Here is a 144,179-nt window from a genome sequence, read left to right on the forward strand (position 1 = left end):
ATGCATCAATGAACAGAATAAAGTCCTCTCCAAATGGAAGATAGAAATCAGAATCTTGGAGGATGGTTGCCTCGGCACCCTCTGGAGAAGTAGCTGGCACACACCCAACTAGAAACAAGGTAACGTGACAGTGACAGAGCAATTTCATGAAGAGGACCCCCAGTGGTCTTCACTGCCTTCACTCCGTTTGGTAATGGGACTGACTAGAGTGTACCATTTAGGTAGACCCGGGCGGTTCAGCACCCCCCACCCCGCCCTTCTGGTTATGTGGTGACTGGATGTGCTCATGTACTTCTGGGGTGGACGGCATGGAGTGACTCACCTTACTGAGTCATGCCAAACTTGTTGGGCATGTAACATTAGTGCTTTAATTAAAGTGCCCTTAGGAGTATTTGGAAGCAAGGATACACCCTCTCCCTTCTTTGCTCTGTGTCCAAGTGTCAGGGACACAGGACACGATTCCACACTGAATGTGATTAATATGAGCCAGTCTTCATAAGTTTTTGTTTATTTGTTATTTGTTTATTTGTTTTCAGTTTAAAAATGGAAAACCTGATCCCTTTCTTATAGATTTAACAGAGCAAAAGGCATTTTCCTGATTTTTCTATCTGTGAAAAGAATATACTGAGAGAGAACAAAGGGTAAGAAAATGGTCATATTCCCCCACCCCCACCTCCCAGATGTGTGAAAGTGGCAGACATTTCTGCCTTTGAATGGTGTCACAGATGACAGAGTCTAAGAAAGTTCCAGTGATTAAGACCTTGAACTTGTAAAGAACTTCAGAGTTGACCAAACACTTTCACATCAATAATTTCACTTTTGCCTCATGGTTTCCCCATGAGATGAATCAGAGTAGGTCTGTTTATATGTGTTGATCCTTGTTAAAAAATCAAATGCACTGGGGTGTGTGTGTGTGTGTGTGTGTGTGTGTGTGTGTGTGTGATGTCCATTATACAAGTAATTTTCACTGTTCCCCACCAGTATATATACAAGAAATCTACATAGGAAATTTTGTAATAGAGGCCATCCTCTAGCCCCTACAAATATACATCCTGCCCTACCCCAAAATATAGGAAAGAATAATGTTCAAAAGAAAGTGGGTGTTCACACCTTGTTTTAATTTTTCTGAAACAGGAAGCAGGCACAACAGCAGGGGAAAAGGGAACCTAACTCCTTCCCCTTTCATTTTCTCCAAGGCTGAGATGCGAAGCAAGAATGCAAAATACTTTAACCCCAGTCAATTACCACAAGAAAGAAAACACATAATTAACAGTATCAGAACCAGGACTAGGGTTGTAGCTCTAGGTAGGCAGGTAGAGTGCTCGCCTGGTACTTGTGAGGCCCTGGGTTCGATCCTCAGCACCACATAAAAATAAATAAAATAAAGGTATTGTGTCCAACTACAACTAAAATACTAAATATTGTGGGAAAAAAAACCAAAAAATATCAGAACCAGAATTAAAAAACGATTTTCTAAGTCTTTTCAAAGGCAATGTTCAACATATGCACATGTGTGTTCTGAGTGAAATAGAATGAGGTTCTTGACCTTGTTTTTTTCTTTGTTTCAGAGTTAAAAGTTATTTTTAACTACCCTAATCTCCAAAACAAACTCTCTCTCTAAGGTTTTGGGCAAGTGTCTCACAGAAGAATTCTTTTTTCATTCATTCAGTGATATATTCTCACTTTAATGTTATAAATGCTACTGTCCATTTTGCCACTTATCATATATATATATAAATTATCTCATAAATATATATAAATATAATATATGTATGTATATACATATATTTTTTATTGTAAGCAACCTTGATGATGCTTGGATTCTATTTTGTGTAGTCTCACTCTCTCTCTTTATCTCTCAATCTGTTGTCCCTGCTTCCATTTCTTGCTGCAGGATTCAAGAGGAAGTGCTTCTGATGGGTTTTCTTTCTTTCTTTCTTTCTTTCTTTCTTTCTTTCTTTCTTTCTTTCTTTCTTTCTTTCTCGAGAGAGAGAGAGATAGAGAGAAGTTTTTAGTGGACACAACATCTTTATTTTTATGTGGTGCTGAGGATCGAATCCAGCGCCCCATGCATGCCAGGCGAGCGCGTTACCACTTGAGCCACATCCCCAACCCTCTGATGGGTTTTCAACCATGAGCAAACAGAACAAACTAAAGCTGTCACTGGCCGTGTTGCTTCCCTCTGCACCACAAATTCTGTGGAGCCCCTGGAGCCCAGCATGGCCGTCTCCCTGGTAAGAGAAGCAAAGCATCCATAACTCATAGGGTCAGACCTGTCTTCTCCTTTGGGCTAAGAACAGCCAACATTTGTGCTTCATGATGCCTGCTCACAGCATCTGCTTTACTCAGCCACAGCTCAAAGTTGGTAATAAGGACCTTGGCTGAGGCTATATCTGCAGATCATTGCCAGGGAAATTCATTGTTTATCCAAGATTAAGGGAGTCAGGGGAATGTTTAACCCACTTAAACAAACCTGCTATCTTCAGTTCCTTTAGCAATGCCTTTCATATACACAGATGTATGCACAACGGCAATGATTTCTAATTATTCTTATCTACTTGATAAACAACTTAACAACTGGGACAACTTACTGCTGTCCATTTCTTTGCCTGCTGACAGCCTTGTAGATAATAAAACTATGTAAGTTAATGAATATTAAGTGATTCCGATTGGGCACTCCCCAGGTTCTCTGAGCTCCATTTTATTGTAAAAATGTATCCAACAATTAGTATCACCTAAATATAATGTTTAGGGTTAATTCATTGAGTTCTTCATTGAATAAACAGTATTGGGCACCTACTGTGTATCAGAAACTGAGGACCCTGGGAAAGTAGACAGACACAAGTTTCTGTACTCAGGGATCTCTCAGGCCGGCACAAGACACACAGGAGGAGACAGTTGCCCTCTGGGGAAGCAAGTGCTGTGACAAGTGCTTCAGTTCACTGTCTGGATAACTCTCAGCCCAACACTGAGAGTGTGACTTTCTTCAACATACTCAGCTGCTCTTTGGATATTTCCACTTGGATAGAAAAACTAAAAAAAGTCTGAACATTCAAAACAGAATTAAAAAAGATGAGAAGCCACAAGGGAGACTTGGAGGGAGCCCTGATTATAGCTGCAGCAGGAAGCCACTGTCACCCTCGGCATGGAAGGACGAAGGAAAGCAGCCGTGTCATTAGAGCACAAGACACGGGGTTACTGGAGGAGGCTGGAGCCAGTCTATCCTGAGGGAGCTGGGGCTACAGAAAAGAGACATCCGCTGTAGACACTGCCTGAGGTAGAAAGGGAAGGAGTAATATCTGGCTTTTCCTGTCCTCTAGTCCTCTAATCCCTCATCAGTGCTTCTCATTGCCCAAAGTATGCCAAAATCTTATCAACATGGAGGCCTGGGAATTAGAGTCAGCGAGGTAGCTCCCAGTGACACACAAGGAGGAAGAAAAGAGCAAAGAAAATGTGAACAAGCAAGCCCAGAACAAGTACAGCCTCAAATCACTCCCAACTTTCAAAACTGAACTTCTCACAGAGCCCACTCCGATCCCCAGGAACCTCTTCATCTGCCTGTTGCCTACCCTACAGATTGCTGCCAATGGATGCCCACGTCAGCAATTTGGATATCACCCTTGATTTCCTTCCATCCTCATTCTGTTTTCTTTTTCTTTTTGGTACTGGGGATTGAACCCAGGGGCACTTTACCACTGAACCATGTCCCCAATCCTTTTTATTTATTTATTTATTTTATTTTTGAGATAGGGTCTCGCTAAGTTGCTTTGGGCCTTGCTAAGACCTCAAACTAATGATCTTCCTGAATCACTGGGATTACCACACCCAACTTCCATCCTCATTCTGACAGTCAACCACCAAGTTCTATGGCCTCTGTCTCCTTACTTTCTCTAAACAGTCTGCTGCTCTCTATCCCAACCACACATCCTTCTTTTGGGTCACCTTAACCTCTGTTGTTGTTCACAATATCAGTTTCTTAGCTGATCTCCTATACTACACTTACTGCCTACTCTCCTTCCTTCATTTTACCCAAGGTGATTTTTATAAAGTATAAATCTGATTGCATCAAATTCTTGCTTAATGTCTTTCTTCCATGGAGTACCTATGTTGAGTCCTCAGGGGAAAAAAAAAAATCTAAACTCCTTTTCATATGAGGCCCTTCTAAACTGGCCCCTTCTTCTTCAGCCTTGTTCATTTGCTCATTCATTATTTCTCTCATTCAGTAAGTGTTCATCAAGTGCCTACTCTGTGTCAGGTATGGGACAAGCATAGGGGACATTCACTACTCTGAGTGAGCCAAGTGGTCACTACTCACAGCATGAACCATATCCTCTCGCTCCTTAGCCTTCCCAGCCACTCTCTCTTGTACCCATTCCTGACTCCTAGCTTAGTCCCATTCTTCCCTCATATCTTAGATGAATCTTCCTCCAAACAGCCGTCCCCTACTCTTCAAGTTTGGACTTGTATCTCCAGAGCACCTTCCACATGCTTGTTTCATGAGGTAACTACATTTTATTATAACTGTTCCATTTACTGTCTAACTCCCTAGGTCATGTGTAAATTTCTTGAGGGCAGGAGTTTTATTGTACTCATGGTTAGATTGCTAGTGCTGTATATATTTATTAAATAAATCAGTTAATTGGCTAATAAGTCCAAGGTGCTATAGGAAAGTACTTTGTGAAACACATCTCACCCAGGCCTAGGGATAGCAAAACAATAGAAAGGAGATGTGTGTGTGTGTGTGTGTGTGTGTGTGTGTGTGTGTGTGGTCTTATCTTAGAAGTCAGTACCTAAACTAGACTTTGAAGGACAACTTGGAAACATTTTGGGTAGTTAGGAGAGCAATTAGGTTTAAAGGTCAGAAAAACATGCAATGAAGAGAGCTAGCATGATGAACTCGGGAATTTTCCAGGACTTTGGCTTGATGGAGCCTGGTTCATAAAGTTTAAGAGGACGGGTAGTGAAAGATAAAGACATTAAACAAGGAATTTTTTTGTAGTGCTGGGGATTGAACCCAGGGCCTTGCACAAGGAAGGCAACCACCCTACCAAATGAACTATATCCTCAGCCCTTAAATAAGTGCTTGAAATGTGCACACTTGCATTTACAAATGGCCCTCTGGCAGCTGTATAGTAAGGCTGGCTGAATGAAGAGCAGCTGAGACAAGAAATGATCAGGGCCTGAACTTGGACTCTGTGAAAACATACTCAAGAATTAGAATTGGTAGGACTTGATAAGGTAAAGAGAAAAATAAAGGTTAATCTAGAATGAAGAGTTCAATTTCACTATGGATTTGAGAGTTCTCTGGGCCATCAAGGTAGAAATATCCATTTGGACTAGATAGGACTGAACTCAGAAATGGTCTAAACTGGATATGTGGGACAAGAGTGTCCTTGGGACTCATTAGGTAAAGTTAGAAAAGGGCAAATTTATGTTTGTTGAACAAATCTTCCAACTTTGAACTTTGTTTTTGTTTGTTTGTTTAGTTGTAGATGGACACAATACCTTTATTTTATTTGTTTTTATTTTTATGTGGTGCTGGGGATCAAACCCAGTGCCTCATACATGCTAGGCGAGCGCTGTACTTCCAAGCCACAACCCCAGCTCTGATCTTTGTTATTTTTTTTTTTAAGTGTAGATGGATACAACACAATGCCTTTATTTTTATGTGGTGCTGAGGATCGACCCCAGGTCCCACCTGTGCTAGGCAAGCGCTCTACCACTGAGCCACAATCCTAGCCCCTGATCTTTGTTATTTTTTTATAACAAAATATTGAGGAAAAAAGTGAGAAGAGGCTGAAATGGAATATGAAATAACCAAAACAAGGAAGAAAATGAAAAAGCAACTCAAGAGACAGATGGAGAACCAGCCAAGGATAGTGGTATCCTAGAAATTAAGAGAGGTGTTTCAAGAAGGAGGAAGAAGTTAATGATGCCAGATTCCACAGAGTGGAGTGAGATGAGAACTCTAAACATCTATTGAATGGAGTATTTTAAACCCAAGTAAAGGAAGTTTCCTGAAGTGATGAGAATAGAAGATAGTAGGAATAAGTAATGATCAGCAAATGGAAAAGTGAAGGTAATTCCTCCAAGAAAACTTGGTTGTAAAGAAGGACAATATCTGAGCCAGGTGAGGTGGTGCACGCCTCTAATCCCAGCAACTCAGGAGACTGAGGCAGGAGGATCGTGAGTTCAAAGCCAGCTTCAGCAAAAGTGAGGTAGTAAGCAACTCAGTCAGACCCTTTCTCTAAATAAAATACAAAATAGGACTGGGGATGTGGATCAGTGGTTGAGTGCTCCTGAGTTCAATCCCTGGTAGTACCCCTCCCCCAAAAAAAGTGACAGCTCAAGGGAATTGAACAACTAAAAGTCTATGTTTAAGGTGAGCAGCATTTGAGCCTATTTGAACTGAAAAGGGGGAAATATTCAGATGATAAAGGTGAGAAAGGAGATAAGTGATAATTCCAGATCCCTGAAGAAAAAGGAGGTGATGAAATCCAAATGCAAGAGCAGAGATTAGCTGCTGATAGGAGAGACATCTCTCCCTAGAAAGAGATAGGATGGGAGTAGATGCAGGTAAGTTTGTCGAGGGGAATACAGAAAGTCAAGTGAGGTCTTGTCCAAGTACCTCTATTTGTGAAATGTTGGCGAGGACAATTACTGATAGGGTTGGGGAAAGGACAGCCCAAACAGCAGTTGGCTAACCATTTGTATATATACTGTAAATGTTTACCAATTTTTATGAATTAGAGAAACATAGGGTAAAATACAATTGATGCTGTACTGAACTATATACAACATAATTTAATCTTCAAATTTCATTGCCTAAGGATTACAGATATTCCTCATTTTATGATGAGCTTATACCCTGATAACCCCATCAAACATTGAAAGCATCATGTGTCCCAAATACATTTCATACACCTAACCTCCCAAACATCATAATTAGCAGCATAGTCCTCTGGAGAGCATCGATTTTTTCCTCTTGTGATTGTGTGACCAACTGAGAGTGTGGTACCACATTTCAATATCAGGGAAAGATACAAATTTAAAATTCAAAGTATGGTTCCTTCTGAATGTACATCACTTTCTCACCATTGGAAAGTTGAGAAATTCTAAGTCAAGCCAATATAAGTCAGGGACCACCTGTATTTTTATAAATACCAACCATAATTACAGTATAATCTGCTTGAAGAAGTGTAGAGGAAGAGAGGAAGTGTTGTTGGTTGTAGAAGCTTCTGGCTGACTGTTAAGACTTTCACTATAAGCAGATAACCTCCTCTATAATAGGAAAAAAAAAAAGTGGTTTTCTCTTATATTCTCAGCACCACTTATAACAACAGACATATAGGAAAAACACCATCTGTCTTTCTTCACTGTGCTCACACTTAACATAGAACACTTCTGAGACCAAATTGTGTGGGGTTTCTCCTGTACCAACCAGTTTTGGGCAGCTGGGTGTCCTACAATTTAACTCAATTCTGACAGTATCTACCTGGAAGAAGCATAAGACCCCACAGGTTTAGGGTTTGGTCTCACAAGACTGCCCCTCACTTCAATCACAAATAGTTGGCCCCCAGGTTGTGTCGACTTCTGTCTGACTGGGCCACAAATAGGATGTTCCCATGACTCCCTCCTCAGGTTTGATAATTTGCTGGAGTGGCTCACAGAACCCAGGAAAATAGTTTATTTACTATTTCCTGTTTATTACAAAGGATATTTTAAATAATACAAATGAACTGCTAGATGTAGAGATACGTAAGGGAAAATTCAGAAGTGCCCGGTGCCCAAGAGCTTCTGTCCCCATGTATAGGGGCCAGTCCTCCCAGTATGTGAATGTGTTCATGGATCTGGAAGCTCTGTGGATTCCATAGTTTGGGGGACTTTATGGAGGCTTCATCACATCAACATGATCAATTATAAGCCCAATCTCTAGCTTCTCCCATTCTTGGAGGAAAAGGCAGAGGTGGTGCTGAAAATTCCACATTTCTAGGGATGACTTGGTATTTTTGGTGACCAGGTCCCATCCAAGAGTCACTTTAGTAGCATAGAAGATCCTCCTGTCATCCAGAAAATTCCAAGAAATTAATAATTCCATGTCTAAAGCTGAAGTCAAAGACCAAATATTAGAACAAAAGATACATCCAATACCCTAATCACTCAGGAAATTATAAGGGAGCTCTGTGCCAAGATCCAGGGAAGAGACCAAATATATGTTTTTTCTTACGTCTCACCAGCCTATGCTTTGAAATGCTCATCTGTAAACCAAAGTAGTTGAATCATCATCAGATGGCTCTCAATTTTTATGATTAATATGGTGGGGGGGAGGGCGGTTAGTGCACCTATACCATGTGATGGAAAGTTGGGTCCCAGAGCAGTACTACTGAAGATGTGTTCTCAAGGGGTATTCAAAAAATGTCTTGAGGACTGGGGTCGTGGCTCAGAGGTAGAGCACTCGCCTAGCACATGCAAGGCCCTGGGTTTGATCCTCAGCACTACATAAAATAAAATAAAATAAAATAAAATAAAATAAAATAAAATAAAATAAATGTATTGTGTCCAACTACAACTAAAAAATAAATATTAAAAAAAATCTTTGAATTAACACAGCTTCTACTTAGCAAGCCACAAAATCCCCCTGGGCTCAGAATCTATCCCTGGGCATATGACCTTCAATAATCTTCTTTCCAAATAACATAATATAGCTGAAGTAAGATTGAGCTTAAGACAGTCTTTTCTATAAATTGATTTCTTTGTTATGGGTAACTATAAGATAAAAAGTTGAAAAGCTCATTTTATTGAAAAAAAGGAAAAATCTATAAGACTTAAATTTAGAAATTAAGTATTTATGATGACAATACCTTAAGACTACTAAAAGATTACTAAAAGGGTAGGAAGATTTCATTTTTTATGAGACTTTAACAAAAATGCTTTTCTTACAATCATAAGTAACCAATGCTTATTTTTTAAAAATTACAATAATTAATACATACCGATTGTAAAAATTGATGGGATTCACTGTGATTTTCCATACATGCATGCATCGGGCATAATTGTGTTCAAATACCCTTCTTCTACTTTCTGTCCCCTCCTCTCTCCCTTCAGTGTCCTTCCAACTTCCTAAAAAGTCCCTCTTAGTTTCTCTCTGTGCCCCCTCTCCCTTGCCCTTCTCTGTCTCTAGTGACCATTATTCCATTCCTTATTTCTACAAGGTTGACTTACTGGTTTCCTTACATAAGTGAAAACATATGGTTGTTGTCTTTCAATGTCTGGACTGTTTCATTCAAAATATTCTCCACTTGCTTCCATGTTGCTGAAAATTACAAGATTTTATTCTTTTTTATGGTTGAGTAGATTTCTTATAAAAATATACCACATTTTCTTTATCCATTCATTGGCTGAAAGGCATCTGGGTTGATTCCATATTTTGGCTGTTGGGAATAGTGCTGCAATAAACACAGAGGTGAAAGTATCCTTTTAGAATAAAGATATTTAGCTCCTTTGTGTGTATACCCTGTAGTGGTATTGCTAGATCATACTGTTGTTCTATTTTTAGTTTTTTGAGAAATTTCCATGCTGGTTTCCTTATGGAAACATTATCACCATCATCATCCATTATTAGATGTACTAATTTACCTTCCCATCAACAGTGTATGAGTTCTCTTTTCTCTGGGCTTTTTCAAACTAGGGAATTTTACCCAGGAGTTCCTAGAAAAGCAGCTTCCCTGCCTTAATGGCTCAAACAAATCCATAATTTATATATGGCCTCCAACAACTGGGGAGAGGGAAAAGCCAGAACAAAATGCATTTGCAACTGAGACTTCAACTAATCCAAGAGGAAGCTCTGGAGCTAGGATGATCCCTCTGATCTCTCACAAACTGAGAGTGTGTGCCATTGCACCTGCACATCAGCTAAGCATTGGTTGCAGACCACCCATAAGAGGGAGTACAGAATCTGGCAAGATCATTTCCTAGCTTAGGGCAATGTCCAGAAGAAAGACACAGTTGCACCTTATCAGTTGGTATTCTCAGTAGCTAGTACATAGTAGCTATATGCCATCCCTATAGAAGGTTGGCAGGAGCACCATGGAATCCACTGAAGTCTACCCTGCACATCACAGGCCCACTTGTTTCTTACATGTTTGATACATCTAGGATTAACTTTTCCTTAAGTTTTTTTTTGAAACCTCCTAGTTTCTGGGCAACTTAGAAAATTTTGTGGAATGAAATATAGCCTCTGCTGCTGCAATTGATTTTAGGGTCATAGCTGATACTCATTATCCTCCACCATCTACTCTTATTTAACACCTCTTTTGGTCTAGGAAACTGGCCTGGTAGGATAACTCAGACCCTCATCCCTGAGGAATCTGGGCCTCTAGTTACCATTGCCCTCCTCAGGTGGTGGCTATTGATGGTGTCCATTTACCTATAACCGAAGTGCATGGAAAAACCAAGACAGTCCCCTGTGGATCACAAAACACATTCTTCCCTGTTCCCACTATGAAGCAATAGCCCTACCTCCTCCTCACCATGACAGGCAATTATTCTTGTCAGGATAGTGATTATTTTTCTCACTTACTTAGTCACTTGGCAAATGAAGCCCAAAGTGACTAAGTGGTACCTGAAGCTTAAAATGCAGTGAAATATTTTTTATGCCTTGGGAAGCAGGAATGGTCTCCAGACCCACAAAACTCAAAGCAGGAATGGATAGTGCAGATTTCTGAGGTGGGTCACTGGAAGTGATGATAAAAAAAAGGGGGGGACGTTTACATTCCTTGATTCCAAAACTCTTGTATTTTTTCTACCAGGAATACATATAATATTGTTTTGGGAGATGGTATTGTCAGATGGAACCTCAAATGAATCTTTAAGATGCTATCTCACCACCCTGTTAGGTGAATGGATGATATAATATATGATAGAACCAGTGGACCATGGTCATGTGCCATAACTGCACTCCTTTGCTGAAACGTAGGGTATGTAGAAGAATCCAGCTCATGGGCAGCACCAGCTACATGACTACTTAATGGGTGATGACTCAAGGTCAGATGCTCTGTCTTTAATATGACCCAATAGTCTGCAGAGCTGCTTCTGGGTGGCTTATAGTTCTTTGCAACAGAAGGCCTGGCCTTGTGCCAGAACTCCCAGAAGTCTATGTTGTGGTTTTCCTTTCAGGACCTGCCATAAACTCCAATGACTTTTTTTCACCTCCAATATCTCTAATACATGCATTTTGAATGATAGTAATATTGCCCACAAAAGGGAAAAAAATAGATTCTTGGGTGGGAAAAAAAAGACTCTGAAGTACTGTAATGGTTTGTGATTTTCTAAAGCACAGCCCATTCTGATAAATATATATTTCCTTATTAGTATTAGTATTTTATGTCTCTTACTAGATTTTCTTGGGTATCACATGAACAATATTGACATTGACCTCATGAAAAATACACAAAAATACATAAGATCAGTTTTAGAAAACTATGACAAATAGATGACTATGATTGGCGGGCTTCCCCTTGATCACTGTTCTATATTGGAGTTATATGGTGAGCAGTTGCCTTTGGCTATCTTGTACAGTTGTCTGTGTTTAATATTCTGTGTTTTTGTGTGTGACTTGGATTTTGACAATACTAAAAATAGTTTTTATGTTATTTAAGCCCAAAATGGTCATATAACTCATCATTAGTTATGTCAAGTGCTAAAAAAATACTTTTGAAAATGTCTTAGTGAATATTACCCTATGGTTTATTAAAATTCTATTTAACTGAAGAACAGTCTGTGTCTTATATTTTAATAGTTCTTTTCTGAATTAGGCCATTAAACCATTATGACTTATGGATCTTTTGAGAGGGAAACATCCTGATAAGGTATGACTATGTAAAAAATGTTTCAAGAATCTCACACAGAATTTTAAGCCTTGTAACCCTGCTACTTCACTAGTTAAGAAGAACACACAAACAAATGATGATAGTCTTAGAAAATTTCAGAAATCATTGCAAAATTTTGTCATATTCATATAGTTGCTGACACTGTGATATAAATGTAGACTCCGTAATTTCAAGTTATGAATCAAAATCCAGTGTTGTTTTAAAATCAATGATGCAATTCAAAGATGTGTCTGTAACTCATCGAACAACATTAAAAAGCAGTTCACTTTGAGTTGAGTTTTGTGCATGGTGAGAGATAGGGTCTTAATTTCATTTTGCTGCATATGAATTTTTAGTTTTCCCAGCGTCATCTGTTGAAGAGGGTATCTTTTCTCCAATGTATGTTTTTGGCACCTTGTCTAGTATGAGATAACTATATTTCTGTTGGTTTGTCTCTGAGTCCTCTATTCTCTACCTTTGGTCTATAAGCCTATTTTGGAGCCAATACCATGCCATTTTTGTTACTATTACTCTATAGTATAGTTTAAGGTCTGGTATACTGATGCCACCTGCATCACTCTTCTTGCTAAGGAATGCTTTGACTATTCTGGGTCTCTTATTTTTCCAGATGAATTTCATGATTGCTTTTTCTATTTCTACAAGGAATGTCATTGGGATTTTCATTGGAATTGCATTAAGTCTGTATAGTGTTTTTGGTAGTATGGTCATTTTGACAATATTAATTCTGTCTATCCAAGAACAAGGGAGATCTTTGCATCTTCTAAGGTCTTCTTTAATTTCTTTCTTTAGCATTCTGTAGTTTTCATCATAGAGGTCTTTTACCTCTTTCATTAAGTTTATTTCCAAGTATTTTATTTTATTTTTGAGGCTGTTGGAAATGGGGTAGTTTTCCTAGTTTCTATTTCAGAGGATTTGTCACTGAGGTACAGATATGCCTTTGATTTATGGTGTTGATTTTATATCCAGCTTCTTTGCTGAATTCATTTATTAGACCAGAGACCCTGTGCCTAATAGAAGAAAAAGTATGCCCAAATCTTCATCATGTTGGATTAGGCTCTGACTTCCTTAACAATTCTCCTATAGCACAAGAAATAAAATCAAGAATCAATAAATGGGATGGATTCAAACTGAAAAGCTTCTTCTCAGCAAAAGAAATAATCAGTGAGGTGAAGAAAGAGTCTACAAAATGGGAGCAAATTTTTACCACACACACATCAGATAGAGCACTAATCTCGAGGATATATAAAGAACTCAAAAACCTGAACTCCAAAAAAACAAATAACCCAATTAACCCAATCAATAAATGGGTTAAGAAACTGAACAGACACTTCTCAGAAGATGATATACAATTAATCAACAAATATATGAAAAAAATGTTCAATATCTCTAGCAATCAGAAAAATGCAAATCAAAACTACTCTAAGATTTCATCTCACTCCAGTCAGAATGGCAGCTATTAAGAATACAAACAACAATAAGTGTTGGTAAGGATGTGGGGGAAAAGGCACACTCATATATTGCTGGTAGACTGCAAATTAGTGCAACCAATGTGGCCAACAGTATGGAGATTCCTTGGAATGGAATAGCTTGGAATGGAACCACCATTTGACCCAGTATCCCACATCTTGGTCTATACCCAAAGGACTTAAAACAGCATACTACAGTGATGCAGCCATATCAATGTTTATAGCAGCACAGTTCATAATAGCTAAATTGTGGAACCAACCTAGATGCCCTTCAGTAGATAAATGGATAAAGAAACTGTGGTATATATATACAATGGAATATTAATCAGCATTAAAAGAGAATAAAATCATGGCATTTGCAGTTAAATGGATGGAGTTGGAGACTATCATGCTAAGCAAAGTAAGCCAATCCCAAAAAACCAAAGGCTGAATGTTTTCTCTGATATGTGAATGCTGATCCATAATGGGTGGGGGCGGGCAGGGAATGGGAGGAATGGAGGAACTTTAGATAGGGCAAAAGGGAGGGAGGGGAAGAGAGGGGGCATGGGGTAGGAAAGATGGTGGAATGAGATGGACATCATTACCCTAAGTACATGTATGAAGACACAAATGGTGTGACTTTACATTGTGTACAACCAGAAAAATGAAAAAATGTGCTCTATATGTGTACTATGAATTGAAATGCATTCTGCTGTCATATATAACAAATTAGAATAAATAAATACTTTTTAAAAAAGGAATTCACTGTTTCATTAAAAATGAAAAATTTGCCAGGTGCCATGGCATATGCCTGTAATCCTAGTGACTCAGGAGGCTGAAGCAGGAGGATCACAAGTTCAAGATCAATCTCAGAAAGTTAATAAGACTATCTCAGAATAAAAAATAAAAGGGCTGAAGATATAGCTCAGTGGTAGAATGCTTCTGGGTTCATTCCCTGGTATTGAAGGGAAAAATATCCATTCAGATTAAGTAAATAGTCATGGACAACAAAATCCTTCTAATGGCAACTGTTTGTTTCTAAAGAATTAGTTTCAGGCATGTGCCATTGCACCCAGCAAATTTTTCATTTTTAATGAGCCAATGAACTCTTTCCAATGTTATTTGATGACTCACAGGCCCATCTTTGAGTTGCATAATTACTTATAGATTTTTGATTTATCACTATTGAAATTGAAGAATAGTAATTGCAAATTTCAAGAAAAAAAATTGTAAATTCTTTAGAAACTATATTATAATATCTATTTTTCTGCTTTAAATTCCAGTTTGATGAAACCTAAGTACTTCTTGTCTGTATTAGGTGTCTTGAGCTTCTAATGAAGCAAAATTCCATAGTTAAAAGACAAAAGCTTACAGCTCACCTAAATATACTGTATCTTAAAGTTCTTGCAATAAATTGTAATTGTATTAATATTGACAAGTTGCAGAAAAATGTTATCCCAGCCTTTATCTCTTTTGCATTATAACTATAAATAAAATAAAATCACATGGCAAATATGATGGCCTTTTAAGAAATTTTGTGTTGATAAGAAACAGTATATGATGATTTTTCTCCATGCAGAAGTCAAATGATTTTCTGTAGAAAATTGTCAACAAGATTTGTAAGCCTTCTTGATATGATAATTCATTTTTTTTCAAAAAGTGAAGGAGACATACATTTAAGAAAAAGATTTGCCAACATAAAATACAGTTTATGATTTTCATTTTTCATACATTTGATGAAATACCATTTCAACTTCCAGCAAAAGTAATTTTGATAAAAATGAATATCAGCAGCCTTCAATAGAGAACTGGAACTATTTTAAAGCAATTTAATGAGAAAATGATTTCATGTATACAGGAGTAAGCTGTAATCAATGGATCACTCATTGAGAATAATTCAGATATTATTCACATAATCTAAATATCCAAACATCTAATCAGAAAACATGCTAGAGTAGCATGGCTAAAGAACCCCAATCCAGAAAACAGTACTCATTGTTTTGTAACCCTGAATGACATTTTGCTAGTAGAAGTTCCCACCTGTTTAGGCAGGAACTCCAATTCCCAAAATATTTCTGATAATCTCAGAGGAATGTCTCACATGCATTAATTAATTGGTCTAAGTCATTCATTTTCTTGTGTCTGGAATCTGCCATGCTGAGTCTCTGCTGCAGTTAAATGCCAGCTGGAGACCTGTTTAAATGCTATTGCTTGACACACTGTTTCATGGATGTCCCACACCAGATACAAATGCTTGCCTAACCATGTTCTCAACTTTTCCAACACTGTAACAGTTCAACAACACCAAACCAAAGTGAGAAGGAAAAGTTTTCTCCCCTTTAAATTACCCTACTTAGGGGTTGCACAGCAACCTTTCTTTAAACCTTAATGTATTTTAAAACAAAAGCCCCAAATGCAGAACTATTTGCTTCAGTCCCTTAACTTTTACTTCTAAATTCAATTCACGCCAGGACTTTCCCCTATTGGAAAAATTGCCTTTGAGATTCAACGGTCCTTTTATTATGATTTGCTGCTTTTGGATTCTTCAGAATCTATGGGTGCCTAGATATGACTGAGATTCAATAATTAATATAAGTCTAGTTATTTTCCCAGAAATCTGATCAGCATCTGCATAAATCAAATCAAATGGAATAGATGCAAATAAAATTAGATTTAAAGGAATTTGTCTATATCTGTCCATAGCTGCAGTAGAACTTCAGGTTTGGCCAAATTAGGAGCCCTATTATAGTCTCATGACAATTGGGCAACTTAAAAAAAAAGACATATATATTTAGGCCAGGTGTGATGGCATACGCCCATAATCCCAACTACTCAGGAGAATGAGGTAGAAGGATTCCAAGTAAGGTCAGCCTGGGCAACTTAGAGAGACCGTGTACCAAAATAAAATAAAAAGGGCTGGGGATGTAGTCCAGAGGTAGAGTACCCCTATGTTTTGCGTGTGTGTGTGTGTGTGTGTGTGTGTGTGTGTGTGTGTTTACAAGGGGAAAAAAACTAAAACAGATATCCTGGAGATATGGTTTTTAGTATTTGTCACTAGTATTCCATGTGATCTCATACTCTGAACCTAGTTCTTAGTGCACTATATTAACTAGTTTTGCAAGGTAGTTATGAAAATCAAACAGATAGATGTAAAAGTGCTTTGAGAGTATTAAATGTTCTACTCACATGTGAATGATTCTTATTTTTGTTATGTTTTACAAATGAGACCCTGAATATAGTTATCTAGTTATGACATTCACTGTGTGTTTCTAAGTCTTAGTCTTCTAAGGACTGTGTGAGATAAATTATTTTAAAGGAGTTCGTCAAAAAGGACTTAGAGATCATCTAGTCCAAATCCTATATTTTTCAGATGAGGAAACTGAGATCCAAAGGAGGAAGGATCATCTAGACTGTGGTGATGGTACAGATTGTACAGAATGGAGCAAATGGTACAGGATGAACAGGAACTCCAGATCTTGGTCCATATGTATCACTCATTTCATCACACCTAGAAGAGAGTTTTCAAGGACATGACTTCTCCTGTTTCAGAGATTATTCCACACAGCACAGTTTTCCAAGATGCATATGCTTTAGGCCTCCAAGTAAGTTATGTAATAGTTATTCACATAATTCCTCCTTTCCAGAGTTTCTGTATATCAGTATTCATGAAGCCCAGTTTTTTAAAAAAGCAACAAAATGACATTTATTTGTCAAGCTCCTTTTCTGTAATGGGCACTATTTGAGATACTGAAGATAAAAAAAATTAACTAGACAGACAAATAACATAATAGAACTTATATTCTACTGAAATACTAGACATGAAAATACTATATGTGTGCTAAAAGTAACCTATTCTTTGAAGCTAATGGGATACACAACTAGTGTTCTTTTTGGCAGTGTATTTCTTTAACTGGAAGACCTTATTGGAATATTTCTTCTCATTCCTGAAGTAATATTCAAGCTTCATGTTTCCCAGAGCCATTTTTCACATTCTTAAGCAACTTAAGAGTATTTTATCTAAAGAGGCCCACATACTATAGGAAAACCACCTGTATGTCTCAGGTGTCTGCCTCATGCTCAATGACACAAGTGTTTTGCTGGTAACTCAGTGGCATTCATTCTCTAAACATGGAGCAGCCCTTGGCTGAGCAGAAAGGAGGATGGAACAAGCTTTTAACATCTGTGTCTGGTCATTTCATTCTGCCTCCAAATTTTGAAGCAGTGATTCATTCAGCTATTTTATTCTGTATTTTATTTTCCTCCTTCTTACCTGCTGATACTCAACTATACATATTCCTCTGGGAATAAGACCCGTAAAACTCTGAAAAGGGGAGCTGAGATCCAGGAGTCAATGGACCATAGACAGAACTAAGATGGATAGTTAAAGACTATGATGTAGAGAAAAATCTGGGTGATCAATCAACTGATAGTTAAAATGTAGACTGGTAGGGATCATACCAAAGAAAGGAAAAAAAAATAGAATAGTGGGATAGCAAAAGTGGAGAGGATTTTATAGTATCATTTCTAATCAACTTAGAAGAGGTATAATTGATATACAATATTTTTCACTTTATGTGCGTTTGATGTGTTTTGAGGTATGCATACATTTATGCATCTACTACTACACCAGTATTATAGTGTTTTAGGAAACTGTCCTATATTCCCACTGCATACTCTTTCTCAGCTATTTCCTCCTGCAGATCCTAGCATAGCAAAGCTCTGGAATTTGTCTTTGATCCAACAGAAAGTATCAATGAAGTGCCAATATCAATGAGACCTTGAAGCAAACTCTTGTCCCTGAACCTAGTTATCAGAGATCTTGCTAATAAGATGTGAAATGGGACTTGGAGAATTCCCATAAAACAAGAATAAGAGATGGTCTGCTGCCTGGTCATGTGAGGGATGTGGAAAGGTCAATTCAAGGATCCAGACTTTATCTGTCAAAGACAAAAACTTTTAAGAACTCACTGGATGATCTTTTTTAAAAAATAATATTTACTTATTTTCTTAGTCATAGTTGGACACAATACCTTTATTTTACTTATATGTGGTGCTGAGGATCAAACCCAGGGCCTTGCACATTTCTAGGCAACCACTCTACTGCTGAGCCACAACCCCAGCCCCTAGATGATCTTTCTTTTGTCCCTTATGACCCCAAAAGAGTGGGCAAAAGGTGCAATGTGGAGGCAGTCAGCACTTAGAAGGTATTAGTTAAGGTAAAGATGAAGAATGCTTATAATTCCCAAGATTCATCCAAAATTTGGCACATAGTACATGTTTAATATTATGATCCTTGATAATAAGATAATCCTGTGAAGCTTTGGCTTACTTGGTGCTACTGTTTAATTTACACTTTCACAAGAGAGAAGCTAACCTGTCTTTGCAAGTCCAGGTATAAAATTAATCAACTTCTTGTGACTGACTCTGGTTCTTTACAGGCAAGTTCTGACATACTTAACCAAAGGAAACTTTATAAGTTTTCCAATATAGGAGCCAAACAGCTAATGTTTCTTCATTGCCCATGAAAAAAATCAAAGGGAAAACATTATCCACCCCAAATTTGGAAAATATGAATTGTCAATGATTTAGGGCACATGGAAAAAAAAGCAAAGTTAAGATAAATATTAAGAAATGTAAGATCCCCCATTTATTTCTACTTTAATTTTTCTGTTACAGTTTTCTACTTAAATGGTTATTTTTTTAATCCCCAGATAAAAACAGTACAACTTATAGTGGAAATTAATATCTAGAGGAAAGTATATAAGTTTCTTGCTCACTGGCAGGTCTGATGTTTGGTTACGGTTTTTCTTCTGATAGAAATCACAGTTGTTGGGGCTGGGGTTGTGGCTCAGTAGTAGAGCGCTCGCCTAGCGTGTGCAAGGCCCTGGGTTTGATCCTCAGCACCACATAAAAATAAATAAATGAAAAATAAAGGTATTGTATTAAAAAAAGAAAAGAAAAATAAAAGAAACCACGGTTGTTTTGGAGAGAATGATTATGTTACATACTAGTATATAAAAGTAAGAACTTCTGTCTAAAGATTTAGTTTGAGATTCTCTTACCTATGCTGCATTGCCCAACTGCTTATGCTATACTATGAAAATAAATAAATACATTTTCTTTGTAGCATTGAAACAAATTGGGTAGAGATGTACAGAAATCCTGGAAGTTTCACTACCCAGCAAGAGCTTCTTATTTAGCAGTTTTGAGCCAGAAGTTCAGCAGACTGTATATAGAACTTGAAGTTGCTTCTCATTTAGAGACATGGACATATTTGAATTTTGCCTCAAATAAAGAATAATTATATAACACAAATTTGTGTCACAGCCATAATATGTTAAATTTCTAGCAGATAAATTTGTTTAAAAAATTTATTTTAGTTGTTAATGGACCTTTATTTTTAATTTATTTATATGTGGTGCTGAGACTTGAACACAGTGCCTCACACATACTAGACAAGTACTCTACCATTGAGCTATAACCCCAGCCCATAGCAGGTGAATTCTTAAAACTCATACTACATTACATAATTCTTAAATGGATAGTATACTTTTTGTTTTTCACGTTCATAAAAGACAGATAAATCTAAACTGGTTTGAGCTAGATTTTGAAATTGTAGTCATTTACAATGAAGAGACAGCGTTCTTATGGTTTAAAAAAATGATGTAATACGTAAAATCAGAGTAGTCACTTTACAGATAGTATGGATAAAGGAAAGGAGGGAACCTAATTTTTTAACTAGGTAGAAAGAAATTTTCCCTATTTGTAATTCATTTAAGGTTAATAGCTTTTACAAACAGATAAGGAAATTGATATAATGTGGTTTGCCCAAAGCAAACTATAATATCAAAGTTGGCCTTTCTGTAAAAGTTTGTCTTTTCAACTGTAAATTGTCTCTCTTGTTTAAGCTGCCTAGAGGTGCTTAATTTTATTTGCAATCAAATTTAAACAATCCTTGTTCATAACTATTAAGGTGTAACATTAACTCAAAAATTCTTGTGGGTTTGCAGTCTGTTTCATCATACATGTGCTCATTTTATCATAAGACATTTAAAATATTATGTGTGTATATGAACTTATAAGAGATAACCTCCAATAATATTATCACACGTAATAAATTCAGCTGGTAGACAAAGGGTATACTACTGTACTATTGTGTCTTTTGTACATAAAGGAAAGGACAGGAAACACATTTCTTTTGGTATAGTCATTGAATCTCTCTAGACTGATGAACAAATATAGTTGACCCTTGAACAACACAGGTTTGAACTGTGCTGGCCTGCCTACATGCAGATTTTTTTTTCTAGATTTGTGACACTTTGAAAACACTCTCAAGTCTCATAGCCAGGAAATATTGGAAAAATTAAGAAAAAGGTATGTCATGAATGCATAAAATATATGTATGTATGTAAGTAAGTTCTATTTTATAATTTGCTGCCATAAAATAGGTACAAATCTATTATTAAAACTTCATATTTGTTAACATTTATGTGATAAACAATTACAGACTGTATGGCTCCATTTTCAGGGGAGGGAAACAGAAAACAAATGTAAAGATACAGTATAAGAGCACAACTGCATAAAAATGAACTGTAGCTCCTACTGTACTACTTCAATCCTTTCGTGCCACCTCCAGTTGCTATTGCAGTGAGCCCAGGTGTGAGTGTTCACTTAAAATACCCAAAGAGGCTAATCATTTCTGCATGAGTACATCATTTCTCCAGTAAATTATACATTTCAGTAAAATGTGATCTCTCTTTGTTCTTCAGCATTTTCACCATGTGTAATACATGTAATATACAAGAATATATGTTAATCTATTATTCATGTTATTGGTCAACAGGTTATAAGTAGTTAATCTTGGGGGGAATAAATTTTCTACAGAAAATTTCAACTGGGGGAGGTGGGTATAGAGACCCTAACCCCTGCATTGTTCGAGGACCAAATGTAATTGATCATAACAGGTACCTCTGAAGAGAAGGAAGAGGAAATGGAGGTCAGGAGAACTTTTCTATATCTGCTCATTTGCTTGATTTGAAATGTTGTTAACCAAATGCAATGACATATACACATGCAGTTATATTATTCCATTTTAACTTGTTCTAACAATGGCACTCCAGGAAGATGAACTATTTTTTCTCCATGACCCCACCTTTCATAGCTGGGACCATTGCCTACACACATTTATCATAGTTTGAGTAGCATGACGGAGTGCCATAGTCTATAATTCTGTTTCCACTGCTTCCTAGCTTTCTGCTTGGTATTTTTGTCCCTTTCACTATTAACTTACTGATAACAAATGTGTTCACCACAACTCCTATTTTATATAACTTTCATCATTCCTAAATGAAAAAGAAAATCTAAAATAAATAGCACAGAGCTTAGAATGTATCAGGCACTAAAGAAATTCTTGTTCTCATGTGCAAGGTATCAATCCCAAATTTCTGGATTGCTGAGATTAAAACTGTTCCTGCCCATGAGGAGCTCACACTTTACAATAGCACACAAACCCACAGATTAAAATAATATTATGTTTCTCCTATAGCAGAATGGATACTCAATATATATTGAATTTAAAATGATAATAATGATATCTTCTAAAAAAGCCAACATATTGTTGTGGTCTGGAAAGTAGGGGAGGTAGATTCTTAAACATCTTCCATCTACTTATTAATTAACTCACCCTTCTACAGCCAAGCTAGCTACTCTTTAGCTATTGAGGTTGGTGATTTTAATCATTTAAAATTAATTTTATGGTGAAGAAAGATGTTAAAATTGTGTAGGTGTATGTGTTGGGGGGGAGTATTACCATTAATTTTCAAAGATGAGATTCTATTCCCTTTTCCCTTATGTCTTTCGTTTCTACAAATGGAAAATCTTACAGAGCTCTGCCTTTTGAGAATTTTCCAACTGATTTTGATGTTGAAAAATACCTAAATATCACTTTCCTTTCTAAAGAAATATATCCTACAAATTTATGACTATTGCTTTATTTAGAAAGATTTGAAAGCCTGACTTTGGAAGGTTATTTCTTTCTCTTTTTTTTCCTTTCAATTAATGGGCTATTTCTTAAGCTTACAGAAAATTTGAACAGAAAGTAGTTTTTATGAACCCCTTTTTCCTCCTGCATCTTTAAATTCACTATTATCAAATCTAGAAATAGTTTGGTACATTTGTTACAACTGATTAGCTACAGTCCATGGACTTCACTCTTGTGTAGTGTATTTTATTATGGGCTATTTGTCCACCATTGGAGTATCAAACAGAATAGTGACTCTGCCCTAAACAACCTCTATGCTCCACCTATGCACCCCTCCTTTCTCCCCCTCCATTCCTGGCAACTGCTTATCGTTCACTATCTCCATAGTTTAGCCCTCGCGGAATGTCATATGGTTGGAATCATACAACATGCAACCTTTCAGATTGGCTTTCTTCAATCAGGAACATGCATTTAAGATTCATTCATGTCCTGGACTGGGGTTGTAACTCAGTGGTAGAGCATGTGTGAAGCACAGGGTTCAATTTGCAGTATGGCTTACAAATGAATAAAGATCTATTGACAACTTAAAAAATATTTTTCTGAATATTTATTTTTTAGAAGTAGTTGGCCACAATACCTTTATTTCATTTATTTATTTTTATATGGTGCTGAGGATCGAACCCAGGGCCTCGCACGTGCTAGACGAGCACTCTACTGCTGAGCCCTTAAAAAATATATATATATATATATATATAAAATTCATTCATGTCTTTAGGTGATTTGATAGCTCATTTCTTTTTATTGCTGAGTAATATATCATTGTTCAGATGAATTAGTTTGTTTATCTAATTACCTACTAATGAATTTTGGTTGCTTACAAATTTTAGTAAATATGAATAAAGCTTCCATAAACATTTTTGTGCATGTAATCTTTCAACACCCAGGAGCACAATTACTGGATCACATGGTAAAACTATGTTTAGCTTGTAATAAACTGGCAAAGTGTCTTCCAAAATAGCTGTACCATTTTATATTCTGACCAGCAATGAATGAGAGTTCCTGTTACTCCACATCCTCACTGGCACATGGTGTTATCTTTGTTTCAGAGTTTTTTTCACTTTAAGAGTATTTCATTTTTGCTTAAATCTGTAATTCCCTAATGACAGGTGATGTTGACCTGCTTTTATAGTTATGTTTGTCATCTATACATCTTCTTTAGTAAAGTTTGTTCAAATCTTATGCCCACCTTTTTATCAGATTATTTCCTTAATGTTGAGTTTTAAGAATTCTTTGGGTTTTTAAAAATTTTTATTTTTTATTTGTTTTTTTAGTTATATATGACAGGAGAATGTATTTTGACATATTGTACATACATGAAGTTGAACTTCCCATTTTTGTAGTATATGACTTCTTTGTATGTCTCGGATACAAGTCATTTATCAGAAATATATTTTACAAATGTTTTATCCCAATATGTGGCTTGTCCTTTTGTTTTCTCAGCAATATAGTTTTCAGGGGGAAAAAAGTTTAAATGCATTGTCAAACACCAAGGTTACCTGGAATTTATCTTGTGTTATTTTCCAGAAATTTTATAACATGACATTTTACATCTAGGTCTAGGAACCATTTTGAGCTAATTTTTGTAAGATGTGTAATAAGGTCAGAGTCTGAATAATAATTCCCCTCCTCCTCCTCCTCCTCCTCTTCCTCCTTCTTTTTTTTTCCTTTTGCATGTAAGTGTCCTGTTGATCCAGCACCACTTGTTGAAATGTCTATTCTTTCTCCATTAAATTGCATGGGTCTGCTTCTGGGTTCTGGCCTGTTCCTTTGCCAATACCGCAGTGTCTTGATTACTGTAGTTTTATGTTCGGTCTTGTTGTTCAGTGATGTCAGTCCTCTGGTTTTGTCCTTTTCCATATTAACTGGTCTGGTTTTTGCCTTTCCATATAAACTTTGGAATCAATATGTTCATTGATTGATTCCCACAGAGTTAGCAGCTTGGGTTTTTATTTGGATAGCACTGAATCTGTAGATCAATTGCAGGGAAGAATGACATCTTAATAATACTGTATTTTTCCTACCCATGAATGTGAAATAGCTTTCACTTTATTTAGATTACCTTTAATTTCTTTTTGAGCTAATTTTTGTAATTTCCCTAATATAGTCCTCATACACATTTTATTAGATTTCTCTCCCCTACCCCTACTGCTTTGGTGTTAATGATATTGTGTTTTTAACTCAAATTCCAATTGTTAATTGCTGTGTATGGGAAAGAGATGACTTACCTATCTATTTTAACCTTATATCCTGTAACCTTGCTATAGTGGCTTGTTTAGGGAATTTTTCTTTTCTTCTTCTTTCTTTCTTTTTTTTTTTTTTTTTGGTCAATTCTTTGGAATTCTCTTTGCTACCCTTGTCCTTCAATTCTTTTTCGTATCCTACTCTTTTTCTGTTTCCTTGGTTTTATTTGTGTATTCTACATTTATTTCATTTCTTTTAACATACCCATTATACCTTAATTTTTTTCATTATTGCCCTGGAGTTTGTAATATAGCTTTATGACTAATTCAAGCCCAATTTTAAATATTATATTGTCTCACTGGTTGTGCAAGTACCTTGCAATAGTTTTTCCAGTTCCTCCCTTCTGTCCTTTTCAACACTGATGTCCATAAGCTAGAATCCATATTGCATTTTTACTATTATTTTTCTAAATAAACTGCTGCATGATTGAATAATTAAGAGTAAAAAAATTAAATATTTTATTTACCCATAATGTGTTCCTGCTATAATGTCTTTTCTTTCTTCAAGTTTCAAGTTTCTGATCAATATTGTTTTTTTTTTTTCTCTGTAAAGACTCTTTTAACATTTCTCATAAGGCAGGTCTTTTGGTAATAAATTTCCTCTGTTTTATTTGTCTAAGTCTTCCAGACTTCCTTTTGAATAAATGAGGATACTGTTACTCTTTTAGAGGATAATTTCACTGAATACAGAATTTTAGATTGGTGAGGGGTTTGTCCAATATTTTAACTATTTAATTCCACTCTCTTCTTGCTTACATAGTTTCAGAAAAGCAGTTTGAAGCAATTCTTATCCTTCCTTCTCCATGTTTCCTCTAATACTCTCCTGTTTCTGTCCCCCTTCTTTCAAGATTTTCTGTCTTTAATTTTTCCACAGTTTGAACAACACACTGTGCCTCTGTGTAGATTCTTTGGTATTCATCCTGGTTGGTCTCTCTGAGATTTTTGGAATTGTGGTTTGGTATTTTTCATTAATTTTGGAAAAATTTCAGTCATTGTTTCTTCAAGTATTTCTTTTTCTCTTTTCTCCTCTGATATTCCCATCATAATTAGGTTGCCCTTTTTGCCACTGTCCGACACCCAGAGTTCTTGAGTATTCTGTTATTTTTCATTATTTATTTCTTTGCATTTCAGTTTTGGAAGTTTGCATTGACGTGTCTTCAAGCTCACTCATTCTTTCATGAGCTATGTCCCGTCTGTCCATGAGTCCATTAAAGGAATTCTTTATTTCTGTTCTGTTGTTTCTTATTTCTAGCACTTTCTTTTTATTCTTTCTTAGAGCTTTTGTGTCTGTGCTTACAGTACCCATCTGGTCTTGTATGCTGTCTACTTTTTTCATTAGAGTCCTTGGTATATTAATTGGTTGTTTTAAATTCATGGTCTTATAATTCTTAACTCTCTGAGTCTGGTTCTGGTGTTTGATTTGCTCTTCAGACTGGTTACTGGTGAAGTTGTTGGAAATGAGGTTGCTGGATCAAATAAAAACTCTGTTTAATTTTAAGGCATTTGTACCATTTTATATTCCCACTAATAGTGTACAAGGGTCTCTGTTTCTCATATCCTCCCAAGCACATATTTCTGAAATTTTGGGTGTGTGCAGGGTTTATGTGAGTTCATTTGTTATGCTTTGTTTTGTTTTTGGCAATAGTCGTCCTGATGGATACATTAAAGTGATTGTGTTTTTAGGGTTTGTTAATAATCAACAAAATTGAAGTGACTAAAAATGTTTGCCAATGGAAGTTTTAACAGAAATGATGTTAAGCACCTCTAAAATGTGAATTAAATTTTTCTGGTGAATTAGAAAGATTTGGTCTACCATTCCTTTTTCAGAAAAATTACATAGTGTAATACATGGTGTATACCTCTATTGTTCTATTGTTGATAAAGTCCCATTTGGGGCTAGGGCTGGAGCTCAGTGGTAAAACGCTTGCCTTGCATATGAGAGGCACTGTGTTGGATCCTCAGCACCACATTAAAATAAATAAAGATACTGTGTGTTTATCTACAACTAAACAAATATTTTTTTAAAAGTCCCATTTACTTAGTAACTTTGGTTTCAAAAATTTAGGACAGAAATTGAAATGACATTTTTATATATTTAAAAAACTATCCTCAAGATGTTGTCTTTTAGTTCTTCTGGTGATTTCAACTGTTGTTATGAATATTTCTTTAAAATTTCATTGGGTCATAATATTAAAGATTATTTTAAGATATGATTTTGAAAATATACTGTCTTGTAAATGGGAAAGTCTATTTTTTTGTCTTTTACTGTTTCTTGTTGAAAGTCAGACATGTAGTATCAGGTAAGAGGAACATAGTGGGGCTGGGATTGTGGCTCAGCGGTAGAGCGCTCATCTAGCATGTGGGAGGCCCTGGGTTCGATCTTCAGCACCATATAAAAATAAATAAACAAAATAAAGGTATTGTGTACAACTAAAAAATAAATATAAAAAAATGGGAATGATACATGGGTAGATCTTTTTTTAAAAAAGAGGAACATAGTGAATAGGTCTTTATTAGGAGGCTTCATCTTTATCTGACTAGGAGTAGGCTATTACTGTTTTCTGGGCAGACTAAATATTCCTGAGTGTCCTTGTTTTTGTTTCCCATGTTGTCTTTCAATGTTCCTAAGGCTCTTAAAATAGTGCCTGCGGCATGAGTTCTTTTAGCTGTAATGTCAGGTTATTATACAGGAGTCCATCCTATGTGGTGGTCAGGTGGGGGCAGCGGTAGCGTTCTGTGATTAGATCTCTGTTAGAAAGCAGGAGATGGAAGAGAAAAAGAAAGAAGGCTAGAACTGGCTGGAGTTGGATCATTACCTTTCTTTAGATTGGTTAGGCTTTGGTAAACCCCAAGTGGCTAGCTAGGCTCTGACAAAATAGTTTCCCTTGAGGGCAGATCTTGTTGAGAAGACAGAAGGGGGTAGCGGGTGGGGGGCAGGTATTTTAAAAGGGCTTTCCCCTTTTCCTTGTCAAAAACAAAAGATTCTTCTCAGATCCTTACAGAAGGAATTGGATGCTCCTAGAGGTAAATTCAGGAAAGTAAAAATATAAAAAATAAATAATTGGTAAAATGTCTTGAGGGCCTTTAGGCCGAATCCATTTGGAGTTTTTAATTCTCCATAGTCTACATGGAGCCTCCAGCAACTCCTCAATTACAGGTTAAAGTGTTTCTACAGTTATTGGCTCTAGTTGTGACACTGGCTTGTACTCCCAGCAAACTGTGATCCTCTAGTATCTGCCAGTTTGTCTCCTCATTTTTCAGGGTAACAGCTTCCCCAGTTCTCTGGTGGATCTAAGAAGAGTTGTAGATATTCTGTGCATTTAGTTTTATTCCTTGTTGTGAGGATGGGACTGACAGTATCCAGCCTCTTTGCGTACAAAATAAGAAACTGGAAATCCCTGGGCATTCCTTTGCAAATTCATGGTGAGGATGCTTATTATAATTGAAAAGTGCTAGTGTCAAATTTCCAGTCTATTCATAATCTCCATACACTCAGACAAATTTTAAACATATTTATACATATTTATTTTGATTCTTGAAAGGATAAAAATTTTAGTGCCTACTATTTTCTAAGCACTTTCCTTCCAAATAGTTCACTTTTTTTGGTAGTTGTTCATGTTATGAATAGGTTGAAGAAAGTGGTGAAAATAAGAGCAATAATAAGAAGCCAAGAATCACTTATTGAACACTAGGTCCTCTTATACAGTTTAATATGCTTTAAATTGTGCACATCTAACATAGTGCACTTTTAAAAGACTCAGCTCCACAGTTCTTGGTAGTAATCCAAAATTAAAGTGTTGCCTCCTTCTGAATCACTGTCCAATTCTTAGTAAATACGGGTGAAAGGTCAATGGAGTCATCTGCCAGTAAGCCTGTAGACTACTTAGAAAGTTCTGCAAAGTGAGTTGGAATGAACCTTGAACATTTACAAAGATTAAAAGTGATTAAATAACACTGTTTATCAAGATATACTTATATAGTAATAGTAATAATCTATGTACATTTATTAATAAATAGTTGCAAAGAGATGATTTAAAATGTTATAAGAAGTTTTGCTTTTTAAGATTATTATAAGATGAATTGAATGGGAGGCTACTATTTGGCTCCTTTATTTTTATTTTGTTATTATTATTTTTTTATTAGTTGCTTAAGACAATACAATGATGGCTCCTTTAAATAATATAAAAACTACTTGTTGAATTAAACTGCTTTCCATGTTCATATCTGTACTTATATAAAATATTATACTTTATACATATTTGGAAAGGAAAATTGAAATTTAGAGTAAGTTTAATATTCAAAAAATGTTTTGATTGAATTATCATTCTGCTAAAACTTTTGAAAGGATGACAAAGTTTTAAGTGATTTATTTTTGCTATTACAATATGCTCATTTTTTGATGTCACAAACATTATATATTACATTGGCCAGAGATCTTTGCTTACAAATATTAAGAGAAGGGAAATGACTAAAGATCTCTGCAACTATCTTCATATCTGAAGATGGGAACTCCCTGAGCAGTTCCAATGAAAACAGATAATATATGTGAATCTGCATTCTTGAATAATCAAAACTGACTAAATGTAGCAGAAGCCCAAGTGATCACTGCTAGCTGAGGCACAAATTTGGGAACAGTAAGAATAATGAAAATGAGACCACCTAGATTTATTGATTGTTTCCTATGTGTCACATGTTGTTCTAAGTGCTTTATATATATTATCACATTTAATCATACCTAATTCTGTAGCATAAATATTATTTTCCCATTTTACAAATGAGTAAACAGAGGCAGGGAGAATTTAAATGATAAGCTAATATCAGAGACTGTATTCAAGCTCACTCTGGATTCTGGAGCCATTGTTCTTTTTTTAAAATATTTATTTTTTAGTTGTAGTTGGACACAATACCTTTATTTTATTCATTTATTTTATGTGGTGCTGAGGATCAAACCCAGTCCTCCCAAGTGCTAGGTGAGGGCTCTACTGCCACCCCCCCCCCCAGCTATTGTTCTTAACACCACATTTTCAGAATATTACACGAAAATGTTCCCAATACATGGAGTTATTCTTTCTATAATTTATTAAAAACAAAACACAAGTAATAATTTTTGGTCCTTGCCACTTTTCAGAAATTTCCAAGGGTTCCTTTGAAGAATGTATGTCATTTGGTGTTAGAGTTTTAAAAACAAAAATACAAGTAAGATCACTCTGTAAACATCTTTATAGGTCTACTGACCAGCTAAAAAGCAGTGCTATATGGATTGGTTGTTGTCTTATCAGAGTTGAATGTTACATAGGCCATTGTTTTTACATGGGAATGTAATTTAAATCCACTACAGGTAGCCACATTAATATACAATCCAAAGTTAGATTATAATAATACACTAATAAAGATGAGAAGTAAACTAATCTAGTGTCAAGCAAAGTTATATGTACAGTGCTTCTTTGTTGAAACAATACATTTTTTAAAATGTATGATTCCAAAAAATGATTAAGTTTTATTCAGTATCTTGTGAAGGCATGTTAGCAAACAGGAAATACCCCCTTATCAAGTAAACTGGTTGGGTAGTCCCTTTCCCCTCTGTCCTCTACACAATTAACTTAATTCAAAGAGGCAAGTCTCAAACTTAACATAGTCTTCCCTCTTTTCCAATCCATTTAAGATTATCTTTGGCTCTTTTAAGAAGGACAAGAATGCAAAATAAAAGTCTATCTAAACTATTTCCCTGAAATTCAATTTTACATTGTAAATTTATTAGTGCTAAAACGATTTATTTGTAAATGTTCAAAACAGTTTCAGATTTTAAGGGAATAGTTTAAGATTCTAAGGGAAACCTGTAACTTTATTTTCCTTGAGGGATTTAGAGCAAGAGGCATTTGTTTGTTTTATATTTTAATTTGTATTTGCTCAGTAATCAATCTTCGTTACAGAAAAACTTAATGGACTTGAGAAGTTCCTCAGTGTTCTACAGCAGTGAGCTGGTTGACACAGGCCCGCGCTTGGGTATCTTAGCAAGGAATTACTCCTCCATAACACATCTGTGCAAAGACACCAGAAGACTTGCTGCCACGACACAAAGTCTGCTTTTTTTTTTTTTCAATTGGAAATTCAGAAGAGCTGGGCGGGCAATTCTGTCCAGCATCGGCGCTGAGAAAGAGAGCGGGAAGCTTATATTACCGCACTGAGAGCAGGAAAATGTGATGCAGGCTTGGGACTTGGCAACCGAATCCCTTCTCAGCAGCGCCTCCCAAAGCCAATCACTGTTTTCCCTAGAAGAAGACACAGAGTCCCCAGACTCCGGCTCAGCCGCACCCCTAACCCCTTTCTCTCCTTCCCAGCCGCACACAGACGAGCACGTGAACGAGGCAGAGCTTCCCAGCTGTGCCTCAGCTGACCGCCTCCTGATTGGCTGAGGGCAATGTGGGCTGGGGTGGGAACTGGCCGCCTGCACCGCTAGCCATTGGCTCTCGGAGAACCCGCCTACCCCTCAGGTGAGGCGGGCCTGCGGGAGCGCGCGCCGGGCTCGGCGGGCGGGCGCGCTCCTCGGCCTCCGCTCCCCTCCCCGCGCGCCCGAGCGCGCCTCCGCCCTTGCCCGCCCCCTGCCGCTGCCTCAGCTCCTCAGTGCACAGAGCCGCCTCGTCTGAGGGGACGCAAGGACCGTCTTCGTCGCGGTTTCGGCCAGCGCGTTGGGCCTGGCCTTGACAAGCAGCGGGAGGAGAGGCTGAGCCGGACCTGGATCCCTGTGATTGCCGCCTGCTCCTCCCACCTCTGGTCTCACGAGGGGTTTCCCGCCTCGCGCCCCCCCACAGCTGGACTTGCGCTTCTTTTCTCTCCGCGTGTGGAGGGAGTCAGTGCTTAGGCCGGAGCGAGCCTGGGGGCCGCCGGCCGTGAAGGCATCGCGGGGACCGATTCACCATGGAGGGCGCCGGAGGCGCGAACGACAAGAAAAAGTAAGCCCCTTCCCTCGGCCGGCCGCCTTCTCCGCTGGCGCCACGGGCCGCCCTGGGCTCCCCGGCCCGCCTCGGCGTTCCTGGGGGGCAGGCCTTTTTGTTTCTGCTTCTCCCCTCCCCTCTCTTTCCCCCAACCTCGCGGGCCGGGCTCCCCCGCTGTCCACGTCGCCATCTTGTCGTGGGGGGTGGGAGACGCCTGGAAAGTGCTTTTCAGGGGCCGGGGTCCGAGCTCTGCTCGCCCCCACTCCCGGCCGCGGGGGCCTTGCGCCGCCCACCCTGCCGCTTCCGAAACCCAGCTTGCTCTGTGCCCCGTCCGGAGGGGACTTTACCTAGCCTGAAAACCCCGGGAAGAGAAATGAGCCGCGGCTCGGTCGCCGTTTGCACCCCGAGCTTCCGCTCCTTCCCGCCCCCATCCTCTCCAGTTCCATTGAAAACTCGGCCCCGGGGCGGACCCTGCGCGCCGGCGTAGGCTTCCCTGTGGGGTCGGGGCCCTGGTTCCCGACCGAGGGGTTCGCGTGGTCGCCTATGATCTGGTCCAGCCGCGGAGGGTGTCTTTGCCTTTGTGCATTAGGGATTTGTTGCGATGGCTTTAAGATGCTAACTTTTTAGTTTGCACGTGCAGGTTTTGTTTCGTTTTGTTTTAATTGCGTTGAAGAACTTGCCTAGTCTCAGTCACAGTAAGGGAGGGGAATTTGGGAAAATAGCAACATTTTAAACATAACTTCACAATTGGATACTTAACATTTGTATCACCTGTCACGAGAGTTCAGACATTATAAATGAATATAAGCCTCATTCATTCTTGAAAATATTGTAGTGAAAATGTTTAAACTTAAGCAAACAATTTTAATGAGATTGAAAAAATAGTATATGATTAGAGCAAACGAAATACAGAAGTAAAATGTCGTAATTTTTTTTTTTACGACTGTCTTGTTTTTCCTGAAACTGAATTATGTATCTTCAACACACATCCTAAGCAAGTAATCATTCTGTAGAACTTAATGAGGTTTGAGTCTAAGGAGCACATTACAGAAGGATTAAGAATTGTGATTCCAGTTAGTGGTATTAAGAGCGATCCCCCGCCCCTTACACACAGTTTTGTCTACTTAAGAATTTTAACCTTGAGGAAATCATTTTAAGGAATTCAAGATTTATAGTGAGAGTTGTGGTTAGTACACTGGCTTTACTGTTAAGTCCTTCCACTCTTCTGGGAGAGATTAACTTCTCTTATCAGTATCAGCAGAAGATAAACTTGTTTATATTCTTGCTGTTTTGTAGATTGCATGTCTTGGTCCTTATTCAATGAAGGTTTCAAGTTATCATTTTATGCACACCAAAGAAAACCCTTAGAAAATTAAAAAGTGAACAAACAGTTCTAGATGTAATTCAAGTTACCAGAATTGCAATTAATATCGCAGAAGTGATTACAATGCTTTTGATGAAATGACGAGACTGCTGTATTGTAAACCAAAGGCAGATTACCTCTAGGTAGTGGCAATTCTCCTTAGTATATGCTGAGTTCCTTTTAGTACAATGCATTGTTATACACCAGTCATTTCCCTTTTTATATGCAATATTGTATTCATTTCTTTGCCATTCATCAGTTAAGAATATTAAAAACAGGCTCAAAAGGAATGAATGAATGAGTTAGCTGCTGTGCATCAGCCCCAGTTCTAAATTAGTTTTTTCAGATTTTCCTCAGACTCGTCTATTATTTTAAAATTTCTCATTTGAAAATTTAGCAACCTCGGATCAGATGACCAGATGGGATTATATTTCTTAATATGGAAGTTCCTAATGTAACTAAAAAAAAACAACAGTATGTGGTGATGATTACTCTCAACCTTTAGATGCTGCTTATTAAAGCTATCCTTTTGTAACTAAGGTTTTTTGAAAGATAAGAAATTGAGGGGTGGGGAATTTCTTCTTGCCACTTACCATGTTTAAATTAGTTATCAAAGTTGGGATGGGGAAAACAATTTTGTGTTTTAAAGAAGGCTCAGAAAACTCAAAACCTGGGGAAATTGAAAGAAATCAGAATAGAGAATATGTAATAGATTTAACATGGAGCATTTCATGTTGGGGCTGCACTTATTTAATAGCACATGCTTATAGATTTTTAGATTTCAAAGGAATGTCAAGAGGTTCATTGTTCTGTTTCAGGCTTCAGGCCAAACTCTCTCAGAGTTTTCCAAAACAAATAGTTATTGGATCATTAAAGTAAAATCTCTGAGAATAGCCATTTCTGAATTTCCTTTTTTAACTTTATCCATCAAAAGTCAAGAAGCTTTTTCATTTGTTAGTAAACTTTTTTCTTGTTACAATTTCACTTTGATTTTCCTTTTGTTTGAAGAATCTGCATGTCTGGTGGTTTCGACCTTAGGATATGGAGGCAGATACCTCTAGTTAAGCATCCCAGCCTTTCCCACTTGTGAGTTTGGGCATGTTAGTGAATACTTCTGAAATATGTTTCCTCCTTTTGAAATGATGATGATGATGATAACTGTTTTAGCAGTTATTGTGAAGATTAAATGAAGTAATTTATTTTAAGCATTTAGTATGACAATGCCTGGAATAGAAATCTTGATAACACTTGTGTACTTAAAAATAAGTGATACCTGTTAATGTTCTACTTTTCACTTCAACAACACTTAAGACTTATTTTTGCAGAACATTTCAAATATTTCTTTTAGTTTCTTTTCTGTCTTCATCTTTTCTATAGCTCTTAAAAATGAAAAAGCTAACATTGGATTCTTGTTAAAGCAGTACATCCCTGGGCCATGTTGGTATCTAGCATCAGTTCTTTTTCCTGAACATCTGATCTATTCTAGGCGTCCTCTTAACACCAATGTTTTCTCCCAAAAATGGGCTCCTTTGAATTTACTCTGAACTAATAGAGTCAGACATTTACAGCATGACGTATATTAGTCATGCTGTTTATTTCATCAAGATATGTGCAAGGTGTTACAGTTTTAGAACTGATATTAACTTAAAGCATTTTTTGTTCTGATGTCAAAGTTTAGATAATTTTATAAATATTAATTTTTGTTAAAGATGATGTGACAAAATACTGCCAGTGAAGCACCTAGATGGTAGAAAAACTGTCCATTGTTTTTTAATTTCTCCAGAGTTAAGACCATTGACTTCCTTCTCAAGGCAAGGCTTCGAGTTTATATTTTTTATTTGATTTTTGTGGCTTAGTTTGTATGAAATCTATATTGGTGCCCTCTTCTACTGGTATGTGTTTATGGAGCTATCCAGTCGTTTTAGTGTTGCACTTCATTCCTGTTATCCATTGCAAAGCACCTTGTGCAGTTTAGAGAAGATCCAGTCTTTCTACCTTTTAACTTCCATTGTCTTTGTGGCTCTAATGGTGTCTGGGCTCAGTTTAGATTTTGTGGTTATATTCTGTTGTCATATGTCAAGAATGATGTGTAGGAGGTTAAGATGGGTTAGTCTCTGATCTTTCTTTTATTTTAAGAACTCAAAATAGTTTATGGTCCTTGGTGGTAGAGTAAAATGTTTCCATGCATGGATGTTCAAGATTAAAGTTATAAATTACTGTGCTTTTACATAAATGTCTCCCCTTAAATGCAATTTTTAATAAAGTAGATACTTGAAATACCCTGTCCCTTTCTTAATTAAGATTTTTGAAACAGTTTGTTTCTCAACTAGGCGCAAATAATTTATTATTAAATGTGTTTTTGGATTGGTTTCCTATCAAGAAATTAATTTTAATTTACAGGAAGAAAGTTTGTTTTCTTTTCACTTTAGGACTAGTTATTCAGTTGGGGGATTTTACCCAACCTTCTGTAGCTTGTGATATATGTGTTTTGTGTTTTCTGATTTGTTCTGTAGGATTAGAAAGAATATGAAAGTAAGACAAGCCAGTGTTCTTGTTGATCAGTATTTTTGGTAAAAGTATAGTAAGAATGTTTAAATTAACCACTGGTTTTAGAATTTAAAAAATAATTTATACACCTCTGTCTCTTCAAGGATCAAAATAACTATTTGTGGTGGGCGTGTGGTTCAGTGGAAAGTGCTTGCTGGCATGCAGGAGGCCCCAGGTTCCACCCCTAGCACTACAAAACATAAAATAATTGGAGTTCAATAAGGTTGATGAGTAAATCAACCATTCTTTTTCTTCTTCTTCTTCTTCTTTTTTTTTTTTTTTTTCCTTTTTGTGGTGTTGGGGATTGCACCCAGGGCCTTGTGCATGCTAGGCAAATATTCTACCAACTGAGCTAAGCATTTTACCAGCCCTAAATCAACCATTCTTTTAAAAAAAAAGAAAAATTAACTATTTGTGCTTTGAGTTTGATATTGATGTTTTCTGCAATGAAAGTTAATAAGCCACAGCTATTTGCCAGAAATAATTCTTTTAGAAGATTTTAATATATAAAATTTAGAACTTATTAAACACAAACCTGGTGTGGTGGCACATGCCTGAAATCAGAGCTACTTGGGAGGCTGAGGCAGGAGGATCTCAAATTAGAGGTCAGCCTCTAAAAGTTGGCTCAAAAATGGGGAGGAGAAAAAAAAGAGGTAGTGGGTGGTGTAGCTTGAGTGGTAGTGTACACTGAGCTTAATACCCAGTATACAAATAAATAAGTAAATAAAAATAAAAGTTAAGTGATTACCCCATGAGTTCCCCTGCTATAGCTCTTGAAGTGATGATGTTGCTTTTTTAAAATTAAAAACACATTAGTGCAAAATTTCTCATCCTAATCATTACTAAGTGTGCAATCAATAGGATTAAGTATATTCACAGTTTTGTATGGTCAATCTCCAAAACTTTTTATCTTGTAAAACATATTGTTTATACACATGGAACAACTCCCATTTTCTTCCTCCTTGGAGTCCCTGGCATCCACTTTCTGTTTCTGCAGATTTGACTATTCTAGATATCTCATACAATTTATATCTTTTTGTGATTGGCATATTACACTTAGGGCAGTCCTCAAGGTTTATCCTTGTAGCATGTGTCATAATATCCCCTTTTTAAGACTGAATTATGCTCCATTTATATGTACCATATGGTTTATTCATTACCAAATATTTGGGTTGTTTTTACTTCTTGGCTATTGTGATGTTATGAGCTATGAGTGTGTAAATATCTCTTTAAGGTTCTATTTCTTTTTAAATTTGTTTTGCTGTTGTTGATGAACCTTTATTTTATTTATTTGTATGTGATGTTGAGAATTGAACCCATTGCCTCTCACATGATAGGCAAGTGCTCTACTACTGAGCTGCAATCCCAGCTCCTGAGGTCCTATTTTCAATTCTTTTGGATATGTTTCTGGTGAGGTTGCTGGACCATGTAACAACTCTATTTTTAATATTTTTAGGCAGTTGCACCAGTTTATATTGTGATAGTGCACAAGGGTTTCTGTTTTTCCATATCCTCCCCAGCACTTATTTTCTGATTTTTTGGGTGTGTGGTTGCAGGGGTTTTGCTGGTTCATTTGTTATGTTTTGTTTTGTTTATCCTGATGGATATATTGAAATCATTGTGTTTTTAGGGTTTGTTAATAATCAGCAAACTTGAAGATAACTTAAAAAAAAAAATGCTTGCCAGTGAAAACTTTAACAGAAACGATATTAAGCACCTCTATAGTAGGAATTAAATTTTTTCTGGTGACTTAGGTTTGATCAACCAGGACTTTTTCAGAAAAATTACATTGATAAAGTAGTGCATGATGTACACCTCTATTGTTCTTTTGTGAATAAAGTCCATTTACTTAGTAACTTTGTTTTCAAATATTTAAGACAAATTTAAGCAACATTTTTACAAATTGTCCTCAGATGTTATCTTTTAGTTCTTCTGGTAATTTCAACAATCATTATGAGTGTTTCTTCATTTTTAAGTTTCATTAGGTCATAATATTAAACATAAAGATTATTTCAGGATATGATTTTGAAAATGTATTGTCTTGTAAATGGGAAAATTCAGTGATGGAACATAAGTTACTCTTTCTTCTTGGTTGTTTTAAAAGTCACAATGTGTTTAGGTTCATTAATATGAAAATGTCTATCGATACAGTAGTCTTTACTCAGTTACACATGCTCTCTCTTTCCTTAATTTTCCTAATAGTCTGTGAGAATATATTTTTCTTTTTCCTAATAGTCTGTGAGAATATATTTTTCTAAGTGAAAAACACTACAGTAAAATTAAATGTAAGGTTTAAAGTAAAAAACTTAAAGTCTTTAAGGTTTGGAATATATTTCTGTACTTTTGAATCTTTTCTTGTAGATTTAAATGCAAAGCAAATTTCTTTAAATTGATCCCTTTTTCCACAGTAAAATCAGATACATGTTTCCATGGGCAAAATCCCAAATAGACTGAAATTTGAAATTTGTGATATAAAAGGGAATACTGGCACACAGTGAGCTCTTAGTATTTGAATGAACAAATGAATAAATGGATAAACAAAGAATGCACAAAAATATTTTTGAAGGATGCTTTTTTTTTCTTTTAAAGTATTTATTACCCTTTGTTCTGTATCTATCTATTCATAGGAATTTTTCTCAGGTTCGAGAATCAGTCTGCTACTTTAGAACAGTCTTCAATCTTGAATTTTAAGTTTTGTTTGTTTGTTTTTGGTACCTAAGATTGAACCCAGGGGCACTTAACCACTGAGCCACATCCCCAGCTCTTTTTTGTATTTTATTTAGAGACAAGGTCTCACTGAGTTGCTTAGAGCCTCGCCAAGTCGCTGGAGCTAGCTGTAAACTCTTGTTCCTCCTGCTTTAGCCTCCTGAGCTGCTGGGATTACAGGCATGTGCCATCTGCACACAGCTTGAATTTTAATTTTTTTGTTATCCATTTGATATTTTCAGTACTTATTAGAACCAGGCTGGAGAACATATTTCCTTAATAAATATAGCTATGTAACATGTAGTTGGTTGCCTTGAAAGTAACTCAGTATTTTCTTTGAAGTATGTTAAGAGTGACTGTGTGTGTATCCTTAAAACAATTATATAAATGTAATAAATGAAATATAAATGATAGCTATTGTTCTACAGGTGCTTGGTTCTGGTAATATAACATGACTATAATGGAAATGTTCTTCAAAAAATGCATAATCTACAGGAAGAGTCATCATGGAGCAGATTGTTTAAGTACAATCTTAGTGTCAGAGAGTTTGAATTAATAGTTCTTGTGCCCTGTTTACAACCTTAAGTAAGGTATCTGGTTCAGTTCTATTATAGTAAAATGATAAAATTCCAGAATCTCATAGAGAATTTAGATACATTTCAGGTCTAGCCTTTATGTTTCATATAACCTGACTGCAGTGCAGCCCTTCTTAGAGAATATTGTTCACACATGAGTGAATGTACACATACCCTTGTTTGTAGTGTTATAAAAATAGTTTAACATTGCCCTATTAATACATAAAGTTTTTCTTTTTAAAAATTATACAAATGATACATGTATCTGTTCTCATTGTAAAAAGTATTTAACTATAAATACATATAGAGTAAAAATTAAAAGTCCCTTTCACCCCTACCACCACAATCACCACTACTGCCTTGATCAAAGAATTATTCTTAATAATTTAGTGTGTCTCTAGTAGATCCTTTTCATTTATAGAATTTATCATACATAATTTGGAACATAATTTGTTCTGCCTAGCTCAAGTGTTTTACATTTTTCATTTATCATTTTATCATTTTTCCTTTAACATGTCTTGGCTGCCTTTTGTTGCTAGTATAATAATTACTTTTTCTCTTTATAGCTGAGTATCTCTTGGTGTGGATATATCATAATTTGTATAGTCAATCCCAATTGATGAACGTTTGGGATCTAATCTCTTAATTCAGGGGCTCTCTACCACAGAACTACATTCCCAGCCCTCTTTAAGTTTTATTTTGAGACAGAATCTTGACAAGTTGAAGATGGCTTCAAACTTGTAATTCTTTTGCCTCAGTCTCTGGAATCTGGAATTATAGGTGTCTGTTTCTGGCAGTATGTTTCGAATGTATTGCCATTATGAGCAAGGCACAATGAACACAGATGGGAATATGTGTGTGTGTGTGTGTGTGTGTGTGTGTGTGCGCGCGCGCGTGCGCGTTTGTACGTATAATTTTATCTATTCAAAATCACAACAAAACATTGGGAAAATATAAATGTAAATACAGAAAAAATATTCTTATAATTCTATCACTTAGTGATAACCAGTTAACTTTTCCCATATTCCATTTTTTTAGTGTGTGTACATGCATGTTTTCATTAGCTAAAATTATACTATTTGATCTACTTTTATATCCTTTCTCACTTTTTATGAGTATTTTTTGCATTTTAAAAGTTTTCCAATATCAGTTTGATCCACTGAAGCTTAGAGGCACTACAGAGGCTTCATGACTAAAAGCACTGATGTCAGTAAAATGACTGCATTTGAACCTAGTTCTGTTTCTAGCTAGTTTGGGCCTACCTTCTCTGTATTATATAACGTCTCTGTGTCTTAGTTTTTTTGTCTATAACTGTCTTAAAGTTAGCACAAGTGTTTAAAATAATGTTTAGTCAATATTTGTATGATGGTGTTTGCCATTGGTATCTTTGGTATTATTAACCTTGTATTAGACACTGTTTTTAAAATTTTTGTTAGTATAAATTGCTGTGAAGATCTTAGTTTATAATCAGGAATACAAAGACTTTAAATTTAAATATTAAGGCTTTTGATAGCTAATTTTGGATGACTGCCTAATGGTTCTTTAATCTTATAAGGTATTTGATTGTGAATGTTAATAATCATAGGATACCAAGACTGGCTTGCCAAAGAATGAGAAGTTTTAAATTAAAATTCTCCTAAGAACTATTTAATAGAGTCTAACATCATCAGCATTATTCTGAAGTTTATATAGCCTTTAAGAATTTTGGGATTGGGGATGTAGCTCAGTGGGAGAGTGATCCTCTAATATGCTTGAGGCCCTGTGTTAGATCACCAGCACTGCAAAAAAAAAAAAAAAATTTTGTTAAGAGTTATTAATAGTCAGTATTTTGATCCACCAAATCTCCCCCTTTCTAAATCAATATTTGGCAGTTTTGAGAATATCTTTTTGAAGAACATTTAAGTGCTTTTTTGGGTAGGTGGGGGGTTACTGGGGATTGAACTGAGCTACTTCCCCAGCCCTATTTTGTCTTTTATTTAGAGACAGAGCCTCACTGAGTTGCTAGTGCTCATCGTTGCTGAGGTTGGCTTTGAACTCATTATCCTCCTGTCTCAGCCTTCTGACTGTCTGGGATTACAGGCATGTGCCACTGTGCCTGGCCATTTGAGTGGTTTTTAGTAGTGCAAATGAACATCATTTAGTGTCTAATATGAAATCTTCACTCCTCCTGATTTTGAGTTTTGAAGTGTTTTTTAATATATATTTATTTTTTAGTTGTAGTTGGACACAATACCTTTATTTTTATGTGGTGCTGAGGATTGAATCCAAGGCCTTGCACATGCTAGGCGAGTGCTCTACCACTAAGCCACAACCCCAGCCCGAGTTTCCAAGGCTTAACAGTTATATAATGTTGTAGTTATAATTTGAAGCATAAACGATGATCTCTAGCTAGAGATCAAATTTATTACTGACAATAATTGTAAATTATTTGGTAGATGTAATCCAAGATGGTAATAAGCTTAAAAATCCCTGAGTCTTAAAAATCTGTTATATATACCATAACATAAATCTTGTGTTGAATGCCGTGAAGAGCACATTTATTTTTCAGATCTATGATATAGGTATCTTAAGTTTGGTGATGAAGAAGTGTATCCTCAACAATTTTTCATTTGTTTTCTTCTGTTTTGATATTCCCATGCAAAGTCAGTGAGCCCACATTCTCTCCAGGATTCTTGGAATGAACCACAGGATCTTTATATCAGACCTACAAAGTGTTTCTCACAACCTTTAAGCTGTCTTGTCCAGACTGACTTATCTATTCTTTCAGCCATTTCACTCCTATGTCTGAGCCTTTTCTTGCTTCACCTTAATTTTTCTTCGTGTTTCACTTCACCTGTATCTTCTCCTTTTTATTCAGTTGTCTTTTCTGAGATTTGATTGATTAAAAAGTTAAAGAATAATTCTCCTTTGACTTTCCTTGATATAGGTATGAAAATTCCATTACTTTCTACTTTCTTCACAAAATGTACTTAAACCCTAGTGAAAGATATGAATAAGAATAGGCATGACACCACTGTCTTCTCCCATGCTTATAACAGACATAGCATCATTCTTTTTCCATGGATAACATCATTTGCTTCATGATTTTATTCATAAAGTATTTCAGGCAGTTAAACCTTGTCATACCTATTATCATTCTTGTCATACTGTGATACTAAAACTAATTTTAAAAGAAATCTTTTGACATTAGGTACAGGTGTATTCTGTTTTAATAAAACCTGCTACAAAGTTGGGAATTGATTGATTATTCTTATTGCTTTATAATGGCATTTAAATAGGAGTTCCCTGGATATATTAAAAATAATTTGATTTGGCTAACCTATTTTTTAAAACATTTAATGTACTTTGAAAGTTTTTGGTGGATGGAAAAAACTTGAGAACCACAGGAATTCAGAAAGAAATATAATTACCTATAATTTCACTACCTAGAAAAGAGTGTTGTCCGTATTTTGGTGACTATTTCTATCTTATTTCTACATATACATATATGTGTGTTTCAATAACTGTGGGATTAGGGTTATTTATTGTGTTTTGTAAAAAAATATTTTTTAGTTGTCAATGGACTTTTAATTTGTTTATTTATATGCAGTGCTAAGAATTGAACCCGGTGCCTCACATATGCTAGGCAAGTGCTCTACCACTGAGCCACAATCTCAGCCTCTGTTTACTCTGCTTTTTAAAAAATTACATCTACATTTTTTTCCAGTCTACAAAGCATGGAAAAGATTCTTAAAATTTTGTAGGATTGTGATGAGGATTAAATTAGATAATAATGTATGTGGTTAGTATAGTATATGGCTCTTAGTAGTCTTTAGATATTGAATATAATCTATTTACCCATTATTACCTTTATATTTAAGTCTGGTCTCGAAGTAGGAAAAGATATTATGAATACATCACAATGACAGATTCTTTCTAAGACTCTGTTTTTTACTATTTTTCTCAGGTTTTTGCAGTTTGTTCAGGAAATAAAGAATATGACTAAGGAAATGATTTACGTGGAATTGTTGAAGGCTTATCTAAAAATGTTTGACTTACTTATGTAGTGAGCATTTAAGTACTATTACATTGCCATTAAATATTATAGAATTTTTTGTTTACCACACTGGGGATTGAACCTGGTGTACTTTACCACTGAGCTACATTCCCAGTCCTTTTTATTTTTTATTTTGAGACAGGGTCTGGCTGAGTTGACCAGGCTGGCCTCTTAACTTGTGATCCTCCAGTGTCAGTCTCCTGAGTTGCTGGGATTAGTCTGTGTCACCACCGTGCCCAGCTTTGTAGTAGTTTTAAAGGTTGAATGATATTGCATTATGTAAATGTCCTATCATTCCCCTATTTGGGACATAAATTGAATCTAATATTTCCCTTATTAACAGTTTTATGATGAATAGCGTATAGTTGATGGTTATTTCTTAATTCTAAAAAATAAAGTCACTGGGTTAAAAAGTGTGTAAATTTTAAAGCTTTCACTACTATTGCTTGTTTATCTTTTGGAAAGTTTGAACTATTGTACATGCTCTAGTAGTACTTGAGTATCATCTTGAACTCTTATCATTAATGTTCTTTTTGAATTTCAAAATGGAAGCTTGGTAAATATATTAGGATTCTTTTTATTGTAATTACAAAGCACAACTCAGAATACTTTAAAGGGGAGAAATGCAGTTACTGGCTCATACAGCCTAACTTTGCTATAAGAAACAGTTAAATACAGAATTTTAAATGATGTTCTCAGAGTGTAATCCCTGCCTTTGTCTTAAATATTACTTTGCTTATATATCTTTGCTCTCTGCATGCTAGCTAGCATCTTTGTATTGCTGACAGGCAATACAAAATAATATATCTATGGTATGAAAGATAGTAAGTGGCTTCTCTACATCTGTACCCACTTTGTCTTCTAGTGTGCTTGTATCAGTTTCCTGGAAGAATACCAATTTACCCTGCCTGGACTATTGTTAACTATGTGATTGGGGTTACCTGATTACTTGTTAATATCTTATTATATATTATTTGGCTGCCATGTAGATTTTCACCTCACACAGAGGACCCTTGATCAATGCTGTTATTTTAATAATGGTCTGTGGGGTTTTTGCATATCACCTGAAATTATATTCTATAGAGCTTCTTCAAGCATAGTCATTCTGAAATTGTTCTTGCCATAACTTTTGGGAAGCTTAAATTCTCTTCTATGGAATAGTGTTTTCATTTCATCTCCTTAAGAAAAAGATAGTAAAAGCTAAGATCAGATCTTGGGCTGTACTACTTGTGCCACTTTCTCACTGTGTGCCCTTGCACAAGTTGCATCATCTCTCTAGGTCTCACTTTCCTCATCTATAAATTGGGATGATAAGAATAATTTTCTTATAAGATTGTGATGAGGATAAAACAAGATATTAACCCATGTGAAATACTCAGAACAGTTCTTGGAAAAGGTAAGGATTTCATATAAAGAAACTATATTCATATTATTATAGTATCTGTTAAGTAGTTTTCAGAGGAGTTTCACTCCCTTGAACTCTGATGAAACTGTTTGGAATCACTCAAGCCTTCCTTGGGATAATCCAATACAGGCTATTCCTTTGGGCCAAGCCACCGTGAACCTATGTTGAAAAAACAGAACAAGATGAATGGATAAAGAAAATGTGGTATTATGTACACAATGGAATATTACTAAGCTTTTAAGAAGAATGAAATTATGGCATTTGCAGGTAAATGGATGGAGCTGGAGAATATCATGCTAAGCAAAATAAGCTAATCTCAAATAAACAAAAGCCAAATGTTTTCTCTGATGTGCAGATTCCAGTTTACAATGGGGGTGGCACTAGGGAAAAATCAAGGTATTTTGGATTAGGCAGAGGGGAGTGAAGGGAGGGGAGGGGATAATAGGGTAAGAAGGATAGTAAAATGAATTGGACATTATTACCCAATGTACATAAGTGATTACAGGAGCGGTGTGATTCTATAACATGTATAACCAGAAGAATGAGAAGTTATACTCCATTTATGTATGATGTGTCAAAATGCCTTCTGTTGTCATGCATAACTAATTAAAACAAATAAAAAACATATTTAAGGTTACTTATGATCAAACCTGCACCAATTTAATTTAATCTGCAAACGATAGATATTTATTGAAAAAAATTTTAAGTAAAGGGAAAAAGTAGCATTAACTCAACAGTGAAATAGTTAATGCTGCTTTTTCTTTAAGGGTTCATCACAGCTCTAGCACCTTGGCTACTATAGCCTTTAACAGATTGTTGTGTATTATTTATTCAACAGATCTTTGTGTATCCAATTTATTGAGCTTGGCACTTTTGATGGTTCAGGCCACAGTTGAATATTCAGCTTTTTGCTTTGAGTCATCTAGAGCATGTTCCAGTTTTTAAATTTTTTTAGTATAATGCAATTTCAAAGCTGAAGTTCATGTAAAATATTGACTTAGATATAAGTTTAATCACTTAAGTATCAACTGTTATAGGAGTATTATCTATAGTCATGTTTACTAATTTGTCCAGTCTATTTTTAGAATTTCTGAGAAATACAAAAAGCATTCTCATAAGACCCTCTATTCATTTTGGGCAGCTATACCGGGTAAAAATGGGAGTTCATAATCTGCTTGAATCAAATGTATGAAATATGATATGTCAAGAGCTTTGTAATGTTTTGAACAACTAATAATAAAAAAATAAATGTTAGAAAGTTCTTTATTCCAGTATTTCTCAATTCTGACTAATATTTAGATGTCTTCTAAAGCAAAATAATCCTTGTGAACCTTTGATATGTGCCCAGTGACCTCAGTCTGAATATACTACATTAAAAAAATGTAACCCTATTCTTTTTAGTGATCATTTGGTGCAGGTTTGATCATAAGTAACCTTTAATGAAGCCTTGTAGCTGGAATACAGAAGTATGTAGAGATGATGTAGGTGATCCAGAATATGCTTTTTTTTTTTTTTACATTGTCACCAAAATGAAAACAGTTTTAAAAAAATTCTCAGAATGTGCCTTCAATACTGCTTTAACATTATTGAATAAACCCCTGCCATGTTGTAATTCCCACTTATTATTCTCTGGAGTTGCATAAATCACTAGATCTATGACATCCTTTTCTGAAGGTAGCTATCACTTTTCTTTCTTCTCAAGGAAAAAATTTCCCAAACTACTTTTATCTTTTAATATAAAAGTATTCATTTACATATCTAATTTGTGGAAAGGCATAGACCATATTTTAAAATGTAGCTTCATGTTTTCAGGTGGAATCTGAGTCCTGCCATTTACTGATCATGCTTAAAGACTAGGAAACAGGCCAGGTACATGGTGGTGTATGCCTGTAATCCCAGCAGCTTAGGAGGCTGAGGCAGGAGGATTCTGAGTTCAAAGCCAGCCTCAGCAAAAGTGAGGTGCTAAGCAACTGAGACCCTGTCTCTAAATAAAATACAAAATAGGGCTGGGAATGTGGCTCAGTTGTTGAATTCCATTGAGTTCAATCCCTGGTACCCATCCCAACCCCCTAAGAAAAAGACTGGGAAACAGGATCCCAGGGTTACTTGGGAAATTTTATTTGGTTACATAGGTTAGGATGGATTAATGTAGGTCAAAAACAGACTCTTGCTTCAGGAGAATGTTTCCTGTGTCACCATTTCCAGACTCTTCATCATGGTCAAGGTTTAGAACTAAATGGAAAAGTTTTTTTGAGTATGATTTCTATGTATGTGCTTTTGTTCCAATCCATGTGATTTTTTTCATTTTTTTAGGTACTTAATTACTATAAACTTATACATTCTCCTTCCTATTCAAGCAAATGAATTATTTTAAGGACATGTTCTTCTGAATATACACAAAGTTTAATGTCACTGACCTTCTTAATTACTTACTTAGACCATGTAAGACAGGAAACAAAACTATTTACAAGCTGAAGAGGAAGTACAATTGTTGGCCATCTGTATCTTTGGGTTACACATCTACAAAATCAACTAATCATAGCTAAAATATTCAGGAAAAAACAATTGCATCTGTATATGTGCAGATTTTTTTCTTGCTGTTATTATTCCCTAATCAATACAATAAAACAAATGATTTAAATGATACAAGAATATACACCGTTACATGGAAATACTGTGCCGTTTTATGAGACTTGAGCATCCATGGATTTTAGTGTCTGGGAGGGGTTTCTAGAACAAGACTCCTAAGAATACTGGGACACTCCTGTACTGCAAAGGGAAAAGAGTTAAGAGTAGGTGATACGATTTGGGAAAGCCAGTAACCCAGCTGTCATCCAAAGATGGTGATATCTTAACTCTGATGTTTGTGGCATTCATTAAGTAGGGTCTTAAAAGGTGATTTTTCAAAAAATTGTTTCAGAGAAATGGTGGCGGGGGTGGGGTGGGGGTCTGCACAATTATCATGTTCTTCAATTGATCATGTTTGAACTATACTGATATTTTTGAGGCAAAGTTGCCTTGTATTTTATTAAATCACTCATTTTTGCTGTTTTTGTCACTGGTTTTAACTCTAGCATCTTATTCCCAGCAACTGCTCTTTACTAAACAAAGTATTACATGGTATGTGTATTTAGCTATAGTCAAAAATAAATTTTCCTCATTGTTTACAATATTTGCTGCCTTCCTTGGTTAAACTTCTGCTATAAGACCTAGTGGTTCTCCAATTTCTGTGGCATAAGAAAGAAAACAACTGAGTATTTAATGTGCATTCAAGTTTTATTTGCAAAATGAATGTTTTTTTTCATTTTAGATTATTTTACTAACTTATGCTATAAACAAAATCTGTTTTGATCCGGAATTGGTATTGAACCTCTAAACAAGTCTTTGAGCCCCAACTAAATATAAGGTAGTATGTTAGATAAATAAAAGAAAAAGTGTGTGTGTGTGTGTGTATGTGTGTGTGACGTTTTTACTCCAAGATGGAGGATATCAAACTTTAGCTTACATTACAATTCCCTGGAGGAGTGCATGGAGTTTTTTGTTGTTGTTGTTTTGCGGTACTAGGGATTGAACACAGGACCTCACTCATGCTAGGCAAGCACTTTACTACTGGGTTCCCTATGCCCACGTAGACCTTTTTATCTTCTGAGACAAGGGTAGCTAAGTTGCCTAGACTGGCCTCAAACTTAATATCCTCCAGCTTCATCCTCCCAAGTAGAGTAATTGGGGATTTACAGGTATGTGCCATCTACCCTGCCCCACAGAGGAATTCTTAAAGCACAGATTGCTGGATTATTCTGGGGGCTGTTATAGAAAAAGACTACAAAGTGCAAAGAAACAAGGAGATGAAAGAAGGATTTTTTTACTCAAACTTACATCAGGTATGCTTACTTTTATTTAAAAGTACAATATCTAGGTAATCACAGTAAATTCGAATATTATGCCTTGTTGGTAGTACTGACATAGCTATGCTGGTTAATTGTGATTGTAATATATGGAGCACAAAAGCACTGATGAGCACAGATCAGAGATTCCCCAAAAAGAATGCATAAAGGGCAGTCAGCTTTTCTTTGCCTAAAATCAAAGCCATATACCAGATTATGGCCAAATACCAAAGTTAAAGTCAGACTTTCACACATCTCTGCTGAGGACACAAAGATGAATTAGGCAGTTTCCTATCCCCAAGAAACTATAAGGGTTGTTAAGGAAGACAATATAGCCAAATAACTGGCATGCTCAATTCAACTGGGAGAGAGAGAGTTTTGAAAGACAACCCCAGAAACAAAAATGAGTAGACTCTTGAAAGTTTCTTGTGTAAATTTACTAAGCCATATATTGAGAAGAGTACCACAGGAAGATGGTAGAGTGAGCAAGCCAGAAAGGAATGAAATAGGGTGCTCTTGAGTAACTGCAGTGTGGCAAATGATGAAGAGATACACAGGAATTAGATAAGGGTGCTTCTTTTTTAAGATAATTAGATTTTTTTTAAATTTTAATATTTATTTTTTAGTATTTGGTGGACACAACATCTTTGTATGTGGTGCTGAGGATCGAACCCGGTCCGCACGCATGTCAGGCGAGTGCGCTACCGCTTGAGCCACATCCCCAGCCCCAAGATAATTAGATTTTGTCCTTGTGTACATTGGTAGGATTTTAAGCAGGATATAATATCAGATTTTTTATTTTTTATTAATGATGGTGATTTGAAGGCAGTCAGGGTTAGTAACAACGATCAGTAATGGTTCCCAAACGTCACTATGTATCACATGCATATTGGGAATTTTTAAAAATCCAAATTTTGGGACTCTGCCTCATATATACTGAATCTGAATTTATAAAGGAAGGACCTACAGATTTGAAATATGTAATATCTCCAAGTAATTATGATGCTGCCAGACTAGCATTTGTGAATATAGCATTAGGAGGCTGTTTAATAGACTAAGTAGGGGATCATCTAAGTTCCCCAAGAGGTGTTCTGCTCATTACTATATGGTGCATGGTACTGCATATGTGCTTTAGCCTTTATTCTTCAGTTTGGCCTAATATAAGTTAGAACTTTGTAAAAATGGGTAAAATCATAATAAGGAAGTTGTTGTAACCTGCCGCACATATTGCAGTATCATGCATATGTGCAATTTAGAGTAGAATTGTATATTTTACTGTTTGGTACCAAATTGAATGTTTCCTGAAACATGCAAAAAATCTAGTTTTCCCAAGTAGGAGCTCTCAGCCAGCTTAGTCAATAGTCCCGTGGGAGAGCAACACAATGCTCAGTCAAGGGAGAACAGTTAACTGGATTCTCTTATGGAAATGTGAGATTTTATACCAAGAAGTGATTGTGTGTTAATTTGTTTAGAGGTATTCTGTTTTTTAAATCCCTTCATATGTGCTGTGAAATATAAACCAAGAACTGGTAAATCTTTCTTTTGTTTTCCTGTGAAAAATGATGGAACTGAAAAATGTCAGCATTAGAACTTGAGCGTTACCTTTCAGTATTTATGCCATGATCATACTAAATTCTAGAGGCAGATCTTTTCTTTTCTTTTTTCAAATATTTTTTAGTTGTCAATGGACCTTTATTTTCTTTATTTATATGTGGTGCTGAAAATCGAATCCAGTGCCTCACACATGCAAGGCAAGCTCTCTACCACTGAGCCATAACCCCAACCCCAGATCTTTTCTTACTTAAAAACCACTCTCAGGAATGTAGCTCAATGGTAGAACCCTTACCTAGCATGTGCAAGGCCCTGGATTCAGTCCCCAGTACCATAAAAACAAAAAAACAAATCAACAAAATTCTCAGAAAGCACATCTCCCCTTAGAAGAATGCATATTATGTGCATTAATTTAAAGTGTAGATCTAAATGTTTTTAATATTAAAAAAAAGACTTCAGCCTTTATTCTAAAGTTTGGTCTAATATAAGTTAGAACTTTGTAAAAGCAGATAAAATCATAATAAGGAAGTTGTTGTAACTGCCACACTGATCAACAAGTAAAAAACAGTAGTGAACTAAAATTTTCAAATAGCTGTTCTGTACAGATACAAGTCCAGTGGAGTCTACAGCATAGATTAAATTACAGTCCTCTTGTTCTCTCCCCTCAGTGGTTGGCTGGTACATATTTAAAGGTTGCTTTGAAGAGCTGGTAGACAGTGAAGCAGAGAGCACTGATCACCATTGCAGTAGGTGCCTTTCAATTAAGATTTTGGCTTTACAAGCAGACTCAAAAAAGGCTTGGTAATGAATCCCTCTGAATAGCTTAGGGTCAAGTTTTAAATTCCAGAGCCAACCCCAATAACTTCTTTATGCCTTTGGATTTGTGAGGTTGACAAATTTTAAACTTTGTAATAATAGCCTACACTTATGAATACATGTCTTGGTAATTAGAGTGAGTTTTTGAGAGGCAGCGTAGTCCAATAGAAACTACAGCTAGACTGCTCAAGTTAAAATCAAATCTTACCATTTATTAACTGTGTAACCTTGGGTAAGCTATTTAACCAGGATCCTTATCTGTAACATGGTGATGATAATGAGAATTAAGCAAGTTAATAGGTGAAAAAAATGTTTAAAAAACCACCATGTACATAGTAAGCATTGTAGTAGGTGTTTGAACTTAAAGGTGCAGGCAAAAATGCCAACTAAAGAAGCAGCATGAAAAACTTCCTTGTATTTTTCTTGAGCCTGGGACTTTAAAAAGTATAGGTCAATTAAAATAGAGATGGGTTGGCTAAAATTAATAAATAGAAAGATCCAACTTGTACTCTGAACAAAGCCAGAGTTTTTCATCAAGTAGAACTGAGGGCTATTTTTCAAAAATTTTCTACATTAACTTTAGTAGAAATAAGTCTTATCATTTGCTAATGTTTTGAATGCTTATGGTTTATCTTCAGTTATTTTTTGTATGGGAGGTGGGATATTGATCCCCCCAGGTATTTAACCACTAAGCTACATCCCCAGATAGAGAGAGAGAGAGAGAATATACATGTCTTTTTTTAAATATTTATTTATTTTTCTAGTTTTCAGCGGACACAACATCTTTGTTTGTATGTGGTGCTGAGGATTGAACCCGGGCCGCACGAATGCCAGGCAAGCGCGCTACCACTTGAGCCACATCCCCAGCCCCCCCTTTTTTTTTTTAAAACAGAGTCTTACTAGGTTACTTAAGGTCTGCCTTGCTAAATTGCTGAGGCTGGCTTTGAATTTGCTATCCTCTTGCCTCAGCCTCCTCAGTTGCTGGGACTGGGATTACAGGTATGTGCTACTATGCATATTAAGCAAAAAATACTACCACTGGGCTTAACTTCAGTTCTTAAAGTTACTTATCTTTATAATCAGGAATACTTAAAGGGTTTTGGGGTGCAATTAGTAATAGTAGTATAAATAGATGACTTAATGCCTGCAGTTATTTTGTGAAGTAATCTCAAGTAATAGGCATTCTTTTTAAAACAATTGTTTATTCACAAACTTTACATACAAGCTTAATAAAATGGGCTTAAAGGGACTGGGGAAGTGGCTCAAGAGGTAGCGCGCTCGCCTGGCATGCGTGCGGCCGGGGTTTGATCCTCAGCACCACATACAAACAAAGATGTTGTGTCCGCCAAAAACTAAAAAATAAATAAATAAATATATAAAAAAAGAGATCTCCAAAGGTTATTAACAACTTTCAATTAAAAAAAAATGGGCTTAAAATGATTTTTCTAAATATATTTTCTATACAAAATTTCAAGGCATAATTATTGACATGTACAATACTTTTTAACTTTTATTTTATTTTTTGTGGTACTAGGGATTGAATCCAGGGACTTATGCATACTAAGCAAGAATACTACCACTGGGCTACATCCCTACCCCTTGACCATACTCTTAATAGACAAATCAGTAATGGACCTTGATCTGTACTTCAAAACAACATAGATGTAATTGATAATTCATTTGCATGCTGAAAATATGCTTAGTTCCTTCTAGTCTACACACCTTTTATTGTGTGATCTAAAGAATCATCTTTGTGGGACCCAGATCCCTGACAAATAATTCTTGATCAGTGCTGTAATTCTGTGGTATATGACTGATAAAGTGGGCCTTCCTGTGAGTAGACAAGAAATTGGGCAGTTCAGATGCTGAAACTCCTAAGAACTTTGAAAGCTTTAGCTTAAAAAATAGAGAATTTTTTTAAGAGCTCCCACTCACATGGGAAGAACATCATACACATTTCTCCTTTAAACCTTTTATTATAGGGCTGGAGGTGTAGCTTAGTGGTAGAGTGCCGGCATGCTTAGCAAGTGTTTGAGACCTTGGCTGGGTTCAATCCCGAGCACCTGGTTGGAGGTAGGGCTGTGGGGGGTGTCATTTATTAGGTCCCCTGGTTTTGATTGGTGCCTTGTAGAGTTTTTCAGCTCATATCATATTACTTGTTTTCTTGAAACTATTTTCTTCCAAAATTCAGGCTCATGCTCAAACATTTTTTTCTTACAGTCTACATGTACTAGCTTAAATGTTTTAACCAACCTCACATTTCTAATGGATTTGCCTTGAAGATTATTGCCATACCTTATACAAGTATTTCAAAAGGTATGGAGACATATATCACCATTGTTGATACTTTTAAATGCATGTAACATTTATTATAAGGATTTCAATTTTTTACCATGTCTTTCATTTGGGTAGTTATTTGTTAGTGGCTTAGATTAGTTGAGTACTTCAGAAAAAGGAAGCCAGTGAGTTTGATTCAAGTTGTTTGTAAAATTCTGAAATCTGAACCAATTATTGCATTTAATATTCAGTTTTATCCTAAAGTTGATCAATACTCTTTTTGATGATTTTACTTAAACTGATAGTAATGCTTCCCATAGCGATCACTTTCTCTCACCTACCAATTGAAGAGGGGGGAAATTGTGAAGGAAACAGCATTTGTTTAGTTGGTATGGATCTGACCAAAGAGTTTAGGGGGAAAAAGAAAAAAAAAACTATTGTACAATTTATTTTAAAATTTATTTGAAAACATTTAGTCAGTGACAACAATGAAGCAGTTCTAATGCACCTAAAAAATAACAGTAGCAGGCTGTTGACATTGTTGCATTTTCATGGAGTCTCAAGGTCTAATTTTTATTGTAGAGAACTGAGAAAACCATGCTTCATAAAGATAATTAGTTACAAATGATAGCTTGAACTGAAAATTTTTATCAGTTACTATAATCAATGTTTACATTTTTATTAAATCATAATAGTCACATAAACACAAACTTATAAACGATAGTATCTCTATTGTCAAAATAAAACTGTTAGATATTTTCATGTTGTACAACATAACTGAGAAAACTGCTTGTTACTTGAGAAGTTGTTTTTATGATTGTACCTTTTAGCTTTGAAGATCTTTTAAAGGGAAGAGAGACTTGAGGTAGAGACAATTATGTACTTCATTCATAGGTTATGAGGAGGATTAAGTGAAATAAGCCTCTGTTACACTGCTGAATGCTCAGTAAATTTCAAGGGCTGTTTTCAACATTTAGTAAATAATTGACTAACAGGACTGAGTTGAAGGGCAAAGAAGATCAGCTGAGTATTTAAAACAGGCAGCATTTTATATTAAGAGAAAATTGTGGAAGAACAGATTTGCTTTTAAAATACCTGCTTTTAAATTATTTGCTACAGAATTGCTGATTTTAACCTGCAGAATCTGTTTCCTCATTTGTAAAATACGGATACTATTTAATCTATTAGGCACCTATTACAGGGCAGTGTTTTGTACATAGTAGGCTTTAATAACAATAGCCATTAAAGAAGCTGCCAAGAAAAGAACCAGATTTAGACTTAACTTCAACTCCATCAATAAGATGGAGCTTAGTAGTTAAGCAAAGGAAGTCAATTTGTGTGATCTGACTTTTGAAAATCTGGCTGAATTTATTCTTGGAAGAATTCCCTAAAGATTTATCATTATATTAACACCTTTATTATCTTCACCAACCTGTCCCTTTAAATTCTGGTATTGTGCCACATCTTTATTTTCCTCCATCCTCCTGCATTTTTTTTTTGTTTTATTGATTTTATTTTTTTAAATGCACGACAGCAAGAATGCATTACAATTCTTATTACACATATAGAATACAATTTTTCATATCTTTGTGTATGGAGTATGTTCACACCAAATCATGCTTTTATACATGTACTTTGTTTTCCTGCATTTATTTTGTACCCATTACTCCAGTAATAGATAAAAGGCTGCTAAGGAAGTAGGCAACCTGAAAAAAGTAGCTTATTATAGCTTAATATGAATTTCTATAGCTTACTGTTGGTGTTCCTCGTTTGGTAGGTAGGGTAGAAGAGTAGAACAATATTGGGGTCAAAAGAAAGTTACATTAAAAATCGGTGTATCTACTTAACAACTATCTACTTAACAACTCCTGTTCTCAAGTTCTTATGTACAACTTTAGGTTGTTTTTCCAGAATTAATCATGGTTTCTTTTTGTTTAGACTACATATGAAAGACTATTAAGTACACACTTAGATATGTAGGGCTCTTGAGTTTTTAGCTAAAATAAAAACATCTCCAATTTGACATGCTAAAGAGGAAACACCTGCTTTGGCAAAGTTTAAACCTTAATCTTGGTCTTGTGAGAGTTCCTTATGTTTGCAGTGATCCAAAATATGTAGAGTCATCTTGTATAAGAATGCCTTAATCTACTAGACAAATCTCTTACAATTTAATTACATGGCATCTTCTAATCCTGTGGTAAGAAAAATGTAGAATTAATTTTATTCAAGCTAAGGCATATTAGCTTATATGCATTTTTTGTCTCTTTTTTGTTGTTTTTGTTGTTAAGTAGGATAAGTTCTGAACGTCGAAAAGAAAAGTCTAGAGATGCAGCCAGATCTCGACGAAGCAAAGAGTCTGAAGTTTTTTATGAACTTGCTCATCAGTTGCCACTTCCCCATAACGTGAGCTCACATCTTGATAAGGCTTCTGTTATGAGGCTTACCATCAGTTATTTGCGTGTGAGGAAACTTCTGGATGCTGGTGAGTTGCTTTAAAAAGGATATATAACAGGCCTGAAAATTAGAAATTAGAAGTAATTAGAAATTATTATTAGCAGGTGGTCACTGATGATTTTTTTTAATGCTCATGCATATAAAATTTATATTTACCTCTGCCTCCCTTTTCTTGTTTACCTACCTTCTAAAATATGGTCTTTCTTTTTGTTTTTTGGTTTGGCTGTATTACTTCAAATAATTATGAAAAGCAGCTTGCAAAATCTTAGTCCTCTTAGCCTATATTGTTCTGTATTAAAATGAAAGCAATGGGGAAAAATTAAAATATACAGAAAAAGCAGGTACTGTAGATTTTTTTAATGTATTGTTTTAGTTCTAGATGAACACAATAACTTCATTCCATTTATTTATGTGGTGCTGAGAATCAAACCCAGTGCCTCACATGTGATAAGCAAGTGCTCCACCACTGAGCCCCAGTCCCAGCCTAGATACTGTAGATATTATAAAGTTTATAACATCTAAACATTACATCATTTAAGTCATAACTTTTTAAATTATTTTCCTCCTCTTCACACCTTTTCAGGTGACCTGGATATTGAAGATGAGATGAAGGCACAGATGAACTGCTTTTATTTGAAAGCCCTGGATGGCTTTGTTATGGTGCTCACAGATGATGGCGACATGATTTACATTTCTGATAACGTGAACAAATACATGGGATTAACTCAGGTAAAATGTCCACATATTAAAAGCCCTTTGGATGTTTTTATGATTTTATGATGTAGATCTAATTTTTAAAAATATGTTTACAGTTTGAACTAACTGGACACAGTGTGTTTGATTTTACTCATCCGTGTGACCATGAGGAAATGAGAGAAATGCTTACACACAGAAATGGTGAGAAGAAAAGTCTACTGTTTGATTTAATGTGACAAGAGGTTTTACTTAATCAGATATGTTACTAATTTTTAAATGTCGTTATTGTACTCATCTAAGGCAAAAATGTTCTTTCACATTTAGTAAAATGCTAACACTGTTCTTTGTTAAAACTGTTATACTTTTTTGGGGAATTTCATAGAAATACCATACCTTTTATTGTTCGGTGGGGGTACTGGTGATTGAACTCAGGAGCACTTGACCACTGACTCATATCCCCAACCCTATTTTGTATATTAGAGACAGGATCTCACTGAGTTGCTTAGTACCTCTCTTTTGCTGAGGGTTCCTTTGAACTTGGGATCCTACTGCCTCAGCCTCCCGAGCTGCTGGGATCACATGTGTGCCACAGCACCTGACTACAATTTTTTTTAAAACTGACCTAACTTCCTAAATAATTATACAGACACATACACATGAATAGTAAAATGTATAAATTAAAATGAAGACCGAGAAAGTTATAAATTAAAATAAAACAAAACATTATGGCAATAAGAAGTGAAAATGACAGGTAACAGAATTTTACAGTTATTAAAGCTAAGGTGCCAGTTTAGATCCAGGTTTTTTTGAGACCCAAGAAGAAAAAAGGACAAAGTTGACTTAGAGTTTTAAGAGCACAATAACTACTTTGATTTCTCAGGATTTTTAAAAAATAATTTGAAGTTATGTAGTTCAATTACAAAGTTTTGTAATCATGAATGCTTACACATTAAAAAAGACATAAAACTTTAATTTTCTTGTGATTTGTTAACAATAACAAAATATTCCAAGATTTTTGAAAAGTACCTTAAAAAAAGGTAAAGTTTTTTTTCACATTTGTGCCTTCCTCAGCCAAGTATACTCATTTGATCAATTCTACTTTTCATGACTGAAAGTTACCACAATGAAAATTTATTATACTTTGCTGCCTTCTGATTTAAATAAGTTTCTCTGCTTCTGTTTTAAACAACTTCAAGTTTGTAGTACTTTCTTGAATAATATTTAAGGTTTCCTTTTTTATCCCATTTATTATAATAATAGCGAACCTCTATTGAGAGAATACTCTGTGGACACTTCAGTGACCAAGACACTGTCATCTTCATTTTATAGCTTGAAGTTCTTTGTTCCTCATAACCCTGTGAAGTTAATGTTGGTTTCCATTTTACTGAGGAAACTGGGGGTACCTAGTTACTGAGTAACTTGTCCAGTATTACTTGGTTAGCAAATTGCAGAGCTTGGGTTGAACTCTGGGAGACTACTTCAGTCCATGCTTGTTAGCACTTATGAGCTTTTTTAGTATTCTTGAATTCTAACTACAATCTTCTGCTTTTTTTTTTTCATCATTTATAGGTGCCCTGTTTTGCTTTTTAATTTCATTTTGTGCTTTTACTACTATGAAAATGGGAAACAAATGCACAATTTTTAGGTTTCTGTGTAAAGAACAAGTGAACTTAGAATTCTGTGTAAAAAATAAATAAATATGCTCTAAGCAAGGTCCTAAATGGGTTTTCAATGAGTTAAATAGTTTTTAGGCTTGAGGTTTATATTGACTGCTTGGGGCTTCCTGCCACTAGACCATAAATGGATACTAGGCAGTCTTGTTTTGATTTAGCAATCATGTTAATGTGTTCTTTGACATCAGATTAGTCACTTAAATGTGTTTTGCATCAAATGTACTTTTTTCAGGCACACAAATATTTTTTCACTTATTTGAGTGCTCTTACAAAGCATTATATTTTAATGATACTTAAGAGTCTGTAGTGTGTTTACACAAATAGTCCGATTATTCATTGATTATTCATTGAATTCTAAAGAACTTTTAGAATTCATAAAATAAAAAATATGACTTCATTTTTAGAGAGCTGAAAATATAGTTCTTCTTTTTTTGTGGAGGGGTTGGTAACCAGGGATTCAACTCGGGGGTACTCAACCACTGAGCCACATCCTCAGCTCTAGTTTGTATTTTTATTTAGAGACAGGGTCTCACTGAATTGCTTAAAGGGCTTCGCTAAGTTGCTAAGGCTGGCTGTGAACTCTCCATCCTCCTGCCTCACCATTTCAAAGCCCTTAGTTTCCAAAGAGCAGTTTAATTTGAACTTAGATTATGAAGGACTGCAAATACCTTGAGGAGTTTACCCACAAATCTCTACTGCACCTTTCATAACCATCATCACCTGCCTCCATAATACACCTATATCATCATTAAGACCAGTGTGATTTTGTGGCATTATTTTAAAATCAATTCTTAATGCTTCTAGGGAAGGCAAATTCAGTCCTAGAACTCATCTTCCTTAAGAGTCTAGCATTTCTAGCAAAGCATACCTAAATTTAAACTTACTCTTTTGTTTCTTTTCCAATTGACAAGTGTTCTTCAATATACTAACCTTTAGATTTCTAGATATATATTTTTTTAATTATCTCATCAGTGTTTACAGATTGTACTTCTTCATTTGCCTTTTGCCAACCTTTTTAGTCCTACTACTGCTACTGGCTGAATCCCTCAATACTATCACTCTATCAAATTATATATTTAAGTTGAACTAATGTCTCTTTTTCTGAGAAAGCCTTCTTGGTTCTCCCTGATGAGAATTTACCTTCTGATCTGTTTCTCTTAAAAGCATTCTTAAAAAGTCTTGAGTACTAATTCTGTATTGTGTTGTTGTTGACCTTAGGAGAGCTACTGCATGCTTAACTTCTTCAGGAAAAGGAATGTGTCTGATTATTCATCTTTGTATCACCTGCAACATAGAGTTCAAGTTCTGAATAATGAGTATTTTTGTATTTGTTTTGAACCAGACTGACCAATGAATATAAGAAATCAAAATATTATTTGCTTAATCACCTGAGTGTAATCTCATTATTTAGTTATGATGTTTGGAACGGGAGTAAATAGACTTGAATTTATTTATTTCTGTAATCCCCCCCACCCCCACCCACCAGTGCTGGGTATAGAAACCAGAGCCTCAGACATAGTAGGCAAGCCTCTACCTCTTAGCTATATTTCAAACCCCTATTTCTGTAACCTAGTTATTCAATCTGGGTTTTTTCCCCCAAAGTAACACAGTAGAAATAATTTCTTGCCTGCTTTCCAGGATAATTTAAGAAAAAAATAATATATGTAAAAATGCTTTTTTGCCATTAAAAAACTTGTTGTTTTAAAAGTTCTATAAATACATTGTTACTTATTGAGCTATCACATTTGGTTATATGAAGAGTTTGCTGAGGTTCTTTTTTTGAGCATGCTTAGCACTGATAGCATATATGTTGATAGGGCAAACTCATACCATTTTCCTGTTTCCTTGTAATTTGACCAAATTTACTGGCTTGAATGATTACCTATTATCCCAATATGCCGTCCTCCTGCCAAGTGAGGGAATCACTTAAGTATTATAAATACTAGTACTGAGCGGAGCCTGTCAGTTCTCTTGTATATGTTAGAGTGGGTAAGGCTGTGAATATGTTCATGCTGAGACTCACTTTTATTGTAACAAATTCATATGTTTAGTTATGTTTTAAAACTTTATTTCATGTTTTCATTAGGCCCTGTGAAAAAGGGTAAAGAACAAAACACACAGCGAAGCTTTTTTCTCAGAATGAAGTGTACCCTGACTAGCCGGGGAAGAACTATGAACATAAAGTCTGCAACATGGAAGGTAAATCATTTTTTTGACTTTGGACCGATTATGTGCTTGATTTATAAATAAATTCATACATCTAGACACTGCTAGAATTAAAACAGATTCACAATTGTGAGGGAAAATTTATAGTTATTCCTTGGATTTACCATTTGCATTTTCAAATGATGAGTGTATAATTCTCAAAAATCTAAAACAATGTAATTTTACAACTTGAGGCACAGACTAAATTATGTGTTTTAAGATTTGTGTACCAAGCTAACTGGATCAGTTGGCTTGGTAAACAGTCAGTGTTAGAATCCTGATAAGAGTTTAATTTTCTACTCATAGTATCGCTTCTTTGCTCAGTGTTGAAACACAGTCATCAAGGCAGAAGCAGCCAGCAACCACAATAATCAGATTAAATGAAGAAACAAACACCAGGCTTATAGAAGAGTAATGTAGGGTACTTAGGAAATATGTCATGGGGAACATGCTTTATTAATTTTCAAAAAAATACATTTAATCCACTAATGACAGTAAATTTAATTAAAGCTTATTTACCTGTCAGACTCAGCTATTTATCTCTGTGTTTTTATTCTCTCTAGCATTACAACTTTGAAAAAAAAATGTTCCATTTTTCTTCTTCCTACCCAGGTACTTCACTGTACAGGCCATATTCACGTATATGATACCAACAGTAACCAATCTCAGTGTGGATACAAGAAACCACCAATGACATGCCTGGTATTGATTTGTGAACCCATTCCTCATCCATCAAATATTGAAATTCCTTTAGACAGCAAGACTTTTCTCAGTCGACACAGTCTGGATATGAAATTTTCTTACTGTGATGAAAGGTAAATTAGACATAAAATATTACTTGAAATTTTTAACTTGTCTAAGGTTTTTTAAATAGACACTGAAGACTCAATGGCATATTATGTGTTTTTGGTAAGATTAATGGAATGATATATCCTGGAACCTACTATGTACACGTTACCAGGTGCTATTCAAAAATTATTTGATGATGTCGTTTTCTTTAAGGACTCTTATTATTTAAACAGAGAAAATAAATGTCAAAGTAGCATGTTTTAAGGAAGATAACTTGTGGTTATAGACTAGATAGCAAAAGTTTTTTGGTCGGCCTCATCTTACATCTTTTTCAAGAACCATCAATCCTGCTTGTGCTTTCTATCCCCATTTCCCAAATTTATTTCTGTAACTACTTCTTTGTAATTGCCAACTTGATATTTCTGTCTGGCTAGCAATTTCTCTGTATTGTAAATGTTTTTGTTACTGAACTGTACCACTGTTGTTCTCACACAACATAAAAAAATAAAAACAATTCTTTTCTTCCTATAATGTCCATCATTGTTAACATACCACCCATGGGATGTTTTAATGACTAATGCCTTTGCCCTTTCCCATTCTGCACTAAAAAAAAATTTTTGTACTTTCTAACACATTCTCACTTTCTACATCTTTCCTTCTGCATTTAAGAAGAAACTATACTGTTCTTGTACACAACTGTCATAACATTTATTTTATGGTTTTATTACTTGTCCCATTATTTACTTAAGGTTATATAACATAGTGTTAAAAACTGATTCTGTAGCCAGATTACTAAATTCTCTGGTGCCTATATCAAAAGGATTTTAAACTAATTCTTTTCTTTGAACATTAGTTTCTTAATCTTTAATAATACCTACTTTATGGGATTAACTTGAAGATCTTATGAGAAAACCAACTTTAAGCACTCAATACAAGTATACAAAAATCGCCCATCCTTTGAACAAAGAAATGTTGATAAAGCACTTGCTTTGAAATCACATAATCTTGCATTCAGACCTGGCTTGTAGCTCTGGTACTTAGCTGTTGTTAAGACTCAGATTCCTTATCTATAAAAATAAGGGTCATACCTCAAAAAGCTGCTGTGAAGACTAAAGGAGTTTGTTGAGTGCCAAGTACGAATAGGGAATACCTCACCATAGCTATCCAACTTTAAGAAAATGAAGATACAAAAGCTAAAAAACTATTTCATGGTGTTTATTGGCAGTGTTAATATGAATACATGATGGAATAGTGATGTCCACCCTACTTTAGAGGAATTTTTTTTTTTTAACTTGAAGTATAGGTGTAGCTGAGGAGAAGGGAAAGAAATGGAGTAAAAATGAGAAAGGAATGACATTTATCTCTGGGTCTTTCAGAAAATTAGCATGATGATCATGACAGAGAAATTAAGACCAAAAGCATCTAGCCTAAAGATCTAAGAGGGAAATGATTGTTTTCTGGTCAAAGTTCTTTCCAGCAACTGTAACCCTTGAGCCAAGACATGGAAAAATATTTGTCCAATTTTAAGAAAATCTAACACATTAAAGTAATCCACTTGTAATTATTCAGTACATTTATTTGAACATCTACTATGTTCATGCCACAAAATAGAAATAAATATGAACAAATCCTAGAGTGAATTTGTAGAGCAACTGCTTTAGTTCACAGGTTTCCCCTATCCATTAAAAATACTTTTTGATCAAACTTTCTAGATCTTTCCTCCCCTAAAAATTAAATTTATCTTGTTTCTTCCTATATGAATAAAGTTGACCTTCAAGGAAAACTATCAACTGTTTATATTTTGACTTCTTGACATCCCTTAGTAGTAAACATACCTCAGATTGAGAAGTACTAACATCTGATTAAATAAAAACTTCCTTTAGGGGCTGGGGATGTGGCTCAAGCGGTAGTGCGCTCGTCTGGCATGCGTGCGGCCCGGGTTCAATCCTCAGCACCACATACAAAGAAAGATGATGTGTCTGCCGAAAACTAAAAAAAATAAATATTAAAAAATTCTCTCTCTCTCTCTCTCTCTCTCTCTCTCTCTCTCTCTCTCTCTTAAAAAAAAAAAAAAACTTCCTTTAAATAATATACATGACTCTCATCAAAGTGATCCTCTTGCCGCCTTCTCCAGCATCATCTCTTTCCACTTGCTCCCACTAACGAACCACACCTACATGTACACCATGTTAAGCATTTTCTCTTTGCTTGTACTGTACCTTCTTCCTAAAGTGGCTTTGCCTTCTCTTTGACTCTCTTTCATACAAAACTCTCTCACAAGAAGCTGTCCCTCACCCTGACCATTTCTCCTCATGATAGAGGTAGTTCCTCTGATTCCTAGAACAGATACACATCATTGCATTTAATACCTTGTTTCACAAGTTGTATGATAAGTGCACCAAAAGATAAGTCATACTTAGAACAATGCCAGGAGCAAAGGTATATAGATTTGCATAGTGAAAAAGTATTTAAATTCCATGAGAATTTTATTTAAATGTGTAATATACATATGAGCAATTAAAACTGTTTTTAGGTTCGGGGTTATAGCTCAGTGGTAGTACACTGGTTAGTATATCAAAGGTCCTGGATATGATCCACAAATAAATAGTTTAAGGACAGTATTTGTTTTTGTAATGCTGCCACCTAGTGTTGATGTGTTTGGGAATATCTTTGTGAAGGATTAAGGTTTTTCTTTACTTTAAAAAGTAATGATGTAATGACTATAAGCAAGACAAAGCAATAGAATTGTGCTTCTTTTGCAGACTGGGGACAATGAAATGTTTAGCTACAATTTTCCATACAAACTTGAAACAATATTCATATAGAATAAACACCCTCCAAGGTAACTGATGGGTGATGAACAAATACACCAAGTTTGACCAAAGCAAAATACAAACTGAAAAGTGTTGGGATTGTTCATGTTTTGAATTTAACATGCTTGTTTTATTTAAAAAATACCTATAGAAACTCATCATAAATTGCTTGTATTTCCAGACATTATAGAGAAGGCATACTCCATTGTTAACTGTTGTTAAAATAATGTTTAAGGGGCTGGGGATGTGGCTCAAGCGGTAGCGCACTCGCCTGACATGCGTGCGGCCCGGGTTCGACCCTCAGCACCACATACAAACAAAGATGTGTGTCCACCAATAACTAAAAAATAAATATTAAAAAATTCTCTCTCTCTCTCACTCTCTCTTTAAAAAAAATAATGTTTAAGTTTGAAATTATTCTTACAATACATATTAAAATAACTTTAGATAAAATGCCTTCTTCCAACAATTAGCTGGTTTATTTAAAAATTTGTTTTGACCTTTCTCCAATAACACGTGTTTGCTTTGGTTTTGATAATAAGGTTTCTATTTATTTTTGAACAAGCTATTATAGCATGTCTTGCCTTAGAGCAGTATTAGTTTTATACCTTAATAACAAAGTATCGCCTGTGTCCTTTCTGTAATTAGGTGTTTTTGGTTTTTGGACACAGTGTAATATAGAATTTTTGTTTGCTCCTCATAAAAAAGTCCTTTGAAATCAAGGCTGAGAAATCTAAACATGTTTTGGTCCCAGAAAGGCTTTGGAAGAGAATATTTCTGTTTAATATGGTGTTAATAAGAGCACAGCCTTCTCTTTCTCATAACGTGGGTTCTCATGAAGTGTTCCAAACTGGATACAGAGAATAAAATCTAGTCTCTATTCTAAAGGAATTTCTAGGAAACCAGATGGAATAACTAGATTAGTTTTCCACCCATTTTCAATTTGATATCATTGTTTCATCTGAAATTATTCCTAAAAGTTCGTACAACTAATTTTAGAAACTAAATAATAAAGCATCTTCTAAAGCCTTCTGAATATCTGTTCCTTCACTTCCCATTTAGTGTAGGTACTCTGTAGATAAATGTCAGTGACTACCTTTACAAATTTTATCATTTAGCAGTACTTCATATCTATATATGTATACTTTGCAATGTGGATACAATAGAATGTGATGAAAACAGGTAACAAGCTTGGGTGAAGGGAATAACTAATGCTCAAATAGAGGACTTACAGAAAGGCATGGTGTTGTACTTAATAACTGTAGGATTTCTTTCTTTTTTTATATACTTATTTTTTAGTTGTAGTTGTACACAATACCTTTACTTTATTTATTTTTATGTGGTGCTGAGGATCAAACCCAGCACCTTGCACATGCTAGGCAAGCACTCTACAGCTGAGCCACAACCCCAGCCCAATAACCGTAGGATTTCTAAAGGTGAGATATAAATTTATTTTAAGCAATGGGCAGTCTTTACTATTGAAAACTCACTTGTCCATAAGGCTAATGAACATCAGTTACTTTGGAGAAGCAAAAAATAATTTTTAATTAGTCCTTGTTCTTTTCTGTTGTTGTTAACTTACATTTTTTTACTAACAGAATTACTGAATTGATGGGATATGAGCCAGAGGAACTTTTGGGCCGCTCAATTTATGAATATTATCATGCTTTGGACTCTGATCATCTGACCAAAACTCATCACGATAGTAAGTATAATAAAGGGGAAACTCATGCATATTCTAATTATTTAATCTTCTCTGTCTATACATCTAACTTTCTGGTTAAAATTAGTCTTTCTAGACTAAATTGTTAACATACCTCTTCATAAGGATTTTGGTCATTAAATCTTTGAGATTTATTACAATGAATACCAATAAAAGTAGAATCATTTAGTAATATATAAAACATTTAGCATTTTAAATACAAAGACTTTTTTTTTAAAATAACTTTTATTTATTTTTATGTGGTGCTGAGGATCGAACCCAGGGCCTTGCACATGCGAGGCGAGTGCTCTAATGCTGAGCCATAACCCCAGCCCCACAAAGACTTTTTTTTTTTTTTTTTTTAAATTTTCTATCTTTGTAAATTCTTATTGACTTTATTTTTTTTTTTAATTATTTTATTGTTGGTTGTTCAAAACATTACATAGTTCTTATTATACCATATTTCACAGATTGATTCAAGTGGGTTATGACTTTTAAAACAACCAGATATTATAGAATATTTAACAGCATCCTTTTCAGAATCCATACTTAAATAATTGGATCAGTGATTGGCATACTGAAGGCATTCAGAAAATACTTGTTCAATGAATGTGAAGGTGTTCAACATCATGTACATGTGATAACAAGTACTCTTGATATAATAAGATGATTCTTAATTTTATTCAAATGAATGTTATTTAAGATCCAAACTTAAGTTAAACTTTGGAATTTCTCACCTGCCTATTTAATCTATATCTAAACATGACTTCCCAATGTGATTAGGAAGGCCCAAATGTCACTTAAAAAGTGTGTGATTAGCCTTGAATTACAGAGCCCAAATCCATCTGCATTCAGGGCCTGAATACTTATAATATCATCAATATGATTTATTCACTGCTTTCTTTCTTTCTTTCTTTTTTTAAATAGATCTTTATTTATGTGGTGCTGAGGATGGAACCCAGTGCCTCATATATACAAGGCAAGCGCTCTACCGCTGAGCCACAACTCCAACCCCTTATTTCACTGCTTTTTTCCAAATAAGTTAATTTTACATTGCATGAATTGCCAAAAGCCTACATTATGGTATCAGTTTATATTCAAATATGCTAAGTGCAGTTTTTTGAAGTCTGATTGTCTAGAAATTAGAGCAGGAATTTAAGGAAATGGTAGTACTGCTTTCTTGTAATATCAAGCAGTGATCATTCTCTAGTCTGACACTTTCAACATAAATCAAAGTAATTTTAGCCACTGTTCTCTCTTGGCTTTTTGTTTTATTTATAGTAAAGATGGGGGGGGGCATGTTTTCAGCTATCCTGGGGCTTTCTCCTTCAATTTAAATAGTTAACAACTGATACCACTAAAGTAAACATTTCTCCCCTTTTCTAAAACAGTGATCTACATTCAATATCTATCCATTTGATTGAAAATTCAAAGCTATTTCCTCTGTATCATTCTTTTTCTTTTTCATTCCCAGTGTTTACTAAAGGACAAGTCACCACAGGACAGTATAGGATGCTTGCCAAAAGAGGTGGATATGTCTGGGTAGAAACTCAAGCAACTGTTATATATAACACCAAGAACTCTCAACCACAATGCATTGTATGTGTAAATTATGTTGTAAGGTAAGCTGGCAAATAAACATTTTGGGGAGACCAAGTAGTTAAGTTTTGGGACACTGTTTTTTAAAAAAATAGTTTTTTGTTGTTGTTGTTGTCAATGGACTTTCATTATTTTTTATTTTTTTATATGCAGTGCTAAGAATTGAACCCACTGCCTCACATGTGCTAGGAAAGTGCTGTACCACTGAGCTACAACCCTAGCCCCTTTGGGCACTTTTTATAGGAAGAGGAAATTGTAAATATTAATTTTATTTTCACTTTTCTATAGAATTATGATTTTCATGTCAAATAGTTCACAGTGATTCCACTGAATACTACCAGTAGTTGTCTATCCACGCTTTGACTCCTGTTTTTTAATAAGACCTTGAAAAAAAAAAAAACTTGATCTATGGATTAGTTTGCTTTACTATCTACATACACAGCTCAAGGCAGCTGTTTTTGTGTAGGGAGAATACTGGTCTTAGAATGGTCTTATGTCATAGCTCTGCCACTCATTAGATCTGTAACCTTGGAGAAGTCTTATTTCTCCTAATTCCACCCATGTAGGTAAGATAATATCTGAAAAGGTTTTAACAAAAGTATTGTGTCTATCTACAACTAAAAAAAAATTGTTTTAAAAAAAAAGCGTTCTTGTGTGACATTACCATTATGTAAGAATACTCTTCTCTTCCCCTCACCCCACTTTGCCTAATAACTACATGTGAGTTCAACTTTCAACTTGTTAGCCTTTCTGTTAAGTAAGTCTTCTCTGTTTTAGCAGTGATCACATTTGCAATTTTATTTTCACAAGGAGTTATAAACTTCTTGAGGGCAAGGTTTGGGTATTTTGATTTTTATATCCTCTGTTCATTCCACCAAGTGAACATTTAATATGTTAACTAAAGTAATAATAAAATTTACATTGAAGCCAAACATAAAACTGGAGCTATTGTTCATCATCCTTCCCCCACCCATATTCCTACCCCCAAAGAAAACAAGTGCCCCATTTTAGAAAGAGTGTAGTCATCTTACCCTTATATCTTTATATTGTAGAACCATCCTTAGGCCATGCTTCATATATTAGTCCCAAAGAGTTGTTTTGTGCCAATTTCATTAGTCAAATATTTGAGTTAACTTCTGTGAATTTTATTAGGTCTTTTAAAACATATGTGACGAGTATGCATGAGAAATCATCCATCTCAAGGAATATTAAAATGTTCATTTTTAAAAAGGAGAATGTAAGAGACAAGATCATTTCATAGTCCCCCTCACCCTTATTGTTTCAAGTAATCATTTAAGAATTACTAATCTCTTTTTTTGACAGTGGTATTATTCAGCACGACTTGATTTTCTCCCTTCAACAAACTGAATGTGTCCTCAAACCAGTTGAGTCTTCAGATATGAAAATGACTCAGCTCTTCACCAAAGTTGAATCAGAGGATACAAGTAGCCTCTTTGATAAACTTAAGAAGGAACCTGATGCTTTAACTTTGCTGGCCCCAGCTGCTGGAGACACAATCATATCTTTAGATTTTGGCAGCAATGGTGGGTAGTTAGGTATTTTCTTAATCTCCTAAACTATGTTTGTTGCTATACGCTCCATTTCAACTGTACTTTACTCTGATATTTTTTGTTAGTCGTCATTTGGATACTGCTTATGTTTTGTTTTTAATAGTCTTCTTGAAATTATTCACTGAAATATTTTTACTCTTATGATTTCTTTGCATTCCTGCTTTTTAAGTATTTTGGAGAATTTTGCTCCTAAATGTCCTTAAGGTATTTTTTCTTTCTGCTTTAATTTTCTCTAGCTACTCTATTTCTATATACTGCTGTCAGATTTTCTGCACTATTTAGTAGAGCCATGTTGCAGTCAATGTAGTTGAATTAAAGGATAAATAAGAAGTCATACCATAATAGTAAACACTAAAAATGGGAACTAGATTATTGTAATTTCAAACCAGGTTAAAATTCAATGTATAGAAAGGTTGGAAATGCAGGTCTATCCCATATAGATTAGCAGAAGGTGCCAGTAGTAGACTAAAAAGATAAGTCAAGACTTATGATTATACCATATCTGCAAACTTTCCAATTAAGGAAAACATGGTTTACATTTGTCACCATTTGTCACCCAAGTGAATTACACAAATCTTGTAAAAAGGAACAACCTTCTATGGGTTAAAATTTTTATATTCTTTAGGTTGACTCATTTTTTTTCCCCCTTCAGACACAGAAACTGAAGACCAACAACTTGAAGAAGTTCCACTGTATAATGATGTAATGTTCCCCTCATCCAGTGAGAAATTACAAAATATAAATCTGGCCATGTCTCCATTACCTGCCTCTGAAACTCCAAAGCCACTTCGAAGTAGTGCTGATCCAGCACTCAATCAAGAAGTTGCATTAAAATTAGAGCCAAATCCAGAGTCACTGGAACTTTCTTTTACCATGCCCCAGATTCAAGATCAACCAGCCAGTCCTTCTGATGGAAGCACCAGACAGAGTTCACCTGAGGTAGGTGCCATGATAAGAATAACTTTCAGATTTTAAAATTCAGGTATATATTTTTTAATTTGATTTACACTTATAATTTGGACATGTCACTTTATATATTAATCTTTTGGGGGAGAAGCAGGGTTTTTTTGTTTGTTTTTAATGTGGTACTGGGGATTAGAACCTTGTGCATGTGAGGCAAGCACTCTACCAACTGAACTATATCCCCAGCCTCTTATGTGTTAATCTTAACACTCTAAAATTATTTATAAGCTATCAGCCTAATGTAGAATTCAACATGTTTTAGGCTCAGAGACAGGAACATGAGAAAGAACTGGCTTTGTATAAACCTGAATGTAAAACTTAGGTTGTTTACATATCCACAGAGAATACAACTACTTACATGTACTCCAGGTAGCTCTAGCCTATACCTATCACCTCTTTGAACTAGAAAACTCTCCAATGGCAAAAAGCTTAGCAGAGTTTAAATGGGAAAGGGCTTTACAAGTTCTGTGCCCAATTTAGTTCAATTTTTATCACTATTTTGTAATTCTGAATAAGTATAGCATGAAAATACAAAGTCTTACAGATTATATATTTAGTGATTTTCAATCTGATTTCTTGATATTAATAGTCCTAAAACTCAATAAAAGAGCCTCTTCTTACTAAAACTATGATCAGGAGTAGGGCAGCTTTGATCTGAATGGTATGTGAGGCACAAATAAATCAATAAGTGGTAAATAATCCTACATTAAATGCTAAGATTAGGAGATGTAAAATCTCAGTCTTTTGGAAAATATATCCTTTGCTCTGATTGCTTAGTTGAGTACCACAAAAAATGTTTGATTATTTTGTCTTTGACAAAAGTGAACTAATAAAAAAAAAATGCTATAATGGGGGAAAGTAAAATTTTATACTTAGAATGCACAACTATGGTTTTTGGTTAGAATTCGTGCCCAGAACTTAAAAAATGGTAATATATCCATTAAGGTGTATGCAGGTGAAAGAATTTGTTTCTGTCTTCACCCCTTAAAGTAGCTGTAAGATTTTTAGGTAGATCACCACAGGAGTGTGCCTTCTCTGTATAGAGGCAGGTTCTAGTGAACACATCATCTGCTTAATTGGCCAATTAGCTACCATTATGGGTTAGGTAAATTTTATTCTTTAGAATAATAGATGAGTGCATCTTTTAATCTTAATTTTACAAATGATGTCATATAGTGTGGAATATGTATATTGACAAAATTCGTTCCAGTACAAGCTCAAGCATGTAACTTTTTGTTAGATTGTTTTGTTTATTGGATTTTGTCTATGTGTTTTCGGAGGTCTGAGGTGGAAATTGTAGGCTAGCATAACAGATGGAGGCTTCTTCAGGGAAACATAAACACATTTAATTCCTTTTACAGCCTAACAGTCCCAGTGAATACTGTTTTGACGTGGATAGTGATATGGTCAATGTATTCAAGTTGGAATTGGTAGAGAAACTTTTTGCTGAAGACACAGAAGCAAAGAATCCATTTTCAACTCAGGTATATGGATTTGTTTATTTTGTAATGAGTTCAATTAATTTGTAGTCTAAAGTGACTAAACTTATTTTTCTTTTACAAGGTATAACCATTGTAAAAGTTCACATATTTGTTGTTTTAAAGGACACTGATTTAGACTTGGAGATGTTGGCCCCCTATATCCCAATGGATGATGATTTCCAGTTACGTTCCTTCGATCAGCTGTCACCATTAGAAAGCAGTTCTTCAAGCCCTCAAAGTGTGAGCACAATTTCAGTATTCCAGCAGACTCAAATTCAAGAACCTACTATTAATACCACCACTGCCACCACTGATGAATTAAAAACAGTGACAAAAGATGATATGGAAGACATTAAAATACTGATTGCATCTTGGTCTCCCACCCATGCACCTAAAGAAACTACTAGTGCCACAACATCATCATATAATGATACTCAAAGTCGAACCGCCTCACCAAACAGAGCAGGAAAAGGAGTCATAGAACAGACAGAAAAATCTCATCCAAGAAGCCCTAACGTGGTATCTGTCACTTTGAGTCAAAGGTATTTATATGTAACATTGAAGTTATAGTTCTTCTGTTATATTAAAATTATAGTTCTTTTATTATATTATAAATGTGTGATGTTACATGATTTGTAAACAGAGCACTTGCATGGCATATATGAGGCTCTGGGTTTAGTGGCTAGTATTGAATAAAAGTTGCTCTTATTTTTCATTGGATATTTGTACAACATTAGCTATATTATAGGTTAAATGTTTGTTTTGTTTTGTTTTTTTTTTAAGGCGAGGTGGGAGGCCTGTACCAAGAAACCTACAGTGACTTTAGTATTGCTTCTATGGAATGAAGCAATGTTTGAGCAAATATGTGGCTATAATCCAATTTTTAAGTTATAGCTAGGTGTGGTGGTGCACACCTGTAATCCCAGCATTTCAAGAGCCAGGTGGGAGTATTGCAAGTTCAAGCCTAGCCTCAGCAACTTAGGGAGGCCCTAAGCAACAATGAGAGACTCTGTCTCACAATAAAATGGGCTGGGGATATGGCTCAGTGGTAAAGCATCCCTGGGTTCAATCCCCAGTACCAAAAATTTTTCTCTATGCAATTTGTAATTGGATTTGACATGTTTTAAATTTAACTATAATTAGAGGAAAGAGGTTTTAGGTAGTCAGTATAGAGAAGAAAAGTGATTGCTTTACTATGTCTAGACTGAACCAGCTGTCAACAGCAATAGGAAAGAACTACCATAACCAGAGTATATACCCTTCTTCCCCTGTCCTGCATCCTACCTTGACCTACAATGCCAGGGAAAAAATCTGGGGGCTTTAGATTTAAATTCAGAAATAGTTTACAAATTACTATAACAATGACTGACTTCCAACCCTGAGCTCCACTAGGGCAATGTCAGTGTCTTGGGCATTTGAGTGATAGTAATACTTAGATCAGTTCCTGACAGATAGTTCTTGCTTGCTAGAGTGATAAAATGGATATAATAATATAAATGATAATAACCTGTTGTTTACTGCATACTATCAGCTATAGAAGATGGGATATTCAATTTTCTGATCAACTATTCCTTGGATTTTTAGTTGTCAAAACCAAATCTAGGGGTTGGGGTTATAGTTCAAGTGGTAGAGCTCTTGCCTCGCACATGTGAGGCACTGGATTCAATCCTCAACACCACATAAAAATAAATAAAGTATGGGCTGGGATTGTGGCTCAGTGGTACCGTGCTTGCCTCACACAGGTGGGACCCGAGTTCGATCCCCAGCACCACATAAAAATAAAGGCATTATGTTGTGTCCATCTACACCTAAAAAATAAATATTTTAAAAAAATAAATAAAGTAAACATTAAAAAAATCTAATATCAGATCACTTAATTCTATAACATTAGCTCCAAAATCATGGGTACACTTGTAACTTTCAAGTTTATATGGAGGCTTTTTTCTCCCTCCTTGTTAGGTAATTATTTACAAAATCAAAGTGCTATACTAAACCAGAATATTTGTAGTTTTAGAGTGAGAATTAAAGATAAATTACTAAAAGTACTACTACTAAGTACTTTCATGATGACTGAGTTATGTTTCATAAATACAATATATTTATAAGAGTTTTAAAATCTGCCTGTCTATAGACTAGAGATTTTATACAATTTTTTTTAAAAAAAAGAGAGAGAGAGAGAGGAGGGGGGTGGGGGGGAGAGAGAGAGAATTTTTAATATTTATTTTTTAGTTCTCAGAGGACACAACATCTTTGTTGGTATGTGGTGCTGTGGTTCTACTTCATAAAATAGGGTTATAAGAGCTGGGGATGGGGGCTGGGGATGTGGCTCAAGCGGTAGCGCGCTCCCCTGGCATGGTTGCGGCCCGGGTTCGAGCCTCAGCACCACATACAAAGATATTGTCTCTGCCGAAAACTAAAATGTAAATAAATTTTTTTTTTTTTTTTTTTTTTTAAAGTGGGAATGTAGTCCAGTTGGTAGAGCACTTGCCTAATGTGTGAGGCTCTGGGTTCAATTCCCAGTATGGCACCCCTTCTCCAATTTTCTTTTTTAAGAAATAAAATAGAAAATTTTCTGTTGTAAAAAGTGAGCTTCTGAGTGAGGGGTATAGCTCAGTGATCTTGTATTATGCACAAGGCCCTGGGTTAAATCCCTAGCTTTTGCTTTTAAAGTGATAAATGTTGGCAGTCAGGAAAGTTCCATTATGTACACAACATTATATTCCTTAATGTTGGAATCTAGGGCATATTATGCATAAAGAGCTTGATAGATAGTTTATCTAGAACATTTTCTTTTCCAGAAATACAGTTCCTGAGGAAGAATTAAATCCAAAGATATTAGCTTTGCAGAATGCTCAGAGAAAGCGAAAAATGGAACACGATGGTTCACTTTTTCAAGCAGTAGGAATTGTAAGTGTGAGAGTAACATGTTGCTTTTCTACTCTAGCTAATGTGCTACTTTCAAGTTATATATAGGCAATTTAAGAAGTGATACATTGGGCTTTCTTATTTGATACACACTAATTTTTAAAAATACAGTTAATGAATGCATTATTGGAGTAAAAATTCTGAACAATACAGATAAATTCTGACTAAGAAATGAAGTTCTCACATTTCTCCACTCTGGGTATCACCTCTGATCTCATTTTCTTTGTGTTATTCTCCCTTATTAGTAAAAACCACTGTGTAATAATGAATAGCAAATGGCTTTACCATAGTTATTATTAGGAGAAAGAATAAAAATAATATAGGGCAGTATTTAAGAAACCTGCCTATATGTTTCTATTAAACTTAAATGCATTTCAAAGTCTAATTGTAAAAAAAAAAAAAATTCAACATAATAAACTTGAAATAACTTACTCTTTTTAGGGCACACTATTACAGCAACCAGATGATCGTGCAACTACTACATCACTTTCTTGGAAACGTGTAAAAGGATGCAAATCTAGTGAACAGAATGGAATGGAGCAAAAGACAATTATTTTAATACCCTCTGGTTAGTTTGTTTTGCCCTCAAACATCACAAGGACAATTATAATAAATGAAATTTTTTTTACCAGGAGCTTTACTCCAAGTGAGAGTGATTTAGATTCCTTAGCAAAATGGAAAAAGTAAAGTGTAATACCATTTAATCTACTGACTCTATTTAGGGTAGATACATCAAGATGGAACTTAAGTAATTCTTTCTGATGTATCTAGCTTTATGTGCTATCAATATTGATAGAAGAGGAAGCTTACGAATTCTTTTACCAAACTGATTTATCACTTTTCTATGCCCTCATTGTCTCCTGTAAATATTTCTGATGTGGGACTGGGGTTATGGCTCAGCGATGGAGTGCTTGTCTGACATGTGCAGGGTCCTAGGTTCAATCCTGGGCACCACATAAAAATAAATAAAATGAAGGTATTGTGTCCAACTACAACTAAAAAATAAATATTTTTTAAAAAAATTTCTGATCTAGCACCAATAATACTTGACTGCATTTATTTGTTTACGTTGCTGTGGTTTTGGCCAAATGACTAAAAACCCATCCAGAAGTTTGTTTTATTTTCCCCCAAACCTAATGCATAGTGGAAGTTTAATAAATTTAATGAATACTTGTGTATTTCTTTCTTTTTTAGATTTAGCATGTAGACTGCTGGGGCAATCAATGGATGAGAGTGGATTACCACAGCTGACCAGTTATGATTGTGAAGTTAACGCTCCTATACAAGGCAGCAGAAACCTACTGCAGGGTGAAGAATTACTCAGAGCTTTGGATCAAGTTAACTGAGCTTTTTCATGATTTCATTCCTTTTTGTTTCTTTTTCTTTTTTTTTTTTTTTTTTAATTTTTTGGACACTGGTGGCTCATTACCTAAAGCAGTCTATTTATATTTTCTATATCTAATTTTAGAAGCCTGGCTACAATACTGCACAAACTCAGATAATTCAATTTTGATCCCCTTTCTACTTAATTTACATTAATGCTCTTTTTTAATATGTTCTCTAATGCTAGATCACAGACAGCACATTTTCACAGATCTTTGGTGTTTGAACCATTGCATTGTAGTAGCATCATTTAAAAATGCACCTTTTTATTTATTTATTTTTGGCTAGGGAGTTTGTCCCTTATTGATTTATTTTTAATAAGATGCCAATATAATTTTTTAAGAAGGCAGTAACCTTTCATCATGATCACAAACAGCTGAAACATTTTTACTCATTTTTCACATTTTACATAAACAATAATGCTTTGCCAGCAGTACATGGTAGCCACAATTGCACAATATATTTTCTTAAAAAGTACCAGCAGTTACTCATGCAATATATCCTGCATTTATAAAACTAGTTTTTAAGAAGAAATTTTTTTTGGCCTATAAAATTGTTAAACCTGAAACTTGACATTGTTAATCTTATAATAATGATTCTTAAATGCTGTATGGTTTATTATTTAAATGGGTAAAGCCATTTACATGATATAGAAAGATATGCATATATCTGGAAGGTATGTGGCATTTATTTGGATAAAATTCTCAGTTCAGAGAAATCATCTGATGTTTCTGTAGTTACTTTCCCAGCTGAAAAGAAAACAATACCCTGTGTAGTTGTGGAAGTTTATGCTAATATTGTGTAATTGATATTAAACCTAAATGTTCTACCCACTCTGTTGGTATAAAGATTTTGAGCAGACTGTAAACAAACAAAAAAATCATGCATTGTTAGTAAAATTGCCTAGTATGTTAATTTGCTCAAAATATGATGTTTGGTTTTATGCACTTTGTCGCTATTAACATCCTTCTTTTTTCATATAGATTTCAATGATTGAGTAATTTAGAAGCATTATTTTAGGAATATATAGTTGTTGTAGTAAACATCTTGTTTTTTTCTATGTACATTGTATAAATTTTTCATTCCTTTGCTCTTTGTGGTTGGGTCTAACACTAACTGTATTGTTTTGTTATATCAAATAAACATCTTCTGTGGACCAGGCCCCCTTTGATTAGCTTTTATGTTTAAATAGTATTTGCATCATCTCCAGCGCATGAAATTGTTTCCTAACAATTTAAGTACTTTATGAAAATTACATTGTACAATTCTGCATTTATCTCATTGCCATTATCTTAATGTATGCTGTGTCCCTAAATGTCATGTTAACTAATAACCATAGTATTACATTGTAAAGAGTATGTTTTTAGAAAAGAAAACTGCCGTTTGTAAATTTATGAGCCTATTAAAGTGTAAAACACAAAATTTTAACATTTTTAGTATAAATGAAATGAGTGAAGCAAATCATGGACATTGTAATCATATACTATTGTAAAGGTTAGTGGTTCCTCTAAAGATTTCTAATCTATTCCCATTAACAGATGAAAAAGTTTAGACCGCAAATGATGAATGATTTGCTCAAGCCATAAAAGTAACAATGTAGACCAAAGATTTAGCTTAGAGCTTCTGAATCTAATGTTAAACATACAACAAACATTAGTTGTTTTTGTTTTAATCATTCTGTATTTTGATTTTAAATAGCTTTCTTTCTGCTATGCTTTTCTTGTATAAAACAGCTATTTCTTTTACAGTTTCTTTTTTTTTTAAAAAAAAATATAAGTATAGAAAGATATGAAAATAAGACAAAAATCACTGTTAATCTCTGTACCTAAAGGTAACAGAAAGTGCACACATGTGTGTTGCTGGGGATTGAACCCAGGCACAAATACAAAACAAGCATTCTACCACTGAGCTATACACTGAGTCCCCCAAATTTATTTATATTGATAAATTACATGGGCTGTGCCAGAGCCCTAGGTTCTTTATCTTGAGGTATGTATCCTGAACAAGATGAACTAGCTATAGATCTCTTAAATAGCTGTTCTTAGAACGGGACAACAACTACATGAAAATTTGGGAACAAAAGTTCACAATACTGATATTAAATCCAGAACCTTGGGGACATAGGTATAATTCACCCCAAATACTATGACCCAGCGTACTTCTCATTTAGTAACAGATATTACCAGAGGTGACACTTTATTCTAGAATAAAGTAGTTGCTTAATATTCCCAGATCACAAAATTTTAGAATTATGCTTATTGATTAAGAAAATTTGTTTCAGTTGAAAACTAGAAGTTTATAATTTTCAAATGTAAATAAATGGGATTACTACACAACAGGCCAGAAGTCTGGAAAAATGACCTGTGAGGACAGTGATTTAGAAGGGAAAGCCATGTTAAAGAACAGGTGAGCTAGAAGAAAAGTACTAAGTGCTCAGTTACTCTGAAAAAAAGTCACCTGGAGTGCTTAGAACTATGTAAACACAACTAGCACTTCCTTCCCAGCACTGTATGCCATCAGGAATTTCTTTATAATGCCTTCATCCAAAGGGTATAACCCAACAATGTCATTTTATCCTTATATTCCTCTCTCCTCCCTATATGTCTATGCTTCCTATCTCTTTTCTGATGCAATGAATGAATGAATGACTTTAGTATTACTTTCATCCTGAGGAAAGTGTGGCAGAAGGGATTAGCATATTTTGTTCATCTGTTACTGTTAAGTGTAGAACTGAAACTAGTTACTGAGCAAGCCTACTACTGCCAGGTACAGTGCTCATAGATTAAAAATGACTCTAACATCTGTTGAATACACTAGACTTTGTGCTAAGCATTTTGCTTGTTATCTCACACTCTTTACAAATCCCTATGAATTAGTACTTGTATCTCACTTTGTACAGTTTAAAGTCTTGGGAAAGTTGGCCCAATGTTCAAAGCTGCTGAGCAGGCCATCAGCGATTCCAAAGCCCATGGTGCTAACCACCATGCAGAAAGTACTAGTCACTCCAATAGAACAAATCCTTGTCCCACATTTTCAACTGTTCAAATAGTAAATGGGGGAAAATAAAGGGAGTGTATAAAACTGAAGGCCATTTGTCACTTGGAATTGAGGTCACCCAGGACACTGAGGGATGTCCTAAAAGGAGTGGCATGACATATGTAGAATAAAATTATTTCAAAGAGTTATTTAGTGGGTTTGGGGTCTGAACTAAAGATTCAGATTCCAGATTATAGAGACATTATTAACTCACTGGTAAATAAGGTGTAGTGTGTGGGAAAGCATTTGAACTATAAAAGGCTGTTACGTATGGTATGGTGGACTTAATGGCATAACAGACATGTTCATTTGCGCTTGTATAACCTCACAATTAACCCTTCCAATCTTGATTTCCTCACGTAAACATCCAAGAGGTTTGAAAGATAAATTTAGTTACCAGCTTTGCAGAAACAAACATTCTAAAAGGTAAGAATTTTAATGTAGCAATGTCAAAAACAAGTTACAAAGAATACGAAATATTTTTTTAACTTCATAATTTGATTAGATAAAACCTTTGCATACATGTTGCTAGCGGGAACCAAGGAAAATGTAAAGAAGAAAAACCTTATTGGGGTGTTTTAAGTTTGCCACTAACCTCTTTGCTCATTTCTTCCCTTTAAATAGCGCTGAACCTGTTATCCATATTACTTCGCGTTTAAAGCAATGTGTAGAATCTAATTCGACATAATTTCCTGTCGGATAAAAGCTACACTTGACCACAAACCTTACTATCATCGCCTTCTGGAGTTTGTTGTGTTCACACCTTCCAGAGGTTTGGACATAATGTTTATTCTTACCTTTAATTGATGGTTTTTATCCAGGATGGTGCCAGACACCCGATCTCCGTGTACTATTTTAATTTCCTTCCTGGCTCCATTCTGGGACGGAGAGAAAGGCAGGTGCCTGAGAGCGGCTGTGGTCTGAACCTCGGCGAGGAAAACACCAAGCACGCGGAAGGAACGCGGCTCGCTCCTGCTCTCGGCGCCGCCGGTACTACTACATGATGAGGATGCGAAACGCTAGCGCCAGGAGAAACTTCCGCAAGCCCCGCCCTCCGCCCTGCCGGCCACGCCCCGGTACGTGCTCGGGCGCAACACCCCGTAGTGCGCCCCCGCCCGGGCCGCGGCCCCTGGGCCCCAGGGCTCCGGTCCGCACGCGGCGGCCGCGTGTGCTGGGAGCGGCTGCGCCAGCGGCTCCCGCCTACGTGTGCGAGCGCATGTGCGAGGATCTGCGGGCGGGGAGGGGGCGCAGCGGCCCGCCTTTGTCTTCGGTGACCCAATAGAGCCCTTCCCTCAACCTTGCCTTTGACAGCTACGTCCCGAATTCCCAGGAGGAAGCTTTGGGATGTGAATCTATCCTTTGAATAGGAAAATTTCTGAGGTCTCTGAATACTTTAGGCCTTAGTTAACTCTACTATGGCTAAAACTGTACTTTAAGTTAGTCCTCATATAATCTGAAATAGAGTTGTTTAAATATACCCCCTTTAATGTCCATGAACACTCAATTCATTTTAAATAAAGCACTTTGAGATATGACTAATAAATAAATGTATAGCTGCCCCAGGGGGTAAGTTTTTTTGTTGGGTTGTTTTTTTTGCTCAGTTTTTTAATGTTGCTGCGCGTCAGTTATTGAGGGTCTTTTATGCTAAAGGTTAGGTGAATTTATAGCATATAAAAAGTTGGGGCCTTAAATTTAATCTCTATAGTTTTGGTATGTTGAGTCCACTGTTAATTGTAAAGTAAAAAAGCCTAGTATTGTTTAGAAAAAGTATCCTCACCTCTGCTAATCCATAGCTCACCATATTTTATATTTTAAGCTGCTGCTTTCAGGAAACGTAATTGTGGTTTTTCAAATAGAATTTCATAGAAAATGAAATCGTGGTTGAGGGCTGGGGATATAGCTAGGTTGATAGCTTGCTTGCCTTCCAGGCACAAGGCCCTGGGTTCAATCCCCAGCACCACAAAAAATAAAAATAAATTAAATAAATAAATAATTGTGGTTGAGGTGTTTCAAATGCTCTTTGCTAATGAAAACAGATCTATAGTATGTGTTTAGACAGGTATCATTTAAGGAGAGTGCTATAGTTCTTTTGGTCCTGTGTTTGCTTAAATCATTACAGATGGACAATTCTCCACAGAGAAGAACAGGCTGGGTGGGACCTGTAATGTTCATCAAAATGGTCATGTCTTTTAAAAAGTTGAGAACTGTTACATATATAGCCTGACAAGTAGACTAGGATTCTATAAAGATCTTTCAAGATCTTTGAAATATTAAGACGTTAAAAAGCACTATATTATGCAGGATTCCTTTCCAGATATTTTGGGATAATATTATTTGCTCTTTGGGATGGATTTTTAAAGCATGGCTTTACATATAATGCTATGACAAAAATCTTTTATAGGTATACTACATGAGCTGTGGCATAAACCGTTATAAACTCCTAATCTCCTGTAGAATATTTACAGGGAAGCCTAATAGAATCCTACAAGAGAAAATTAGGAGATAGCACGGCCTGAGTAGGTGCTTTGCATCAGTCCATGCTGCTTCTTAGAGCCTCCTGAATGGCAAACATTTGTCACCTTTATGAACTTACTTATCACTACATCTTTCATTCTCTCACCTCTTTTTTTTAACTGTATCTCCCCTATTAAACTTAGTTTCTTTGAAACACAGGTTTCCATCTGATTCATCTTTTTTTTTTCCCAAAAGCCTTCCACTCTGCTTATACAAGAATAATTAACATAATCGAAGGTAAAAGAGGATTAAATGTGTGACATGAGGACTAGATAATTATGACCAGAGAACAGAATGGGCAAAACAGGACTATTTTCTATCTTTTCTAGTGGAATTCATTTATTCAGTGATTAGGGCTGAGAAAATGCAAGATATAATAAATATTGTAGCCAGGTACTATGGCGTACACCTCTAACCCTAGCTACTCAGGAGGCTGAGGCAGGAGGATCCAAAGTCCAAAGTTGACTTAGTAAGACCTAGTCTCAAAATTAAAAAAAAAAAAAAAGGCTGGGGGGAGTAGCTCTGTGGTAGAGTGCCCTTGGGTTCACTCCCCAGTACTGCAAAAACAATAATAATAAGTAAATATTGTAGAATGTGGTTCCGGTCATCGAGAGTGGTTAATTGCCATTCTATGAGGTACTTGAACATTTAACTGTAATTGTGCAACTACAGTTCAAGGCTAAATAAAATTTATATTGATCATTTAAGCCATCATAAACTGGACTGGGAATGTAGGTCAGTGTTAAGAGCACTTGCCTAACATGTACCAGGCCCTGGGTTCAATCCCTGGTTCCAAAAAGAAAAATGAAAAAAAAAAAAAAAAAAAAAAAAGATGTTTTAACCACTATTTCCTTTTCTGACCTATCTGTAGCTTGACAATCTATATCACCAGCCCAGACTACCTCACATTTGTCCTATCTAAAGCTGACTCCTGGTGCTTACGTAAGCAGCACATAGATTAAAACTGAAATGATTCAGAGAAGACTAGCTCGAGGATGATATACAAATTCATGAAGTGTTCCATATTTTTTAAAAGAACAACGAACCCCTTATCTATCTTCCAAATGGCTCCTCATCCTGCATCCCCTGCTCAATGAATGGCACCACTCAGTCTCAGAAACCAGAACTGTAGAGGTCAATTGTCACTACTGCCTCACCACCAAATCCAGTTTGGCACAATTCTTTACCTGGCTTAAATTTTCCTTGTGGGAACTTGAACATACACAAAAGTAAAGGGAATAATGCCAAACATTCTCCAGTTTAGGTTCCCTCAGAAGTAGACTCTGACATAAAACTGCAGGTGATTTTTTTTTTTTTTTGGGGGGGGGAATGCTTTTGGGATAAGCACATGTGAAAGAGAAAAGATTAGAAACAGGCAGAAAGAGAGAGGCAGGAAGCTGACACACAGTCCCAGTCGCTGCCTTCACCAGCCACTTGGGAAGCTCTGGAGCTGGTCCTCAAGAGTTGTCTCAAGCTACTGGGAGGGTCTGGCCTTTACACTGGTCACCAACCAGTCATTCGATGCAGGCTGCCCCCAGAAGGAGACGTGACCTTTCCTCAGCTTAGCAATTCCCAGAGGACTAACAGCTGAAGACCATCTGCTACATACCCATAGCCGAGAAAGTAAATATGTCATTCCTGAGACATCTGGTGTCTCATCACAGTGTCACCCACAGTACCAACTTCCACAATTACCAACTCAGGCAGGATCTTTTTTTCACATATACTTCCACACGTCCCTCCCCCGCCATCATGATTTTGAATCAAATCCAGAGAAATCATATAATTTTATTTGGAAATAATTCAATATGAATCTCTAAAAAGACTATTCTTTTCGGACAACCACAATATAACATCTAAAACTATAACAGTAATTTCCTTAATTTCATCAAAATATTCAGTCAGTTCTGTTTCGGTATGTTCTTTATAATCTGTCACTTCTCCGCCCTACCTCATCAGTTTTGGCCTGGTTTTCCTCTACTTTCCCGCCTTATCTGCTCCATCCCTGCCACATCTCATTGTTGCCAAATTAATCTTTCTAAAACAAAACTATGATATGTTATTTCTATATTTAGCATTCCCTCAAGGAGAATAGTCTAATGAATATAAAACAGTCATTGTCCTTGGGGACCAAGTGCCAGAGGACATTACTTCTTACATAATTCATTTTTCTTTCTTTGTGATGCTTTATAGGAGGGATGATTACTTTCCTTAACAGGAGAAATAATGATTTTTAAAATTTAGTAGCTATTGATTATTTTCAGGTGGGAGTTTGAATGCTTGTGTAGTTGATGTTAAGGCCCAAACTGCAAAACTGTGAGGAGTTTGTGATTTATATGTATGTATATGTACTGATAGAAACACCAGCAAACAGGCCGTTTATTAATGCCAGTTCCCATGGGCTACGTGATGATGGTCACATATTCACCTGGATGTGCAGTAGGTTTTTACACTTTAGGAGAGGAACACTGCAACTCTGAGACTTGGAGTTTGTATGTTGTGGCTGGGACACCTGCCAATACCTGTAGAGAAAATTGCTATGAAATGTAAACAAATTTTATCTGGGGAGGAAGAGGAAGGGAAGTCCTTTATCTTTCTTTCTTCTTCTTCTTTTTTTTTAATCATTCTGGAATGTAAGTAAATGGCTCCAAGGGAGATAGGTCTCTAAATCTCTTCAGCATTCTTTGTCTTAGGATAGTCAATCATCCTTCACTGAAAAGGCTCACACTTATCAGGAACACAGACATCCAGGGAGAAAATTTACCAGTACAGATCCAGGCTTTGAGATCTCCTATCTATTGTTCCAAATACTGCCAACTTCTTTTCTTTGCCTCTCTTCCCCCAGTGATGGAACCTCCTAATATGTTCTCTAATTTTTTGTGTATCTTTGTACTTGCTTTTTCTGTGTGTCTACAGCATCCTTCCTATCTCCATATCCTTAATAGTTTCCCTCTTTTCAGAACTCAGTTCTACTTTAGAAAGCTTATTCTCTTGAGGACTGGATTAGGAGATTCTCCTAGGTGTTCCCATGTTGCATTGTGCATAGTACGTATCACACTAATATTAAGTATAATTTTATAATCTTTTATAGTACGTATCACACTAACATTAAGTATAATTTTATAATCTGCTTGAGGTGAGTGGATGCTGAGCAACTTGATGACAAAAGTAATGCCTTTAAATGCATCTTCAGCAAACTGGCAGTGTAAGAAGTTCCATGGATACACTGCTCAATGAAACAACTATAACTAGTGAAAATGTTTAAGGAATAATTTAGAGTTCTTGGAATTATCTGAAGCCAATGAAGAAACATTTATTCAAAAGAATCTACTAAATCTTGGTAAAGTAGCAATGGTGAATGGTACTTAAGCCTTGATTTGCTGCCCACTGCCCTTACCATGAGAAATTCCACTTAGGTGAGTGGAGCCCTTTCCCCCAAGATCCAGTAAAGGAATATAGTATTTCCCGGGACGGGGAGGTGGGCAGTTTGCTAGGATTTTTTTTTTGTCTTGGTACTAGGGATTGAACACAGGGCACTTAACTACTGGGCCACATCCCCAGCTCCTTAGTATATTTTATTTTGAGACAGGGTCTCACTAAGAGGAGCCCTAACCAAGTTGCGAAGAATGGCTTTGAACTTGCAATCCTCCTGCCTCTGCCTCCTAAACCTTTGAGATTATAGGAGTGTATCACTGTACCCTGCAGGATTTTTTCATTTTGCTTTGCTCTAAATTGCAGAGACTGAATTTCATGCTGCACGTTGCCAAGAAATTGGAGATAAATGGGATTCCCAAGTTGGCCTTACCCCAGCTCACACATATGATCGGAGTTTCATTCCAGGGTAGGTGGGCTGAAAATAACAGAAGCCACAACCCCCTCCCAGAGTTCTGCCCATAAATCAGGAGAGTGAACTCTGAGTGAAGGCCACCATCTGTATCCTCAGTTCTGAAACAGTGGCTAAGAGATTTTGCCCAGAAGGAGAGCCACCTGTAAGAACAGAGAACTCTGAAGCTCTCCCCAGAAGAACTGACTTTATTTGGAATAGAATATGGAGAAATTCAACTCTAAAAGAGATCTTGAAAACAATGGATGCTTGAGTAGTAAGCAAGTAAGAGGAGGCTGATAGCTCCCTGAGAGAGAGAAACAATAAAATCTGCAGGCCAACTAGTTTGCCAGAGAGAGCCAGGGAAGAAGAGCAGCCCTGGGAATAGATCATACCCCAAGACAGCTCAAAATTACCTCTGCAAAGGATCCTACATTTAATTGGTTTAGACTGTGGTGCAATTTATGCCCCAGGGCGTTGTCAAAAGCAATACAGCAATTAGCTAGTAATTAGAGAAGACTAACAGCTGGATGTGATACCAATGCACAGGGCAGAGGGTTTAATGAAAAGATCAGGAAAAAAGATAAAGAGCATGTAAAAATCACTATCACCCCAGGGTGACTGTGTGCATGGTCCGCACTACCAATTCTAAGGAGCAACTTTGCAGTTGCCAAGTTATGAGGCAAATGAACTCATTAAAATAGTCCTGCCAAGTCACTAAACATGCAAACAAAAAAGAAGTTACAGGGGCAAGCCCATCAATATCCAAAATTAAAACCATAAGTTACCTAAAATGTTAAGTTTTTAACAAAATAATTGTGAGACATGGGGGGAAAGCAGAAAGTTTCTATTCATAGACAAAAAAGATAGAAAGAAATTATCTGGAGGGTCCAGATAGCCAACTTAACAAAGAATTTAAAGCAGTCATTAAAAATATATTCAAAGAAGCAAAGGAAATATTTTCATATTTAAAGATGAAAAGGAATGTATTGTGACAATGGCTTGTCAACTACAAATAAAATAGATGGAAATTATTTTAAAAGACCCAGCTAGAAACTATAGAGTTGAAAAGTAAAATAACTGATTCAGTCACTAGACTCTTCATTAAGGACCTGCCGTGTACCAAGCACTCTAAAAGTGTGGTAGTACAGTAACAGACACATAACCAAGCTTCCATGTTTATATCTGACATAGTACAGAAAGTCTTAGCCAGAAGGAATAAGAGGAGAATAAGAACTAAAAGGAATAAAATTTAGCGCACATCTGTAATCTCAGTGATTCCGGAGGGTGAGGCAGGAGGATGGCAAGTTACAGACCAGCCTTGAAAAATTAGTGAGAATCGGGCTGGGGATGTGGCTCAAGCGGTAGCGCGCTTGACTGGCATGCGTGCGACCCAGGTTCGATCCTCAACAAAGATGTTGTGTCCGCCGAGAATTAAAAACTATATATTAAAAAAAAAATTCTCTCTCTCACTCTCTCTTAAAAAAAAAATTAGTGAGAATCTCAGAAAATTAGAAAGATCTTGTCTTAAAAAAAAAAAAAAAAAGGAGGAGGAGGAGGGCTGGGGATACAGCTCAGTGGTAAAGTGTTCCTAGTTTCAATCCCTACTACCAAAATAAAAGGAATAGGGATTAGAAAATCAAATTATTATTATTATTATTCACAGCTTCTGTTATCATCTACACAGAAAATCTTTAAGAATCTTCAGAAAAGTTATTAGAATTAACAAGAGTGTAACAGGAGCTGACTGACATTAGATCAAGATGTAAAGTTCAATTGTTTTGGGGGGGTGGGGGTGGCTACTGGGGATTGAACTCAGGGCTGAGATACATTCTCAGCCCTATTTTGTATTTTATTTAGAGACAAGGTCTCACTGAGTTGCTTAACACCTCACCATGAGGCTGGTTTTGAACTCGAAATCCTCCTGTCTCAGGCTCCTGAACCGCTGGGATTATAGGCATGAGCCACCATGCCTGGCTTAATTGTATTTTTATATAATGGGTTTAAGCAATTAGAAAATGTAAGGAAGTAAATGATACCAAATACAATAACCACAAAAAAAGCATAATGTACTTAGGGAAAATCCAGCAAAAGACAAGTAAAAAGTTCATAGAGAAAAATTGTAAAATTTTGTTAAATATTCTAAAGGTGAAATGTTTATAGATAGGCATTCTCAATATGATCAAGATGTTATTCCTTCCCAGACTGAATAATATATTAATGCAACCCCCTAATAGTGCCATTAGTACATTAATAATGTACTAATGTACTAATGGCACTATTAGGTAAATGTAACAAGTCAAATTTAAAACTTGCCTGGAAAGTAAAATCTAAGAATAGTCGAGATCCTCCTGAAGAATACCAAGATAAGAGAAATGTCCTTCCTAAATATGAATTTTTTAAAAAACTCTGCTATCTAGACTATGTTATTCATGTAGTGCAATCTAAATGGGGCCTTGCAAGTAGATAGTAACCCTGGAAACAGATTCACACTGGCATGCTTACTGGAGGCCTCTTCTTGTGCTGGACTTTACTATTTTAAAATGGTAAAATGGTTAGGGGATTCCAGGGAAGGGGAACAGGTGATCCGAATGGTGCAGTTGAGAGTGGTAAGGAGGCTCAGAATAATTATTTACTAACAGTAATGGAAATGGTCATTTTAACAATTGTATTTTAATAAAAGATACAGAGCCATACAGTTATGCACTAGTTGCAGTCACCCATATACACTCGATATTTGAAAGAAGTGACTTTCAAGCATTGGGAAAGGATGCACCATTCAATAACAGGTGATAGAACATTACACACATGGTAAATACGTGTACATACAGATGATTGTACATATGGAAAAATGGAATTGAATCTTTAGTCCATACTATACTGAGAAATCATTTGTATATAGATCACAGTAGATTAAAAGTGAAAACTTTGAATACTTTTAGACTTCTGGAATAAAATTGTAGCAGAAAAGTCTGCAGTACAATAATGATTTGTGTACCTCTTCCATAGATTGGAGCTGTCACTGGGAGGTTGCTCAGTTAGGTACTAAATTTCTCACCCCCATTTGCTCTTACTTGGGTCCATGTGACCTGAATTCTGGCCAATGCAATGGGGACTGAAATGGTGTATATATGTACTTCTCAAACTAACCATGGTAATTGTTAGACCAGGATGCAAGAAAAGACCACTGACTCCAATTAAAATCAAATTAAAGCAAGCTTATTATTTCGACCGGCCGGGCTGCCTCTCCCTCCCAAAACGGCGGGAACAAGACAGCACCCCAGCTTTCCTGCAGCCCAGCTGTATAGCCCAGAAAGTTACACAAAGGGGGGTTACAGATAACAGAACTCTGACAAGCATCACACTAATGGTAGTTTACATTTTTTGCTGGCCCCAACATCAGAATTTATGAGGACCATTAGAGCCTCAGAGAGGGTCATTGTCTGGCCAGGGAAGGCCAATATTTATGAGGCGTCACTAAAGTTTCAGAGAGGGCTGCTATCTGGTCAGAGAGCCAGGCATGGGTGAGTTCAAGGCACGGGCAGGCATTCCAAGCAGTTTCAGAATTTGCAGTAATTTATAGTAAAGCCAAAATTATCTTTTCATGGCTTTGTGGCGAGATGCCCAATTTTAAGAAAAGATCAGGTTGGGCCTATCAGTAATGTGCCATCCTTTCACCCATTCAATCACGGACTGCTACAATAAAATAAATTTCCAGAAAAAAATGGAATTTAAATCATACCAAGCTGGGCACACACCTGTAATCCCAGCTACTTGGGGGAGGTTAAAGCAGGAGGATGACAAGTTTGAGGCCAGCCTGGGCAACTCATTGTGATCCTGTCTGAAAAATAAAATATAAAAGAGGGGAGCATGCTGGTAGGATAGCTTAATGGTAGAGCACCATCTCTGGGTTCAATCCTCTGTACTCACGCACACATAAGTCATACCAAATACAAACCCATTTTTTATTATTATATTCAACAGACATGATATTATTTTAGCCATTTATCATAAAAAGTTTACAATCTATGGGCTGGGCTGTAGCTCAGTGGTAAAGCCTTGCCTTGCCTGTGTGAGGCACTGGGTTTGATCCTTAGCACCACATAAACATAAATAAAGATATGTGTGTTCATCTACAACTAAAGCAAAATTTAAATATTATTAAAAATTTTTATAGTCTTGGGGCTGAGGATATGGCTCAAGTGGTAGCACGCCAGCCTAGCATGCGTGAGGCACTGGGTTCGATTCTCAGCACCACATAAAAATGAAAAAATAAAGATATTGATTGTGTCCACCTTAAAAAAAAACCTAAAAAATAAATAATAAAAAAAAAATTTACAGTCTCACTTTCTTTACTCTCCTGAGATGGAGAGGTAATAAACAGTTTGCAGACCAACAGGGATCACCAGACCACCCTTTGTGCACCACTTCCAGGCCTGGCCCAGAAATATACAATGGATAAATGTATATTAACACATTGGAATATCAGGTGAAAAATGAATGAATTACAGCTATGAATAACAACACGAATGAATATTACAAATAATATTTTTAGAAAGCAATTCAAAGATCTGGGTGTGGTGGTGCACAACTGTAATTCCAGCGACTCAGGAGGCAGAGACAGGAGGATGGCAAGTTTGAGGGCCAGCCTCAAGAAATTTAGGGAGACTTTGTTTCAAAAGGAAAAAAAAAAAGCAATTCAAAGAACATGTATTATAAATTGCAATACCCTGTTCGCAAGAACTATATTACTTAGAGATACATACACAGGTGATTAAATATATACAAAAGAATGAGAAACAAAGTAAAGGGTAGATGTTAATAAGGTGGGGCAAAGTAAGGTGAACTGGTTAGAGGAATTCAAGATTGATATGAGGGTGTTGATAATCTTCTGATTCCTAAATAGGAAAGGTGCACAGAGATTTGTTTTACTATTATGCATATTTTATACACCACATAAGTTTTCTGTTTACATAAAATATTTAAAAAATCTAAAAGGAGTAACGATCAGGAACGTTAGTGAGTTGATCCTTCATCTACAGACAGTAAGTCCAGTGTTTTCTATGCTATTACGTCAGGATACTTCTAAGAATAACAGCATGACTTGCAATCAAAGAAATATTCTAAAGCACAAAATATTACTTTATAGCTAGCTCCTGGGAAAAGCTAAGAGGTATAGTGTACATAGAGAGTCAATTCAGTCAAACAATAAGTAGATACTCTAATTCGGTTCTAGATTGTGGCATGGTGTGTGTGTGTGTGTGTGTGTGTGTGTGTGTGTGTGTGTTTTGGAAGGGCTGTTTACAAGAGGGTATGAGATAGAGCTCCTCATCTCAAGTGCTTGTAGACTACCAGGTGTATGAGAGCCACAAATTAAGCACAACATTAATTAAGTGGGCAGACTATAAAGGATCTCAACAATGAGAGGGAAAATGAATTGAGCCCATTTCCTTGTAAACGCTCTTCTTTAAATCCTCTTTCCAGGTGTAGTGGGGTTGAACTTGTTGACTTTTGTCACTCCAGGGTTACTTTAAAGAAGAGGGACAGACGGCCCCCTAACATAGTTCTCAGCCAATAGGCCTTGATGCATGCGCAATAAGCACACCAACGCTACTTTAGGCCCGGATGAAGGCGGAGCTGAAGGTGCCGGATAGTGCGACACGGAGAGCGCGTGCGTCACGTCGCAGGGGGCGGGGTTTCATGACCCGGTTTCCGCAGCGCTCGCCGCAGGCTGGTGTGTCCGTGGTATGCTGGCTGTGTAGGCATGGGGACTCCTCCGGGCCTGCAGACCGATTGTGAGGCGCTGCTCAGTCGCTTCCAGGAGACTGACAGCGTTCGCTTCGAGGACTTCACGGAACTTTGGAGGAACATGAAGTTCGGGACCATCTTCTGGTGGGTGTTTCTCCACTGAAAATTGCTTCCTTCCAGTTTGTAGTTCCGCACGTAGAAATGGTTAAGAGAGCAGTCCCCAAAGTGGTCTCCATCTCTCCTGGGCCTTCGTCTGTGTTCCACTTTCTTTGGGCGATTTCATAAGGCCTCGATTGCATCTTTTTTTTTTAATTGTTTTTTTTTAAATATATTTTTTAGTTTTAGGTGGACACAATATCTTTATCTTATTTTTATGTGCCTTACGCATGCTAGGCGAGCACCCTACCACTTGAGCCACATCGCCAGCCCCTCGATTGCATCCTTTTGATGCCTCTTCTCGAATATACGTTTCTGGCTAGTCTCCTTCTAAACTCTTCAGCTGTACTGCCTCCACCCTGACCCAGGCCATTATCTTGACTTCCCCCAGTCTGGTTCTTCTAGAGCCCCATGTTTAAAAAACAGAACAGTCGCACGAGCAAGGATAAAATCCTGCATGATTGAATTCATTTTTCATGCAGCAACCAACAGTGTCTTTTTAAAGTGCAAAACTGATCACGTCACTTCCCTGCTCACCACCCTTCAGTGTTTGTTACTGGTTCTCTTTGGGATAAAATTCAAATTCTCTAACATGGCAGGCAATTCTCGGTGACTGGCCTCTGCCTGTATCTCCAGCCTCCTCTTCCAGCCCCTTCCATACACTATCTTATTCCAGCAATTGCCCTTGGCGTTTTCTAAGCCTAGAGTTTACCCTCTACTTCCACTTGTTTTGTCCCCTTTATTCTTCACCCACTTTATGTCCAGATGCCAATTCCTTGGGGATATCTTTCTCCCTTCTATACTAAGCGGGTGTTCATGCTCTAGCCCCTCTCCCCTGGTTATTTTATCTCACTGATTATCACATCTTATTGTGTAGATGAAGAGCCAGTATAGGATATGTTAAGAGTGCAGACAGACCATAGACCCCAGCTATGTGAATTTGAATGCCCAGTGCCCTAACTGGGATTTGGGATAAGTTATTTGCTTGAGCTTCCTTATTTGTAAAATAGAGGCAATAGTAGTCCTGAGGATTAAATGAGCTAAGAAATATCAAATGTTTCCAAGAGCTCACTAAAGTTCATTGTTATTACTTTTCAATTTTCCCTCCACTAGATTGAGCTTTGAGGACAGTGAATGGATAAGTTTCGTGCTACCATTAGCACAGCACATATAATATTGAAAAGGCTAAATAATTGAATGAATGAAACCTATGACTAAACTGTGTCCTGCTGAGTAGAATATAAAAGTTCTCTTTTTTCTCTCTGTTGGTGTAAACTACCTGTGTAGTTTGTAAATTACAGGAGATGAAGGATGACACCCTATTTATTGTACAGCTGATGAAAAGAGAACTAATTTTAAAAAATACTAAATGTAATTCATTTATAGCATAATTTACTTCATAGAACAACTCTGAAAGCAGATGTAATTATCCTTGTTTTAAAGGTGAAGAAATTGAGGTTTAAGGAGGTTGAAGTAATTTCCTCCACATTGCAGTTAGAAGGTGGTAGAGCAGATATTGAAACCTATATGTCTACCCGTTTCTTTCTTTGTTTTTGTTTTTGCAGTATTGGAGATCGAACCCAGGGCCTCTCAACATGGTAGCCTCATACTACTGAGCTTTTTATTTTGTTTTTAGAGCAAAGTCTCCCTAAGTTGCCCTCAAACTAGTCATCTTCTGCTGAAGCCTCCCAAGTAACTTACATGTGTGCACTGTGTTTGCATTGCCTGGTTCTAAAATCAATGATTTTTCATGTACTACTTTTGGGGGAAAAAGGCATTTCAGGGTAAGTTTTCTAGGGTTACCCCAATTTTTAGCTAATAGAGAAATAGCTGAGGAGCCAGTCGATTACCTTCCCTACTTTTTTTTAAATATTTTTTTTAGTTGTAGATGGACACAATATTTTCATTTTTATTTGTTTTTATTTTATTTTTTTTAAAGAGAGAGTGAGAGAGGAGAGAGAGAGAGAGAGAGAGAGAGAGAGAATTTTTTTAATATTTATTTTTTTTTAGTTTTCGGTGGACACAACATCTTTGTTGGTATGTGGTGCTGAGGATCGAACCCGGGCCACATGCATGCCAGGCGAGCGCGCTACCACTTGAGCCACATCCCCAGCCCCTGTTTTTATTTTTAATGTGGTGCCTGGGATTGAACCCAGGGCCTCATGCGTGTGAGGCAAGCACTGTACCACTGAGCTACAACCCCAGTCCCCTTCCCTACTTTTAAATCAGCTATAATATAGCCTCTGCTTACTGGCTGCATGGATAATTTTTGTTTTATGCTGCTGTTATAAAATGAAAATTTCTACATATCCTTATTTGCATTTTGTGTCAATTACTTGTGTCTATTAAATAATACACTTTGAGACATTTAGCTAAGGTATTAAAAATTAGGCACTAATCTCCTCATTTCAGGGTTTATATAGAATCCATAATATGCTTAAAATATGCCTTCTTTCATTGCTTTATCCAAAGTTGTAAGAAGGATATTACATTAACTTTTGGCAAAGTAATGATCTTGCTGGCTTTATAAAAAAAAAAAATTAAAAATTTTGGTTAACTTGGCACAATTTTGGATAGTGTATTAATTATGCCATGTAGGTGCATGGAAATGTATTTTCTGTGTTTTTACATTGATTTCTAAGAGAGATGTATTCTCTGTTGGATGTTTGGACAAAGCTTTTGAGAGTTGATGAAATCTGCTCTTATATCCCTGCTCTTCTTTCGTATCATTGGCTTTGCAGGGCTCTGGAGAATGGTAGGGTGGGTTACACTGTATTGTTTCTCTTTTTCCCAAGGATAGTGGAGGTTAAATGCAAATCTCTGATATATTAGATTGCACACAGTTTTTGGTTTTGTAACATGACCATTATTTTAAATATTAGATGTTTTAAATGTTTCTCTAGTACTAATTTGAATTCCCTTCTTTGCTCTCCAATTTGGCAAGTAAAGTTGGTGCTTTTGGGAACTGTATTTTGTTTATGGTTGTGCCTCACAAGCGGAAAGTTAGCTCTTTGTGCTTGAGTCTTGAAAGGATTAGCCTTTGAATCTTCATCCAATTAGTCACAACTGTTGTTTAAATAAGTATATACCTGTTTCTGGTTTTTGTTCATCTTTTATTTTCTTAATGAATCATAATATATTTTCTTTATGTTTTCTAGTGGTAAAATGAGAAATTTAGAAAAGAACACATTTACAAAGGAAGCTTTAGCTTTGGCTTGGCGATATTTTTTACCTCCATACACCTTTCAGATAAGAGTCGGTGCTTTGTATCTGCTCTATGGATTATATAATACCCAGCTATGTCAGCCAAAACAAAAGGTAATACTTGGTAAGTTGTTTTTTCACAGCAAAAATTTGACACAATGTTTTTATAATAAACTGACTTAAATAAAAATGGTAGTGTTTTAAAATTATAATACATTTATGAAAAAAGACTTAGATTTATTACAATTTTTTACTCTTTCTGATTGCAGATCAGAGTTGCCCTAAAGGATTGGGATGAAGTTTTAAAGTTTCAGCAAGATTTGATAAATGCACAACATTTTGATGCAGCTTATATTTTTAGGAAGTTACGACTAGACAAAGCATTTCACTTTACAGCAATGCCTAAATTGGTATGTTGCCTAAAATAGCTTTTGTTTTTTAAATGAGAAGTTATATTTTATTGTCCATTAAGCACCTCACTTTCCATAAAGATGGAATGACTATTAATAATATTCAAAAGTTGTAGCCTACTTAAAAATAGAAGAAAATGTTTTCTGATTATGTTTTTTTCATGCAAACAAAAGTTTTTGAATGTAGTATGTTTCTGAATGATATGTATTAAGTAAATTGTCTTTGATATAATGAGAACAACTAAGAACAGAGCAGGGAGGAAGAGCAGGAAGAAAAGATCAACATTAAACAGATACATTAGGTGGGAGGGAAAGGGAGAGAAAAGCGAAATTGCATGGTAATGGAGGGAGACCCTCATTGTTATACAAAATTTCACATTAAGAGGTTGTGAGGGGAACGGGAAAATTAACAAGGAGAGAAATGAATTACAGTAGATGGGGTAGAGAGAGAAGATGGGAGGGGAGGGGAGGGGGGATAGTAGAGGATAGGAAAGGTAGCAGAATACAACAGTTACTAATAGGGCATTATGTAAAACTGTGGATGTGTAACCCATGTGATTCTGCAATCTGTATATGGGGTAAAATTGGGAGTTCATAACCAACTTGAATCTAATGTATGAAACATGATATGTCAAGAGCTTTGTAATGTTTTGAACAACCAATAAAAAAAAAAAAAGGAAATGAGATTGAGCATCTGAATTTGCTCATGTATTTCTTTATTCAAATGAGAGTTTACTGAAAGAGGACCAGAAAATTTTAATATATAATTGATGAAAAGTGAGTAATTGATGAAAAGTTAAAACTTCCATTAAAATCTGTTATTTCTTCAGTCTTGTGACAATTGAGAGACTAGGTTGAAGAGCACTGAAGAAGGATCTAATTCTGCTGTTAGCTGGCAAATCATGTAACTTCTCCGAATCTCATATGAATTTGTAAGCTGGTGGTATGATATCTACTGGAATAATTGAAAAGTTTAGTAGTCTTTGGAAAATAGGTATTTAACAAATATACACATATAGCTGCTTTTGTTTTATTCATGCTTATTGATAGACAAGTTTTTATTGCTAGTTTATATTTGAATACTTTAAAAATATCCTTTAAAATGCATCCATTTTAAAAGACATTTCTTGTATAGCTTTCATATAGAATGAAGAAGAAAATTCAACGAGCTGAAGTTACAGAAGAATTTAAGGATCCAGATGATCGTGTAATGAAACTTATCACTTCTGATGTATTAGAGGTAAATTTGATTTTATATCCTTGAAATTAAAAAAAATGTTTTATTGCTGATTATACATTGAGGTTATATATAACTTCATCTACTGGATATTGACAAATTTTCTTTTAACCAATCATAGAATGCTCTTACTCTCTCTAAAGTATCAGAAATAGAACACCCTAAATGTATCAGGATTTGTAAATCTTGAAGCATAAGAAAGAGAAAGATGTAGAATACTGTTAGACTCAGGATCTGTGGATTCATATACTAAAACAACCATTTGTGTTTTTTGTTATATTGAAAAACAAGAATTTAAAGTAACTTTATCTCTGTCTATCTATCTATTTATTTGTGTGCTGGGGATTGAACTCAGGGGCAATCAACTAAGTTATATCCCCACTCCTATTTTGTATTTTATTTAGACAGGGTCTTACTGAGTTGTTCAACACCTCATTGCTGAGACTGGCTTTGAACTTGCAATCCTCCCATCTCAGCTGGCTCTAATTTTTTTAACAACAGGAATTTATTTCCTAAATTCCTTTTTATAATATTTAAAAACCTATCATTAAAACAGGCTATTTTGACAAATATTTAAAATCAGGATTTATGGATATGCCTTATGGTTTTAAAGTAGTTTTATCATCTAATATATTTTGACATTTTATTAGAATTGTACACTATTTAAAAAAATCTCTTTTTGCACAGATGAATAATGGCACTCAGACTTTTTTTAAAAAAATATTTTTTTAGTTGTAGATGGACACAGTACCTTTGGACACAGTACCTTTATTTTACTTATTTATTTTTATGTGGTGCTGAGGCTTAAACCTAGTGCCTCATATGTATGTGTGAGGCAGGCACTGTGCTACTAAGCCACAATCCCAGCCTCTCACATTCTTTTATATGAATAGAAAAGCATTGCCTGAGGTTAAAATAAAATTCCATTATAGGGTTGGTTATAGCCTTTTCTAATCAATGAATTTCAAAAGAACATATACAGTGGAGATTGGAAGGGGAGACCTTGGTCATGGTTTTTAATCTCTTTGAGCCTTAGTTTCCCCTGAATTAATATAAGGATTACTATCTTTCCCTTTTCTTTTTTCCTATCTGTTTTTTTGAGACAAGGTCTGATTATATTGTCTAGGCTGGCCTTGAAATCCTGGCTCAAGTGATTCTCCTGCCTCAGCCTCCTGAGTAGTTGGGACTAAAGGCATACACCACCAGACCTGGCTAGGATTACTCTCTCTATTTCTCCTCACTATGAGAACTGAGATAAGCTGATGGCTGAATACTTTGGCATATGGGATATAGACCCTTAATAAAGGATCTGTTTTTCCCTGTCTTATTCACTGTCTTCCTAAATCAGCAGTAAAAGAGGGGTCAGATTTTTGATTTACTTTGTTTGTCTGGATTCCCCACAGAGCATCAGCCTATCACATTACATCTATGATGTTTGTAAATGTTTACTAAATATCTAAAGTAATGGAGTTAAGGTTCATATTCGTTTCTGAATCAATACAGTGCCTATTGGTTGGATAGTAGGACCTGATCTGAACTAGAACTGGGGAAAGAAATTCATCATTTTTAGCAAACATCTGATCATTTGAAGTAAGATTAAAAAAAACTAGGTTCCTTCCCTCTAGCAGCTTGGTGAGAAAGAAGTATGAGAAAATAAATGCAATAAAAGTACTTCAAGTAAGGCATGGTGATGCATACCTGTAATCCCAGTGACTTGGGTGGCTGAAGCAGGAGGATTTCAAGTTCAAGGCCAGCCTCAGCAATTTAGCAAGGCCCTAGGCAACTTAGTGAGACCCTATCTCAAAATAGAAAATAAAAAAGAGTTGGGGATATTGGTCAGTGGTTAAGCACCCCTGGGTTAAATCCCTAATACTCCCCCAAAAAGTACTTTGTATAATCGATGGAATTTATATGTTCTCTTTTTGGTAGAGAGGCATCATTGAAAATTTTTAGAGATTAGATTTAGTGTCTGGACAGTGCTCTATTGCAGATCCTGCTTATCTGAGGACTTACCACTAGCGAACAGTTTACAATTTCTTGAATAGCTAGCTGTCCATTCCACCAAAATCCACTAGAAATTAATTGAATTGAGTAGTCTAAGTAGTCTTAATAGGCTGTTCAGATGTTAAAGTGTTAATTCTCTGCTGATCTTACAGCCAAGTTCCTGTGCCAGGATTTATATGGTGTCTTAAGTCTGGCTACAGTGTGCTATCTATCTCCCTATCCCATGGGCCTATTTGGCTGGAAGTTTCTTAAAGCAGAAGATTTGATTAATAAATGATGTCTTACATGGTGACATAAGTCACCCTTTATTTATTTTAGTTCTTATTACTCAAGTAATGATGAAACTTAAGGGAATGGGATGGAATTCTTTGAAGGGGTGGGCGAGTGTCATTACAGAGGAATTTCTAGCCAAGAATGAAGGACTGTGTATATGTTCTTGGTGTCACACTTATGATGTAAAATATCTTGGTTTTCTGGGTTGATATATAATGATATGTTGTATTACAATAATTTTCATTATAAGTTAGAATATAATTCTTTGCTCCACTAATTAGCCTTTTCCCAATGTTTCCCCATAACAATGTGCCTTGAGTTGAATTCAGTAAACCCATACTACTGGAAAACAGTCTCTTTGTTAATAATAAAGTTGTACTATTTTTCTTACATGATTATGTTATTTTCATAATACCTGTAGCTTATTGTTTCCTGTGAACTCACAGTCATTTTGTAAAGTGAGTGGGTTTTGCCTTTAAGATTGTCCTCAAGCTGGGCATGATGGTGCATTCATATAATTCTAGTGACTTGGGAGGCTAAGGCAAGAGGATTACAAGTTTGAGGCCAGCTTCAGTATCTAAGTGAGGCCTTAAGCAACTTAGTAAAACCTTATCTCAAAATAAAAAATAAAAAGTTCTGGGGATGTGGCTTAGTGGTAAAGCCCCTCTGAGTTCAATCCTCAGTACCCACTCCCACCAAATAAATTGAAATAAAAAACTCATTTTTTTACTTTTAGGAAATGCTGAATGTTCATGATCATTATCAGAACATGAAACATATAATTTCAGCTGATAAGTCCAAGCCAGATAAAGCCCTCAGCTTGATAAAGGATGATTTTTTGGATAATATTAAAAACATAGTTTTGGAGCATCAGCAGTGGCATAAAGACAGAAAGGTAAGCAGTTGCATGTTTGATCACTTACCTACATTGTACATGAATATTTAGACATAGTGGTATGTTGAGAGGCAGCCTGATTTAGTGGGTACTTTCCTGTATAGTGAAGATTTCTACTTAAGGTTTTGTCAGTCATTAGCCATGTGGCATCATTTGCCCTTACAAATGGAATATATAACACACAAACACACATGGACACATACATATATCTATAGAAATAAATATTCTTGTTATACAATGACTTATAATCTTTGTAATTTGGGCTAGGGTTGTGGCTCAGCGGTAGTGCAAGGACCTGGGTTCAGTCCTCAGCACCACATAAAAATAAATAAATAAAGTAAAGGTATTGTGTCCAACAACAACTAAAAAATAAATATAAAAAAAATCTGTAATTTGGCATTTTTCTAGAGGTTACATACTGACAGCCTTTGGGCCAAATCTGACATATAGATATGTTTTGTTTGGCATAGTATTGATTTCAACATTGTTGTAAAATTTTGAATTAGTGACCAATATGTAAGTATTTGTAGACTTTACCTAAAATTCCAGAAAACCAACTTCACTTCTAAATCAGAATTTGTAAGTGGTCTCACTTTCTTGCATAGTAGCAGATCCTGAACCTGAGTGGTGTCTATCTGCTGTGTCTTATCCATTTTCAAGTTTCATCAACAAATTTTTAGTTTGATTTTTCTGATTCAACAGTATTAATCTTGCCTGTATTCCACATTGGCCTTTCTCTGGAAACCTAAGTGCCAGACTTGCCAAATTTATCTTTGAAACTATGATTCCATTTTATTTTATTTTATTTTAAACTTTTTTTTTTTTTGACAGAGAGAGAGAGAGAGAGAGAGAGAGAGAGAGAGAGAGAGAAGAATTTTAATATTTATTTTTTAGTTTTCGGCGGACACATCATCTTTGTTTGTATGTGGTGCTGAGGATCGAACCCGGGCCGCACGCATGCCAGGCGAGCGCGCTACCACTTGAGCCACATCCCCAGCCCCTCCATTTTATTTTAATAAATACTTCCAGGAAAAAATAAAAAATAGAACCAATTTCTGGTTATTTTACTGTTGAATAAAGTATTCAGGTATTTTATTGATGAATACTAGAACTGTTATGAAACCTAATTGTGATCTTAGAGTTTGGTAGTGACCTATGTTGCAGTACTGTGAGATGATCCTTTGGTTTTTTAGTAATTAAAATAATCAAGCGGGGCTGGGGATGTGGCTCAAGTGGTAGCACGCTCGCCTAGCATGCGTGAGGCACTGGATTCGATTCTCAGCACCACGTAAAAACAAAATAAAGATATGGTGTCCACCTAAAACTAAAAAATGAATTAAAAAAAAAAAAAGCATCCTAGTTGCATGTACAGATATGCCACAGTGAAGCCTGTTCTGTATAATTAAAATAGCACTAAAAGTGAAGTAATTGATCCTCACTGTTGTAAAATTGATTTGTAACTAATTAAATTGTAAATATGTTTATATGTTTATATAAATATGTCTATATAAATAACTTTTTTTTGCTCTTTTAGGATCCTTCTTTAAAATCAAAAAATAAAGATGGAGAAGAAAAGAAGGAAGAAAAGTCACAAGAATCAGAGGTCAGACAACTGCCATATTATTGTTTATGGGGCAGCAGTTTGATTAGCTTTTTTCACTTTTGTGTGGCTATAATTTTATATATTGAACATTATGGCCTTTGGTCAGCATTATAATAATATCAGAAAATTCTGAATCATAGATTCTATATGAAAAGTTAGTCTGTTCTTTACTAGAAATCTTATAAAGCCACATCAGTTATAAGTAGGTAGTAAGGATAACAGTTTTTATTTGTAATGATGGTGGTTGAAAGTGCCTTTAAGAGGGATAGGGTAAAACTTTTACTGTCTTTTTTCCTGTCACTTGTCAACCTTTCAACCAGTATGGAACCCAAGCTACTGTATGCTGTTTCCAGTCTCCAGAGTTTTCACCCGTCTTAGTAGATGAGACAAGGAGCCATCTTTGAAATAGGCAAATGAGGAAAAATGGCTGTCAAGGGCTCTGCCATGTCAGTAAGGCTTTTATTCACATTATCCTCCTGGAGACCTGAATGAAATGAACAAGGGACTGGTGATATAGCTTAGTTGGTAGAGTGCTTGCCTAGCATGCACAAGGCCCTGGGGTCAGTCCCCAGCACCACAAAAAAAAAAAAAAAAAAAAAAAAAAAAAAAAAAGAAAAGAAAGAAATGAAGAATAGCTGTGAGGATGATATTATGGCATCTGCTGTGTCTATTGAACGTGTTTGTACTCAATTGAGCCTACTAAGCATTAGTTTCCTTTACCCTACCTTCTGTCTTAAATCTTATTTCTGATAGAAAATACTTGAGTATTCATAATTTCACCTAACATTTGTGTTCTTTAACTTTGTTTTTTCCTTGTTATTTATTTTTCTTCCAGAGATGTGAAAGGGCAGAAGCATTAGCAAGAATAAAATCAAAAGCCTTTTCAGTTGTTGTTCAGGTAAGTTATTTCTTTAATAAGGTAATTTGAAAATTGCATGTTTTTAAAATTATATTTTGATTTTTCTTTTTTTATTTAATTGAATTTATTTTTTTTAAATACACAATAGTGGAATGCATTATAATTCTTATTACACATATAGAGCACAGTTTTTCATAAAGTATGTTCATGCCAATTCATGTCTTTATACATGTACTTTGTGTTTTTTTGCATTACAATTCTTATTACATATATATATATATATATATATATACCACAATTTTTCATATCTCTGTTTGTATATAAAGTAGGTTGACACCCAATTTGTGTCTTCATACATGTACTTTGGTTAATGATGTCCATTACATTCCACCATCTTTGCTAATCCCCTGCCTCCTCTCTTTCCCTCCCTCTCCTCTTCCCTATCTAGAATTCATCTATTCCTCCCATGCTCCCCCTCCCTACCCTACTATGAGTCAGCCTCCTTATATCAGAGAAAACATTCAGCATTTGTTTTTTTTGGGATTGGCTAACTTCACTTAGCATTATCTTCTCTAACGCCATCCATTTACCTGCAAGTGCCATGATTTTATTCTCTGTTCTTGCTGAATAAAATTCCATTGTGTATGTATGCCACATTTTTTTTTTAATACATTCATCCACTAAAGGGCATCTAGGTTGGCTCCATAGTTTAGCTATTGTGAATTGTGCTGCTATAAACATTGATGTGTCTGTGTCCCTGTAGTATGCTCTTTTTTAAGTCCTTTGGGTATAGTCTGAGGGATAGCTGGGTCAAATGGTGGTTCCATTCCCAGATTTCCAAGGAATCTCCATTACTGCTTTCCATATTAGCTGCACCAATTTGCAGTCCCACCAGCAATGTATGAGAGTAACTTTTTCCCCACAGTCTTGCCAACACTTATTATTGTTTGTCTTTATAATAGCTGCCATTCTGACTGGAGTGAGATGATATCTTAGAGTAGTTTTGATTTGGATTTCTCTGATTGCTAGAGATGATGAGCATTTTTTCATATATTTGTTGATTGATTGTATATCCTTTTCTGAGAAGTGTCTGTTCAGGTTCTTGGCCCATTTGTTGATTGGGTTAAAGGAGTAGGAAATGATGGAGCAGGAAACTGTTGGGTTACATATATGATTGTTGGGTTTTTATTTGACTTTTAAGCTGTACATGTTACTTTAATTAAAAGTCTATATATACATATATTCATATTTAATTCATATATAACTCAACAATCACATATGTAACCCAAAAGTTTTCTGTTCCATCATTTCCTGCTCCTGTAGGAAATGACCTTGAGAGGCAACCATCTTCAGCTTGTTCTCTTCTTATTATTTCTGATCCTGGAAGTTTTGGGGGTTTTCTCTTTTTTTTTTTTTTTTTTTTTTAAATTTTTTATTGGTTGTTCACAACATTACAAAGCTCTTGACATATCATATTTCATACATTAGATTGAAGTGGGTTATGAACCCCCAATTTTATCCCAAATGCAGATTGCAGAATCACATCGGTTACACATCCACAATTTTACATAATGCCCTATTAGTAATTGTTGTATTCTGCTACCTTTCCTATCCCCTACTATCCCCCCTCCCCTCCCCTCCCAACTTCTCTCTCTACCCCATCTACTGTAGTTCATTTCTCTCCTTGTTTATTTTCCCATTCCCCTCACAACCTCTTATATGTAATTTTGTATAGCAATGAGGGTCTCCCTCCATTTCCATGCAATTTCCCTTTTCTCTCCCTTTCCCTCCCATCTCATGTCTCTGTTTAAAGTTAATCTTTTCTTCCTGCTCTCCCTCCCTACTCTGTTCATAGTTGCTCTCATTATATCAAAGAAGACATTTGGTATTTGTTTTTTGGGGATTGGCTAGCTTCACTAAGCATAATCTGTTCTAGTGCCATCCATTTCCCTGAAAATTCTATGATTTTGTCATTTTTTATTGCTGCATAGTACTCCATTGTGTATAGATGCCACATTTTTTTTATCCATTCATCTATTGAAGGGCATCTGGGTTGGTTCCACAGTCTAGCTATTGTGAATTGTGCTGCTATGAACATCGATGTGGCAGTATCCCTGTAGCATGCTTTTTTAAGGTCTTCAGGGAATAGTCCGAGAAGGGCAATAGCTGGGTCAAATGGTGGTTCCATTCCCAGCTTTCCCAGGAATCTCCACACTGCTTTCCAAATTGGCCGCACCAATTTGCAGTCCCACCAGCAATGTACAAGTGTACCCTTTTCTCCACATCCTCGCCAGCACTTGTTGTTGTTTGACTTCATAGTGGCTGCCAATCTTACTGGGGTGAGATGGTATCTTAGTGTGGTTTTGATTTGCATTTCTCTAACTGCTAGAGATGGAGAGCATTTTTTCATGTACTTGTTGATTGATTGTATATCCTCCTCTGAGAAGTGTCTGTTCAGGTCCTTGGCCCATTTGTTGATTGGGTTATTTGTTATCTTATTGTCTAATTTTTTGAGTTCTTTATATACTCTGGATATTAGGGCTCTATCTGAGGTGTGAGGAGTAAAAATTTGTTCCCAGGATGTAGGCTCCCTATTTACCTCTCTTATTGTTTCTTTTGCTGAGAAAAAACTTTTAAGTTTAATTAAGTCCCATTTGTTGATTCTAGTTGTTAACTCTTGTGCTATGGGTGTCCTATTAAGGAATTTGGAGCCCGACCCCACAATCTGTAGGTCGGAGCGGGGTTTTCTCTTTATCCCTGAAGTTTGGAAGCTCCATGGTGATGTAACTTGGTATAGCTCTTTTGCATTCATTGTCTTTGTCACTCACGGTAGCTGTCCTTTCAATCTAATAATCTTGGGTTCTGAGGAACTTTTTGTAATTCTTTGATGATATTTTTTACAGCATTTTCTTTCCTTGAACATTTCTATTTTCAATCTCTTTGTATTATCAATATTTTTAACATTATCTTCTGAACCATTAAATTGATTTTTCTATTGATACATATTTTCATTATTAAGAATTTTTCTTATTCTCTGTATCTCTTTTTACTTTAAAAAATAATTCCCCCCATCTCAGGACGCAGTATCATTTTCTCTTTAAGGATGTTATATAGTTTTTTGATGTTGCCTATTTCCTTTGAATTTCTTTTTTGTTTCTTTTGATCTCCATCTTTGATTTTACTGGCTTTTCCCCAAAAGATCAAAGACCCTCAGATACCTGTTCATATTCAAAAGTGGTTAATAGGAAACATTTTAACCCCATATGTCTTTTGTTTTTTGAGTCTTGTCATTTTTACCAGAGAATAATCTTTTGTTCCTTTGTCTTGGGGTGGGTGGGAAATTTCAGGGTTCTGCAGAGAGTCGCCCAAGAGGCTCCTCATGCCTTATACAAGTTGCTTTCAAGCTCCCTGTTTTCACAGAGGTCTATTCCCTTAGCTATAGAGTTTCCTTAAGTCTCTAGACTAGTAAGCATTAATTTTCTTTACCCTACCTTCTGTCTTAAATCTTATTTCTTTTTTATGGGAGGAGGCTGGGGAATGGGGAATGGGACACTATTCCCTTTTAGGTTTGTGTTTATTTTATGGGAAAGTATTATCATTTCCTAATTGTAGAAGTCAAAGGTAATAAAGTAAAAATGAAATGGGACTCTAGATTGGTTATATGTTATTTATTTGATACAACACAATAAGTTGAGTATGAAATATTATTAATTGAAGACACCAAGGCCAATAATTTAATTATTTCTAATTCTTTTTTAACCAGAACTCTTTTCATATATATATTTTATTGCTACCTGATGTTTAATGTATGTCTCTCTGACATTGTCAAATAAATTTTTACATCATTAAATAATTAAATGGTATTCTCCATAGATTGTTACTAAGTGTGTCATTGCATGGTTGTAGGATCCCCCCCTTTGAGGTAAAGAGTTGATTGCTTTTTAAGAATTGTTAATATCTATACTGCATATACAATTAACTGAAACTTTTTTGCTTAAGCAAATAAGGGAATTCATTGACTGATAAAACTACAAAGATATTGTTAGGACCAAGTCTCCATTTCTGACTTTGAATATTGCTGTCATTGTCTCTAAATGCTATTTGTGGCAGCTCTAGTGTTGCATGGTCCCAGCTTCAGGTTCAAAAGAAAGGGAATTTTCCCTTTCGAATGGTTAAGCAGTTCTAAAATAGAATTACATAATCTATTATACAGCTCACATGCCCATTCCTGAACAAATAAATAACAGTGGCCATGGGGATGTGAAACTCATTTTGGCAGCTCTAGACCACACCTAGAGCCAGGCATGAAATAGATCCACTGAAAACTCATGGTGGTACCCACGGAAAATAAAGGAGAAATAGGTTATTAGAAATAGGATCAGGCTAGGCGTGATGGCGCATGCCTGTAATCCCAGTAACTTGGGAAGCAGAGGCAGGAGGATCATGAGTTCAAAGCCAGCCTCAGCAACTTAGGGAGATCCTAAGTAACTCAGCAAGATGTTGTCTCTAAATAATGTATAAAAAAGGGCTGGGGATGTGGCTCAGTGGTTGAGTGCCCCTGTACCAAAAAAAAGAAAGAAAGAAAATTAAAACAGTATGTGCCTCTCTGTTTGCATTTCCTAATCAGTCCAGTAGTCAGAACAATTGTATTTTAATCCAGTGTGAGTAAATGATGTTTATATCTGCAGGAAACATTATGATAAAGGTAAAAGACTATGTATATGGCACAAGTAATTTTATTATTAAGTCAATTTGATAGTTAATACTTTACTTTCTTATAAATCTTTCCTTGTCTTATTTCTCCTTTCCTCTAAATTATCTGTCAGTTGTATTCATTTTTGTAGTTCATTGTGGTTAATTAGATTTCTAAATTTAAAGGCATCCAAGTCAAGACGGCACCGTCAAGTCAAACTTGACTCTTCTGACTCTGATTCTGCATCTGGTCAAGTACAAACTGAAACAACTAAGAAAAAGAAAACCAGAGGAACACTGAAGTCAGCAGGAAGGAAGATGTCGTCCAGAAACAAAGGTACCTCTTAAGTCTTACCAAGACTCATCAAGGCAGAATGGGTCTTATTCATAATTTCCCTATACCTTTGTTTCTTTATTAAGATGGATAAAACTTGTTTGAGAACATTATGGGATTTAAAATTAATTAAAAATAAATTAATTCTCTTAGATTCTTTTTATTTTTATTTTATTTTATTTTTTAGTTGTTGACAGACCTCTCGAACCCAGTGCTTCACACACGCTAGGCAAGCACTTCATTGCATTGCTGAGCTTCAGCCTTAGCCCCTCTTAGATTCTTGGGATCTCGTTGCTGAAGAGACCTGAGGAGTTATATTTATTTTTCATAGATGATGAATTTAGGCCCATATAGATTAAATAACTTGTCAAAGTGATATAGCTAGATAGTTTTAGAATCAGTGAAGAATTATACAGTGCATGCTTTGTTCATGATTTTTTTTTTTTGGTGTGTATCAAATTTGTGTGTAGAATAAGCTAATGATAATGCATTCCATAAACTATTTTTCTATGGTTATATTAATTAAGCTGTCTCTGCTTGTCTTTTGAAATACTGGATCTGTAAAATTAGCTTTGCTATTTGGTTCTTAAATAACAATATATTTAATAGTTTGATTTTTTTTAATTGCATAAGTAAATGTATTATACATAAAGTTGATTAACAGGCTTGGGGAGGAAGTGAAAGCATTAGAAATATTAATGTATATTAATATGTATATAAATATTTAATGCTCACTGTAAATATTTAATGCTATCACACATTTCTAGCTACCTCAGGCTACTTCAGGAGTATATGAAGATAATATACAGTCTTTTAATGTGTTTTTTTTTCTTCCTATAATGTGACAGTAGAGGGAGAATTAAAGTTTAAATACCTTTCCTGTATTTCAGACATGATTAAGTGCTATAGTTGTTGCTTGAAATATACTGAGAATTCAGAGGATATACCCTATTTGTTTAGAGTGATTAAAATATTCCTAAAGAAAATTTTTTATTTTTCACAAAGCTAGCAAATACATAGGAGAATATGTAGAGCAAATTCATTTATTGAGTTACACATATCAAAAAGGATCTGAGCTGGGCACGGTGGCACAGGCCTGTAATCCCAGCTGCTCGGGAGGCTGAGGCAGGAGGATTGTGAGTTCAAAGCCAGCCTCAACAATAGTGATACGCTAAGCAACTCAGTAAGACCCTGTCTCCAAATAAAATACAAAACAGGGCTGGTGCTATGCCTCAGTGGTCAAGTGCCCCTAAGTTCAATCCTTAGTACTCAAAAAAGAAAAGGATCTTAGATACAAAAAACTTACTGTAGTGTACTTTCCCCATGATATTTCAAACATCTTGCAATTGATTAGAATCTGTTAATATAATTTATTGTATAAATATTTTAAAGGGGAAAATGTGGATTAATTTTAGTAGTTATCACAGAGGACAATTGATAATGTCCAGCATCCACTTTTGATTTAAAACAAAACAAAACAAAAAAATCTCTAGATCAGCAGGTCAGCAAACTGTTTCTATAGCCTGGTAACAAATCATATAGTCTCTGTCACTACTGCTCAACTGCCATTATAATGTGAAAATAGCTACAGACAATTCAAAAACAAATGAATATGTCCATGTTCCAATAAAACTGTATTTACATAGGAGGTGATGGGCTGGATTTGGTTTGGGGATCATAGCACATCAACTCTTATTCTAGATAAAAGAACTAGAAAGTTATTTATTTATTTTAATATTTTAAATTGTAGATGGACACAGTATCTTATTTATTTTCATGTGGTCCTGAGGCTCGAACCCAGTACCTCAGTGCCTCACACATGCTAGGCAAGCACTCTACCACTGAGCTATAACCCCAGCCCCACTTTTTTAATTTTTGAAGTGTGTGTTTGTGTGCGCATGCATATGCACACTTGTGTTTGTGTGATAAACTATAAGCCACTTCATGTTTACTAGTAAACATGTATTAGTTTTATCTGCAATTGCTTTTAAAGAGCTAGTCAATGTAATTAGACAGGAGAGTGAAATAAGGTATTTTTTCCGTCAGCTGTTTCACTGCTGTGACTAAAAGATCTGACCAGAACAACTGGAGATGAGGAAAGGTTTATTTGGGGGCTCGTGGTTTCAAGGGTCTCAGTCCATAGATAGCCAGCTCCATTCCTCAGGGCTCAGGGTGAGGCAGGGCATTGTGGTAGAAGAGTGTGGTGGAGGGAAGCAGCTTACATGACCATCAGAAAGTAGAGACTCCACTTGTCAGATACAAATATATACCCCAAAGCCATGCCCTAATTCCCACCTCCTCCAGCCACACCCTACCACTCCAGTTACCACCTGGTTAAATTCTGTCAGGGGATTAATTCACTGATTGGGTTAAGACTCTCACAACCCAGTCATTTCTCCTCTGAACCTTCTTGCATTATCTACACATGAGCTTTTGGGAGACACCTCACATCCAAACCTTAACAAATATGGAATCAAAGAAGCTACAAATTTTCCATGATTTGCAAATGAATGATTTTATGTCTAAAAAATTTGCAAAGAGAATTTGCTGGGGGTAAAAAAAGGAACAAAAAATATTTTGGGATACTACTGCAAACGTTAGAGAGATGAAAAGGTTAATAAGAAAAAATTTTGAATTTTATTCCAGTAAGTTAGATAGCTAAATAAAATGGAAAAATTGTTTCCAAAATTAACATAAGAAGAAACAGAAAATCTGAATAGTCCTATGTCTACTAAAGAAATTAAACTCCTAGATGGCTGTACTGGGCATTTTAGCAAGTATTTAAGAAAGAAAAATATCAGTCCTTTTAGAAAATAGAAGCAGGAATACTTTCCAGCTTAATAACATTACAAGAAAACTAGAGACAATATCCTTCATGAGCATACCTGTAAAAAAAAAAAGTCCTGAAAAAATATTAGCAAGTTGAATCCAATAATATATTAAAAGGTCAATGATATTATGAGCAACTAACATTTATCCCAGGAATATAAGGTTGGTTTGATACAAACAAATGTAATTCATCACTAGCCAAATAAAATACGATAGTATAATCCTCTCAAGAGATGTAGACAAAATATTTGATAAAATCCAGCACGTACACAAGATAACCCTGAGCGAATTAGAACTAGAAGAACACTTACTTGGTCTGATTAAGGACTTCTTTGAAAACCTCTGGCTAATAACATCATACTTATTGGTAAAACAATGGTTTTCCCCAAAACTAAGAATAAGCAAGGATGCCTGCTTTTAGTATTCCTATTAAACATTATGATGGAAGTCCTAACCAGTGTAATAAGGTAAGAAACAAAAAATTAATGGCCATTCAGATTGGAAAGGAAGAAATACTATGCTTGTTTTCAAATAAAATTAACTTTTCCATAGAAAACCCAAAATCTATAAAATAGCTATAAGAACTAATAATCAGTGAATTAATTATTTTTTCAGTGCTGGGGCTTGAACCTAGGGCCTGAACCTAGGGCCTTGTGCATGTGAAACAAGGGTTCTAACACTAAGCTATACCCCTAACCCTGAATAATTGAATTTAGCAAGGTTATAAGGTAACCATGTTAATATTTCTCTGTGATAACAAATGTATCATTAAAAATTGAAATTTTTTGAAAAAAGTGTAATAGCATCTGAAATACAAATTACTTTGGTATATAGGTGATAAAATATGTGTAGAATATGTATGCTGAAAACTACAAAATTATTGATGAATGAAATTAAAGAAGACCTAAATTGAATGGAGACATGTGTGGTCTTTATGAATTGCAGCACAATATTAGGATGTCAGCTAATCCCCAGTTTTTCTGTACAGTCAATGAAATCCCTATGAAAAATTTCAACAGTTATTTTGTATAAATTAACAAGCTGATTTTTAATTATATATTATAATGAAGAGGAATTAGAGCAGTCAAAATAGTTTGAAAAATAACTGTAAGTCTTTGGAAAGTAAGATAGTATTCTACCTCTGAGACAAATATATGCACATAGGTCAGTGGAACAGAGGTGTAGAATAGTTTTTACCCATTTCCAAAAAAAGTCCTTGACTCGTGTCTCATATATAAAAAATAATTCAAAATGGATCATAGACCTAAATGTAAAACTCAAAATTACATAACTTGTGGAAGAAAATATAGGAGAAAAAAGGTTTGTGTTCTCAGATTAGACAAAGAGTTTTTTTTTTTTTATATTTGACATGAAAAACAAGGCATAGCTGGGCATGGGGTTGCATTCTTGTAATCCCAGCTACTGGGAGACTGAGGCAGAAGGATTGTAAGTTTGAGGCCCGCCTGGACAACTTAGCCAGATCCTGTCTCAAAAGGTTTGGGGATGTAGCTCAGAGCACTTGCCTAGCATATGTGAGGCCCTGGGTTTAACTCCCCAGTAACACATACTCAACAAACCCACAAGGCATAAAAGAAAAAATTGTTAAATTGAACTTCCTCAAAATTAAAATTTTTGTCTTTATAAGTCATTAAGAAAATGAAGAGGCAAGTCACTGGAAGAAGATATTTGCAAAATACAGCCCTAAGTCTTACATCCAGAATACATAAAGAACTCTCAAAACTCAATAATAAATAACTATCCACTTAAATTTGTAAAATATTTCATTAAAGAAAATTTATGTGTATGGCATATAAGCACATGAAAAGATGCTCCACATCTTTAGTTAATAGGGAAATGTAAACTAAAACCACAATGACATTCCTACAAAACAAAACATAAAGCAATCATAATAGCTGGGGAGGGTTCCAAACAAGTGGAATCTTCATACATTTCTTGTGAGAATGGTATAGTTGCTTTAGAAAACTGCCAATTTTTAATAAAGTTAAACATATTTACCCATCCCTTAGTATTTACCCAGTTGAAATGAACGTTTATGTTTGCACAAAAATGTGTTCACAAAAGTTTACTTTGGCTTTATTCATAATGGCAAAAACCGCAAGTAGGTTAAATACCCTTCCGCTAGGAGTTGAATAAACTGTGGTATGTCCATCTATACAATGAAATACTACTCAGCAGCACAAGGACTACTGTTGTTTTTAACAATATGGATGAGTGTTGTATGCATTTGTTAAGTGAAAGAAGCCAGTCAAAAGAGTACATATTCTATAATTCTATTTGTATGACAGTCTGGAAAAGGTAAATCTATAAAGACAGAAAATAGGTCAGTGGTTTCCAGGGACTAGGGAAATAGGTCACAAGGGAATTTGTTGGGATGATGGAAGTGTTCTGTATTTTGATTGGTGTAGTGATTGCACAATTACAGTTATCTAAACTCCTACATCTATATGTTAAAATCATGAAATATATTGTACATTGATACTTTAATAAACCTGGACCAACAAACAAAACAAACCCAGAGGCAAGGAAAATATTTTTTTTATTATATTTTGAAAAATGAATTTCTTGTATATTAACATTTTTTTTTCCTAAAATCAAAGATACTTAGATTTAAAAACCTGCATAAGCACTTTTTACTAGCAGTGAACCTTAGTACAAGCACAGCAGGGATGTGAGCTGCTTATCAAATTGCTTCTTAAACACCTGAAAAACATTTTTTTTTCCTGTTGCTGAGGAACAAGTGCAAGATGGGAAAGAAATTTAAATGAAAGTTCCTTTGACAGGTATAATCTATGAAATATCACTTACTTTACCAGCCAACCATATTTTATTGCTTAATGTAGTTACTGAAAACATGGTTTTATAAACTCTGAAATTAGCATACATATAGACTCTGTAACACATCTGAAAATTTTTAATTGAATTTATTTAGGGTGTCAGCAAGAATTTAACCCATGAGAAAGAATGAAAGTATAATTAAATGTGACCTGAATTCAGATGTTTGATCGTAGCTTAAGTATTACAGCTAATATGCTTTGTAGCTCTTGTAAAAATGAAGAAAAGAAAAGGTAAATACCTGGATAAAGATCTAAATGTGTCAAAGTTTCTCTTTAAAGTAGAAAAAAAAAATTTTTTTTAAACCCCGACCTTGCTCGTGCTGGGCAAGTACTCTACCATTGAGCTACCTCTCACTCTTTTTAATTTATTTTTAAGTAGGTCTGGCTAAGTTGCTCAGCCTGGCCTTGAGCTTGTGACCCTCTTGCTTCAGCCTCCCAAGTAGCTGAGATTATAGATATGCATTAGTTTATGGTCAGCCTAGTCCAGCTCTAGGCCCAATGTGAAACAGAACATCAGAGATTATAGATATGCATTATCATACCCAGTGGAAAATCTGTTTTTGATTTCAGAGTTATTTCAAAAAGAAGAGCTTTATATTCCATAAAAAGCAAAAGATATTATAAAACTACTTGCAGCATGTTTGATAATTTTAATTTTCTAATTTTAGGGGCTGGGGTGTAGCTCAGTGGTTGAGTGCTTACCTCACATGTGTGAGGCACTGGGTTCGATCCTCAGCACCACATAAAAATAATAAATAAATAAATATATTGTGTTTATCTACAACTAAAAATATATTTTAAAAAATAAATAAAATTTCTAATTTTAGAAGAGCTCTTAGAAATTGATAAGAATAAGACCCGGTAGAAAAATGGGCTTAGGACATGAATAGGCAATTCACAAACAAAATGAAATGTAATTGTATACATGAAGAGTGTTATTGTTTGCATATGACATGTCCTCCAAAAAGCTCCTGTGTTAATACAGGAATATTCAGAGGTAAAATAATTAGATTGTGAGAACTGTGATATAGTCAGTCCATCCTAGTTTGGATGGACTAGTGGGTGATAACTGTAGGTAGGTGGGGCATGGCTAGAGGAGGTAGGTCAGTGGGGATTTGCCCTGGAAGAGTTCATCCTCCCCGCAGCTCCTTCCTACCTCTCCTTTTTCTGCTTCCTTGCTGCCATGAATGGAGCAGTGCTCCTCTACCACACCCACTTCTCCCTTGATGTTCTGTTTCACATTGGGCCTAGAGCTGGACTAGGCTGACCATAAACTAAACCTCTGGAACTGTGAGCTAAAATAAACTTTCCCTCCTCTAAGTTATTCTTGTCAGGTATTTTAGTCATAATGACACAAAGCTGACTAACACAGATATTTAATTTTGTTACTCATTAAAGAAGTATAAATTAAAACATGATTTTGATATTATTTGATAGGTCAGCAAAGATTTAAGATAACTGAATACCCATGATAATGAAGGTGTGAGGACATAAAAATTACTGAATTTAAGTGGGAGAGTAAATTGGCACATCCTTTTAAGACAGCAATTTGAAATCATCTGTCATTGCGCATGCCATTTAACTAAGAAATTCAATTTCTAGGAATTCATTCTGTTCAAATGACAAATGCATAAAGACATTCATTGTAGGATTATTTGAAATGTCAAAGACTATAAACAACTCAAATGTATAATATTTAAAAATTTGGGTAGATAAAATTATTGTCAATCCTATATAGGAGTACTTCACAGTTATTAAAAAGGTAGAGAAAGCACATAGATTAAGACAAGCAGAGGGATCAGCCTGAAAAAAAAGACAAAGCTCCTGGGACATAGAGTGAGGGTTTCATTTTGGTTGGAGTAAAAAAGATGTTTTCACTATTAATAATGCTGGAAAAATGTGTTGGATTGTATTGTGACTTGGCCTTAAGTGTGCAGTGAAGAAGTTTAAAATTAATTTGGTAGCTGAAAGGTCTTCTAAAACTTTTGAAAGAAAGTGGAGCCAGAAGGGGTTTTCCTTAAAAAAGATCAATCTGGGAGTAGTATGGTAGGTAGGAGATAACAGGTAGAAGGCTGACATAATAGTTCAGGTTTGGGAATAATGACTATCTAACCAGGTGGTTGTAGGAATTTGCAGAGAGGCTAATAGCTGTGAGAGCAAACATAAGGGCTGAAGGAAAGGGATGAGACAAGAATGCTGCATGCCTAAGCAGTTGGGAGAAAGTTGGAGAAACATGGATAGTATGATAAGCATTTCATTTTGAGGAGAATTTGCCTCAGGCTGTCTTGCCAGATTCGGTTCCTGTAATAGCTGTCTGGCACATAAATAGGTGCCTAGTATATTGATTGAATTTATTTTTATTACATCAGTTTCAATTGTACTTGTTCATCATTCCTAGAATGTAACATGCATGTTGTCTGAAGGACATCAGTAATAGTAATGATAGGATGGTAAACATGATGATAACCATGAGTATATAACACTTGCCCCCTTTTCTCACAGGTTCAGGGTCACGCGGCTAATAAATAACAAAACCGAGACTTTTATGAGTCTACCTGAATCCAGACCTGAGTTGTTAATTGTGCTACCTCTCAGGTAATTGAATATGTGGATCTGCAACTCAAATTAGACATGCACTTAAATTAAGTTCATTCTTAGTTGTATTCTAGCTGCATGTCCAGTAGCCATTTGATCTATAACTGATGGTTGCATTCCACAGAGAGTAGCTTTGATCATGGTATAAAACTATCTATCTGACACTTTCTGGGGAATTAGTTTTGTGGATACTGGAGGTTAATAATTTAAATATCAAAAGTTACTTTAAAAATTTTAAGAGCTAGGGTTGTAGCTCAGAGGTAGAGCGCTTGCCCCGCATGTATGAGGCCCTGGGTTCGGTCCCTCGCACCACATAAAAATAAACAAACAAAAATAAAGATATTGTGTCCATCTACAACTTAAAAAATATTCTAAAAAATTTTAATTACTTTAAAAATTATTTTTGATACCTTTGTAAAATATATTGTTTTCTTTTGATATTTCTTGTTTCCTAGGGTTAATTTATCATTTTCATATGTAGGAAAATAATAAAAAATGTATTTTATGCTCTCATTTCTAGGTCACTATGTCCTGAACATAATTTAATTTCTCCTGATGGTTTGTGGTTATTATCATGAACATATTATTTTTCTGAGTTTTTTAATACAGTAATCTTATCAAGAAGTATTTTAACTATGTGGGGCAATTTATTTTATACTAAATGGCTTAATGCTGCAGTACTTCATACTTAGGCCTTATTTTTTTTAAATGGTTTTCTGTGACCTATACTATAACTGGGTCTCTTTCTATTCTCAGTGTGCAGCCATAAAGCAATTTTTTTGCTGCCTCTATACTTTTAATGGCCTAGGAAACTGGTTAACCATTCATTTCAGTTTTATATCCAATAAATGTAATGAGTCTAAGCAAAGGTCTGAGGAACACACTTGTGAGTAGGTGGACCTTAAGGTAAACATCCTGAAGTTTTGTGTGATTCTTGGTTTCTGGCTGCCCTCTAGGTAGGTAAAACACTGTATTTGTTATGAATTTTTTAGAGAACACTGATTGATTTAACAGAGATAGATCTCTAAAACCTTATTAATCCTCCACTGACAAGGTGACGCTTTGTTTCTCAGCTGTCATTTTTAACTTGAAATCCTTCCCTTGACATTGTTGGATAGATTCTTTTAGGTAAATATGGATTTTTAAAAACACTGACAATATAAATGAAGATGGCTAAAAGATTGTGAAGAACAATATTAGTAATTTTGGGCAGGTAGTACTAATTATTGTTTTGTGAACAACTGAAAAAATTTATGGGTTCAAATTCTTAGAAAAAAGATATAAGCTATGGAAAGAGGTTTCCTAGAAATTTATCTGTCAGCTTAACGATCAAATAAAAAGTCATTTTATATAATACTTAGTACTTGCAGGGCTGAAATTATAGCTCAGGTAGTAGAGTGCTTGACTCATATGCACAAGGCCTTGGTTTCAATCCCTAGCACCACAAAACAAACGAAAAACAAAAAAACCCAAATACTTAGTACTTGCAAATAAAGGGTAAATCCTATTTTAATGACTTAGTGATAAATTGAGATTTCATTAAGTTTGAATCATGTTTTAAAATGGAAGCATATTAGCTCTGTGTGTTGGTGCATAACTGTAATCCCAGCAATTTAGGTGGCTGAGGCAGGAGGATTGAAAGTTCAAGGCCAGCCTCAGCAGTTTAAGCAACCTAAGGTCTTAAGTGGAGTCATAAGTGTGACCTTGTCTCAAAATAAAAAACAAAAGGGCTAGGGATTTAGCTCAATGATAGAGAGTCCCTGGATTTCATCCCCAGTACAAAACAAAAACAAAACCAAAATGGAAGCATATTACTTTAGGTTACTCAACTTTACCTTGGAGCAGTCTCCATTCCACAAAATCTATACCCCATTAAAATCCCAGCCCTGGGCTGGGGCTGTAGCTCAGTGGTAAAGCGCCTGCCTCACATGTGTGAGGTCCTGGGTTTAATCCTCAGCACCACATAAAAATAAATAAAGATACTTTGTGTTTATCTACAACTAAAAAAAAAAATTTTGGAAAAAAACCTAAAACCCAGCCCTTTTTATATGCATCAGAGTGGAAAGCTTAAACTCATGTTTTTAAATTTCTTGCCTCCTGGATTAATAGATATTAACATATCTGTAGTATGAAATATCATATTGAATGCTTATTTACTCATTCAGTAAATGTTTATTGAGGCCCTATTATGCCAGGTACTTCCATATGCCGTGATATTGGGCAAACATCAATAATACATCATGTAAGCAAAACAGTGGTACTTAGAATGTGGTACTTACATTCTAGTGGGACGATGCAGACTGTGAAGAAATGGATTAATAAATAATGTATGAAGTGGTCCAGGTTTTGTGGAAAACAACTGGCAAAAATGTGTTTGGGGGTTGCTTTGGGGACATGAAAATTGGGTGTTAAATGGCATCTGATATGACAGTGGTATTTGATTAATTAGGCTATTTCTTCAAGCACAAAAGTTTATGTAGAAAATATTTAGTTTTTTTAAAAAAATGGAAAGTCAATGGTAAATTATGACTGGAGAAATATATCTTGTAGAACATATGTATTGGAAGAAGAAAATGTGCCTTCAAAAATAAGGCTGGGGCTGAGGATATTATAGCTCAGTTGGTAGAGTGCTGGTCTTGCATGCACAAGGCCCTGGGTTCAGTCCCCAGCACCACCAAAAATAAATAAATAAGGCTAGCTGGGGATGTAGCTCAGTGGTAGAATGCATGCTCATTGTGCACAAGGCCTTGGGTTCAGTCTTGAACACACACACACACAACCTACAAAACTAAAAACAGAAGGCTGTTCAACTTTAACATTAATTTGTGATTAACAAATTAAATAAAATTGATGTGACCCATGTGGTAATTCTTTGATGTGGGAAGATATTTGTTTGTGATAAAGATCAAATGAGGCATCTGTTTTTGGCTAATTTTGTTTCTTCTTTTTCTCTGTTCTCTTTAGTGGAAGAATTATAGACTATTTTTAAAGCATAGATATGGATATGGTCATTCTTTAAAAAAATATGTATTCTAGAATGCATATTTCTGTTTACCATTATAATTTCAGTTTTGGGTTCAGACCAAAACTGAAACCATTCTAGTATTTATGTTCCTGGAATAACATTATTTGTGTACAATTTTCTTACAGATTAATATTCTTTGTTTTCATATAAAATCATTTTTCCAAATATTTCTAAATGTTTACAGGTAATGTGAAGAATGTACATAAGGAAGAAAAGTCTTTAAGTCTGAGTATGCCTGTAATTACAGAAGAGGAAGAGGAGACAGAAGATTTTAGTGAAACAGGTACAGATGAAATTTTGTCAAACTAATGAAGGAAATATGCTCACAGATCATCAAGGTTTAGAATTCTTGGAAAACATGACAGTTGGCTGTGTGTTCTTGTGATCCTTCTGTCTTGGCTCTTGAGGAATTTCAGTATTAATCATACCATTAATATGACACTTTGAAATACAATAAATGAATGAATACAGATATCTGTTAGGATCCATCAGTTTCATCTTGTTAGAGAAAACTGTGCCAGACCTCTGCTCTGTCATCTGGACAGAGTTTTCTTGGCTTGTTGTACTTTTCATCCTTGTTCCACTCTCTTCTAGGAAACTGTTTCTTTTTTGTCCTATTTTTTTTTTCTTTCCCTGCCATTCCTTTTGTGTTTTTCCTTGGTGGAATACACAGTCTTTCCTAATTTTCATGTTTTTGTGTCTTCTATTAAAGATGGGTGATACTTTAAAGCTATTGATTATAACATCTGCTATAGTAGCCAAAAAGACGTATGATGCTAGTGTTTTGGGTTATATTTTCAGGTGTAATTGAAATGAAATTTAAGCCTTAGACATTTAATTCCTCATAGCATTGGCCTAGACATGTTTCAAATATGGCACCCTAGGTCTACGCAAATTATAGGGAGGGCAGACCTCTATGAAACATCTTCAAAGTAACTTACTAAATATTAAGTAGCATTTAGGATGACTAAGATCCATTATCTCAATAGATTGGCATCTCAATGAGATTGAGATATTACTGTCTCAATGGAGTCAGTGAGTTTTAAACTGCAGTATTACTTTGAAGAAGAAAATTCATGTGCATGTCAGACTTCAGATTTTTGCGTCTTTGCTGTGAGAGCATTCTTGCATTCTACCAGTTAAATGGCCATATAGTTTAAGTGTATATTATTTATTACTATCATTTAAGTGTCAGTTTTTTTCTTTAGAACTGATTAACTTCTTAACTTTATGTCTTTAGAGTTCACTGTACCCAAGAGGAAAAGAAAACACTGAATGAAGAGCCTGATGTAAAGTTTTACATTTTGAGCTTTCTGACAGAAGAAAAGGTTTATATTTTGTGAACAGGAGGACTACCAGTATTGAAAATAATTCTTCTGGGAAACAGTAATTTCTTTGAAATGGGTATATCTTATCACAGTTTAAGAGTTGGACTAGGAATTTACTCTGAAATTTAATTTTTAATGTTCTGTTATAAAATCTATATAAGTAGAGATAAAACTTGCATTTAGAATATAATAGAAATAATCCTGTTATTTGCAGATTATTGCCATTTCCTATAACTTTTTGTGATAGCCTACTGTCTCACAATTCTGATAATATTAACTTATTTAAATTTTTTATTGAAATATGAATATTTATTACATATAAGTGAATTTTGTATCTGTTATATGGTATAGATTTGTATGTGATGTATATTTACTAGTTTTTCTATTGTATGGTTAAGTTCAATAAAATTTTTGCCTTATTTGCTTTATTTTCTAACACAACACTTATGAAGTTCAATATCAAATATGAAGCTCAATAGCTTATGTGATTTAATAACTTAAGTTCACAACTCATTTTCTAATTCTACAATTAATTTTTTTTTGGTTGGGGTGTACTGGGGATTATTGAATCCAGGGGGCTGAAAACTGAGCCACATCCCCAAGCTTTTTAAATATTTTATTTAGAGATGGGTCTCACTGAGTTACTAAGTTCCTTGCTAATTTACTGAAGCTGGCTTTGAACTCTCAATCTTCCTGTCTCAGCCTCCCAAGTTGCTGGGATTACAGACCTAATTACATATTCTTTAGTGCTTATTTTAAAGCCCTCCTTAGTCTAATAAATACGTGTATGCATTCATCTATGTTTGTGTATATGTGTGTACATTTGTGTCCATATAGATATAAAGAGTAGTCAATAAACTATTTAATCATAATACTTAAGTATTATTTCTAATAAAACCTTTAGGAGTAATATAAAGTTCAGAATGTATCTCTGGTACAGAATATTTGGTAATCACAGAAAATATTTCTATAGCTTCATGAATGGACCACTCTTAATTTCTTATTGTAGACATTTAAATAGAGATTGCTTGAGCTATGGTATTTGATTGCTGCCAGTAGCAGATCATTTCCATACCATGTGATTGGTTCAACCTGACTTCTTTTGATTATGCTTCATGTTGTTTTCCACATTGTAAGTTAGGTATTAAAGTCTTGGTTGAAGAATAAATCCAAATCTGTGAGTGTTCTGTGGAGTGAAAATGTATATCTTGTATGTAATCTTTTTGCATTAACATACTAATGCTGACCCTAATAAAACTTGTGTTTATTAAAATTCATGCTATTGGGGCTGGGGATGTAGCTCAAGCGATAGAGCGCTCGCCTGGCATGCGTGCGGCCCGGGTTCAATCCTCAGCACCACATACAAACAACGATGTTGTGTCTGCCGAAAACTAAAAAATACATATTAAAAAGTTCTCTCTCCTTTAAAAAAATAATCAAAAAATTCATACTGTCATATTAGTTACTAAAAGCAGGTGTTTCCCTTAACTGACATCAGATGTGTCTGGTAATAGTTGGGGCTGTTTTCATGATCTGGACATGGGCAGAGCTTCTGGGATTCTTAAGATTGGAACATCCAGTGTGGTTGTACTATTGGCCACTTTATACCTGGTTATTTGCTAGAACTTGTCTGGTCATAAATATTTTTTAAATGTATTGGTTTTTTTAGTTGTACATGACAGTAAAATCCATTTTGATATAATTACACAAACATGGAATATATCCTTTTCTAGTTAGGCTCCCATTCTTGTCATTTACCAGTATTGTCCAGCTAATGCACTGAGTTGCAATCTCTTTTACAGTAGTACTTATAAAATACAGGATGTCATTTCACTTGTACAACAAAGAAACTTTAGGATGGGATGTGCTTTGCTCACATTTATGAAGTTAGTAAGTAATGTTTTGGATATAAACCTAGAGTTCAGGCCTATAATTTCTTATCTTTTTATATAAGCCAACAGAAATGGAAATCCAGAGGAGTGCTTTTGACTCTAAGTAGTAAAACTAAAAAATGTCTTAAACAGTAAGGAAAGTTTATTTTAAGACTAGTTGAGTCCTAATACTAGGTGGCTTTGGCTTATATTGTTGCCTCATCATTTCCATGATAGTGTCATATCCAGGTTTATATATATATATATATATATATATATATATATATATATATATATATATATATATATATATTTAAGAATATTTTTAGCTGTAGGTGGACACAATACCTTTATTTACTTGTTTATTTTTTTTAAATGTAGTGCTGAGTCTCGAACTCAGTGCCTCACGTGTGAGGCAAGTGCTCTATCACTGAGCCACAACCCCAGTCTCTGGGTTTAGATTTTTAAGGAAAGCTGTATGTAAGAGTATGGGACAATTTCACCAGCCAACATCCCAGATGCTAGCCAAGGGCCAGCCTTGGAAGTCGACCTTTCTAAGGATGGAAATCTCAGGCCTGCTGTGTGAACTTTATTTACAGGTTTATTTGTTACTGTTTCCAACAATGTTTCATTTACCTGTTTATATCTTGTTTCACCTGTATTGGTTTTCTTTTTTATTGGGGGATGGGGTACCAGGGATTGAACTCAGGGGCATTTCACCACTGAGCCACATCCCCAGCCCTATTTTGTATTTTATTTAGAAACAGGTCTCACTGAGTTGCTTAATGCCTCATTTTTTGCTGTAGCTGGCTTTGAACTCGCCATCCTCCTGTCTCAGTCTCCCAAGCTGCTGGGATTACAGGCATGCACCACTATGCCCGGCACTGTATTGGTATTTCTGTTGGATGAATCTGCATGTGAATCTGCTGGGTTAAACTGTACATATAAAATTTTGTTTATTGCCAAATTTTTCTCTAAAAGAACTGTCAATCTGCATTCTTATAGTATTTGCAAATTACTCCATACCCCCATTTTCAATTTTTATGATTGTCAATTGAATACACCTTGAAGCTTAGCAGAACTATAGGTAAGAGTAACAAAATTGTGTTAAGCAAGTTATTACATGGTATAACTTTAAGTGTGAATGAAAGTGGAGTTTATTGAACAGTAAATAAGACATTTATAGAACAATGTTATCAGAATTAAAAGGTGATATTCAAATACTGCTTACCTATTAAGCTATTTTTAAATTACCAACTTGATTATAATAAAGTAAGTGCATTAAGTCATAAGTACATGATCTCAGTATTATTTATTTGTTTATTTATTGATATCAGTGATTGAACTAGGAGTGCTTAACCACTGAGCCACATCTCCAGCCCTTTAATTTTTTTTTTTTTTTTTTTTTTAAATTTGAGACAGGGTCTGGCTAAGTTGCTTAGGGCCTCACTTAATTGATGAAATTGTCCTTGAACTTTTGATCTTCCTACCTTATCCTCCTGAACCACTAAGCTTACAGGTGTGTGCCATTGTATCCAGCTCAATATTAAATATTTATTGAGTTAGTGTTTTGTGGGGGGAGAGGTTTGTGGCGGTATATGTCAACGTAAGCTTTATTTTAAAACTATATACCACTGTACTTTCAGAAATCCCAATATGAGGGGCTGGGTATGTAGCTCAGTGGTTGATCTCTTTCCTACTATGCACAAGGACCTGGGTTGGACTCAATATTTAAAAAAAAAAAAATTAGTTTCTTGAAAAAAACTCTTGGAAATTGTAGTACTCTATGAAAATTCATAGTGTGTTGTCTTTGTTTTCTTTTGTAGTACTATTATGAGTTCTATAATCCCATATGAGTTTATAACCCATCCCTCTTAGTACCTTAAAGGTTTTCTAACTGTAAATGGATATATTCAGTGAGGGAAAATTCCTAGTTTAAAGAGTTTGTCCCCTGGGACAGACACAGTTGTGCCATTTGTGAGCCAAAGGGAAGATAATGAAATAACTGGGCAAAAAGACTGTCTTTTTCAGAGATCTTCCAGAATAGTGCTATAATAGGCATTATAATTGCATTAAAAGCTTTAAATGGTACAGAACGATTTTGCTGGCTTATTTAAGAATATTAAGATCAGTGTAGGTGCACTGAAAATGCAGATATGAATGCCAACTTTCAAAACAATTACAGCTGGAATATAAGCTTTAAAAAAGTAGTCGGATGTCAGTTAAACCATTATTAGTGCTTAACAAGACTGTTGAGGCAATTTTCTTAAGTCATAATAATTGAAAGCTTATATGTATTTACACAGATCCTCAAGTTGATGAGAAACCAAATTCCTATGGTTTGATTGACAGCTGAAAGAGACCCCGGTTTCCTTTTTCCAAGTCATTAGGTACAGTATATATCCTCTTCCCCAAAATCTACTTTGGTTATGATGAAAAGATAACACACACACACACACACAGGGAGAGAGAGAAAAAATCTTTGCGTTGTCTTCAAAAATGAACTGGGGTGAAAATTACTTTCATTTTGATATAAAGAACCTGAAAATATAAGCATCCTTACTAAATGCCTTCCTCACTTAGCCTTGATTCTTGAATTAAAGTACAATTTGAAGAATGCTTGCTTTTTAAATGGCATTGAGAGAACTCGGTTGGTGCTTAACTATTCACATTTCCATTTATCTTTTGAATAATTGTGTAGTAATTTTCATTGCATTTTTCTTATTCCCCATATTAAAGTAAATGTCAAAGCCTAGACTTCAGGTTGTATAATCCCTTTTTACGTGGCATTATCTATGCCTGAATTATTTATTCTAATGTGCTGTATATTGCAAGTCTGGATTTTTATTTTTTTAAGACAAATTTGGACAAGCTCTTTCAGGCTGCAAGGAACAAACGCACACTCACGTTACCTTAAGTGTTGGAGGCTTATTGTAAGAATACAGAGTCAAGTAAGGAAATGGCCTCATCAAAGTCATGGCTTCTTGGAGAGTTGGAAAATAATTTCATCATCTAGTGAGAACTAGAACTAGGTGGCTGAGCTGTGTCCTCACTTTCAAAGTGGTTGTGCAGTGTTGTGTGGTCACAATATGTACCTTATTCATGTGTTCTCCAACTTCTCTGCCTACTTCCTGCTCTGCTACTTCCGTTATCCTCTACTGTCCCCGAAAGAGGGTCTGATTGATTCTGTTCATTATAATCCCAAACAGAGCCACCTAGGTGGGCAGAGATTATTCTACTGGGTCATTCTGCTACTGGCCTTCCTTATGTCTAGTCAAATGGTTGGCTTCCCTTAACTAGGGCATATATCCCTGGTACAATCAGTTGTGGCCTATGTACCACAGGGTACCACAAATTATATGGAAGGACCCATCTCTGGCAACTTAGAAGTGTTGTGAACAGGGCAGACCTTAGAATCTCAGGGATTTCTCAGTGCAATCATGGATTTGACTAAAATCATACTGATGTTATACATTATTGTCAATATTGCAACTTCATGTTTAATCAGGTAGTGGCAAAAATATTCACTTGACAAATAGCAACATTGCATGGTGGTAAAGAACATCGAGTTTGGAGCCATATTACTTTGGGATTGCAATGTGCATCTGTGATTTAATAAAATTATCTGTAATAAGTTAGGGATCTATAACCTTAACTATAGTTACATTTTATCTCTTTCCATCCTTTCAGATGTTGTTGTTATATAGTATCTCAATATTATAAACCCCATCATATATTCTTAATCTTTAATAATATATAAGAATCTCCACTTATAACCTTATTTGCTCCCTTTATTCCTTTGTGCAAACCTGTCCTTTCATCTGGAAAAATTTTCTTTTAACCTGAAAAAACTTCTTTTATTATTAATCTCTTTAAACTCAGCTCTGTAGATACCATTTTGATCAGATTTTGTTTGTCTCCAAATGTCTACTTCACCATTTTTTAGTGATTTTTTTCTGGATTTAGAATTCTAGGTAGACACCTTTTTCCCCCCTAACATATTAAAGATTGTTTCATTATCTTAAGCCTTCATTGTTTCTGATGAGAAGTTCTTATCCATGTAGTGTGTAGTTTCCTATATGTGTGCCCTTTTTCTCTGATGGCTATTTTTTGGGATGGGGGTGTTAGATATTGAACCTGGAGCCTGGTGCATGAGCTATACTTCTCTGGGTGATTTTAAGTTTTTTTTTTTTTTTTTTTTTTAGCAATTTGATATGATGTGCTTACTATGCTTTATCTTTCCAGTGTATCATATGTGTTTTTCTGCACTGGTCATAGTTCTCTTCCTAGGACTGCAATTACATGTCTATTAACTGCTTAGTACTATCCCAGGGATTGTCACCCACCCCCAATAATTTTTCTCTTTGGGCCTTAAACTGGATGATTTCTTTTATTTATTTATTTATTTATTCTAATTTTTTATATATGACAACAGAATGCATTTCAATTCATAGTATACAAATGGAGCATAATTTTTCATTTCTATGGTTGTACACAAAGAAGAATCATATCATTTATGTCTTCATATGTGTACTTAGGGTAATGATGTCCATCTCATTCTACCATCTTTCCTACCTCCATGCCCCCGCCATTCCCTTCCCTCCCATTTTCCCTATCCAGAGTTCCTCCATTCCTCTCATGTTCCCTGTCCCCCATTATGGATCAGCCTCCACTTATCAGAGAAAACATTCAGCCTTTGTTTTTTTTGGAATTGGCTAACTTCACTTAGCATGATATTCTCTAACTCCATCCATTTACCTTCAAATGCCATGATTTTATTCTCTTTTAATACTGACTAATATTCCATTGTGTATATGTACCACAGTTTTCTTTATCCATTCATCTATTGAAGGGCTAGATTGGATGATTTCTCATAATTTATCTTCAAGTTTAAAATCTTCAAGTTGATGATCCTTTTCTTCTATATTTAATCTTCCGTTAATCCCATCCTATAGCTTTTTAATTTTAGATGAATCATTTAATGTTTTGGATATGAGGTATCCTCCAAAAGCTTATGTGTGAGGCAATACAGAAATATTTAATGACAAAATTATTAGATTGTGGGAACTGTAATCAGTAGATTAGATTATCTGATGTATTAAGAATTCAAATGGACTACCTGGGTTGTAACTGGGGCATGCCACCAGGGATTATATCTTGTCCCTGGCTTTCCTTCCTCTCTCTCTCTCCCTCTCCTTCTCCCCCTCCCTCCCTCCCTCCCTCCCTCCCTCCCTCTCTCTCTCTCTCTCTCTCTCTCTCTCTCCCCTTCACAATTGCCATGAACTGAGCAGCTTTCCTCTGCCACACTCTTCCACCATGATGTTCTGCCTCATCTCAGGACTAGAGCAACAAAGTTGCCTAACCATGGACTGAACCTTTAAAACCATGAGCCTAAAAAAACTTCTTCCTCTAAGTTGCTCTTATCAGTTCTTTTGGGCACATCAATGAAAAGCTGACTAATACCAATTTCAATTCATAGTATACAAATGGAGCATAATATTACATTTCTCTGACACATACCAATTTTCAGTTCTAAGATTTCCTCCTAGTTCCTTTTCATATTTTTGTTGAAGTGGCTCATTTACTTACCTAGTCTATCCATTTTTCTATATATTATATGTATTTATACCATAGATCATAGTATAGATACTACAGATTTGTACTATAGTATAGATACTGTAGATTTTGTTATCATGATAATAGACACCTGAGATAACTAATTTATGGAGTAAAAAAGGTTTATTTTGGCTGACAGTTTTGGACATTTCAGTCCATTATCAGTTGGACCTATTGCTTTGTGCCTCTGTGACATCATGGCAGTCATGATAAGAGTGTGTGGCAGGGCTGAGGTTATTGCTCAGTGGTAGAGCATTCGCCTAGCACACATGAGGCATTGGGTTCAATCCTCAGCACCACATAAAAATAAATAAAGGTATTCTGTCCATCTACAGCTAAAATAATTTTTTAAAAGTTAATTAAAGCCTTTATATAATTATATTTTCCATAGGCTGACGTTAAATACTGTATTGCTGTAGTAATTAAGTGGGCCATGCTAACATTAGATGACTACTTTTAGAAAAGAACTGCTCATCAGAGCTGTTGAACCTGAACTGCTTGTGGTGTATGTGATTTTAAAGAAAGGAATTTTGCTAAAGTTTCATAAACTGTTAACTCTTCTACTTTTGATAAATGTTTGAATGGTTGGTTGGTTTATCTCTAGTTTTGCATTGCATGATTAGTAAATTGCCTCTTTTACCAACTGTACACATAATTTTTATTGCCTTTTGTTAACTGAATGTGTTCTTTTTATGAACCTTAACTAGTTGCCCATAAAATTTACTTTTGTGTTGCTTTTAAAAACCAAATACCCTGTCCTTTATGAGAGATTATGTTAGGAAAGACATCCTGTTTGTAATTAAATATGAACCAACCAATCAAAAGGTACAGTTTGTTTATTTTAGTTACCATAGACATATAATAAAATATTACATTGCTAAGAAAATCACCCATATACATGTTGGACCAGTAAATAATTCTGTTACCCTTCTTTCTAAAAAATACTTTAAATTTGCCAATGTGATGTGTTCACAAACTATACTCTACAGACTTAGGACTAAATCTTTTTATAATGTTTCTAGATCTCCATAATTGGGACTTAATTGCTTCAAAGAAGAAAATGAGAAATGGAGAATGACTCCTCAGGGCTGTAAAGTCAGAATCTCATTGTTCTTTGTAGATTTATATATTTTTTCTGATGTCAACTTTCAATAAAATGAAGAAAGTAGCTCTAGCAACTTCTATGGTCTGAGTGGCTACAGGAAATGAAATAAGGTAGGCACAGTCTTTTAGGAAGGTCTCCTTAGGCCCTGAAATTTTGGAACCAGGAAGGGTGATGGGCTAGAACATGGCTCCATCCACTTGGTTTTTAATTTCATCTGTCCACCTATTTTTTTTTATGTTTTCTTGTCTTTTATCAGTTTTTCAACTTCATTATTAGTATTTCAGGCACAATCAGTTTATATTCTCTACCTGACCATTTCAGTTTTGAAGTTCAGTAGGTCAGTCTTTTATTTGTTGTTCTTAACCTTAACTTCTGGTAATTCGTGTCCTTGGTGAATTCAGTAATTTTTATTGAGAGTTCAAATTTCCTTGAACTGAGTCCTGTGGGCCTCATTTGGGATGTTTTTCCTTTAGAGGAAATTTATGATTGCTTCTGCGGTGATCCCAGAATACTGTTGTGCTGGCATTTCTGAAAACCTTCAAGTCCTGGGGTCTCAGGTTAAGCTCCAAGATTGGTCTCTTGATTGCAGAAGTAATCAGGTCAGCTCTACTTCTCTGGTCTCCACTCTGCTTTTTACAACTTACTGTCTGGTTACAACGTACTGCTCTGGTTTCATCTCATTGTTTTCTTTTTCCACTTGGAGATTCTTATATTTTCTAGTGAGCATACAAATGCACTGAAAATAATTTTTGCAGTAATTTTTTTGTGGTGGTGGGGATTGAATTCAGGGTCTTGTGTGCATACTAGGCAAATACCCCACCACTAAGCCACATTCGTAGCCTGATTGTTCTTTTTAAACATAATGAAGAACAGAGAAATGGAATGGTCCATTGAGAGGTGGAACATGAGATCAAGAGGTCAAGATGTTTCAACATTTAGAACAGAATCACAGAGAATGATACAAGAAATGAGTTACGAAAGCCACGATTTTTTTTTCTAACTTAGATTAATATCACAAACCAGCGTTTTAAAACCTATTTGCATGTTCCCTCACTCTTATCCAGTGCTATTCTCTTGTGTCAAATGGAAAAAATCCTCAGAGGTAAAGTAGATGTTTTATTTTCTGACAGCCATAAATCCTTCCTTAACTAGTAGGAGTTATTCTTTAAATAAAATGTGGCTTTGAAAAAATTGTATCCTGTTATTTTAGCTAAGAAAAATCCAATCTTTGCCAAAGAATTGAAATTACTTAGTCTGGAAAAAAGAAAGTAGTTATGTGGTCCCCTAATTCTTGGAGCTTCTTATTACTGCTGTGGTCTGAATGTTTGTATCCCCCAAATTCATGTGTTACAACCTAATTGCTAAGATAATAGTTTAAGAGATGGAGACTTCTGAGCTGATTAGATCATGAGGGAGGGTGGAGCCTTCATGAATGGGATTAGTGCCTTGTAAAAGAGACCCCAGGGAGATCTTTCACCATTCCTACCATGCAAATTTACAGGGAGGAATAGGCCATTGCTCTTGGATTCTATTGTTTATAATCACCCTGTTTATGGCATTTTATTATAGCAATCTGAATGAACTAAGTCAAGTATTTTACAGGACTTAATTATGAAATTGTGAAAACAGAATATAGTCCTTTATCTTTATGAAGGATAAAAAGATAAAATGGGGCCGGGTTTGTGTTGTGGCTCAGTGGTAGAGCACTTGCCTGGCATGTGTGAGGCCCTGGGTTCGATTCTCAGCACTGTATATAAATAAAATAAAGGTCCATTGACAACTAAAAATATGTTTTAAAAAAAAAAGACGAAATGGACTTTCATTTTTACAAGACCAGTGCTCTGACCACTGAGTTATGGAGCCCAATTACTGTTGGACTTTGATTTTTAAATGGCTGCCTTTAATTAGATATAAGAGAAAAAAAAAAACCCCAAAACTGTTAATACTAAATTTGCTTCCTAGTAGTTGCCTCAATGTTTCTGTCCATGGTCAAGAAGACTGAAACAGGAACTCCTAAGTCTGAAATTCCAGGTGCTGTTGTTACCCTGTAACCCACTGCTCTTACCAGGGCCAGAGGTTTTCCAATATTAGCATCTCTTAGGACACCTAGGAGCATGTTTAATATGCAGACTTAGAGTCCTATTACCAGCTTCCAAGCCAGTATATAGTTGTTAAGGTCTAAAAATCTCATTTTTAACAAGTTCTCATTTATATATAGTATATAGTTAAGGTCTAAAAATCTCATTTTTAACAAGGTGATTCTGGACTAAGTGGTCTGAGGCCAATATGTGGTTAAAATTGGCCTAAGCTTGCCTTTTCAAAAGTAGCAAAAACCTCCTATGATGCATTTCTTTGGCCCTGCATATTCCCTTCTTCAAGAATACTTGACTGCAAGGTAAATATCTTGCTTGAGATTTTTAACTATTATTTCTATAATTATAGGTCTTTTTGAGGGGTGGTTTTGTTTATAGAGCTGGAGATCAAATCTGGAGCCTTACATATGCTAGACAAGTGTTCTACCGTCTACCACAGGGCTGTACTCCTAGCCTCCCTCCCTTTTATTCTTTCTGTGCTGGGGATTGAACCCAGGCCTTTGAGCATGCTTGACAAGTGCTCTACTATTGAGATACACCCCCAGCCTCTAACTGTATGGCTTTTTGTGTTTGTGTGTGTGTGTGTGTGTGTGTGTGTGTGTGTAGGGGATGTACTGGGACTCAAACCCAGGACCTCATGCATGCTAGGCAAGTGTTCTACCACTGAACTACCTCCCCAGCTCGTGTGTGTGTGTGTGTGTGTGTGTGTGTGTGTGTGTGTTTAAATGAGGACTATTTTTTGAATGACTGCTAAAATGTGCTTTTTATTTTATTTTTTAAAGGCTGCACTTAACTCACTATTAAGGGGGAAAAAATCAATGCATTATTCACACATAGGAGTTCTGAACAGCAGGAACATCACTATGACCTGTTATTTGTCTTTCTCATCTCCCGACTCTTCCCTAAAACTAGTTCCCCCTTTTCCTCATTTAAATTCCCACTTATATCTCTTAAAGACATGTCCTATCTGTACATGTATAGATCATTTAAGGACATCCTGCATGAGGAGACAGACAACCATGAATTCTTAGTTTTCTGGATTTAGGCCACAGAGTCTCTGCAGTATCTTGGAATGTTACTTCAGGGTCAGGACCCAGACCCTGCCTTCCACCTTCTACACTAGAATTTTACCTGATTAGGCCTGTCCTACTTCTGTCCATTCCCCATGTGATTTGCAAGGGTTTAACCAGAATATAATATTATTTATTTTCTTCTGGCTATTTTTAAAACCCATATGTCTTTATTGCCATAGTTTATGTCATATATGAATACAAATATATGAATCCAGAGGCTTGGGGCATATACAGACACCATTGCAAAGAAATGCAAACACCTAATGAAAATCAAAGATAAATTTTATAAAACAATCAATCAAAACTCCTGCTTCAGTGGCAGATAAAAGGCTCAGTAACTCACACACAAATCATTATTAAAATAACTTCTTTATTTTCATCTACTATAACAAAGAGATAGGCAATAACTATTTTGACCAGAAATAGTTCCCACAGTGACGTAGACCCACTGAGCAGTGGCTGCAGCCCTTTACCCTCTCTTGCTCTCATATTATGTTTATAGCCAGAATGTTGACAGAGTCAACCGGATGTGGTCATAGGTCAAAGGCAAGAGAGCTGACATGGTGACTTCCATGCAGTGTATGTGAGAGATATTTGTTGTGCCTTATTCTGGAAGTGAACTCAAGCAAGATGGATGATGACATCTAAATCACAATTATGGCCAATAAGGACTCAAAAGAGCCTTGCAATAATCAAATAACCTTAGGGAAAACATTCGAAATGCAATTGCTTGGTCCTGTTCTTCCTCTGTCCTGCCTCCCATTATGTATACAGCCCTGAGAGAGAACATTCTCCCAGACCATCTGAGCATGTCCTCCTACTTGTAAAGGTCTCCAGGCTCTGGGACCCTCAGCATTCTCCCTGTCCCTCCTCATTCCCACTGTGGCTTTTCCCATCCATCAAGCCCTCTTGAGCCCTGTGGCTGGGTATTTGGGGATATAGTGACTTAGAATTTTCAAGTCCTATCTGAATCCATTACTGGCTCTCAAATGGTTGCCTTGTATCCTCTGTGCCTGGGGCCCAATCCCTCACTATTGACTAGAATTTCTTTTCATCTACTGATCCCTTTCATTCTCTCTCATCTTAACAGGCAATCTGAGTTCTAAGTTCTCATAAGGTCTAAGTTTCCTAAGGTCTCAGCCTCATTTCTGTACACCCTCTGTTTTAGTCAGCTTTTTCACTGCTGTGATTAAAAGACCTGACCAGAACAATTGTAGAGCAGGAAAAGTTTATTTGAAAGCTCAGAGGTTCACAGGTCCATAGAGAGCCGGCCCCATTCCTCGGGGCTCACGGTGAGGAAAACATGGCAGAAGAGTGTGGCAGAAGGAAAGCAGCTCACGTGGTGATCAGAAGCAGAGAACGAGGGAGCATCCAACAGCCATTCCTACCCACTTCGGTGCTGGCAGAATCCACCCTGTGCCATCAAAGCTGAAATTGCTTCCCATTGGAGGGGGGGAGGGGTAGGTAGGTGTCATTGAGTGCTTTTACAAAGATTTTCTTCTTTGATAAATTGAGGAAGACTAGGAGGGATATCCCTTATTTCCCCCCACTCCCAGCATGCTTTTGGAATGTTGTCATGTGAAATTTCACTATTGATGGGATTGCAAACACAACCACTATAAAAATCAGTATGGAGGTTCCTCAGAGACTAAGAATGGAGCCACCATATGATCCAGTTATATCACTTCTTAGTATTTATCCAAAAAAATTAAAGTCAACATATGATAGGGATACATGTATACTCATGTTTACAGTAGACATTGAGAGAACATCCAAAAATAGTTAAATTATGGAACCAATCTAGGTGTCCATCAATAGATGAATGGAGAAAAAAAATGTGATATAGAAGAATGAAATTACATCATTTGCAGGAAAATGGATGAAACCTGAGAGAATTATGTTAACTGAAATAAAACTCAAAAAGTCGAGGGGTCATATGTTTTCTTTCATATATGGAAGCTAGAAAAAAGGAGGGGGAAAAAGGTTTGTATGTTTATCAAGTCTCATGAAAATAGAATATAGACTAGTAGATCAAAGAAGGGGGGACCAAGGAAGCAGGAGGAAAAAGAGAGAAGAGGTAGTATTAGGGACCAAATTATGTGCATTTACCAATATGTAACAATCCCACTAATATGAATAATTATAATGCACACAAACTTAAAAACAAAGATGAGGTCTTGTGCTACTGCTGCCTTGTTGTGATCATGAGGAGATACGCTGCTGACAAGAAGATGGTGCAGAAAGACAGGAAGAGTATGAATTCCCACTGACATTGTTGAAATACTAAACCAACTATGGGATTACTTAATTTTGGATTTCTTATTATGTGAGATAATAATGAATTCTGCTACTGTTATGCAGATACAGGTAGCTGAAAGCATCTTATACCCCTTCCTAGGAATTTCTAGGAACAAGGGAGATAATGGAACTTCCAGATAGTTTGGGGAAATTGAGATTCTTAGAGGACTCTTTTCTTATATCACATTATATATCTTATTGGCCAACCATGCAGAGGTCCCCTTCACAACATGGTAGAAGAATAAGAGAGAAATGGTTGCATGGTTTATGAGGCAGAGAACACTTGAGACTTCTTCACAGTTCCCTTGTTTCCTCAGAATGGAATGGGCAAATAGTAAAATATTTCTTCTCAATAGCAGTGGGAATATTAAGGAAAATAAGTGAAACCTGGAGGGACTTTGGTGTAAATGACAGGGCAGAGCAGTGATAACTTGAGATCATCCGGGACAGAGGGGCTCCAATGTCCAGACGTAAAGTTACATTCCAATGAGAACAGATGGTGCCTGATACCTATTATCATCCTTGAGGCTACCTATTCTTTCCTCCAAACTTGGATGTGACCCCAAAAAAAGTGGAGAGGGGAAAACTGAATTACCTGAGAAAACCCCAAATTGATAGAGTTTACCCTAAAGTGAATAAAATCAAGCTTCCTAACAATAGGTGCAACAGGGACTTAAGTCGGAAAGTTAATTTGGTTATAGAAAAGTGAAAATTTTTTCTTTTGTATACTTGAATATTTGAACAGAAATAGCTTTCTTGCTGAACAGTCCTCTTTCTTAGAGGGGAAACAACAACAAAAACAAAGAAACCCAACAACCCATCTTACTTCAATTCTGTTCTTCCTTCTCAAAGTTCTCTCTCCTTTCATTCTTCACTGCCATATATATATATATATATATATATATATATATATATATATATTTTTTTTTTTTTTGAGAATTATTTGTACTTGGGACCTCCACCTCTTTGAAATCTACTTTTTTTTTTAACCCCATGTGACATCTGGCTCCACAGGAATAAACCTGCTATCCAACAGGTAACCATTCAGAAAACATTTACTAAGTATATACTCTTGAGGTGTTCTTCTTTTTCTAATATGGAAAAGTAGTTTCAATTAATGAATAAAGAGCTTCACAAGTAGCCCAACGTGGTGGTGCATGCCTGTAATCCCAGGCTTCAAAGGCTGAGGCTAGGAGGATCATGAATTCAAAGCCAGCCTCAGAAAAAGTGAGGTGCTAAGCAACTCAGTGAAACCCTGTCTCTAAATAAAATACAAAATAGGTTTGGGGATGTGGCTCAGTGGTTAAGTGACCCTGAGTTCAATCCCCAGTACCCAAAACAAACAAAACTTCACAAGTGTTTCACTGATCCTTTGAATGAGCCTGAACTCAATTGTCCCCCTTTAAACCCCTTTAATTTCTTGCTTTGTGAGATTTAAATAGGTTCAAAATTCTGAGATCCTCCATAATGCTTTCCTCCAGCCCATTTCAAGTTTTTTGCCTTTTAGGGGCCTACCACAGAAGGTTATAGGAAACAAAACCCAGAACTCTCTGGTTCTTAACCTGGAAGTGAGCTTAAGAATTAGCTGTGTTAAAACTGATTAAAACATGATGGAAGTCCCACTTAGATGGAGCCTAGTCAGAATATTGTCTTCCTCATCTGAGCTCTGTGGATTGATCAGGAAGGACTCCTGGGTAGCTCTCTGGTAGCTTCCTGAGTCTCCTTAGTCAAACAGCAGCTACTTCTGTCTTTGCTTTACCCCCGAATCTTCTCTGTGTCTAGCCCAGAGCTGGGATAATGCCTACCAGGATCCTTGCAGATTGGGTTGAATGTGCATCTCTGAATGCATCAAGCGGATTGTGTTTGTAAGAAATAAGTAGCACTCCATGTACTTTGGGATATGTGTTTGAGCCATTTGATGCTTTGTGTAGGGATATGGTGATGGGGCTTCTTATGTACTACTGTCTCCTAATATACTAAAAATCCATCAGAAATTGGTTTCTAGCCTTCACGAAGATGTATAGGATACAGGTTTTACAGGCAGCTTCAGTTCAGAGTCCTTCTGAACCATGATGGCCTGTGAAGCACTACAGAGTCTGCCCCCCCCCCCCCCCCGCCCCTTCCAAGATGGCCCTCTTACACTAGTCAGCTGGCAGGGCTGGGTTCTGGCCCATGATTATCCAACAATCAGGTGGTTCACTATTTGTGAGCCAATCAGTTAGTCAGTCATATATTCACTCATTAATTCATGCGGGTAGCCAGTTATAAAGTCAACCATTCACCCACCTTCTAGATATCTTGAGAGCCTACCATGTGTCAGGTACTATTTTTCACTTGGGACTTAAAACACAGGGTGACACGAGGAGCACAGCACCCTTGCAGCCTACCAGCATGGTGATGAGCAGTTTTTCAAGCGTTCTGTTGCCCTGGAGGGTTAGTGTCCTGCACCTGGGTGAACCTTGTCTCCCACCCCCAACTTGTTTCCTGCTTTGCTCCCTTCAGTCCGGGCTGAGCATTGACTCTTGGATTTCAGCCTCGCTGGTAAGAAGCTCCAGATATGGGCCAGGCGGAAAACCGGAGACAAGAAAACAAATATGTAGCAGAGGAATATAGTGGGAAAGGTAGCCAGATGAGGCGATCCTGGCCAGAGCGTTTCCAAGTTGGTGCCTTCATTGTTTTGGGAGTATGGAAGGAAAGGAAGGGCAGATGCTGCGAGGCTGGGAGGGGTAGGTCCAGCCGCTGGAGCCGAGGCTGGGCGGGTTTGACCCCCAGGGCTGGACTCTCCGGGCGCGGGCGGCTTGGCAGGCGGCAGCTGCGGGGCGCGGGGCGGCGCGGCGGGGGCGCGCGGCGGGAGGGGCTGTGCGCTGCGCGGCCCCCGAGCGCGCGGGGCCTGCCGAGGAGCGCGCGCCGGCCAGGCTCCGCGCCTGGTACCCCAGCCACTGGCGGCCGCCGGGCAGCCCCTCGCCCGACCATGGCGACTGACAGTAAGTGCGTTCCGGCCTCAGAGGCCGTGGGAGGCCGCGGCCAGGGTGGGAAGTTGTCTTTCAGACGCCTGCCTTTGTGCCGGGCTCGCGGGAGCAGCAGCCGGGTACTCCTCTCCTCCCGGCGGGCCCTTGCCCCCGCGCTCATCACCCTTTGCTCCCAGGCAGGACTAGAGAGGGCGGGAGGGATGTGGTGGAAGGGCGTGCGCCAGGCGCCAAGGCGGAGGGGACACTCGATGCCATGGGGTAGCGGGGCCTGCCATCTCAGCCATTCGGGGGCACTGCCCCCAGGCCCGGAGCCAGTCTTCAGGGATCCCTGCCACGAAGACACTGCGAGTTTTTGGAGCTGTGAGTTCAAGGTTCGCCTTGAGTTCTGGGTTGGGTTTGTGCACCCGCCTTCTGGGGATCAGGATGGCTTGCAATGCCACAACCCCACCAGGGTTATGTTCCCCTCTGGGCAGCGGAGGGCCAGCTAGAGACCATGTCTGGCTACCATGGACAGTGAATGAGAAGCTCGCGGAGACTTCAGGTTGAAAATCAGAATGGAAGTGTTGGAAGGAGCTGGTCGGCCTGTCTTTGGCTTCTTGGAACCTCTGCTTTTTTGGCTTATGCTTTAGGTTAGGTTCACGTCTATGAAAACTGATTAAGTTAGATGTAGCTGAAGCTAGATGTGTTAGTAAAGCCTCAAAGGAAGTTCAGGGGAAAACCATTGAGTCACACCTGTCCCACACCCAGCTCAGGCCTATCACATTTTAAGGGCGTATGAGAGACCATTTGAAAGGTGTTTTGAGACATGAGATGGAGCACAGATGGGAAGGTGAGGGTCAAAATTTCTGCAGTTAATTATTTTTCTTTAAAATTATTAATCAGCCAAGAACATAGTGCAAAGAGCATAGGTTTTGTAGTTGAAACGCATGTATTTTTGTATTTTATATCCAGAATTCACTAGCAATGGGATCCTGGCACTGTCCACAATTTCTCTACTGAAAACCCTGACAGCTGTCATATCTCAGGTGATGGTAACACAATTGGCTCTCCCTACCTAGCAGTTGCTCTCCCTTTCCCCATTTGCCATCATTTTTCTTGTGTGAAGACGCCAACATGCTCTCTCCACTTTCAGGTTTAAAAGTATATAACAGGTTTTTACAATATAATCAGCTAATAAGGGCCAAGCTTCCCCTTTTCTCAGTTCTGCTCATTTATATGAAGAGTGGTCTAGCATTTTTTTCCTAGGAAAAGAAATTTTGGATTTGAACTTTTATTAACTAATTAAAACACAACAAACAAGTAGATAATTAAACTTGGCCTTATTCATATATTTCTTAGAAATAATAAATAGTAAAGGGACTCAAACAGGCAGTTCATGCATTCCATGAATGCAATGGACAGTTCTTTTTTTTTTTTTTTTAAAGTTTTGGGTAAAGATGATGCATTTGGAATCCTAGAAAAAAATTTGCCATGCTTCTTTCTCAATTTATTGAGATAAATGTTACTTCTACGTCCTTATATGGTATGTTCAACTCTACAGAAGAATCAAACTTTATGCCATTAATTTTTGCTTATGAAAAAATTATGGTATTTGACCAGCTTAGCTCTTGAGGTGATTTGGGGTCAATATTATGTTTACTCTCAGCTGAAATGGAACTAGAAATCAGATAGGTTTCCAGAGTTTAGAGAATAGTTAGTATTTGTTCTTATTTATAAGTAACAGGAAAGACTTACCATTTGTCCTTGTGGAAATGAAGAGAAGGCAAGTATTTTCAGTGAGTATTTTGAAAAATACCCCCCCCCAAATCTTGAATATATCTTTAGTTTAAAGTTCCACAACCTTCTATAGTTAGAATAGAGGTGATTCTATAGTGTAGAGCCCATGATTACTTCTAGACACAGAGTTTTTTTTAGTTAGCTCTATGGCTGGTGAAGTAACTCAGTGGTAGAACAGTTGCCTGGCATGTGTGAGATCTGTGTTCTATCCCCAGCACAGGGAGAAATAAAAAAATAAAATAAAGTTAGCTTTGTTTTCCAGCCCTGGCTGCACATTAGACATATTCCTTAAGAGCTTTAAAATATACATGGACATCAGTATTTTTTTTTTAATAGTCTCAGACTTTCACAGGCATGCAAATCACCTGAAGGGCTTGTTAAAAGAACTTGCTGTACCCCATCCCCAGAATTCCTGATTCAGTAAGTTTGAGTTATGGTCTGATAGTTTATATTTCTAATAGCTTCCAGTGATATGAAGCTACAGTGCTCCTAGTGCTTCTTACCTCTGCAGGTGAGGGAATAGTAGATGACAGGCAGGTAGGGGTATACAGAGTGATGATAATGTCTTCCCAAGTCTTGTTATCAGACGGTGTGTATATGGCCTTTTTATGATAAATCAAACCTGGGTTCAGTATTGCCTAAGGACTACAACTGATTGCTTTTTTTTTCTATTTTTCTCCCCTTTCCCCAAATTTCCCCTTGAGGGAAAAATTGGCTTAAAGCCAGGCAAATTCAAATTCTCTCTTCCATTCCTTTCCTGATGGAATCCAGAAGGACTTTCTTTATGAAGGTGTTCTGTAAGTGTATATCAAACACAGAGATTTTGTAAAAAATAGTTGCCTATAAACTTATAATGTTCACAAAGAAGAATGTTGCCTACAGAAAATGTCTTTATGTCCGGACAGCAGGATGTCTAAGGGCAGGTTCCAGAAGCGAAATGAACTCCAGAGGCTTAGTGTGGTTTTCAGTAAGTTACCATGAGGTGTTAAGCAACTTTGTTCCAATGTGTAATGTGTTGTGGTAGTACTTAGGTATTTGAACTATGCTTTATGATTTCCTCAGTAGCAAGTGTTCCAGATAAGTCTTTGTTTCCAGATAGTAGTGAAGAATTTTTCTCTTTTTCTTCCATTTATGGCATTTGTTGAATTATTAATACTCCTTTTTATGGGTCTTTGTTTTTTAAGTCACTTGAGTCTGCTTGTAAGAATTAAATTCTCAGGAACAGTCAGGGATGTTAGGCAATGTTGGAAATAACTAACTATATTATGTCTCAGAAATCTTGAGCAATTCTTGAGTGGTTGTGTCTTGGGGCTGTTGCTGATGAACATTTGGTATTACCAGGGAGACATCTGGTTGCCTATGGTTGTTCCTAGTCTACTGGTTGATCTTGTGTCATTTTTTTTTTTTTTTTGCCTGATCCATCCACAAATGGATTGTTGCTATCCCACAGGCAGTATCCACTAGTAGCCATTCTATCCCTCCTACTTTCTAGTTGACAACCTGCAGTTTCTTTTTTCCCCATCCTCCCTACTTCATCAGCAATCTTTGTACTTGATCCTGGAGAACGGAAGGAAGAGAGCCAAGGAGGGAAAAATCAAATGTAGAACCTCGGCAGGAAATGATGGGGAACCACTGCCAAATATTTGCTTGAGATATTCAGGATGTAGGATGTCTCAGACTTTCACAGGCATGCAAATCACCTGAAGGCTGTAATTTAGTCATTACCATGATTTAGGATTATGGATTGATTAAAGGAAAATTGCTTGGATTTGAGCAAAAATGAAATTGAAATTCTTGAAATTTTTTCTAGTAATTATTAAAAAAGGTTACAAATGCTGCTAAGTAAAATGTACAGAGAAGAAAGTTAGAAAATGATAATTTACATTAAAATGACATTACTCACAAAGAAGTGATATAATTCACAGAAAATATCCTTATGTCCTTATAAACATGACAATAGTATTGAGTCAAGAAATAATCATCCATGGAGCACTGTGAATACAATACCACTTATACCAAAAATGTATAGCCTGGTTCTAACCTTGAGAAAATATCAGAAATATCAGGTGAAAAATGCTACCAAGGACATTTGAATATGTGTTCTGTTTGGACAATAGCATTGTGTCAAGGTCAGATTTCATAAATTTGAAAAGGAATACCTTTCTTCTTAGGGGAACGGGTATAGTCAGGATGAGGGGGCATATGTCTGCAACTAAATCTCAAATGCGTTGGGAAAAGACATATGCATGTCTGTAAGTCATATGAAAAAGAGATAAAGCAAATGTGGCCAAGTGTTAACATTTGGTGAGTCTAGGAGTTCTTTGTATTATTCTTGCAACTCCTCTGCAAAAAAATTTTTTTTGGAGGAAAAAATGCTTATAAATGACAGAACTGAGATGTCAGCCAGTATTCTAGACGGTATGGTCTAATACTATTGAGATGACTTTTTGGAAGAATAATGTTGAAGGACCCCCATTTGTAGATTCTGTTTTGGGATGATAATATTCACAAAGCTTTATGAAAATGTCATATGGACACAAAAGAAAACAGTCTAATTAACCGTGAAGCACCAGAGTCCGGTCAACTGTAAGAGGTGTCAGCATTTCATCACTCTTGTTGCATCTCTCTCCAGCACCCTCCTAATTTTCTGGAGAATGTGTTTTGAAAGTATCTTTATCACGTTATATTAACCACTGTCTCTTCAGCATGTCTCTGTGCATACTTACCCCCTGTAACTGCTAGGCTGTTATCCCACTGAAGAAAAGTACCCTACAATAAAAGATGATAGAACTCAGATATTATTAGTGTCGTTGACTAGCAATCAGTGTTCTGAGAAGTGCATTGATTTGATATATATGGATTATACTCTTGCTTTAAGTTTGAAAAGCTGACTCAGCCTGGGTAATTATAAACAGTGTAGAAGAAAAGAGAAGCTGCTTGTTCTCGTTTTGTTTTCCAAATTCTTCCTCCTGTTTTTTAAACCAAGAATTAAATTCTAGAGAAAAACATAAAGATGTGTCTGGGGACAGTATTCTGGACTGATTTACTCAGTTGGGATTATCCTATTGAAACATTCTGAAAGTATGCCAGAATAAACACTTTCATACTATTTGAGTAGAATTCCACTTTATAAATTTTCTGATTGGCATCTCTGAATTGGTGAAACTTTTTCTCAACTGACTTGACTTTCTAATTGTATGTAAAGCTTGGTCTACCTAGCAATGGGTTAGATCTCTTGGGAGGAGAGTATGGTAGATTTGGATGACATTTGTTGTTTTAGGTCACTAGGCTATCATTTAGTCATTACCATGATTTAGGATTATGGATTGATTAAAGGGATGCAAATGATGGTAAAATTCATTAACAGGTATTTCTAGTGTATTAGGGAGATACCTGAAGTACATATTACAAATAAAATTCTTAAGTGCAGTTGTCTTTCATTAAGGATTATCCACACCTGACTTTTTTAGATTTTTAATTTATTTCTTTAATTTTTAAAAAATTTTAATTTTTATATGTGACAACAGAAATACATTACAATTCATATTACACATACAGAGCATAATTTTTCATATCTCTGGTTGCACACAAAGTAGAGTCACATCCTTCATGTCTTCACACATGTACTTAGGGTAGTGATGACCATCACATTCTACCATCTTTCCTACCCCTATGCTCTTCCCTTAACTCCCTTCCCTTTTCCCCTTTGCCCTATCTAGAGTTCATTTAATCCTCCCACCCCCAGCATATTATGAATCAGCATCCTTAAATCAGAGAAATCATTTGGCATTTTGTTTTTTGGGATTGGCTAATTTCACTTAGCATTATACTCTCCAGCTCCATCAATTTACCTGAAAATGCCATGATTTTATGCTCTTTTAATACTGAATAATATTCCATTATGTATATATACATCACATTTTCTTTATCCATTCATCTATTGAAGGGCATCTAGGTTGGTTCTATAGCTTAGCTATTGTGATTGTGCTGCTATAAACATTGATGTGACTGTTTTTTAAGCCAAGAATTAAATTCTGTATGTTGTTCTTAAGTCCTTTGGGCAACACATCTGATTTTAGGTAGTTTACATTTATGGATGAATACCATTCCTTTAGAATATATTTTCTTTTATTACCAGACTAAAAGATCCTTCTGGATTCTAATTTTAGAAATGCAGTAAGTCACATTTATAGTTTGACTCACAATGGAGTGGAGGTTAAGAGATATACAATGATTTTACCTACCTTAACATGAAAATTCCCCTTGTTTATTACACCATAAGCATAATCTATTATCAATCTCAATTAGGTATTCAATTGCCTTAGCTCAGAAATTTCAGAAGACTGGTTAACAGTGTGATATGGTAGAATGAAGTTCAGGCTTGGTTTCAGAGGTGCCTGAGTTTTGATGTCTGGCATTATTACTTAGTGGTTGGGTGATGGGATCAGGTAGATTGACTTGAGTGAGGCTTTGGCTTTGGCTTATTCCATTTTGAGTAATTGCAAGAAGCAAATGAGATGGTACAGAGTAATGCCACGAAGAACACAGCCATTAATTCAGAAAACTGGTGAGGGGTGATGGGGGTTGAAGAAAAGACAGACATACATAGAGAAAAAGCTGGGGCCAAGTGGGACATCGTCCCCTGATGGAGGATGAATGACCCAGAGCTAGCTCTGCACATTTATTATATAGATTTAATCAAAAGGTTATTTGTGGGAAAGTTTTAGCAAAACAGGCAATCTGAAGGATGCAGGACTGGCAAGACATTAGGATTATCATGTTATGTTCAGAAATATCTATGCCTAGGAGTTGGTGCCTGAGCTCAAGTTCCTTACTGATAAATTTCTGTGCCTTTGTACACAGCCTCCTCAGTCAGGCATCACCATAGCAACTGGGCCATCTTGACCTGCACTTTTGCACAGGAAGTTCCCAGTGCAAATGCTGCCATGTGGCAATCAGAAATCATGGTTCAAGTCACTGCTCTCCACAGAATAGGTGTTCAATAAATGTCTGTCTCTTCACCTGATGCTTTCTGTAATTTATAGCTCGTATAACAAGAACAATCTGACCTTCAGAAACAGGGTGCCCAGTCACTGACATTTTTCTGTGTGAAGAATATAAAATTAAGTACACATGTTCTGTTAAAAATGTAAGACTCTAGGGAAGAGAATCTAGGACAAATCACCCAAAGGTGCAGAACTCAGATTTTAAATAGAAGTATTAATCATGATGTTTTTATCCCCAGTGCTAATTGTTTTGGGCAAGTGTGTCTGCAGCATCTATCATAAGCATATGAATTTGTGGTGCATGTGTGCACACTTAGCTTTTATTTAGTGGCCTTGGGAGAATTTAGTCAGAGGCTTTTGAGGGGCTAGCACAGCTGCCTCTTTATTGAAGATCCAAGAGGATTCTGAAGATTTCTCTGCTAATTTGCATTTGATGATTTCTTTAGACTTTGTGGCCTACCCTTCTCTTGGATGTGACTCATGGATAGGTGTTACACTGGATAGGTGTGTTGGAAAGCTTGGAAAGCTTGACGGTATTGCTAGTTATTCCATTATTGTGTTTTAAAAGACCTTAATCTTCTAGTAATGCCCACATTGCCTGCCTGGTGTCTCCACTGGTCCTGACCTCAGTCACCATGACTTAATTTCTGGGAGTAGCCCATCTTTTAGATTGTGGCTCTGTTGGGGGCCTGCTGTTGCCTGTCTTGACATTCCCCATTTCTCTTCTTTTCAATGTGCTACCTCTTTGTATCTGCCAATCCGATTTCTCCTTTAGTTTTACTATTTTTTGGAGTTTTGGCTGAGACACATGGACTTTATTAATCTAAGATTTGTAGCATCCTCAGCAGCTTAGCTGCCTTCAGCCAGCTTACTCCTGATTCTCCAACAGGGAGGAGGGAGACTATAACTCTTCACCCCTGATCTCCTACCATCCTTCTCCTTAGATTTTTTAGAAGTATATTGCAGTGTCTTTCCTAACTGGTCCATTAGAATAAAATCAATTCTTAATATTTTAGTGGTAACAATTCCAATCATAATGAAGTCATGTTTTTTCCTACAGTGTTATTTTTTTTTTACTCCTCTGTATTTGTTGTCTCTTGTTGCATAACAAATCACTAAGTGCATAGAAGCTTAAAACAACCCAGTTTGTTATCTCATAGCTCTGTACGTCTGAGGTCTTGACTTATGGGGGTCAGGGTGTCAAACAGGGTGTCAGCAAGGACTGTGTTCTCATCTGAAGGTTCAACTGGAGAAGATCTACTTCCACTCCCACAAGGGGTTGGTAGGGTTCAGGTCTTTGTGGGCTGGTAAACTGAGGGCTTCAATTTTATACTGGCTGTTGGCTGGTGGCCTCCCTCAATTCCTTTCTATGTGAGCCTCCCCAGTATGGTCATTTGCTTCATCAAAGTCAGCAGGGTCATCTCCTAGGAAGCTCATAAATGATAAAAATCATGGAAGTGAGTGCCAAAGATTCATACCTGGGCTGTTAATTCAGAAACCGGACAGGGGGAGATGGGGGATGAAGAAGAGACAAACTCTGATGGAGTTTGACTGACTGACGAAGAGCTAGCTCAGCACATTTATCATATAGGTTTCATCAGAAGGTTATTTGTGGGAAAATTTCAGGAAAGCAGGCAATCTGAAGGATGGAGGACTGGTGAGACATTAGTGTCATCTTGTTTTGCTCAGAATTCTCTATTATTGAGAGTTGGTGTCTGAACTCAAGGCCTTGACTGATAAATGCAACATACCCTCTCTGTGCTGGCATCACCATAGCAATCAGGCCATCTTGACCTGCACTTTTGACAGGCATCTCCTAGCACAAGGCAGCCATGAGAGGGTCAGAGGCCATAATTTAAATCACAGCCCTCCATGATTCCATCATCTTTGCTGTGTTTTGTTGGTTAGAAGCAAGTCATAGTTATGACTCTTGATTTTAGATGACATTGGGATAGTAAAGCCTGAAATACTTGCTTAGGTCAGAAAGGAAATT

General features: G+C 36.0%; 3 protein-coding genes and 1 long non-coding RNA gene across 7 annotated transcripts in view; 3 read left to right on the forward strand and 1 right to left on the reverse strand.

The window, feature by feature from the left end:
- The first annotated feature begins 31,100 nt into the window (after positions 1 to 31,100).
- HIF1A (hypoxia inducible factor 1 subunit alpha) lies at positions 31,101 to 76,120 on the forward strand. 3 transcript variants are annotated; one of them, XM_081289096.1, is made up of 16 exons: positions 31,101 to 31,563; positions 52,649 to 52,744; positions 54,997 to 55,187; positions 55,743 to 55,888; positions 55,972 to 56,056; positions 59,615 to 59,727; positions 60,346 to 60,548; positions 64,934 to 65,040; positions 66,512 to 66,659; positions 67,960 to 68,180; positions 68,860 to 69,146; positions 70,532 to 70,654; positions 70,775 to 71,193; positions 73,450 to 73,558; positions 74,018 to 74,144; positions 74,771 to 76,120. In XM_081289096.1, exons 3-16 carry the CDS (start codon positions 55,139 to 55,141, stop codon positions 74,920 to 74,922), a joined length of 2,289 nt encoding a protein of 762 aa, XP_081145222.1. In that variant the 5' UTR covers positions 31,101 to 31,563; positions 52,649 to 52,744; positions 54,997 to 55,138; the 3' UTR covers positions 74,923 to 76,120. The 3 variants fall into 3 exon arrangements, with proteins under 3 accessions (XP_081145222.1, XP_081145220.1, XP_081145221.1); XM_081289094.1 differs by lacking the exon at positions 52,649 to 52,744 and having other exon boundaries at positions 54,994 to 55,187; XM_081289095.1 differs by lacking the exon at positions 52,649 to 52,744 and having other exon boundaries at positions 31,102 to 31,563.
- LOC308646328 lies at positions 55,085 to 79,533 on the reverse strand. The gene is made up of 4 exons (XR_014021362.1): positions 78,793 to 79,533; positions 74,009 to 74,093; positions 55,344 to 55,448; positions 55,085 to 55,219 (listed from the first exon to the last, which is right to left on the reverse strand). It is a non-coding gene; the product is annotated as an uncharacterized lncRNA (long non-coding RNA).
- Positions 79,534 to 90,029: 10,496 nt separating this feature from the next.
- Positions 90,030 to 119,163, forward strand: SNAPC1 (small nuclear RNA activating complex polypeptide 1). 2 transcript variants are annotated; one of them, XM_081291808.1, is made up of 10 exons: positions 90,030 to 90,224; positions 93,395 to 93,554; positions 93,710 to 93,850; positions 94,986 to 95,090; positions 98,101 to 98,259; positions 99,794 to 99,862; positions 100,698 to 100,760; positions 105,600 to 105,750; positions 117,236 to 117,334; positions 118,292 to 119,163. In XM_081291808.1, the coding sequence occupies exons 1-10, from the start codon at positions 90,097 to 90,099 to the stop codon at positions 118,324 to 118,326; spliced, it is 1,110 nt and encodes a 369-aa protein (XP_081147934.1). In that variant the 5' UTR covers positions 90,030 to 90,096; the 3' UTR covers positions 118,327 to 119,163. The 2 variants fall into 2 exon arrangements, with proteins under 2 accessions (XP_081147934.1, XP_081147935.1); XM_081291809.1 differs by lacking the exon at positions 93,710 to 93,850.
- A 16,145-nt stretch (positions 119,164 to 135,308) lies between these two features.
- SYT16 (synaptotagmin 16) overlaps positions 135,309 to 144,179 on the forward strand; it is a gene marked incomplete at its 5' end in the record, with an annotated part of 265,502 nt that continues 256,631 nt past the window's right edge. The window contains one exon of the mRNA XM_081292276.1: positions 135,309 to 135,419. Coding sequence (XP_081148402.1) covers positions 135,407 to 135,419 — 13 coding nt within the window. The remainder of the gene's footprint in view (positions 135,420 to 144,179) is intronic.

This window comes from Spermophilus citellus (assembly GCF_964194105.1).
Source record: "Spermophilus citellus genome assembly, chromosome: 4".
Taxonomy (NCBI): domain Eukaryota; kingdom Metazoa; phylum Chordata; class Mammalia; order Rodentia; family Sciuridae; genus Spermophilus; species Spermophilus citellus.

Bases quoted from the DNA above. Each gene is read 5' to 3' on its own strand.
- HIF1A (XM_081289094.1), top strand. From the start codon at position 31,529: ATGGAGGGCGCCGGAGGCGCGAACGACAAGAAAAA. The intron at 31,564-54,993 runs GTAAGCCCCTTC...TTTGTTGTTAAG, and splicing joins GGCGCGAACGACAAGAAAAA to TAGGATAAGTTCTGAACGTC. The intron at 71,194-73,449 runs GTATTTATATGT...TTTCTTTTCCAG, and splicing joins TCTGTCACTTTGAGTCAAAG to AAATACAGTTCCTGAGGAAG.
- SNAPC1 (XM_081291808.1), top strand. From the start codon at position 90,097: ATGGGGACTCCTCCGGGCCTGCAGACCGATTGTGAGGCGCTGCTCAGT. The intron at 99,863-100,697 runs GTCAGACAACTG...TTTTTCTTCCAG, and splicing joins AAAAGTCACAAGAATCAGAG to AGATGTGAAAGGGCAGAAGC. The intron at 117,335-118,291 runs GTACAGATGAAA...TTATGTCTTTAG, and splicing joins AGAAGATTTTAGTGAAACAG to AGTTCACTGTACCCAAGAGG.